This window comes from Ursus maritimus, unplaced genomic scaffold (assembly GCF_017311325.1).
Source record: "Ursus maritimus isolate PB19 unplaced genomic scaffold, ASM1731132v1 scaffold_18, whole genome shotgun sequence".
In the NCBI taxonomy this organism is placed as follows: Eukaryota; Metazoa; Chordata; class Mammalia; order Carnivora; family Ursidae; genus Ursus; species Ursus maritimus.
Genome location: NW_024424230.1, coordinates 38,917,873 through 39,062,021, shown reverse-complemented (window position 1 = coordinate 39,062,021; position 144,149 = coordinate 38,917,873). Strand labels below are relative to the sequence as shown.

Below are 144,149 nucleotides of genomic sequence, written 5' to 3'. Positions count from 1 at the left end.
CCAATGTTCATAGCAGCAATGTCCACAATAGCTAAATCGTGGAAGGAGCCGAGATGCCCTGCAACAGATGACTGGATTAAGAAGTTGTGGTCCATATATACAATGGAATATTACTCAGCTATCAGAAAGAACGAATTCTCAACATTTGCTACAACATGGACAGCACTGGAGGAGATAATGCTAAGTGAAATAAGTCAAGCAGAGAAAGACAACTATCATATGATTTCTTTCATCTATGGAACATAAGAACTAGGATGATCCGGTAGGGGAAGAAAGGGGGAATGAAATCAGAAGGGGGAATGAAACATGAGAGACTATGGACTATGAGAAACGGACTGAGGACTTCAGAGGGGAGGGGGGTGGGGGAATGGGATGGGCTGGTGATGGGTGGTAAGGGGGGCACGTATTGCATGGTGCACTGGGTGTTATGCACAACTAATGAATCATCGAGCCTTACATCGGAAACCGGGGATGTACTGTATGGTGACTAACATAATATAATAAAAAATCATTAAAATAAAAAAAATATATATATATGGTAAGATTAAGGAAATTTTGCTTGAACTCCTAGAACTCCAAGTAGAAATCTCTGAATAATGATAGCTACAACTTATAGAGCATTTACCAAAGGCTAGACACTGTTCAGAGTGTTCTACATGCATTAGTTCATTGAAAATTTGCAACAGTTCTAAGAAGTGGGTCCTATTATTATCCTCATTTCACAACCGAGGAAACCAAGTCACAGAGAAACTGACTCACCTAAGAAGTCCCATGTAGTAAGTGGTAGGGTTAGAATCTAAACTCTGACAGATTCTGACTCCACACTCTTATCTATTTTGTGCTGTACCCCTTCTGTGGCCCTGAATCTTTATAATATCATAACTTGTATTTCAAGTTTCTCCTCAATAAACACTTGATAAATGAATCTGAATAGAATTATTATTATTATTTTTTTTTTTTAGTGAAATTGAGAAAGTGCAAGCAGGGGAGGGGGAAGGCAGAGGGAGAGAGAAAATCTTAAGCAGTCTCCACACTCAGCATGGAGCCCCACGCAGGTCTTGATCTCACCATCCTGAGATCATGACCTGAGCTGAAATCAAGAATCAGACACTTAACCGACTGAGCCACCCAGGCACCCCTAGAATTCTTAATAATGTGTTTGAAAAATAATAAAGTTGGCATTTTCTAAGTAAGATTACAAGGTATGAAGAATATTGATTTGAAAATAATACTCAGCATTTCTGCTCTGGTTTGAGGAATCACTGGTACAAGCCTTAAAACCATAAGAACAAAGGTTTATTAGAATATACCAGAATAAACTTACAAAATACATCTTGGACCTGCCGTTCATGCTTTTAAGCAACTGAGTCAATGTCCTGGCCGAGTTTCCCTCTGGACAGTATTTTGCACCACAAAACTAACTCTAACCTTCCGAAATATGCAGTGGGCCAGAATGGTGAAGTTGGGGACATGATCTTTGTACAAGTTACTACAAAAATAAAATGCAGAGGTTGTTACTGATACCCACTAAATTCACTGGCCTTATGAAGACATTTGATATCCTGAGTTTTGCAGTTTTGAATCAGGTTTAGGATCCCAAAAATTTCAAGACTATTTAAGTTTCTGCAGTGTTATATCTAGTCCCATTAAATGACAAAGAACTTTGAAAAATAATGTTTCAAATACTATTCAAATTACTATACAATTCAAAATAGTATTTCAAAGGTAGTATTCAAATATAAAGTAGTATTTTTACCATCAGAAATCTGTAGGCTTCTCTACTCTTCAATAGCAATGGATTGAAATCTGAGAGTATACAGTTCTCCTTTCATGCATCTAAATGCTTTCTGGAAAGGAAAGGACTCTTACTCTCTCCAGTCTCCTTGCATGGATCTGTGCTTAATCTCACTGCTATGCTGAATGCTGAAACCCTTGCTTGCAGTGGCCCTGCCAGTCCTTCCTGTCTCCTTCTGCAGAGCTCCACCCTCCTATCATGGCCTCCCCCTCCTTATGCCGTATGCCCTCACTGGCTTTGTCCTGTCACCTACTCCCCAGCCCTCACTCAGGGCACGCATCCATGAGTGACACTTTATAGAGCCACTGTGCCCACACACAGGATGTGATACACATAGGATGCGATTTTCATCCTCCTTCTGAAAGTCGGAGAGCACTTTCCAGAATGATTCTCTGAAAATTGATAACAGGTTTTCTTCCAGAAAATTGCAGGGCAAGTTGAACTCCATCTATTTTAAGAAAATTCTTTTAAAGTTTCGATTCTTAAAAAGCCAAAAGACTACATTTCTGGCTCTGCAAGTTATACATATCTTGAAATTATGTCCTTGAGGTCATAAGATGAGATATTTTATACTACTTATGCTTGGAAATACACATAGAAGTATGAATGAGATCACGCACAACATTGCAGTCTGTTTAAAGCTGTGAGTAACATGGTTCCAAAAAAAGCCCAAGGTTCTGTATCAACTTGTACCAGCTAAAGCTTTTCAAATGTATTGTAGAATTGTGCCGTGTGGCTCATTCCTTCATCAGATTCTGGGTTTCACACTGACTGATCAAAGGGCAAGAAAGGACATAAAAATCTAATCTTCAAAATAGGATTAAAAGCTACAATATTCCAGCCAAGTGATAGTTGAGCCTCTGTTTGTTTGCTCTGATGATGGAGTACCAAAGCAAAGGTCTAATCCACGTCTTAGCTTGAGCTGAAACATACCTCCTCATGATGTCTACCCTTTGTCTGGAGTTTGCTTTCCAGAGCAATATATAGCAAAAATACTATCTCCTTTTACATATGCAAAAAAAGCCAGCTAGCTACTATGTGCCCTTATAATCTGCTCTTCTCTAGACTAAAAATATACACCTCTTTAACAGTTCCATTTAGGCATGGTTTTAAGTTTTTTTTCCATTTTCTCCTTACTTCTCTGAGAGTACTTTCATTTGTCTGTATTGCTCTACAAATGCAGTGTTAGAATTGAACGGCCTTCCACATGTGATCTGATCAGTACAGAGAACAACATAATGATTATCCTCCATCATCTGGAGAGTAGACTTTACTTTAGACTTTACTTTTTCTGTATTTTTAAGGTTTGGGGGTTTTTTTTGTTTTTTTTTTTTTTAATAATCTCTACCCCCAGACTCACAACCCTGAGATCAAGAGTCCCATGCTGGGGGCGCCTGGGTGGCTCAGTCGTTAAGCGTCTGTCTTTGGCTCAGGGTGTGATCCCAGAGTCCTGGGATTGAGCCCCACATCAGGCTCATCCACTGGGAGCCTGCTTCTTCCTCTCCTGCTCCCCCTGCCTGCGTTCCCTCTCTCACTGGCTGTCTCTCTCTGTCAAATAAATAAATAAAATCTTTAAAAAAAAAAAAAAAGAGTTGCATGCTGGTCTGACTCAGTCAGCCACCACCCCTGGAGAGTATATCTTTTCAATGTCATTTAACAAGTAAGGAATTTTTCTAAAAATAAAGTTTTACAGTAACTGTCACGTAGGTTGCAGGCACTCCAAAAGCGTTTCTGAATGTTGTTAAAAGAATAGCCAGCATATTTTGCTTATTTTGTTTGTGTGTGTATGTGTGTGTGTGTGTGTGTATGTGTGTGTTTTAAAGAAAACTTGTAGAATATACAGTTAAAGTTTATGGGATATCTAATTTTGTGTCCACCTTCTCAGTATATTTGATATTCAGGTTTAACATGGATCTTACACCCTTTCTAAGGAATGGTTACATTAGCATTGATAAGCACTTTCACTTAATTTTCAGTCAGTCTATCAGCTAGCTGCTCAGAAGTGATTCTTGCCTGCACAGAATTGCACTGGATAGGACTTATTCGGAGCATGCATAGAATAAGAACTGAGACCAGTTACTGTATGGTGGCAGCACTTACAGATAGCATGGGCCTCCTCCAAGGGAACAGGGGGGAAGCATATTATTGGGGAAGCATCCCAAATAGAAAACTGGCATGATCCATTTTCTAATGTAAATATGAGTCATAGGTTTACTTATTTATTTTTGAGCAGAGTAGATGTTTCAGTAAAATGAAGAAATGTTTTCTGTAGTAATGATAAAAATCAGGTGCGAGAACATCCTTCTCAAAATTCACTTGGGCCAAGATTGGACAGAGTTGAAACACCATTTTGTCCAAGCAGGTGATTGGTGGGAATGAGGTGTAAAAATTATTTACTCACCATCACATGTCCAGCAGTCGATACAATGCTTGGCAAAGAGCAGACTCTCAAAAAACTTTGGAAAGTAAGTCAAGAAAGAAGGAAGGGAAGAAAGGCTGGAGAGAAGTTTCAGGATTACTGTGAAGATTAAGAACACCAAGGGGCGCCTGGTTGCCTCAGTCGGTTAAGTGTCTGCCTTCAGCTCAGGTCATGATCCCAGGGTCATGGGATTGAGTCCCGCATTGGGCTCCTTGCTCAGTGGGGAGCCTGCTTCTCCCTCTGCCTGCCTCCCCCTGCTTGTGCGTGGGTGCACTTTCTCTGACAAAGAAATAAAATCTTTTTAAAAAACCCAAACAGATAAAGACCCAAATACTGGTGCAAAATGGGACCTCCGAAATCAGTGTCCAGCCTCCTTATTTTAGATATCATGACTGGAGACATGCAGGAGTGAAGTAACTTGTCCAAGGTGACAGACAGTATCTTAGTCTAGTTAGTTACTGCATCACTCCGCGATGTTAGGACTCGGCGCTTACCTTAGCGTATCCAGATTGGAGGAATCTCGAGAAGAGGTCTTAGCCCTCTTTGCAGTATTCAGGGCTAAACAGAAGTAGATCAAAATCGGGGACAGGACTTCGCACTCTCAAGAAGACAACTTGCCGGTAGAAACTGGAGGCCATGACAACACAGATGTAATTGCGCTTCTCCCGGCACCAGTGCCGGAGGACGTTCGTGCTATCTCTGGAACACAGAAAAGTTCTGAAGCCAGTCTTTGGGAAATGTTTGGTTAAACGAGCTTAACTGCAGGACTTCCTATACTAATATGAGTTTTGAATCTCCAAAAAGCAAATTGGTTCTCAGACTTTTTCAAACATATTTGGCCCCTTATTTTCCCAAGGAGTATACTCGGGACAATGGTTTTCAATTTTTTTTTTCTGTGACTTCCGGAAGGGGGATAGATTTCATCTTTGAAACCAGTACACACATCCTTGTGAATGTAACACTGACGGGAATGTTTTCTAAGACAATACTTAGCTCCTCTGTAGGTGCTGTGCCTATTTTCTATCCTGCTTTTCTTGCATTCTAGTAAATCCTGGATTCCCAAACCCAGTAAATGGATTTCACAACCTACCTGTGGGTCACAATCTACAGTTGGAGACTTCTGCCCTAATGAGTACTGGTGTGTGATTTAGTCATTTCTCCTCCTCTGTATCCTTTTTAGCTTCCTCATTCCTGTAAACTGTGCAATATTGTTGACTGAATCAAAGATCTCCTGAGGATGGATCCAAATAATAGAGCGGGGTTAGATAATCCTCAGCTATTTCATTATGGTTATATTGAAGCATCGTTTGAAGGAAGCATAATTCAGAAAACCTGGAAACAGAATGAGCATTGGATCAAAGAGACCTCAGTATCATCTTTTGACCCATGAAGTGAAAAAAGAGGATCTATTCAATGAATAAAAGAAGATATAGAATATTGTCTATAGCATGCTCCCATTTGTATACAAAAAGGGGGTTTATATATACATCTGTATGTTTGATGTGCACAGAGTATGCTTGGAAAACACCCCATAAACTGGCCACAGTGGTATGTCATTGGTGGGTGTTACTGTGGGGAGACCCTTATTTTTCACCGTGTGTCCTTTGGTACTGTTTTAATTGTTTTTACCATAAACAGCTATCACTTTTTTAAAACAATAATACGCTACTAGCTGGATAAATAATGAGAGATGAGAAAATCTGAAAAACCAAGAAACGTCCAGTGTTGCTTTTGTAAGCCACCGATAGTGATGGTATCTATGGGAAATAAAAGGATAGCTCTAGGTTCAAATCTTGAAGGCCTATGTATGTGCTATAGTGATGGACCTTATTAACAAGAACTATCTCTGCCTAGAGTATGTGTTCTCTATTCTACTTCTTCCCCCAACATATGGCATAACAAAAAAATACAGGAAGAGGGCTCCAAATATATTTTCTCAGGATGATGCAGGTTTTCCGTTTTGCCTGCAGCAGAGTAGAAGCACCAGTGACAGAGAAAAACCGAGAAACTGAAGAGGAGGACTACTCTGAGAGGGAGGGGCCCCAAGAGGAGAGGGTCTACCGGTGTTTGGGAAAATTCAAGAAGGATAGCAGCAGAGGATTTTCAAACTTTTATATACATGAGAATCATCAGGGGCACTCTTTAAAATGTTTAAATTGCCAAAAAACCCTTCGGGCAGAATTTCTGATACAGTGAGTTTTAGGAGTCTTGGAATCAATTCCCTTTTCTGAAGCTTCTGAAGGAAGGCTCAAGAAAAGGGAAGCATGACAATCCCCTTGAGAAACAAACACACACGCAAAACCAAGACAAAACAAAAACAAAAAACCAAAGATCATTTCTGCTATAAATATTACTGACGTATGGACTGCTTATAAAAGAAAAAGGTCTATTTTTCTCCTTAAGATTGTTAACCTGGAAAGTAGATTTTCATAAGTGAGTTAATACATGTAAAGAACAATGCCTGGCGTAGAATATGGATAAGTATAAGCTATTATTATGAATTTTTTTTAGGAAACATAAAAAAACAGTTGTTATGTAGATGAATCAACTCTATAAATGATGCAGGGATGGACTGCAAGATCTCATATTTTTATAACTTAGAGTTCTGAATCTAAGAATGCTAGTTTTCCAGACAATGAACCAAGCAAATACTTGAGAGGCTATACAGTATCTAAATAGCTTCTGATACTAATTCCAGTGTTGGTGGAGGGGGTGGTTCCCCACACCAACAAGCATTTCCTGGGACACCAACTGGATGTCAACTCAATTCTGACGTATCTGCAAGGAGAAAGCATCAGATCCCACAGGTCAAAGGTTTAGTCCTACATAGACATTACTGTTGAACTCAATGGCCAGGGGTGATGGATTCAACTTCCAGCTTCTCTCCCCTTCCCCAAGGTTGGGAGTGGCAACCAGCTAGCTTCCTTAGGTGCTTTTCAAAGTCACTTTATTAACATAACAAAAGACACTTTAATTGCTCTCATCACTTAGAAAATCCCAAGCATTTTAGGAACTCTGTGCAAGAAAGGGGGATAAAGAACAAAAAAATATTTCTTGTTATAATTCACAATATCACAGTGGCCAGTTTTTTAAAATTAATGATACAGTCCTGTTTAAAACAGTTGTGAAGAAAATGTGCAATTGGTTTAAAACTTGTATCTAAATTGTCATCAATGACACATTACAAGCACCATTATTAAAAGTACATCTTCACAAACAGGCAAATGTACCTGTTATTGTTTTCAATTTTATTTTGTTTTCTTGTTTTTTTAAGATCTCATTTATTTATTTGAGAGAGAGCACGAGTGGGGTGAGTGGGGTGAGGGGTGAGGGGCTGAGGGAAAAGCAGACTCCCCGCTGAGCAGGGAGCCAGACATGAGACTCCGGGAGCACAACCTGAGCCAAAGGCAGACGCTTAACCGACTGAGCCACCCAGACACCCCTTATTTTGTTTTCATTTGCAAAGTTGATGAATACCCAGGCACTGATCCCAGTTTGGGTTTAAACTTTGTTCTAAGTGCTTGAGTAATGTCCCAGATTCTGTCTCTTTTTTTAAAGCAACAGCTTTTCAGCCTAAAGTGAGTCATTCCAACAGATGTGAGTTTCTAAGTTGACAAAACCTGGGGACCCAATCAGTGATGCTAGTTTCCTTGAGAGTTTCCAAACCTGCGTAATCCTGTAGATAATATTATGTTTTATCAAGTTCCCTCCACTCCCAGGAGAAGAGGTTCTTTCAGTAAATATGCCATCCTCATATTTTAGAGGACAGCAAAAAAGTTGGCCCAGCATCCTCTGGGGGTGTCTCCCTCCTTTGAGTGCAGCCCACAGATGCCTCATTAAAAATATACAGGCATCTTCATCTTTATAGCACCCCTCTCAACAGGGTGTCTAGCTTCAACTTTGTTCAAAGCCAGTGAAAAGGAACTCATTACTTCATGGAACCTCTTCCTATTTTTAGGAAACTTCGTAATTAGAAGACTTTTGCTAACGTTCCTTCTAAATGTGCCCATAGGTGCTTACCCAGACCCACATGTCTTTTGAAGAAAACCATGAGCACATGACCCATGCAGGTTGCAGCTTTTCAGCTTTATGGAGATAGCTGTGATATTCCTTTCCTCTGTCGTTGTCTTTTCTCTGGCTCCTTCAGGTAAGAAGGAATTACGCATTAGGATTTACTATAAATGTGAATCTAGTTGTACTTAATCTACTTTATACAGAGACTCAACGACCAAAAAAAATCTCTGAAAGACATAGAAAATTAGAATGCGTTTGCAACCTAATGGGAATTTTTTCTTAAAACAGACATGCATAATCTGTTCTTTTTCAGCAGGTACCCTTGGGTGGTGGATCATTTTTAGTGGAAAGGAAATAAAAACATGGTGTGGCACCTGGATGGTGCAGTTGGTTAAGCGTTCGGCTCTTGGTTTCTGCTCAGGTCTGATATCATGGTCGTAAGATCGAGCCCCATGTCAGGCTCTGTGCTCAGTGTGGATTCTGCTTGAGGTTTTCTTTGCCCCTCACTCTTGTGCTCTCTCTCTCTCTCAAATAAATAAGTCTTTTTTAAAAAAGTGGGGGCTGAAGTTTTGACTGAATGAGGGCAGATAATAATTTTTATGGGCTACATAGTTCTCTCAAATGGTCCACCAGGTTTTGAGTTTTTTGAAGGCCAGGACTATGTCTCATTCTTCTTGGTATCACCAGTGCCTATTATAATACCATGCACAAAGTTGGCATCAATAAATGCTTATTGAATTGAGTTTATCTGAATTTCCAGAAGCGGAGAGATCACCAAAGAGCGATACAGACCAGGAAAAGGGGACTGAACTTACTTCAAGGAATATCTTTTAACTGGACTCTTTTGATCTTATCCTCCTATTTACCAGAAATACCTTCAAGGAGATGAAACTATACTGATAAGCCCTTTGGCAAACATGTCTAGGGACCACCCCCCCCCACCTTAAAAACACTGCCTTTTGAAGTATCAGTATTCCGATCACCCAAAAGCAATGGCGTCATCCTCTGTGGCCTAGTTGACAGTCTTCCCCTTCAAGTCAATGTGCGATTTTAATATGGCCTTCTAGGGAGAGTGCTTTTAACTCAAGGAGCAATTATAATGAGAGGCAAAGATGTCTTGGGACATTTTGGTGTCAAGTGGTGCCTAAGGCTAGCAGTCAGAAAAACCCAAGTTCTTGACTTGGCAGAGAGATGACGAGACCCCCAGGAGAAAAGTTGGGGTGGGTGGGAAGTTGCTTGGGAGTCACAGCCAAGGCAACACTAGTTTGCTGGAACTCCCAAAAACATTCTGACCCAATGACCTACTTCGTGCAGGGCTGGGAGTGCTGTAAATAACAGCACACATGGAACTGGAGAGTTCTCTAAGTGCAAAGCACCTGTGTCTATTGTGCCCTTATTTGAGGACTGTTTGTACTTTAACCAGATAACTGGTTAACAGCAGCACTCACCCTATCTCATGGAAACGTGGCTATTTTCTCAGAGTAAAACAGGTACTAATCTTGGGACGTGGCCAAACTCACTCCTCTGGGAAGGGGGTGGGAGATTCTGACTCAGCTGACAACAGAAGTCCAGACAGAAGGGCAGAGGACAGTGTCCTCAGATAAGGCAGTCCGTGTCTGGGATATCTCTTGGTGGTGACCTCTACTCACCCAACCAGCCTGGATTTCAGCAACAGGTTCTTGGTCCTCAAGGAAAGAACAAGCAAACATAAAGCAAAGCTCCAGTACCGGGAGAAGGATGGGTAGTAGTACTGTGTGAGGCCTGTTGTCTTAATATAAATATAAATAGCATCCCCTTTCATCCTCAGTAGGTTTCTACTTAGGACAACAAATCATGTCATTCTTGGCATGGAATGCTTGGAAGGATACCAGGAAAACAACTTTTGCAACAGGAACCAAGGCATAAGCTATCTTTAAAAATTGGGATAAAGGGGACCTAAAATGGAAACTGTGGCCCAGGACCCCCTGTGGGGGCTTGAGGTTACTGGGAATCTCAGAGGCAGTACTAACCACATCCACATCAGAATAGCAATAAGGGTCTGTGTCCTTGTTTGCAGTGACCCCTGCCACCCTTCAAAACGCAGGGGGGAGATAGTCTTCCTTAGTCGTGTTTCTACTGTCAGCCTCAAAGCTGAGAATGACTGGAATTTACTTAGCATAGTAGAGTAATGTTAATTATGCCTGAAGAAGAGAAAGTTTGGCACTAGGTGTTCTTTCCAAATCTGTGGGCAAGGCGCTGTATTACATAGTATAGAGGTTGCAAGTTGCTTATAATCTAATTGGAAAGTTAACTAGTTCCGAGTTTTAAATGGAAGTCGAAGACAGCAAGAGAAGAGTTATCACAACATTGTGCCTGGTTAATAGTCAAACCAGTTGTGAGAGCTGTGGTTTTTATGACAGTTCAGAGAGAGAGTAACCGCTTCAGGCTGAGATGAAAGAAAACTTATGAAGGAAGTAGGGCTTCCCATTTATTAAGTACTTATTTCTTGTCAGATATTTTCACGTATAAATTCTAATGTCTCAGAACCACCTTATGAAATGGGTATTAGTATCCATAATCTACAAAGGAGGGAACCGAGGATCCACAGGTTTAAGGAACTTGGTCTGAGTCACTCATACCAGGAAACAGAAGAGAAGGCTTGAACCCATGTGTCTGTAAAGGAAAAAAAAAAAAAAAAACCAAAAAACAAATCATACTCCTTCTGTGTCTCCCCTATTCTCAATACTCGATGACAATACTACCTCACTTCTGACACCAGATGTGTGGGTTTTCCGTACACCCACCAATTCTGGGACACCACCTGGGTGCCCCACAATTTTACTCCATTTTGACAGTATCGACCTGGGAATAGTGTCAGAGCCCACGGGTTAAGTAAAGGCTATCAAATGACAAAAACAAAACAACGTAGTAACAATTGATGTCTTTCATGCATCGGACAGCAATCCGTGGTTGGGGGAGTCCAGTGCCTCCCAAGCGGTGGGGAACTCTTCCCAAGGGCTGTTTGGGAAAGAGCGATTTTTAGAAAATGTTAGAAGAGGCAACATGGAAACGGCACGATTGGCTAGGAGGTCGGGGATTTCCTTATAAGACTAGCAGGTCAATCAGAATAAGGAAAAAGTATTTGGCTTAAGTTGATTGGCTGAGGTTGCATATCTGGCCTTATTTAGAACAAGGAAATAATTAGTTTCTTGGCAGTTGAGAATTGGCTGGCTGGGTATACGGTGATTCTGGACAAGAAACCATTTACAGGGAGGCAAAAATTATTTAAGTTTCAGTTTGCTGATGTGGCACCCCAGGCAGGAGTGGTCCATCTTGGGCCTAGGAATTTATTTCAACAGGTCTCAGTCCCACAAGACTGCCCCCCCACCCCCACTTCCCTTGCCAGTCACAAGACCAGCTTGCTACCTGTGCTTCTGACTGACCAACTACAAATTGGAAGTTCCCACAACCCCTCTTCAGGTTTGGTTAATTTGCCAGAGCGGCTCACAGAACTCAGGAAAACAATTTATTTACTAGATTACTGGTTTATTTCAAAAAGGTATAACTCACAGACAGCCGGACAGAAGAGATGTATGGGGCAGGGTACGTGGGAAGGGGTGTGGCGCTTCCCTACCCTCTCTGGACACGCCTCTATCCCCAAACTTCCCCGTGTTTATCAACCCGAAGGCTCTCCAAACCCTGCCCTTTTAAGCTTTTTTGGAGACTTCATGACATAGGCATGATTGATTAAATCATTGCCACTGGCAACTGATTCAACCTGCAGCCCCTCTCCCCTTCCTGGAGGTTGTGGGGAGGGACTGAAAGTTCCATCCTGTGACCATGGTTGGTTCCCCTGGCAACCAGCCCCCATCCCTAGAATCACATGTCTGTGTTTATCTCACCTCAATTACACAAGCTCATGTGTGGTTGAAAGGGGCTTGTGATGAATAACAAGACATTCCTTTCAGTTTTAGGGCTCTGGAGCTATTTCAGGAACCAAGAATAAAAGACCAAGTGCTATAACAAAAGATGCTCCCTGTGCTCCTATCACTTAGGAAATGCCGAGAGTTTTTGAAGGTCTGTGAAACGGAAGCAAGGATGAAGTTCAAATCTATATTTCCCATTATAAGTCAGTTATCATGGTTATTTTACTTCAACATTTCTGCCTTTCCCATCAGGAGAGTCACAAAATCCAGTCGAAGGCCTTCAGTCAGGTTGAACAGTGTAAACAAATGCTAGGAGATTTAATAGTTGAGTGGAGATTTCAGGAAAGTAGAAGGGTGACATCCCACCAAAGAAGTTAAGTAAGGAGCACTTAAATGGCCTTTAGAAAGTAAGGGCTTTGTAAAAAGTTTTAAAGTAGCCGTCCAAAGAACACTGGGGAACCTTTCACGTTTTGGGCCTGGCCCTCCATGCCTGCAGCCCGAGGTGGGGCATGGAGCTCAGGGTCCTGGGTTGTCCACTCAGGTTGCAAGGCCAGGGCAAGGTATCTGCTATCGAAAGAGAACACAGCCTAAAATTAGAAGGAACAGATAAACTGCAAACTAGAAAAGCAAACAAGAGACACTAGTCTCATGGAGTGCAAAGAACAAGGGCTTTAGAGTCAAATGAGTTTAAACTCGACTCTCCCACTCATTATACGCATGACCTTGGCTGTTCACATGCCATATCTCAGATTCAGTTTCCTCAGTTACAAAATGTACCTACTTTACCATATACTTTTTGGTTGACTTCCCCAAATTCTTTTTACCTCAGCTGATCCATCTAAGACAATCATAAGAATCCCATTCTCTTTGCCAATGATTGGGCTGGGGATTATGGCTAAGAAGGTATGAAAGACTGTGGACGGAAATGTGTCCCCACAAAATTCATGTATTGAAGTTCTACCCCACAATGTTTCAAAAAGCATATAAGTAGCACCCACTACCACCAGCACCCATTCCATATAACCAGGGAATTGAGCTTTAGAACACAGCGGACATATAAAGTTGAACAGAATTGCAGAGGAATGGAAACAGAACCCTGATCAAACCTTGCCTGAAGCCAGTACTACTTTTGCACTTTTAAAATATGAACCAGTACAATTTCTTCTTGCTTAAGCAGGCTTGAGCAGGATTTCTGTTACTTGCAGACTACAGCAACCTTGGTTTATTATGAGGGTTAAAATCAAATAATGAAAGTAAAGACTTACTCCAGCATGTGGTACATGTAAATAATAGCTATTATTATTTGAGGCAGACAACTAATTTGTAAGTCACCCAATGTAGAGGTCATGACTGGGAGATCTATCTGGATATAGAGAAATTTCCTATCAGTGAGTAGGGGTTATGCTGCACAGAACCACTATGGAAAAGGAAAGAACACTGGAGTAAGAAGTAGAGAGTTGACCTGGGATTTCACCCTGGCAAAGCAGATTTAGATTCTGGTTGACAGTGAGGAAACCAGCAGAAGGAGCAAAGTAGAACTAACATCAGTGGTGAGACCTGTAGTCCTCCTTCCTAATTTCAATTTTTCAGCTGGTTTTCCTACAGTCCTAGCAAATCAAACAGGCAGCTCTGCTTTAGAAATTTCCTGAAGTCCTTTCTTTGCCCTCATGAGATTTCCCATTATTAGTTTCTCCAGAGTGCTCTTCTATAAACTCTACTCTCCTGTTTAAATGTTTATACTACTAAAATTTTAAAAAAAAGTTTATATTAAACAGATAAAAAATGGTAAAAGTAAAGGAGCTCATTTAGTTCTTATTCAGGTGTACTTTTCTTTAGATTCAAATGGCTTAATTACAGATTTAAAGCAAAAACAATAAAGCATCTGAAAATTATTTCAAAACTGCATTGTTTACTTGATGGTAAGCAGTTTCTACACAAAACCAAAGTAGCCAGGAAGATAGTTGCTCTAGGCCACTGGACAGCTCTTCCTTGAATTGTTGTAGCTGGTAATTAAGCTGGTATACATGGTACGATTGTTAGTGTTTTCTATTTTTATCAGTTGCTCTTCTAAATTCTGAAAACTGTTCAGTCCTTGAACTACTTATGAAATCATTTCCTTGTTTTTAAGACGCATGTAAAACAGATTAAATTAGCTATTAGGATCCTAAGGCAAAAATTAAGGAAAGGTACAGGTTTGCTTGCAAGGATATTCATTCCAGCATTATTTATAATAGCAAAAAAGAAAATAAACAAATGTCCAATAACAGGAGATTAGTTAAAACAGTTATGGTACATGCAAAAAATGCCATTAAAATATGTGGTAAAACTATATAAATTCATGTGTCCATAAATAACAATATGAGCAAATGAAAATATTCTACAATAATTATATGTATTAATATAGAATCAGTGATGGTAACCAACGGAGATGGGGGTGCCTATTAATAGTGTAGGTAAGGGGCGCCTGGGTGACTCAGTCGGTTAAGCATTTGACTCTTGATTTGGGCTCAGGTCATGATCTCAGGGTTATGAGATGGAGCTCAGCATCAGGCTCTGCGATGAACGTGGAGCCTGCTTGGGCTTCTCTCTCTCCTTCTCCCTCTGCCCCCACCCACCCGCTTGTGCGCACACTCTCACTCTCTCTCTCAAGTGAATGAATGAATAAATGAATGAATGAATGAATGAATGAATGAGTAGGTAAGGATATCAGGCAAACCACCCTGTGTTAGAGAATCGGAGCAGCCCTGTAAGGGTATTTAGCAGCAGCAGCCAGCAAAGGGTGGTGCACTCTAACGAAGAAGGTACTGTGCAGCAGTCATCGTTCCCCATGGAATAGACTCGATTGCAAGCATATGTGGGAAACCTCATGATGACCCCCAGAAGCCCCGATGCTCCTAGAGGAAGGGGTGGAAGAGCTCTTGTATCGCCAATTGCAGGGCTGAGAATCAATGACGTTGTTAGTATGTTTCCATGTGCTTATAAACAGACAAGGCTTTGGAAGACTTGACACGTTTTTACTTTTCCCATAAGGAACAGTTTTTACTACACAACATAGCTGACATATTCGTACACTTGAAAAAGGAAACTGTTTTCCATCACTTTCAAATAATTTAGAAGACTTCATTTGCTTATAAAGGTATGTTGACATTAATATTATGATTCCATTTCTCAAAAACTCACCGTATTCTTGCATTTTGTGCTACGTATATAGATGAGAGAAGAAAAGGTTGCATTCCAAGCAGAGCTCATTTTAAAAGTATCAGTAAATATGGAGTACCTGTGAGTGACTAGATAAAAGGAACTTCCCCTTGCTATTTAACAAACTTTCATCATGTTCGTACTGTGTTTAAGACCTTCTGCTAGATGTTAGGTCTGTAAGGTTGAATGAGATTGGGTCCGTAATTGGGAGACATACAAAGCACTTGATAATTGCATTTTAGGTAACCCTTGACATTAATGATTTCAAAACCAGCATTTCTGAAATGAACAATGAGCCACCATATAATGGTGAAATAAGTAAGGCCAAATAATTAATTTGCTAATCATTCCTGTCTGCTGCTGATCTAATCTCTTGCTAAACCTTCACCTCAACCTTACTCTAGAACAGATCATCTCCCTGAAGCAATTTTTTTAGGCTAGAAGTACAGTTGTGGATTCTTGAGTGTGACTGGAGGAGATTAGCCTGCAAATTTTTCAAAATTTCTTAGTGCTTTATGTATCTTGCCTCTTCAACCAGTTGATCCAGTTACATTGCTAATAGGGCAATATATAGATCACTGCCCGACATTGATTACTTCACTTTCCCATTGGATAGCAGCCCAGTGGTTGAGAAACTGATGACCTCGATAGGGGTATATCCAACCTGATAAACCCATCCCCTTTCCCAATTATTAGCTCAGGATTCCAGCCCTAAGTTATTTAGACCATTCTTACTTTAAGTGTGGATGTGACTTAATTCAAGCCAATAAGGGAAGCTTGTTGTGGGGCTTTTGGGGAAGTGTTTTTTAATATCTTATGACCATTCAATCTCTAAGTAATTCTATGACCTGGAAAGCCTACCATCTGGAAATAGGTGGCATTATAGATATAGCCCTTAGGAGAAGATTTCTGTGCTGATGTTCACCCCAGATATGGCCAGAGAGGACAATGGATAAAAGAGATCCTCCCAGAGGACAGACCTAGGGCTCCACAAAAGCAGTAGAAAGGGCAGTCCTCGTGGGGGCACAGCCTCAGGCTGCCAATGTGGTTCACCAGGGACTTCACCCCCCCGTGCGTGGCAGGGAGCCCTTGCTGTTCCTGTTCAACAGGATGGGATATGTGCTTGGAACTGTGTGTTGCTGCCCAGCCTCCCATTTTACAACTTTTTAATCAGTTGTCATATTCTTTGTATACCGGAGTATTGGGGGTGTTATCATTCAGACGCAGGCCCCCTGAGGAGCTATAGCTGGAATGAATAAAGGGGACAACACAACACTCAGCTTGCTGAAGCTGGTGCTGATACCACAACTCAGTGTCTCTGGGTGGAGTCCTCTCTGAAGTGGGAAGACATATGTTGGGGACACTGCGGTTCACCGCACACCTCTCCCCTCCATGACCAAAGCACTCGCACCAGGAGTGCTGTCTGCCAGCGGCTCACAGCCAGGTCTCACCCTAGAAATTGTCCTGCCTCCCTGTCACACCTGTCCTCAGGGGAAGCCTGCAGCCCACATTCCTCACAGGGGTTAGGGAGGTGGAGTGAAGGGCAGTACAAAGACTTCAAAGAAAGACAACGCCCTGCCCTCCTCTCCCCTCGGGCTCTGTTACAACTGCATCCCAGCTCAACTCCTTCCTCTGCCTAATCCCAATCTCACGCCACTGGTTGATTCCAAAGTACCGCCCGATAACCTGACTGCACCTAAATTCCTATCTCAGAGTCTACTTCCTGGGAATTCAACCTCCGATAATAAATGATAATGACAATAATCTTAGGAAATACTGAGGGCTTACTATGTACCTGTCACTCTTCAAAACGATTCACGTACATTAACTCACTTAATTCTCACAACCCATCATTAACTCTGTCTTACGGATGAAGAGAATGGGGCCCAGAGAGGTTCAGTAAGCTGTCCAAGGTCACATAGCTGGTAAGTGTGCAAGCTGGGATCCAAGCCTAGGCATTCTGTTTTGAAAGTACTCTTCTGCCTCTCAACCACTCAGGTAGTACTTATTATGTGCCAACCATCTCCAGACCCTTTACTGCTGCTGAGAAATTCAGGGCCAAGAAAAATAGCAAGTTGCCACAGGAGGCAAGTCAGCCCAGACAAAGCTCAGCAGTGGGCGCAGCCTGCACATGGCCATAAGGATTATCGACGTCGGGAGCTCCCTGTCTCCTCCCTGGCCTCCGTGGCTGTCTCAGAAGGGGTGATCATCAGCCATATCAAGGTCACTCAGTGCAGACCAAAGACTCCAGGGCTTTCTATAAGCAAAGAATGGGACAGCTGTTGAAGACAGGAAGAAGACTCAGAGGAAAGCCAGGAATCTGAAAAATCTCAGTAGGCTCGTCTCCACAGCCAATGTTGTTCATAGCCATTGCTCTCAGCAGGGAAGAGGAAGGTGTATGTTTAAGGATGCTAGTGAGCCCCAGGCACCCTGATCAGACATTGTGGAAGAAACTCCATCATCTGTCCCACGCCTGCCCTACAGAAGCAGCCATAATCTTCATGATTTCCATCCTGCATCCAACATTCCAGATGTTGGTTCAGGAACTTGGGCCTCACCTGAGCACACGGCACTGCCCTGACCACAGGAATCATAGCAAGAAACGAGGGCCATGAAAATGCACTGGGGACAGTAGGAAAGCCTCCGTAAGTCATAGGTGTCAGCTGTCTCGCTACTGGCCTCAGAAGATGGGCGTGGGGGAGGCAAGGCAAAAGAAATGGCCGCCGCTGCCTCCAGATTAACTCACCCCAGAAGTCTGCACTTGCTCTGGGCCTGGAGCTGCAGGGGCCTATAAGTCTCCCTTCCAGTTCAGCCACTGTGAGTCGGATTGTCCTTGTTCACAGCCGATCGCAGGGGGCTCTGTGGACTTCACTCACGCCATCTCCCCTCCAGACCTCTCCATGTGTTTCGGAGACAGACAACTGGGGAAATGCCTCGAGCTTTTTTATAGATAGATAGATAGATAGATAGATAGATAGATAGATGAAATATTAGTTCAGATGCTTGTAGCAAGCGACAAGAGCCAACTGTAGCTATCTTAAGCAAAAGAGAGACGTTTTCGGAAAATCAACCTATTTCACAGAACCCAAGGACAGAGTCCCAGCGGGGCCTCTGGAATAAAGCAAAGCCTGAAACAGTGTGGAGAGCCCAAGGGTCCTCGTTGTCCATCTCCCTCTGGTGCTTCTGCCTTTTTCTCACTGCGCACAGGCTGGCTTCTCCACCCTGTGGGCCACCGTGAAGACCAGGCCGACATACAGCTTCTGAAGCTTACAGGCTCTGGCTAAAGCCAAGAGAAATGGACTCATTTCCTCTCCTCCTTCCATTTCTCCCACCTTCTCTAGAGCTTTTGAAATCTCTCTGCCCAAATTTCAAAACTCCTACTGAACAAACTTCCGAGCCCAGCTTGGGTCAGGTAGCCACCCCCGAACAAATAAACAGTGGCGGGTGGCTGGGGGAGGTGTGTTGGGTACAAGGTCACTTCCAGGAAAGCGGTTACTCTTGCTGAACCGAAAGGAGAGTGTGGGTGGGGCAACAATAAACCGAAAAGAAGTTTGTAGCAATATTCCTATGAACCACCAAGAAAGGGAATACGGGAAAATGAAAACAGTTTTCCCAGGGCTAGGGCATTATTTATGAAATTATTATTCTCTTTTGAATTTTAGAACAGAATATATAGTGTGGCGATTAGAAACCAGTGCCGTACCAGCCTGTGTCTGCATTCCAGCTCCACCACGTTCAGGCTGCACGGCCTCGTGCCAGTTACTTCACTTCAAATGGAGAAAATAATACCTGTCCAAGAGTGAAGGATGAATGAGCTACGATAAAAAGAAGACAAACAATCCAATTTTAAAACTGGGCAGAGGGCCCGAATAGACATTTTTCTAAAGAAGACATGCAAACAACCAACAGGTACACAAAAAGATGTTCCACATCACTAATCGTCAGGGACATGCAAATCAAAACCACAGTGAAGTATCACCTCACACCTGTCTGAATGGCTATTATCAAAAGGACAAGAAATAACAAGTGAGGATGTGGAGGAAAAGGAACCTTTGTGCCTTGTTGGTGGAAATGCAAACCAGTGCAGCCACTATGGAAAACAGGATGGAAGTTCCTGAAAAATTTAAAAATAAAACTACTATAAGATCCAGCAATCTCACTTCTGGGTATTTATCCGAAGGAAACAAAAGCACTTATTTGAAAAGATACATGCACCTCTATGTTCATTGCAGCATTATTCACAATGGCCAAGATATGGAAACAATCTTGGTGTCTGTCCACTGATGGATGAATGGATAAAGAAGGAGTCATTGGGGCACCTGGCTGGCTCAGTCGGTTAAGCGTCTGACTCCAGCCCAGGTCTTGATTGCAGGGTTGTGAGTTCAAGCCCCACATTGGGCTCTATGCTGGGTGTGGAGCCTACTTTAAAAAAAAAAAAAAAAGACACTCATACCCACACGCACAATGAAATACTAGTCAGCCATAAAAAAGAAAGAAATCTTGCCATTTGCAACAACATAGATGAACTTAGATGGTATTTTGCTAAATGAAATAAGTCAGAGAAGACAACTGTATGATTTCACTTCTCTGTGGAATCTAAAATAAGCAAAACAAAGGAACAAGCAAAACAAAACCCATAGATACAGAGAATAGATTGGTTGTTGGGGGGTTGTGAAATGGGCGAAGGGGGTCAAAAGATACAAACTTCCAGTCATAAAATAAATAAATAATATACAGATGAGGACTGTAGTCAGCAATAATGTATTGTAAATTTGAAAGTTGCTAAGAGGGGCGCCCGGCTGGCTCAGTCCATAGAATATGTGACACTCTTCATCTCAGAGTTGTGAATTCAAACCCCATGTTGGTCAAAGAGCTTACGTGAGAGAAGGAACGAAAGAAAGGAAGAAAGAAAAAGAAAAGAAAAGAAAAGAAAAAAGAAAAGAAAAGAATAAAGAAGGAGGGAAGGAGAGAGGAAGGAAGGAAGGAAGGAAGGAAGGAAGGAAGGAAGGAAAGAAGGAAGGAAAGAAGGAAGGAAAGAAAGAGAAGGAGGACGAGAGAGGAAGGGATGCCTGGGTGGCTCAGTTAGTTAAGCGTCTGCCTTTGGCTCAGGTCATGATCCCAGGATCCTGGGATTGAGCCCTGCACTGGGCTCCCTGCTCAGCAGATAGCCTGCTTCTCCCTCTCCCTCTGCTGCTCCCCCTGCTTGTGTGCACTCCTCTCGCTCTCTCTCTCTCTGTCAAATAAATAAATAAATAAAATCTTAAAAAAATAAAAAGAAAGAAGGAAGGAGGGAGGGAGGGAGGATGGGGAAGAAAGAAAGAAAGATACTCAGCAAATCCTAAATGTTCTTGTCTCAAGAAAAAAAGTTTTTGTCACTTTGTATGGTGACAGAAAATAGACTTACTGCAGTGATCATTCCATAATGTATACAAATGTCGAATCATTTTATCATAACTCTGAAACTAATAAATTGTTGTGTGCCAATTATACTTCAATAAAAAAAGTAATGCCCTTCACACTTTACTGGCCCACAAAAAGTGCCTTATAGGTGGCATCTAATATTATTTATAAATTTTCTTTAGGTGGTTAAAATACCATTTCAACAACAAATAAGAAGTAAAAAGGGGGAAATTTTCTGCTGCTTTTTCTGAACCAAGTCATAAATCCTTGGCACCGTGAGAAAGGGTCTTTGCTAGGCCCTTAGGGGTGAGACTGAGTAGGACCCCGTCCTCTCCTGGGGAAGTGGGTGGTTCCCAAGATATGAGGTTTCCAGCGCTGCCTCGCTGTATTGATTTGCTGTGAAGGAATGTTTTTTTTCACAGAGGACCTGACAGTAGCAGAACCATTAGCAGCATCTCCTTGAGAGCCATCTGGCATTGATTTTTCCACTGTCTCCTGTAAGAGGATTCTCTAGAGCCTTAAAGAAAACAATGATTTTTTTTCCCCTTACCTCTGCAAACTGCTGACCTAGAATCACCTGATTTTTCTGTATTCACTTCGATAACACAGAGACCAGCTAGGTAGAGGGTACTGGTCTGCTGCAGAAAAGGCCATTATTTCTGAGTTAGGCCTTATATGGGCCAGGGGCATGGTGGTTCCGTTTTAAATTTTTTGCTTAGTTTTTATTCCTACAATTTTGTGTTTAGGGTAGAGTTCATCTTTGATGAATGTGAACTTTGTATTACTGTAACATAAACATCATTCCATTTAAAGCCCTCTTGTCCTTTGTGCAACCGCTGCTCTACTGATCACTATTAATAACTTCAGTTTTTGGCCAGCCTTCTGGCTATTTGTTCTCATTTGGCAGTGGAGTTCCAGATAATTCTCTGAAGCAAATCTAATAAAGCAATATTGTCATTAAGTCTCCTGATTTTGTTAGTTTATGTATTATGGTTAGCAATTATACATAAAGGTTAAATATCAGGGAACTTAGAGATGCTTATTTTTCTTTAAGTGGAATGGTCTTTGATTGGACTCATGTAAATTACAAAATTAATGGCTTCAAATTTGACAGACTGTATCAGTGCGTTTCTGATCACAAAATTGTTCACCATACACATGTTGGCATTTTAATTGCAGCCGGTTTCATATGTTGAGTGGTAGCTAGCCAGTTTTATATTGAAATCAATTAGAAGAAGAAAATAGGCCAATACAATTCATTAGCGATATATACATATATTAAAAAACAATCGTGACAAATTCTTAACACGCTGTATCCAATTTCCCAAGGCCGTGAAGAAGGATTTATGAATTTAAGCTAATTCTCTTTGTATGATCTTTTCTATAATCTTGGATATTGTGCTTTTAATAAACTCATTACCAGTGATGACATGTTGTTTTGGTATGTTGTTACTTAGGTTGGAGAAATTCCACCCTTTTAGTAATCCCCGCTGAAGTCATAAAATTAATAACGCTTTCTTGTGATAATTTGCTGTTGACTTCGACATCTGAGGACACCACAATTCTTGCACATGGTACAACTGAAACGGGTTTTTATATAATTTCAGAAATGATGCCCAGAACTCTTACCGCTATGCTATTTTTTAAGAGAAGTTGATCTTTTTGTTGGAGTCACAGAAGAATAGCTCTTACCACTAAGCTTCCCAGAAATTTCTGCATAAAATCTCCACGCTAATTGTTGTTACCACTCCAGGCCATTGGAGTTAAACCTCTACCATAATTTCTGCGTGCTTATTTTTCAACCGACTTGTGTTTCCAATTTTGAGGGTATCGGCTAGAAGTAAATGGTGTGTTAGACCTCTTTATTTGCTTGAGTTTTCCATTTGTAAAATCAATATAATAAAGTTTACTTCTGCTTTTTTCTGGGGACATCTTCAATATTATAAGATACTTTAAGTTACCAATGTTGTGCCTTAAAAAAATCCAGTCTGCCAGTTTTTACCATATCCTATGTTATTTTCTAGGATTTGGGAATTCAGAAAGTTTAACTTCTAACACATTAAAAAAAACAAGAAGCATAAACAGAACGAACTCAGTCCTACCTATATATCTGATGGTAGGATGGAAAAAAATGGTACCATGTTTGTAGTGGTCAGAAGCAAAGACTTTTAGGAGGCTGAAACAACATGGTTTCAAACTCTGGCTGTACTATATAGAGATTGCTTGGCTTTGGGCAAGTTTCTCTCTGAGCTTAAATTTTGAAAAGGGGATAAGAAAAAGTGTTTTCATAAATATTAAACTATATACACACATATGTATGTAAATACACATGTATTTATACGTATATATGCACGGTTGAATTGTTATAAATCAACACATACACCACGATATACATATATAGCATTAAACATTGTGTGTAACCCATAGTAACCAATCAAAATAGTATCTGTGTTGGTCTTTTTATTATTATCTGCTAGCTTAAAGAAGCTTTCCATAATAGCAACATATTTACATACACTCATATATACTGATAAAATATACTTCCACCTCCTCCCCAAATGAAAAGACATCATTTTTCTATATCATTTGCTTATTATGGCAGCAAGGGAAGCAATCACGTTTTTTGGAATTAAAGCTGAAGCATAAACAGTCTCCTGTGATAAAAGACTGCTAGTTGTATGGGTAATAGAAGGATGTCCAGTGGCAAACTATTTTTAAAATTATTGGTGTCATGCAAAATCATAAAAAATATCTTATATTTGTATGCAGTTAATTACAAACTATTTTGCTATATTGCTTCTAATTTTGTTTTAAAGTACTATTTAAGTAGGGGCACCTGGCTGGCTCAGTCCATAGAGCATGTGACTCTTGATCTCCAGGTCATGAGTTCGAGCCCCCCATTGGGTGTAGAAATTACTTTAAAAAATTATAATAAAAAAAATAAACTACTATTTAAATAATTTATTGTTACTTTTATTTTCACCATTTGTGATCTTGCCTCCGCAAACAGCTCATATCTCTTATAAATGGGCCGGTTCTTCCCAAGTACTTAGTGACTTAATTTTTCTTTCAAATGTGTCCATTTGAAATGCCGAAGGATGCAATTCGAATGCTTTCACCTTGTTGGGAATGTTTACTTATCTGCAAGATGAGAGGACTAGGTCAGATGCCTTCTGTGACCCTTTCCTGTTCTAAGCATGCCATGACTCCATGGTCACTAAAGTAAAACACCCCAGATGTGGACTTGGTTCAATCATTACACAGTTCTGCTGCCCACTAAAAGTCACGGAGTCATTCTTGGAGTAATGCACACACTTTGAGGACATGCTGTAGTGGGACTATTCACAACTGCAGCAAACTGCAATGGGCAGAATGGCATGGCTGCCGAAATGCTACCTGGGAAGCCTAGCAACAACTAGGAGTGAGACCGGCCAGCAGTTAAAACTGAGGGCAAGATTCAGATTTGGAAAACCAACTATGCCGAAACCAAGGCAGAAGATCCAGGCACTTGACTGGCTCGCCCGGTTGAACTCCTGGATCTTTCATTCAATAGAACTTCATTTAGATGATGTCCTTCTCCCTTGAAGAAGTGAGTAGTACCTCATTTTACCATCAAACAACAGAGAGTGGAGGTGTGCTAAACACTTTTCAAGATCACATCTTGGATATTTATATTTCTGTAGAATACTATGAATCTTTATTACTCTCCATAGGTTAATGGATAGGAAGTTTTTCGATGGTCTTGGTAAATTAAGTATATCTGTTTCAGTGTCAGGGTATGAACCAGTATAATGTCTCCAGTACTGAGGAGGCTCGGTTGTGGTTGTGGACATATTACGTTAGGAATGAATCTAAGTGACTCTCTCCTCCAACCTGACATCTCTGCTCTTGTCAAAGTAACCTGAAGTGTCTGCAGCTTGCTCATTGTGTAGAATCATATTTCTCAAAGAATGGTACATTGACCCTTGCATCAGAACCAGCTGGGCGACTATTAAAAATGCAGTTTCTGGGCTGGCTCATTCTGTAGAGCATGCGATTCTTGATCTCGGGTTGTGAGTTCGAGCCCCACTTTGGATGTGGAGCCTACTCTTAAAAACGCTGCAGCTTCTGTAGCTTACTCCAGCCGACCAAATTAAAATACCTTGCAATGGGGCCATTTTAACAAGGTACGTGGGGGGTTCTGATGCTGGATTAAGTTAGAGAACTCTTCTTTTTTATATTTTATTTTTTTAAAGATTTTATTTATTTATTTGACAGAGAGAGTGAGAGAGCGAGCACAAGCAGGGGGAGCAGCAGGCAGAGGGAGAGGGAGAAGCAGGCTTTCCACTGAGCAGGGAGCCCGATGCGGGACTCGATCCAGGATCCTGGGATCATGACCTGAGCCCCAGATGCTTAATCGACTGAGCCACCCAGGCACCCCAAGTTAGAGAACTCTTGGCATAAACAAAGTGATTTGTCAAAATTGCAGATATTGCCATGTCATTCTTCTACCTAAGCTCTTAATTGGCTCCACCACAACACAAAGCAAGTTAAATATGTTTAACTTGCATACAGCTTTCATGACCTCACCTCTGCCCAGGACTCTAGTTCTTTCTCTCCCCATCGCCCACTATGTGCTTAAAATTCCAGCAACAAGGAAATGTTTGTAGCCTCTCCAAACAGAGCATGTTGCTTCTTTCCTCCTTGTCTGTGCTTACCAGGTCCCCTCTTTCTGGAATGCTCTGCCTGTCTTTCCTTCATTCCAGGTTCCCTTATCTGCAATGTTCTTTCTTTCCCCTTCCTTTCCTTATATCCCCCTGGGATAAGTCAGCACCATCACTTTTTCTCTGTCTACACATGGGTTTTATCAAATTATAAATGTAATGCCATTTCTCTGTCCTTTTTACCTACTAGGTCATAGAAGTCCTTGAGGACACAGGACAGATATGTCAGTGAGTTTGGTTACAGACAACAAAACTCAACTTTGAATAAATTAATCAAGAAAAAAGGAGGTATTGGTGAGATGCTGCATAACTAGAAGATAAAAAGAACGTGTATCAACTACACTTAGGAAGCACAGACAGCAGGGAAGCTGCAGGTCGCAACAACAGGAACTCCTATGAGGGGCAAAAAGCAGACCGTATGATGGGCAGCCCCTCCAGAGGCATGTGGGATGGATGATGAAAGGAAAATTCCTCCAAAGGAAGAGTGTGTGGTGCTGTCACAGAAGAAGAGGAGAAGCTTGGCAGACAAATGACAGCAGTCCACCTCACTAAGTCTTGCTCCTGGCTGTGCCCCCAGTGTCTCGGGAAACTTGCCACATAGTAGGTTCTCACCGGATGTTTGGAGAATGAATGACATCAGAGAGAGAACTAACACTACCTGCCAGGCAATGAGCAAGAGTTTCGATGTTATTGCAGTCGATCTCTCACAATTCTGCAAATAAACATTACCTGTGTTTTTCAACTGAGGAAACTAAGACCAAAGCAGTAACATGCCAAGGTCACTCAGTGAGCAAGAGAAAAAGCTGGGATCTTGAAAATGTACTGTATTGCCTTCCTTCAGTGAGAAATATATAATGCTTTTTCTCCATGAGAATTATACCTTATATTGATTTTTGTTTTGTTTAATGACATCTCTTTCTTCAATAGCATCTTTTTTTTTTTTTAGTTAACAGTGTCTTAGAGGTACCTCCGTGTTATCCACAATAGAGGAAGGCCAGTACTGTATGAAGTTCATAGACACAAAGAACCAGATTTCCTGGGTGGGACTCCCAGCTCTGCTTTTTACCATAAATGTGATCTAAGGCAAGTTTTCAAGTTATCTGTACCTCTCTCTCTCTTGGAAATCAGGATATTAGTTACCTATATCCTAGGGATATTATGAAGATTAAATTAGTTAACACATATAAAGCACTTAGATTGGTAGTAATATATAGTTAAGTGCTATAAAAGTTTTGCTTGTTCTTTTTAATGATTACATTGCCTTCCACAGCATGAATGGAAATTTTATTGGTTGCAAATTTTTGGTGTTACAGACAATGCTACAAAGAATATTCCTAATTATGCCTCTGTGTGCACATGGTTGTCCACACATTGGTTCAAGGAGTAGAATTGTTGAGTTAAAGGACCTATGTATGTAAAAATTGCTAATTTTTATCTATGGACATACGCAGTACAAATGTCAAAATGTGCAAAAGATCATATAGTAAAAGTCTTTCTTCCCACTCCATGTGATATCGGAGATGTTGATCGTAAGGCTTTGAAATTTCCTTTAGACTTATCTTTACACTGATGCTTTCTAGGACCTAAAATATGGATTGTGAATTTATTTCTGGCTGATACCATCATCATCATTATTGTCACCTTCATAAGTTTATTAAGGTCCTTATAAATAATGTCAGATGCTTCATTTTTACCTAGCCTCCCATATTCCATTTTCCTGCTTTATTTTAGTCTTATTCTTTTCTATGAATAGAAAAGAATATTTATTTATTTATTTATTTACTTATTTATTTATTATTTCTACACAAGCTCTGTATTGAAAAGCATGTGGATTTTATTTTATTTATTTTTTTAAAAAGATTTACTCATTTATTTTAGATAGAGAGCTCGCAAGTGCATCGGTGCAAGCAGGGGGGAGGGACAGAATGAAAGGGAGAAGAGCAGACTCCGTGCTGAGCAGGGAGCCTGACGTGGAGCTTGATCCCACCACCCTGAGATCACAAACTGAGCTGAAATCAAGAGTGGGATGCTTACCTGACTGAGCCACGCAGGCACTGCAAGCACATGAATTTTAAAATAAAAGAAGATCTAGAATTAAAACATCGTTTTGCCACTTAGTTGCTATGTGGCCTTTGCTAAGTTAAATTCTCTGAGCCTATAAAGTGGGAACAATAATATCTACCTTGTGAGATTAGTATTGAATTACATATATAAATATATGCGTCACCTCCTACATGTCAGGTCTTTACATCCATTATTTCTTTTTTTTTTTAGGAAGAAGCAGGCTCATAGCGGAGGAGCCTGATGTGGGGCTCGATCCCATAATGCCGGGATCACGCCCTGAGCCGAAGGCAGGCGCTTAACCGCTGTGCCACCCAGGCGCCCCTACATCCATTATTTCTAACCCACGAAGTAGTCTCCAGCAAGATAAATAGGAAGGCAAATGCAGCCCGCAATGAGAAAATCAGGGAGATAATAGGAGATGCATGTGGTGTAGACAGACAGTCACCAAACTAAGACCTGAACTTTGAGTTGGAGGAAGTTGAGAGTGGCGGGTATTGGCAGGAAGTGTTCAGGCAGAGCAAAAAAACATGTGTAAAGGCCCTGAGGTCAGAGAGAACTTAATTACTCAAGGAATTGAAAGAAGTAGAGAAATTTAGAACCATGGAGAATAAGGGAGAGATTGATAGCAGATGGGGCCCAAAATGGTTATTTTTGGAAGCCTTATTGTCAGCCTATCCAATTGCCTTGACCTCGTCTTTCTTGGTAGAAGAACCCCCAGTTGTATTGTTCAGATAGCACTTCAGTCTTTTGCTAGGTTGGTTTAAGGATGGTCATGGGACCTGATCTAGATCAGTGAGATATAAGGGGAAATCTACAAAAGAAGGCCTCTAGGAAACATTTTCCTCCCATATAAAAAGACAGAGGTAGAAGGAGAATCCCCATCTTTCCTTTCTGGTCTTAGAGACTGTTTTGTGTAGATGTGAGTGTTGGAACTGTTCTTGCCATCTTTCTGCCCTGAGGAAGACAGTGCTGACACCCTGGGGATGGCAAGAGGCTAGACACCTGAGGACGTCTCTGAACTACTGAGCCAAATTTGGAAGTGCTCACCTCTGGACTAATTTACCTTACATAATTTCCTTATTGATTCAGACAGTTTTAGTTGAATTTCCCTACCACCAAATGCATCTTAATTTATTATATTTATTGAAAGAGAGAGAGCACACAGGACTTTGTAGATCATATTAAAGATCTGGAATTTAATTCTAAGGGTTATGGAGAACCATTAAAAGCTTTAAGCATGGGATGAATTTTGCTTTTCAAAAGATCACTTTAGTTGCAATGTGCATAATAGATTGAACAATGGCAAGAGTGGAAGCAGGTGTAGCAGATAGAAACTGTTGCTACAGGCCACAAAGAAAATGCAATGATTTAAAATGTGTGGTGGCCATGGGGATAGAGAAAAATGAACCCATCCAAGAGCTACTGAGAGATACATTGGAGGCAGAATCGTGATTGTGATGGTCATTGATTCAATGTGAATGAGGAAGGGGAAGAAATCAAAATGGTGCCCAGGCATCTGGATTGAGCTACCAGCTAGATTGTAACTCCATTTACTAAGAGAGGCATAAACAACTGGAAATAGAACAGGTAGGAGTTTACAATAATGAGTTCATTATTGGACAGATTGAACTGAAGGTGCCTGAATCAATAGGTGGATATGTCAAATAAACAATTGGATGTTTGAGTGACCCAGAGGAGAGATAAAGACTTAGAATCTGTCTTTGGAAGAAAGATGGTAACAGAATCTATATGAGTTTTGAGATTCTTAGGGAGGGAACAAGGAATGAGAAAAGGTCTAAGACAGAATCCTAAGACCTCCAGCACTTAGCTTTTCCATGGAGAAGAAGAGGCCAGTGAAGGAGATGGAGAAGAACAGCCAGAAAGAGGGAAAGCCAAAGAGGTTCAACAAGGAGGGAGTGCTCAACACCGACGAATGTAGTTGAGAAGTCAAGGAAGAAAAAGACTAAAAAGATCCTATTGGATTTAGCCACATGAAGGCCACTGGTGACACTGGTGATGAAGCAACTTTTAGACAGACGGAAGTGGAGTGGTGGGTTCAGAACCCAGGTTGGACTGGATAAAGGGAGGATAATTAAGAAATGGAGACATAGATGGTGGAGAAGCAGGTCAAGAAATTTAGTCTTCAAGAGGACATAGGGCAGAAGCTGAGGGACATGTGGAATCAAGGGAAGGGTTTCCTTTTCCTTTTTTATTTTTTTAAGATTTTATGTATTTATTTTACAGAGAAAGAGATCATGTGTGAATGTGTGTACACGTGAGTGTGGGGGAGAGGCAGAGGGAAAGAGAGAATCTTAAGCAGACTCCACACCCAGCACGGAGCCCAGTGTGGGGCTCGATCTCACCACCCTGAGATCATGACCTGAGCCAAAAGCAAGAGTTGGATACTTGACCAACTGAGCCACTCAGGTGCCCCTGTTTTAAAGATAGGGATGGTGGGGTGCCCTCTCCCTCCCCCTCTGTTCCCCCATCCACCCCCCACTCCTGCATGTGCTCTCTCCCTCTTTCTTAAATAAATAAATAAATAAATAAATAAATAAATAAATTTTAAAAATTGTTAAAAATAGAGATGGCTATCTTTCCTTCACCTCTATATCCAATTCGTTTGCAAGCCCCTTTGTGTCTTTCTTGTAAATGTATCCGAAATCTGTTCATCTCTCAACTTCAACCCAGATAACTCCCTGGTTTGAGCCATTATCATCCTCACTTGGGCTAACTCAGTCGCCTCTGATTGGTTTCTCTGCTTCCATTCTTATTTTGTTCTTAGCTCTTTGAAATCACGAAACAGTCATAGTAAATGAAATCGTGGCTTTGAAATAAAATCCAAACTCTTGGTCCTGGCCTATGAGATCGAATACAATCAGGCCCTTTCCCTATCTTAAGGGATCCCATTCTACCCTGCTGGCCCCCTGTGCTCTGTCTCCACATGGCTTCTTTCTGTTCTTTGTTCCTTGCTCACTCACTGGTCCCAGTGCTTAGCAAGCTTTTTCCTATATCTTTGAATGGCTAACTCCTTTTCATTATTCATGACTGCTCAAATGTTGCCTTATCCAAAAAGTCTTTTCTGACCTTTTTTTTTTAAAGATTTTATTTATTTATTTGACAGAGAGAGAGAGACAGCCAGTGAGAGAGGGAACACAAGCAGGGGAAGTGGGAGGGGAAGAAGCAGGCTCCCAGTGGAGGATCCTGATGTGGGGCTTGATCCCAGAACGCCAGAATCACACCCTGAGCTGAAGGCAGACGCTTAACAACTGAGCCACCCAGGCGCCCCCTTTTCTGACCTTCTTATCCTCCCCCCTCCCATCCTCAGTCCCTGTTTTACCTTCTTCATGGCTCTCATCATCTGAAGTGATCTTGTTCATTTATTTATCTGTTGATTACTTGTGTCTTCTCATTAAAAGTGAAGTCTGGTGAAAACTGGGTGAAGTTTATGGGATTGGTATGTATTACTTGTATTATTGCATGGTGTATAGTGTGGATCATATATTACTATGTGTTATATATAAGTGATAAGCATGTGAATCTGTAATTATCTCAAAATAAATGTTTTGGTTTTGGTTTTTTAAAGTAAATTCTGTGAGAACTGGGATTTTGTCTCCTTATCAGGAACTTTGTTCCTATCACTGGCATGCAGTGGACACTAAAGAAATCTTATTAAATGTGTGGCTTTTTTTTTTTAAGATTTTATTTATTTATTTATTTGAGATAGTGAGAGCAAAGCAGAGGGGGAGGAGCAGAGGGAGAGGGGCAAAGGAGAGGGAGATGCCGACTCCCTGCTGAGCAGGGAGCCCTATGTGGGGCTCTATCCCAGGACCCCAATATCATGACCCAGCAAAAGGCCTTCACTTAACGGACTGAGCCACCCAGGCCGCCTACATGTATGACTTATTAAATGATACATTCGGTCATGTCTAAAAAAAGGTGGGGTAGGGAGTAGGAGCAACATCAGAAGACCCTGAGCGGAGGAAACTGGGGTGGTAGAATTTAGCAGTAGAACCCTTGTCCTAGAGTTGAGATTCAAATCTGGGTCTCCAGAACCCCTTTCACCGCCCCAATGCTATCTCTCCATTGATGGAGTATTTATTCGATGACTCAAGTCCTGGTTAGCCCTGTCTTAGGAGACGCTCAGTCATAGATCGTCTTTGTTGCCTATTACGATTACAACAGTGCAGCGCAGACATCACCTTACAAATGGGTTCTGGTTCACATAAAGCACGACCAGACCCACACTCTCTTGAACTTGCAAGAATGGGTAAGGAAGATGTACGATAGATGTAAGATAGCCCGGAAGGCTCAGTGCCGGCCCAGGTCTCCAGCTCCGCAGTTGAGGTTTCAGGTTTCAATCCTCCCAGGAGCACGGGCTGTCGCAGCGCGCACCGTGCGGCTGCCGCCTCCGCCCGCACGTCTCCGCTAAGGCAGCACGCGAAAGCCAGTTCCAGGCGCGGCCGCGCACTCGTCTGCCCTAGACGGAGGTTGGGCGCCGCGGCTGAGCTGCTGCTAGGCTGCTCTAGCTGGGCGCGCTGGGAGGCGGCGATTGCAGCTGGGCCGGGACTTCCTTCCTCTACCGCAGGACAACAAAACAACCCGGCAGCAGGCACTGAGCTCTTGGCAGTTGTCTGGGCGAGAGAGGTGCAGCGATGGGCTCCGTGCTGAGCAGCGACAGCGGCAAATCCGCGCCCGCCTCGGCCGCCCCGCGGGCCCTGGAGCGCAAGGGGGACCCCGAGCTGCCCGTCACGTCCTTCGACTGCTCCGTGTGCCTCGAGGTGTTGCACCAGCCCGTTCGGACCCGCTGTGGCCACGTGTAAGTGCCAGGGGAGCTCGGCTTGCGCGCCCACTTCTGGGGAGAGTGAGGTTGGGGGAGCTGAGAGCATGGGGGATTTCGGAAGCCACCGCCTGAAGGGAGCTACTGCAGGGAGACACCCGGACCCGTCGAGTCCAGGCCACGGGAAAAATGACCGTTCGGAAGGTGACACAGGATTTCAGGAGGCGAAAACAGCAACAAGCGGGCCCTGCAGCGCCTCCCGTCACCCCGCCCCATGCCCGTTGCTGCTTGATCCCGAAGCCCAGGTGTAGAGCCCAGGGGTGGGGTTCCCAGGCGCGGGGTCCTCCAGGAGCCAGGGCTCACCAGCGGGGGAGGGTGCTCTTAGCTGGACAGCCAGCACTCGCTTGGGCACAAGGCAGTGGGCTCCTGCTGAGCAGTTATCCCGCTGAGCTCAATTAATCGGGAGGTGCTTACCCCCCTCCTCAGGTCGGTTTTGTTTTGCTGGCTCTCTGCACGTGTTCCAGAACGCTCCCTGAGGAGAGCCTCTTGAGCAAACAAAGATCTGTGCAAACTGTCCTTCCACCCCCACCTCCCTTTGCTAATACAGACACTCAGGACCCTCAAAGATCAACTCAAATTAGAACAACCAAGTGACTGTAGTCTTCAGAGTTTAAGTACCTGTCAGGGTGGGGCTGGGACTTGAACGTTCGCACCAAGCCCTTGAGTGTAGCCCTTTAAAACCCAACCACGAAGTGACGGGAGGTTGCAGACAAACCTACCTGCCTTATGCAGCGCTTCCCTAAATCGATGAAAAGTATAGATAAAATTGAGTAGTTTCTAAAAAGAGTTTGAAAACAAAACCCCTATATAAAATTGGCACGTCGTTAATGTGTGCTTGAGTAACGAGTAATGGGAGTTGAATCTGTGGATTCGTGTTCTCTGTTTACGTAGAAGCTTTCTCCGTGGCTGCGCGGCTGTGCGACCGAGTGTGTGCGTGTTGGGGTGGGCGGAGGGGGAGGAGTTGCACAGAGCGAGAGCGGAAGCCCACTTAATGTCTTCTTTGGCCGACCGTTTAACTATAGTTTGATGAAGCGCCAGGGCAGTACCGCAATGGCTAGTAAGTGCTTTCGGCTTGCCAGGGGGAAATACCATATTATAAATGCAAGGGCACAAAATGTTTTTCAAAGGGCTTAGGTGGTCCTTGACACCTATAGACTAGTAACTGAGAGGCACCACTGAAAAGCCGGTGTGATCCAGGAAGAAAAATGCAGCCCACACAATGTTTAAATAGAGAGTGCCCTGGTCATTATTTTGTGGCTGTATTTTCAAGGCCTGTTGTTTCAGCTTTGTACTTTAAACTCAAGTCTAATTGACCTCCTGACTGATTACTGATGTTGTTTCCCAGCTGTCCAGATGTAGCTCATTGACATAAATCCCAAGGCCAAGACGGGAGCCAAGATACCATTGTGTAACAATATAACATATTGATTAGTTCAGGGTGATAACCATGGGTAAATTTAGTCAGTATGAGCATTAAAACTTTAAAGTTGCACCAAAGATGCACAGTGGGCGTCGAGTCTTGAAGATTCCTTTTGTAGAACTGAATTGGGTGTCTTCGATATCGGAGATTGTTATCTGATTGGGGATTGTTTTCCCTGATTTGGATTTTGAAGGCTGTAACTTACTGTTTGCAGTGTTTTTGGCTCCACGAAAGGATAATATAAATGTGTAAAAAGTTAAATCTTTTGTTTAATCTTTTTCTTTGTTAGAGTTTGAATAGGAAGCCAGCAACTGGAAAAACAGTCATGAAATAGCACAAGGGCTGGACGAATGGCCTTCCCTCACTTGACTGTTCTTTGTTTTGACAAATCTATGTCCATTGTTCTGGCTGTGGGCAGAATTTCCATATTCCTCCTTTTGGCAAATTTACTTGGGCCCCTTCCACTTTATAAATGTTAACTAGAGTTCCTTCTGAACGGGAGATGGGGTGAGTGCTGCTAACACCATTTGTGCTTCCTAAGTGAATTACTCTCTTCCATTGACCTTAAATTGGAAAATGAAGAAATGCAAATGAAATCTCTCTACATTATCCCCTATTGAAGCTAATTTCCAAACTTGTTGAACTCATTTGTTGATGCTTATTTCTGTTTATAAACCTATTTCAAGTCAAGCAAGTTATTAATAATGGTAAAAATACATTGAATGAATATGTATGTAGCACTCTATAAATGGTAGAAACAGTGGGCTTGAGAGAGAACAGGATTTGAAATTCAGCCCTGCCACTGACCAGCTGTGTGACCACCACGTTGCTTAATCTCTTTGACTATTTCTTCATTTGTAAAATAGGGTGAATAATGGAATTTTTATGAGTTTTTAAAAAAATGTAAAAGTGGCCCATCATAAATCCTCAACACATAATTTCTATTTCCTTTAAAGTCCTTCCACAAAGCAAAAACCCAGAAATGGGTATTATTTCTTATCTATATTTCTTTTGGAATAAAACTGGGCCACAAAAGAGATCCATAACATTTCTAAGATGTCCCAGATAACCTTCCTTTTAGCTTGGTTCTTTTTCCTTTGGTGGCCTTTAATTTAAGAAGTTCTATTTTAACGTGCTGTCATTTCAAATTGACTTTATTCATATCTCTGTATCAGTTGTTAAAACAGTTTTTGGGGAAAAGGCTTCCTACCTCTGCCTTATCTTCCTTTATCAGTGGGTTGGGGGAGGGGGTAGATAAGTTGAAGCTGTATAAGTGAAACTGAAAGGGAATCCGATTTACATTTAAAATAAGTATTTATAAAGAAATGTGTTGACCGGTTGGGTATGATAGATAAAGGGGGAGTAAGGAGTGGAAGACAACTCCCTAACAGGTGACAGAGATAAAAGGGGGCAGAGTTCAGCTCCAGAGGTAATGAACTCAGGTTGGGGCTTGTCAAGTGTATAGTATCTGATAGGGAGGTACTCAAATGGAAATATCCCGAAGGTACTGGGAGAATGGTTTGGGGAAGGGTCAGAGCTGGAGCTAAGGGAGTTACCCAAAAGGATCAAGAGGTTGAGAATGGGTCTAACAAAGCTAATAGGTACAGCAGACTGGAGCATATTCGAAGATACAAAGAGCCACATCTTCCTTGAACTGTGTTGGACTAAATTGCTCTAAGTCACATAATTTGTCTAATTTTTAAAATTTAACTGTTGAGGATAATTCTGAAGGGCTTTCAGGTAAGCGGATTAAAACTTTCCATTTGTGGTCAAGTACAGCCTGCATCAAACTAGTACTTCTCTAAGTAGAGTCCGAGAGTTTCCTGATGAGTTTTCTTTTCTTTTCTTTTTTAAAGACTGGCACGGGAAGGCAAATGCACAGTTGTTGTTTTTTTTTTTTAAAGATTTTATTTATTTATTTGACAGAGAGAGACAGCCAGAGAGAGAGGGAACACAAGCAGGGGGAGTGGGAGAGGAAGAAGCAGGCTTATAGCGGAGGAGCCTGATGGGGGGCTCGATCCCGCACTGGGTTCATGCCCTGAGCCAAAGGCAGACGCTTAACAACTGAGCCACCCAGGCCACCCCCCTGATGAGTTCTCAACTGACCCATAAATATACATCAGTGCTTTCATTCTTTTTCAAAAATTTAGCATATTTTATTTTTTATTAAAAATTTTTTATCAAGGTATGATTGACATATAATATATTAGTTTCAGGTGTTCAACATAATGATTCAATCTTTGTATATATTGGAAAATGACCACCACAGAAAGTCTAGTTAACATCTGTCAGCATACATAGTTACAGATTTTTTTCTTGTGTTGAGAACTTTTTAAGATCTATTGTCTTGGCACCTTTCAAATATACAGCCCAATATTATTAGCTATAGCCAGCATGCTGTACATTAGAGCCCCATGACTGATTTATAACTGGAAACTTGTACCTTTTGACCCCCTTTCACCCATTTTGCGCCCCTTTCATTCTTAGAGGAGGTGTGCAATCCCAAAGACTTCTTTTTTCACATAAGATGAAAACTATTTGTCTTATTATTACACATATTTGTTACCTACTTCTATATTATCTGCTAGTGAGGGTTCTCCTGAGAAACAACCAATAGTGTATGCATGTGTGTGTGTGTGTGTGTGTGTGTGTGTGTGTATGTGCGGGTGTGAAAAAGACTGATTGTAAGGAATTGCCTTATGTTATTGAGGATAATCTCTTTACTCAAAGTCAGCCCATTATAGATGGTAACCACATCTACAAAATACGTGCACAGCAACACCTAGATAAGGTTTGATTAAATAGTGGAGTACTATAGCCTACCCAAGTTGAACAGAAGATGAACCATCACATCTACCAATCGAGTTTTTAAGGGTGTTTAAAATCTGGTTATCAAAAACAAAAGTTAGATCATGATCAGGCTTTGCTATAGGCCCTTTAGAATTTTGCTAAGTCGTTTGGCTGTCAGGCGACTGTGCACACACCTATGTGTTGCTCAAGCAGACGGTAGGAATCCGCACAATGTTCTTTGAAATAAAAACCTTGTTCATTTACTTCACCCTTATCATTTTGGTTTGTTATGGGTTGTTCGGTTAGGTCTGCTGTGGCAGGGAGTGCTGACATTTATTGGTGCAGCAAATACGCTCTGTTGTGTGCTGAGCACATAGACACACGTGCTTACCCTCCTGGAGCTTGTACATTCTCATGTGGCAGGTGGACGATAAACAAGACTGGAGCGTGGATATGTCGCCTGTTATACAGTGACGGGTGTTAAGGATAAAAAAAAATAAGCAAGGAAATGGGATAGGACGTATGTGGGGGAGTTGCAATTTTAAGATATTTAGAGCAGCACTTCTCAAATTATCGGCTGTAAAGAACCAGTGAGGTTTTGTTTGTTTTGTCGTGTTTTTAGCCCATCGCTGACCAATACTTTTATAAAATAAAAAAATGTGTTATGGAAAAATGAAATTTAAAAATACCAAAGATACATAAAATACAAGCCCTCGTTTTTAAAATTATGAATTACATTCAACAGACATGACATTATTCTGGCAGATTTCTATACAAGACAGAATTGACCACTGGATTTAGTAATGTGGAGGCTCTTGGTGACCTTGAGAAGAGCAGTTTCAGTGGGATGGTGGGCGCCACAGCCTAATGGAGTGGGCTTGTGAGTGATCATAGGAGCCGGAGACGGGGCGTAGAAGGCCCTTTCATGGTGTTGGGAAGCAACGTGAAGGAGAGAAATCGGGGCAATAGCCGGAAGGAGAGGTGGGATGAAGAGAGGGTTCCTTAAAATTTTTTTTTCTTTTAAGAGAAGATAAATGGAATATTCTGTATGGTTATGGAAATGAACCAGTAGGGAGGGAGAAAGTGATGCACAGGAGAAGAGAGAATTTTGGGAGCAATGCCCTTGAGTAGGAGAGAGGAGCTGGGACTTACCGCGGGGATTGGGGGCCAAGGGAAGGCTTGGCCTTAGCAGGAGAATGGACGGTTCATCCATTTCATGGGATGTAGGGCATTAAATGGGCACAGAGGCAGAGAGTTGAATTGAAGAGGTGGAATATTGCGGAAGTTCCCGTCTGATTTCCAGTTATCATTGACGTATTATTTGACCTGTGATTTGACTTTAGGACGAAACTTTGAAGTTTAAGTATGAACATCCAGGCCCCTGATGCTAAAACCAGTGTATATAGAATGCTTCCTCCTCCCAGTGTGCTTGGGTACGCGTCACTTAAAATGGGATGGTTAGAGTCTTTGGTACCATCAAGGTCCAAAAACTCTGGAGAGCCTTTGCTCTAGGAAAGGAATGCTACTCTCTACATTGCCACTCCTTCAAGGTCTGGCACTTAGTAGGTGTTCAATATTCGTTGAATTTTAATGGATGATTCTAAAATACCATGCAGTTGGAATACTTTGGTGAATGCCCCTCAGGTGGGATCAACCACTCTACCGTGCCAGCCAATGGGTGCGGTGTGGTTGATTAATAGATAGAAGTCCCATGATAGTTTCTGAACTCCATTCTTTTTATGGGGTTACTCATCTGTCCCTGGATTACTGAGAATTTCAGAAAGATGTAATTAAGCTGGCCTCAAATTTGCCTCCTCTGGTGGTTGGACTGCTCTGTGTTTACTTAGTAACATTAGTATTGTCACAGGCAAATTAAATATTAGTGATCTATTAAATTATGTATTCTCTAACACACAGAACCTAAATAATGTAGCAGATGGAGTTTTATGCCCAGATTTTTCTTTAGAACTTGGCTGCCGGCCCATGGACCAGCAGCATTACAGAATGTTGGGCCCCATCGCCCACCTCCTGAATCAGAATCTGCATTTAAATAGGATATTCAGGTGATTTGCAGTCACTTTAAAATTTGAAGCAGAGCTTTAGCTAGCCCTACTTAATGGGCAGTAAAATACAAGTTGAGGACTGCGTTTGAAGGTTCAAGAGAGGCAGCCCACCAAGATTTTAAGTTAAAGGAAATAAAATTTTCTTGAGGGGGTTAAATTTAAAATCAACACATAATGCGGTTTAGAGATATGCAGAGTCAGGTTTTGGAGGCTGAATGATTCGCAGGATGAACTTTGAGTGGAATCTAATTGAATACAGAAATAACATCAAAGGAAATCTCAGGGGAGTGGGCGCCGGAGGTCTTTGCTCTAGGAAGAGCTGAACTCAGGCCTGTCAGGGCTGATCTGTGTAGGTGAAGAGGGAGTGGGTGTGTGTGGGGGGGGTGTGTTTGTTGCCTTACATTGGAATATTTTAGCCTGAGACTCTTATTGTCACATTGAATAATAATAACAATTCCCCTTAGTCTATACATTGTCAAGCTCACCAAGCCCGCTCAAGATTTTCATTCAGCTTCGTATTGCCATCCCCACAGTGAGGCAACCTAGTGTTGAGAACATAAATAAAAAATAAAATAAATAAAATAAAATAAAATAAAATAAAATAAAAAATAAGATAAATAAATAAAATGTTAGATCATGTTGCCAACGGCTCTTGCAGAGTCCTATTTGGGGACCATGTCCGAATACTTATTTTGCCTGTTTAGGGGCCCCATGGAGTCCCTAATTCATCCCTTCCCTCCTTAAATCAGTTTTACCTCTTGAGACTGGGTACCTAATTTTACCCAGTGTCCTCAGCAAGCCTTTCCTCATTTTTCTACAATGCTTTGCTGACCTCTTCATTATAAAGGGTTTTTATTGATAATCACTTAATTTAGGGAAACAGAAAGGGGTTAATAAAATTATCAAAGGGAGCAGGGTCTTTAAGTTTCCATCTGGTTTCAAAGTTCTTAGAGTTATTATCATTATCCAGTTCCGAATTCATGTCTTCAGGGGCTGCAAACTGCAAAGTGATGTGAATGAATGTGGAGGGTGCGTCCTCCGCAGGACGGGGGTGCCGGCCCGTGACCACATGGGAACTGAGTTCAGAGCTGGAGGAGACTCGCTTTGAAAAAGAAGCCAGGAATTTGGGTTTAGCTGTAAAATCTGATTTTTTTTTTTTTAATGTTTAGGGGGGAGGGGCAGAGGAAGAGAATCCTAAGCAGGCTCCACGCCCAGCACGGAGCCTTGACTGAGCCACCTGGGCACCCCACAAAATCTGATGTTAAAGCAGTGACAACTCACTGAGAATTTTTTGAAAACATTGAACTGGCCAAAAAAAAAAAAAAAGTTATTGACTTCTATCCTCAGCTTCTGTCTTTCACCTAATCTCTCCTCATTCTGATTGTGTCTTTTTGTGATTCATCATTCTCAACCACCTTATGAAGGTGGGGAGGGGGCAGACAAATATCTCCTTAGGTTTGTGTTCATTTCTATCCCTTGGGTTCTTTCAGAAGAACCTAATACCCTTCCTTATTTATGCGAATGTTGGGCCCTGCCCAGAAAATTCTCCTTTGATCTGTTCCTCATAACTGATTTAGTTATTTCAGTTTACTGAGTAACTATTATGTGCCTGGGGTGGTGGAGGAGGGAGGCCTGCAGGATTCTGAATGGGTCTGAGCTGTGTGTATTTCTGTGATCTGCTTCGTGCAATGTTGTTGTTTCTGGCCTGTTGTCACTGGGGCACTTTTATTTTGTTGTGTTGTTTTTCAGCTTTATTGAGGTGATATAATACAATTCACACAAAGTGTACAAGTTGATGAATTTTGGTAATTATATAACTTCCTCCGCAAACGAGATCTAGAACAGTTATTTCCATTACCCTAAAAGTTTCCTTCAAATCCTTTGTAGGCAATCCCCTCCCCAAACTCCTGGCTCCAACAACCCCATCTGCTTTCTGTCACTAAGTTTTGGAATCATACAATAAGTAGTCTTTTGTGTTTGACTTCTCTCACTTAGTATAATATATTTGTTGTCCTTTGGTGTGTTGTAAGTCCCTTTGCCCCACTGCCAAAATAAATCCTAAATCTGTCTGTCCACTTACACTGCCTTCTATTCATGGTCTAAGCCATCATCCTCTCTTGAACTGACTCTTACAATGGCTTAAACCTGAGCTCCTCACTGCTGTGGCTCTTGTACCTCTGTAGTCTGTTCTTTGAGTAAGAATCAGAGTGATCTATGTAATGCAAATCAAATTGTGTTGCCCTCCTACTTAAAACCGTCCAGTGCCTTCCCATCACCCTTACTACAGCTTTATGCTCTGTCTCCTGCCCACTTTACTCCCCCTCCCACATCTCCACTTAACTCCCCCTGGGGCCACCTGCCTTTCAGGCGTGCTGGCTTTCTATACTTCCGCAGGATGGTCCCTATCTCTTGTACCCTTTGTTTTCAGTTTGGAAAAACCATTCCCAGCTCTTTCTTAGAGGGGCATCTTCAAGTATCATTTCCCAGACCACCCATCTAAATGCTCCCCTGCCGCACTCTATTTTTATTGTCAACTGTTTCCTTCTTCTCAAAGCATTTATCATTTGCCAGTCTATTTGTTTACCTGCTGCTTATTGCCTTCCACCTCATTCTAGAACTCTGAGAGCAGGGGCTTTAGGCACTGCCACAATTTCATCCCTGGCCTGAGTAGCTGGCAACAGTAAGTTATTGCTAGAAATTTCACCAGTGCATGAATGCTTATATGGGTGGGTCTAGGGACGTTTTGTGCAGATTTATCATTCTCTCTCATAGTCTTCCCTATAACCATGGATTAACTGTTCTGGCCAAAAGCTACACATATCCAGGTGTAGACGGTTTGTATTTTCTCTCTTCAGGCTTTTATTATATTCCAAATTGTTCTGTGCTCTTTACGTTTATTTAAATAATCATAAATGCAGTGTAATCTTTTCCTCACGCTGAATTTGGATGCCCTTAAAAATATATTTTTTTAAATGTTTTTCTCTTCGTGTTCCATTAAAAATTTCAGGCCTCTCATCCTCCAGACATTTCCCTTCTTAATCACAACTGAATTTTTCTCACGAGTAAAGAAAATTTAAGTCACAGTAAGGTGGTTAACTTTCTCTAATATTTTTTTCCCTAACATTTTATTATGAAAAAGTTTCAAATATGGAGCTAAGTTGAAAGAAATGTACAGCGAACACTTATATATCCACTACCTAGAGTCTATAATTATTAATTTTGCTATATTGCTTTTATCTCTCATTTTATCACATACCTATCCATCATCAATCCATCTTCTTTTTGGATTCATTTTCAGAGTAGGTTACATGATCAGCAAACTCTATATCCTTCTTATATCAAGATGCATAATATTGGGTCACCTGAGTGGCTCAGTCGGTTAAACATCTGCCTTCGGCTCCAGTCATGATCCTGGGGTCCTGGGATTGAGCCCTGTGTCAGGCTCTCTGCTCAGTGGGGAGCCTGCTTCTCCCTCTCCCTCTGTCCCTCTGCTCATGCTCTCTCTCTTGCTCGCTCTCTCTCTCTCTCAAATAAATAAATAAATAAATAAATAAATAAATAAATAAATAAATAAAATCTTTTTAAAAAGATGCATAGTATTAACCAGACTTTAGTATTTATTACTAAATTATACATGTAGTGAAATGAACACATCCTAGGTACAACCCCTGTTGTGGTACAGAATATTTTTATTATGTCCAGATAGTTCCCTCATGTCCCTTCCCAGTCATTCCCTGTCCATGTATCCCCATGGGCAACCATTGGGATTTTTTTCTCTACCATAGATCAGTGTTGCCCATTCAAGAACTTCAAGTTAGTTAACATATAGTATATTATTAATTTGGGGGTGGAATTTAGTGATTCATCAGTTGCATATAATACCCAGTGCTCACCCCAACAAGTGCCGTCCTTAATGTCCATCACCCAGTTACCCCATCCCCCCACCCACCCTCTGCTCCAGCCGTCCTCAGTTTGTTTCCTAGAGTTAAGAGTCTCTTATGGTTTGTCTCCTTCTCTGTTTTTATCCTATTTTTTTCCTTCCTTTCCCCTATGTTCATCAGTTTTGTTTCTTAAATTGCACATATGAGTGAAATCATATGGTATTTGTCTTTCTCTGATTGACTTATTTCGCTTAGCATAATACACTCTATTTCCATCCACCTTGCTGCAAATGGCAAGATTTCTTTCTTTCTGATGGCTAAGTAATATTCCATTGTTTATATACACATCTTCTTTATCCATTCATCTGTCGATGGACAGCTGCACTCTTTCCATAGTTTGGCTATTGTGGACGGTGCTGCTATATACATTGGGGTGCATGTGCCCCTTCAAATCACTATTTTTGTATCCTCTGGATAAATACCTAGTAATCCAATTGCTGGGTCATAGGTTAGCTCTATTTTTAACTTTTTGAGGCACCTCCGTACTGTTTTCCAGAGTGGCTGCACCAGTTTGCATTCCCAACTACACTTTGCTTTCTAAGAGGTTTTATTTTTGAGCTATCTTGTTTTTGTGCCTTGTTATATAGCTTACACACACACAAACACACACACATACACACACACACACACACACACATTACCTAAACCTGAATGGCCCTGTATGGATTCTAATTAGACAATTCATTTAATGCTTGATCACTTACATACTTTTTATGCTAATGTACTAGAGTAGGGATGTTAAATTCTCCAGTTCACAAGACTCGAATTTGATAAATTTACCTCTAAGGGGAGACTTTTACCTTAGATTTTTTTTTTTGAACTAAGAGGTTCTGCAATCTTATTTCTGTACCCGAAAAAGCGAGACTTAAGCTGCAGTGGCATCCATTCCTCTCCTTATTGGTAACACTTTAGAGTCATGGTTTTTATGTACTCATAACCAGCAAGTTCGGTCTGTTCCAGAACACCTTAGTCTTGATGTGTTTTCTCCATTTAATAATCACTTTTGTTAAAATGGGTACAGCTAATTGACCGATCTATGGGATTTGCAACTAATATTCTCATAGAATGCAGTAAGGTCTATCTGATGCTCATTTGAGAGTTTCATGCCACATGTAACACCATTGTGCAAACATAAGGGAGTTACAGTGAGGGACTTGATTTTTTTAAATGCCTTAAGTGTGCTACTTTTCATGTATATCGACTAGGCATTTCCAGTGTTGTCGTTATCAGTTGTGGTTACAAAAACACGTGCAAAAGCAATTCCTCACTGGGAGGAATCGAGGTGACTTAAAGAGGACTGCAGATCTTTCCCAACTCACAGTGGGGTTATGTCCCGATAAGTCCACCCTAAAAAGTAAGTCAAAAATGCACTTAATACACCGAACCTACCAAACATCATAGTTTAGCCCCGTCTGCCCTAAGTAGGCTCAGAACAGTTACATTAGCCTGCAGTTGGGCAAAATCATCTAACACACAAAGCCTGTTTATAATGAAAGTGTTGACTATCTTGTGTAATTTATTGAATACTGTACTGAAAGTGGAAAACAGAACGGTTGTCTGGGTGTAGAGTGGTTGCAAGCTCTCAGTTGTTATCTGCATGGCTGACTGGGAGCTGCCCAGCATTGCAAGAAGAGGATTTACTGCCTACTGGGAAAAGCTCAAAATTCGAACTTTGAAGTACGGTTTCTACTGAATGAGAATTTGCATCACTGTAAAGTCAAAAAATTATAAGTGGATCCATTGTACATTGGGGACCTTCCACGCATACTTTTGAGCCCCTTTCAAAACTGTTTGAAGTTCAAAGTACTACTGTCTCCAGGCTGTGTAAACTTGGCAAGTTGTGACACCTCTCTGAACCTCTGTTTGCCTCCAGTCAAGGGAGGAGAGAGCAGAGCAGCATGCTAGGACAACTCCGAATGCTAACTGAGATCATGTCTGTCAGCGCCCACCACAGGGCTCGACACCAATATTAGTCTTCTGTTTGTAATGGTATGAAATGGTATGAAACTCAAGTAAGTCGTGAGGAAAGGGGAAGACGTCCATTGACCAAGAAAACAAAGTATCATCTGCTTGCTCCTAAATCATGTAAACGAACAATTCCTGTCATAACCCTAGATGTTGTATGAGGGTTACAACTTGAGAATCTGGACCACTTGTAATAAGTACCCTTCAAGACGACACTCGAGAACCACTTCTTGGGGACTCAAAGAAATGCAAGGGCAGGTTGGGTCTTAGAACTTACAGTTCATCGCCTGAAGTACGAAGAAGTGAAATACAGCAGAGGACTCAGATCTTGTCCTCAGCAGGGGATTGTGGGCACCTTGACTGAGGTCCCACCGGATTGGATCTCATATAAGAGGTGGAGTTCCTGCAGAGCGACATCAGGGTGCTGTTCCAAGAAAAAGAGGAAATGGACGCTGGACAGGCATAAACATCAAGCAGATGCCTCAAGAACAATGCAAATGTCAGCATCCTCTGTGTGCGTCTGAGAATTTTATAACAGATGCAGGAGAGAGTTCTTTTAAGTGTCAGTCATGGCTAACATAATTGAGAGTTCAGTGGGAAATTTCAATGAACTATATACGTGTGATATGTGAACTTTTCAATATATATAGTATATTTAAATGTTCAAAAGCTTAACTTTTGCCATATATTAATACTCCCAAATAGATAGTGTATGGTGAGGACTTGAAGAGTACGGTCACGGTAATGTGTATAACTTACCTAAATGTCATTTGTACTTTTGTGTGCACTTAGCCCTCAACAGCTCCCATAAACAGGTCCAGATTTTCTGTGAATGCTGGTGATTATGTAAAGATTTTATTATGATCCTCTTTAAATAAACCAGAGAACAAAGTTCTTGACTTGGAGGACGTTCCTAATAGTGGTCATTTTGATTACATAATTTTCTATACTTGCGGATGACATTAAAATTATTTTTTAAGCCTGATAACGTGCATGGTATTTTGCCTCCTCGACTTCTTGCTATTTTCTTATCTAACGTACAAAATCCCACTGAGCAGAGACCTATCCCCCCCACCCCACATTTAGGGTAAAATAGGATTAAAGAAAAGAAAGAGCACATTAGCTATCCTTTGGGTGATGGTTGTAATTCTGCTTATAGGAATGCCATTTCACCACATTGTGCCCTTCTGTTCAAACGAGTGGAGCACGTTTAGTGAGAACGTGTGACTCCAGAGCAGTCTTACTGGGGAAGGTAAGAGGCTGTCTGCCGAGTGGAGGCTGCAGGTGCACCTTTAACGTGGTCGTACAGCTCCCAGTGTACAAGGTGTCATTAAAATACACTTTCCACAAAGGAACACATAGTGCTGGCTCCTTTATACCTTTTAAGGAAAATAACGTGTTCTTGGCTTGTTTTGAGTAGATTCTGCCGTTCCTGTATTGCTACCAGTCTAAAGAACAATAAGTGGACCTGTCCTTATTGCCGGGCCTATCTTCCCTCAGAAGGAGTTCCTGCAACTGATGTAGCCAAAAGAATGAGATCCGAGTACCAGAACTGCACTGAGTGTGACACCCTGGTATGTGACCCTCTCTCTGCCCATGCTCAGACGTGCTTAGACCGCCGAGAAAACTGTCACGCGGCGAATCATTTCACCTGCGCCTTTGACTTCATCCTGCCCCGTCTTTCTAAAGTTTATTGTCCCCGCCTCTCCCCTGCCTTTTCTCCGATTTCATATGTGTAGGCTGTAGTGAACTTGGCACCCGACTCCTACCATCTCATTTTTCAAACAAATGTTTTCACCGACCACCTCTGTCTCCTGTCTTCCCATCACTCCCATGACCACCCCCTATCACGTGGCCTCCGTGCCTGCTACTCTTGCAGCCCACCCATGAATAGCTTTATTATTAAATCCAGTGGCATAATCCTGTATTCTGGACTTTGCCGTATTTCTCTCTGTTGATCCTGTCCCCCTTGTTGTGGGTTTCCTTCTTTGATACTGTACTAGCCTGGGTAGATCATGTGAAGTCTTAGAGGCCATGGGAAAGAGTCTAGATTTTATCCTAAATGCAACAGTGAGTCATGGAAAGAGTGTACTCTTTTGATTGGGTTTATATATCTATTTATAAATATTTTATTTATTTATCTGAGAGAGAGAGACATTGAGCACAAGCTGGAGGGGAGGGGCCAAGGGAGAGAAGCAGACTTCCCTGCTGAGCAGGGCACCTGATTGGGGCTCGATCCCAGGACCCTGAGATCATGACCTGAGCCGAAGGCAGATGCTTAACCATCTGAGCCATCCAGGCGCCCCAGATCGGTTTATATTTTTAAGATAACTGCTCTCTCATGTGAGTGGAGAATAGCTTGGAGGGGGCAAGAGCGGGATTGGTGGAGTCAATTCAGTGGTTATTGGGATGAGTCAGGTAAGGAAGCTGGATTCTGGTGAGAGCATTAGATAGGGAATAAGAGGTTGTTTCAAGGGGCACTTAGGAGAGAGAATTGAAGGAAATTGGCAACTGACTGGATGTGGGGCTGAGAGTATAAAGTGTCAAAAACACCTCCTGGATTTCTGACATGGGTAGGTGTAGGCGAAGGTGCTGATACGGGGAGCAGATCTGGAGAGGAATCCACAAAATTTAAATATGTTAACATCTGAACTGCTAAGGGGGAGATACTATTATACAGAGTCTGGAGATCAAAAGAGAGATATGTGCTATGGGTCTGAATTTTTTTAGAGAATCTTTCTTGATTGTTAATCTGCATTATAGCCTGCTACGCTTTCTGAGTACCCTGCCCTCGCTTTCTCTTTTTACTGTTTATCACCCTTTGGAATTACGCTTTTGTGATTTTTAAATTTATGTCAGTTATCCCCACCAGAGTTAAGTTCCGTGAGGTTAAGGACTATGTCTGTTTTATTGGTGACTGTGTATGTACCCAGCACTTTGAAAAATGACTGGCACATAGGTAGTGCTTAATATATTTTTTTGAATATTTATCTAAGACCCAATAACCTGCTCATGGCTGTCTGACTACAGAATTTATACACGGTCTTTGGAGTCAGACTTCCTGGGGTCAAATGTGAATTCTCTGACTCATCATTTGTTATGTGGGGACATTATTATCTAAGTTTTTGTTCATTTTTTTTGTAAAATGAGGAAAAAGATGGCATTCATGTCACAGAATGGTGAGTAGTTGTAAGGGAAAATGATAAAATATATATGGCATTTAGCACTGTCTGGAACATGGTAATCAATAGCTTTTTACATTGGCAATAAGAGATTATTACTTTGATATTTTTTGTCATCATGTGAAATTCAACATGTACAAAGTCAAACTCACTATAGCATTCTGTCATCCAATTTTTTACCCCACCTTTGGTGTCTGTCAGAAACAAGAACATTTTCTCAACTTTCACCCTAATCATTCACCAGTTTTTTCTATTTTTCCTTTGAGGTATTATATCTGTCTCTTCCTTTTTATGTTATTGCTCTTGCCAGCAATGTTGCCATTCCTTTTAGAGTCATTTTAGACTCGCCTTTTTCTTCAGCGTCCTGGCCGGATCTCCATTCCACGAGGCCTGGCCTTAATATCGCTGTCCCCAGTACCAAACAGTTTCCTGTCCACTTGTCCAGGTGCGGGTCCCCCCCGCCCCCCGTTAGATGATAAGCACCTTTAGAGCAAGAGCAGTGGCTTATGTTTCCTCCGCCATCTCTTACAATGTCTTGTATAATTTTGTGTCTAGACACTCCATGAATTTATCAATTCATTTGTCAGTATACAGTCCCCAGATTTCTAATTTGTATCAAGAATGCTTAGCTTTGTTGTTCGAAGAATACCAAGAGGAAGAAAGAAACTTTTAGGAAAAGTAGTAAAGAGCTGTGAGAGAACTGATGTGTAAAGTTGGATACGAAAGCTTGGAAGACAGTGTGTTCTGACAGCTACCTCGATGGGTCCTAGGTGGATATTGGTAAAACAAGGATTTGTTTTCACTTTTCCACTTGCTTTTATTTTTGGCTTTTGTTAAGTGATCATAACAGTTTCCTTGATGGGGTAGATTTCGTGTTTGAGGTGTAACTTCCGTAGCTCAGCAAAACGAAGCAGGGTGGGTCGACCACCTTACCACAGCTGTACAAAGCTTCCTTTAGCGCAAGATCTTATCAGAGTTTCTAATGAAACAGTTAGTAGAATATGTGTTATTGAGCCAAAGATCCCTCATGGTTAGGATCTCTGAATGTATATCTGGAGGAACAAGGGCTCTTTATTCTGCCTTGGTAAAAATGGACTGTAAGAGCTGTCTTTTATGTTTGCTCTTAATGGGGCCATTAAGTATACTGTGTATTGTGAATTCATGTAATACTGCTGGATATATTATAAAGCCATGGTATTTATATCTTTCCCTGAGGCACAGGATTTCCTTTTACTTACTATGGCCATCTTCAAAATTAAAATCCATCTATTGGTTCTTTTTATCTCTCTCTGTTTTCCTTTCCCTCTGTCTCTTCTCACTGTTTTGTTTTTTTCTTTCCTTTCCTCCATCTTGCTTGCTGTCTTTCCCCTCTCCCCTTTTTCTTTCTCACTTCTTACCATCACCAGGTTAGATAATGGTGTCCAAAAAAAGTAAATTTGAGTTAATATGTCTTTCCACTTTATTTTTTGTTGTTGTTAAAGATTTTACTTATTTATTTGAGAGAGAGAGAGCAAGAGAGAGCATGAGCAGAGGGAGAGGGAGAAACAGGCTCCCCGCTGATCAGGGAGCCTGATGTGGGACTCGATCCTAGGACCCTGGGATCACAACCTGGGCAGAGGGTAGAAGGCAGATGCCCAACTGACTAAGCCACCCAGGTGCCCTGTCTTTCCACTTTAAAAAACATATGCTTTCTAGGGGCATCTGGGTGGTTCAGTGGGTTAAGCTTCTGACTCTTGATTTTGGCTCAGGTCATGAACTCAGGGTCCTAGGATCGAGCCCTGCGTTAGGCTCTGCGCTCAATGCAGTCAGCTTGAGGATTCTCTCTCCTTCTCCCTCTGCCCCTCCACCCCCCAACTCTCATGCATGTGTGTGCACGCTGGTGCGCGCTCTCTCTCTCTCTCAAATAAATAAATATTTAAAAAATAAAAATAAAAAACATAAGCTTTCTAGAAGAACTAAACTCAAGAACTCAACATTTGGGTCTTCTAAGTGTTAGAGACATTTGTAAAGTGTTTTTCTTGATAATGCCTTAACCTTGTTGTACTCTTGTCGTGAATGCATCCTTTTACTCAGCTGACCCCACGCTATGACCTGATTTGCAATAATGAAAGTAATAAAGCTGGATCGCATAAGACTTCATTGAGCCCCTTTTCAACAGGGACTTTATTTTGAATTTGCTTTTATATAGGTTTGCCTCAGCGAAATGAGGGCACACATAAGATCTTGTCAGAAGTATATAGATAAGTATGGACCGCTGCAGGAACTTGGGGAGACGGCAACCAGGTTTGTTTCAACACAATGCAGTTGAATGTTAAATTTGATATGCCTGTAAAGAAGGTAATAGGTTAGCCTTCTGATTGTGAAAATGTGTGTAGAGTTGTGTTTAGGCTCTGAACCATAACACCTATTATTGGTAGTCATTTGTTAATGGCAATAATTATGAAAGAAGTTTGCTTTCTTTACTTGAAAAACGTTGCACGAGGGGAACCAACCAAGTACTGGAGAGATTGGGAGAACTTCCTCAGACAAGTTTGTATTAAGGAAGATCCAAAAATAGAATGTGGAACTGTTCAAGTTCCGCAAGGCTCTGCTTTCTGACTAACGGCTTGAAGCAGGTCCTGGTTCAGAGACTATTCTTTTTCACCCTTCCACTGCCACTGCTCAGTGCCCCAGCTCATTTCCTCTGGTTTGCTGGTTTGGCTTTAGAAGGTAGGAAGTGACATCTCAGCATATAGGCTAACAAGGAAGAACAGGCCTGGGCCAGGCATCCTGCACCTGTTACCTTTTTGGTGGGTCATCTTTTATGGGGCTGGAGGAAGGATAGAAGTGGTTAGTAGGGGCAGTGGAGAATATTAATCCTTACTTGTTTTTCCTTTAAAAAAAAAAAGGAAAGAAATGAATCTGGGCCATTACTAGGAGAATATTAATCCTTACTTGTTTTTCCTTTAAAAAAAAAAAAGAAAAGAAATGAATCTGGGCCATTACTATCGTGATAGGCCATGGCCTATCCTGTAATTACAAAGTTTGGAGTCTCTCTCTCCCAACAAAATAAGGAAATGATTTGTGTTTCCCTCCATAGGCTAATGGCTTGGAAACCATTAAATATACTTATAAGCTCAGCTACGAATTGTGGTAGTCAGTAGGAGTGTGATTTTTTTTTTTCTCTCTCTCTCCTGAAGGAAAATGTTAGTCTTATTTTAAGAAAATACACTCAAAGCTTAAATTTCCTAACCTGAGAGTCTGAATGATTGCCCTGCTTCCTTTTGTTTTACTAGATATTGCTTTGCAAATATATCCATTATTGCAGGATTAGTTTTATACCGGGATCTTATAAATTTTAAATGAGGATTTTAGCTCAAAGCAGAGTATGAATTCTGTTAGATTGGCTGCAAAGACCAATCAGAAGGAAGGATAATAAATGGGTTAAGAAAATGTATGGGTTTGATTGCAAGGTCGATAGGCTTTATGAAAATTTAAAAATATATGCGAGCTAATTTAAATCCTCATTTCTCCTGCTAATTAGAATTAAATAATAAAGGAATTAAAATAACAGAAAATGAGGAGGGTTGTTGATTAATCAGTCTTACAGGATAGATTGATACTTGCATTTAAGATAGAAATCTTTGCTTTACAAAAGAACTTACTACTACATAATTGAAATTTTTAAAATTCTTATGCAGGGAGCTTATCCAGAGTACAAGTGTCGGAACAGGAAGTTCTATCTATGATAGAAAGTGAGCAAAAACTTCCAAGCCTCCATATTGTCCCTGTGAGTTTAAGGCAGCACTGTCCCATAGAACACATAGGTAATTTTATATTTTCCCATATAATTTTTAGTATATTTTATTTAACCGAAGATAGCTTGAGTATTATCATTTGAACGTGTAATCAATATGAACATTATTGAAATATTTTACTTTTTTTAAAATATGAAGCCTTTGAAACTCAGTGTGCATTTTTACTTGCAGCATAGCTCAATTTCATAGCCACGTTTCAAGTGCCAGTAGACGTATACGGCTACTGGCTCCTGTAGCGAACAGCACAGATGGAAGGGACAAATGCCCCTCTGATACACTGGTAGTTATATATGCCAGCGGAGCTGGAGAACAAGTAACACCCAGTTATGTGACCTGCATTAGGAAAGGGGGGAAGAAAAAGAAACAGGGAAAGTAACCCAGGGACAGCTGGGTGATGTGATCCCCCAGTTCCTCAGTTAATGGTGCTCAGATCGCACTTCTCTTCCAAAGAGAATATAGTGCTTCATGTTTGCTATAACTGTTTCTCTACCGTGTCCCTATGAGGATACTTACTTTTCTCATGGGAAAAAACGTGGGCATCTGACCGTTATCAGGATGGAAAAATAATGTCAAATCAGGAAGAACGAGGGCTGGAAACTAGATCTGTCTGCATTCTTCTTTTTTTTTTAACCTCTAGTTAAATGCCAACAACTTTAGTAACTTTTATATTCTATGCAATTTCCAGGTGTGTGTGTCCATTTTGTCAGAAGGAATTGGACGAAGACAGCTTGCTGGATCACTGTATTACTCATCACAGATCAGAAAGGAGATCTGTGGTAAGGAATTTCGTTACTATGTAGTTCTACAATGTCTAAATTTAATACACACTGGAATCCATTTAATAGGCCTCTATTTATAGATATATTATTAAAGGATAGTTTATGTCAAGGTTGTGATAATTCCGTGACTATTAACAATATGTGAAAGTGTTGAATTGAAAGTGGTAAGAATTACTAATGTGCAATCATTCTTTCATTTATGAATTTAGACATTCTCTCTTACACATAATTATGGGCATAATCAACTAAGAAGATCAGAATTACATAGTGAAGATCCAACTTTAGTATACTAACCATGGTCACATCCTAAGTAAAAAACATTTTTTAATAATCAAATAGGTTATCATGACAATTTACTAGAAATGAAAAGTAGAAAGTTATTCGTCTTATTCAATCTATTGTTGTATTTCATTGTCTGAGTATCCATATGCTTGCACATTAAATATACATATCGTTCATCATTTCCTAGGTTCATGATGATGCTTCCATTTTTCTTTTCAGCCTGGCATTTTAGTTCTACTTTGCAGTGTGGCTTTGATAATTTTCATATTTGTGTAGTTGTGAGGGAAAGCAGGGTGCTGCTGGATACATCCTCACTTACTTAGCTATTTTACTATTTTTTGTACACTTGTTGCCAATTTTAGGATTTGAATTCATATTGTACATTTGAACTTTTCCTTCTATTGGATTTTTTCCTAAGAGGAAATTCCTTAGATTTATCTTCTGGGACCAAGAAAGTGCAGACTTTTTAATAGCTCTTGAAATATACTTCTAAATGCATTCCAGAAAGGTCGAGTCAATTTATATTTGTGTCAGCAATTTAGGAGTAAACGACTTTCACCTTAACCTGGCTAATACTGGGTACATTTATTTTAAAATTAAAATAAAAGACTTAGCAGATATAAAATGATTATTCTGAATTTTATTTTAGTTTTATGGTATAAATATGTATATATTTGTATATAGGTATGTATGTGTGTATATATATCTATATATACAGACATATATGTGTATGTGTGTTGTGTATGTAGATACGAGTTTTGGTTTTTTAAATTTGAGTTTTAAGGGATTTTTTCTATAAAATCCTCTTGGAAAGTGATGAGATTGAAACATATGGATTTTTTCTATAAAATCCTCTTGGAAAGTGATGAGATTGACACATATTTAGATGGATGGATAGATAGATAGATAGATAGATAGATAGATAGATAGATATTTATAAACAAGGATAGTTCTCATAACAGTCCTAGAAGATAGGTGTGATTACTTCCATTTTACAAATGATAATTTGAAGCTCAGAGAGGTTAACTAAGTCTTGTAAGGTCCCAGAGCTGGTTAAGTAGCTAGCCACAATTTGAACACAATAGTCTAGCTCCAGAGCATGGTGAACCCCTGTGGTCTACTAGCAAGTTCACAAGAAAAGCCACACAGTACAGTCGAAGGTATTTGTTATTGATCCTAATGGTTTAGGGGTTTCGGTTCTTGGAATGGCTTGGTATGTGTTGGGAGAGCGGGAGAGATTATCATGGGCTTTTACTGCCCTGGTTGCTCTGTGGGAAGAACTGGGCTGTGGAGCTGTTTTATGATAGGTCCTTGGGGAGCTAGAAGAAGTTAGAAGAAAGCGTTAGGATGGCATAATAATAGCAACCATTTACCGAGTTCTAAGTGCTTCTTTGTCTCCTAGCAACCCGAAGGCGGTGTTATCCATACAACCTGAGCCCTGACCACTAGTCCCCAGGTGCTGCTCTGGCTGGAGGTCTTGGGCTGCATCCCAGTAACACTCTGGGTCGGGTCATGTACTGGTCTGTCCATTGGTACCGTGTACTTGCTCCGGCAGAAATCCAGTCCCCGTGCTGCTCAGTTTGGCCATCAGATTGAAGGTGGCCCGTGGAAGCTGGGTCTTCCTTGATTTAGAGGTGATAGAGGTCACTGAAGAAAGTGGATCTGAGGGCAGAAATAAACCAGGAATGGTGGGATCAGATTGCCCGTAGAATTAATAGTCAAAAGCCTAGGCTTTGGAGGAGATAAACTTTGGTACCAATCCCAGCAAATCCCACCAATGTCTTTGCCTTGTTTCATCATTTGTAAAATAGGGAAGATAATGAGAATGATGCCTTTTTCACAGGGTAATAGTAAATGAGTCAAGTGATAATGGTGGGCTACTACTTTCCAACTATATAAAACCAAGGCTGTGGAGATTTTGAGGAAGCCATGTACTCTCTCGCACTCAGGGAACCCAAGCTGGAAGGGTGGGCGAGGGAAGTGATGAATTTCAAAAGACCAGGATGCTGTTGTGGCCTTGAGGCAGGAGGAGATTGTTCACAGAATCTGTGGTTCTGTAATACATGAGAGTTGTCTAGAGGTGGTCTCTGGAACAGAAGACCTTCAGTTTTCCTGTTAACGTTTCATGCTGGAGTACAAACTCAAGCCACGTGTCACTCTGAAGGATCTAGAACCGCCAGAATTCAGGATATACACTTTGGTTATGAAAAGGCTGGAAGTAGATACTGTGGCATATTTGGGGTTCACATGCTTAGGGATCCCCAGTGGGGGCAGGTTGGTGAAAACACCCCGGGAGAAGTCCTAGGTCCAAGGCTGATTCTGGACTGGTGTGGAAGTTAACAAGGAATTATTGCTTTGAGGGGCTGGGTTGTTAGGTTTGCTTACAGATAAGATCAGTGACCTCATCTGACTTAATCTGGTGTAAGAAGTTTCATGGCAGTTAGAGATTTGAGCAAATGATTCTGCCTTCTAGATAAAATTAGATAATTCAGAGATCGAACCGCGAGCGACTAATCTTTCCTGAGTTGCTCAAGACCGGGGTAGTAGGTTAAGAACATCAAGGAGTTTCGACTTTCCTTACATGCAGCTTTAAGAACCGACTGCTCCTTTTTGTCACATGGTAATTATATTCTGCCATGTTTTATTTATTTATTTATTATTTATTTTAGAGAGAGCGCGCTCGTGGGAGCAGGGGGGAGGGGCAGGCAGAGGGAGAGGGGGAAGGGAGAGGGAGAAGGAGAGAGAGGGGCGGAGAAGCTGACTCCTCCTCCCCGAGCTCCGAGCCCACACAACACGGGGCTTGATCCCAGGATCCCGAGATCATGACCTGAGCCGAAACCGGGAGTCGGAGGCTTAACCAACTGAGCCATCCAGGCGCCCCTGCCATGTTTTGTTTTTTGAAAATTTGTGTCTGTGGAATATTAAACTCAAAGGAGTCCGGTGACATAAGCAGCATGTTTCAGATTGAATTGAGGGACCACTTCTGAGAGAAATTTGGTATTTTGTTTTGGAAAGGGAAGCAGTTTCAGCAGGAGCCACACTTTCTGGCTGTTCCGTCTGCCCAGAGTGCTCTTTCTTTCAGTGGTTGGCTCCTATTTATCCTTTAGAACTCTGCTTAAATCTTACTTCCTGGGGCGCCTGGGTGGCACAGCAGTTAAGCGTCTGCCTTCGGCCCAGGGCGTGATCCTGGCGTTATGGGATCGAGCCCCACGTCAGGCTCCTCTGCTATGAGCCTGCTTCTTCCTCTCCCACTCCCCCTGCTTGTGTTCCCTCTCTCGCTGGCTGTCTCTCTGTCAAATAAATAAATAAAATTTAAAAAATCTTACTTCCTCAGGGAAGCCCTCCATGACATCCAGATTACTTTCAGCTCTTGCTTTTCTCCCCCTTTTTTTCTCATTTATCACAATTTGTAGTTGGGTGTTTGTGTCACGTCTGTCTCTCCCTGTAAGGTATCAGGTTCACAAAGTCACGGAACATAACTTCTTTGTTCAGCACTGCCTGCCCACCTTTGGCAGAGAACCTAGCGCATAGGAGGATAGAGTGATCGTGAAAAATAAGATATTAAAGAAGAGCATAATTCCATTCACCCAGATTCAAGGGTTGCAGTAGTCTCTTATTTTCTGCCTTGCTCCTGAGATTCATTCCTTAAGGGAAGGGACAAGACTTTTATTGGTTTGGAACATAAACTATGGTGACTAGAGCCTGAGCCACCTGCCCCACAGTGGTTTATTTCTGTGGGTAATTTAGAATATCTGTGACTCGACTGGGCAGTGGGAGTGTATATGCATAAATGTTTTGGAAGGAAGAAAAATCTTTATTAAATTTGCTTTCAGACTCTTGCTAAATTAGATGTGCAATCTGGTACCTTCATTTTGGTTACATATTTGCCTGTAATTATTTTCAGTGCATGTCTCTTTTCTCTTTTTTTGGATTCAGGAATTTTAAATTTCTTCTCCAAATGGCACTTGCCACCAGATACTTGCTGTGGAGGTTAATCTAAACCACAGATAGAACTGGGTGTCCCTTGTAATAGATGTTCTGAAGGATTGACGTTGGTGGTAGCTTCTGGTATGGTGGCTGTTTTCACCCATGGAGTTCACCATCACATACAGTCCATACTGAGATGAGGTCAGCATCTTTTGAATATACACTGTGCATTGATTGATTCCTAATATGAGTATCATGGCCTGGGAGTATTGAGTGGAGGCACGTAATAAAGGATGAGCTGATGTTAGCCAATTGGCAACATGAGTGAGAACATAGGTGAATACTCAGGTACTTGACGACGATTAGTCAGTCTCTTACCATTCCTTTCTCCTTCCTGTTCTTACCCTCTCCTCCCTCAGGTCTGATCCCTCAATTTAGGACACAAAATAAATCCTTAGAGTAGTATAGATGTTCACCGGTTGTCTTCCAATGGCCTTCTGGAAGAAACCTCTTGAGTTACACAACTAAATATTATGTACGGAAGAAGACCGAAGTCTCCACTAGCTCCTATCAACATCAGACTAAAAACAGAAACTACTTTGCTTAAAGTTCCAGGCTTTCTGTATCTTTCCCCTTCACTAGATCTGGAATCTCCTTAATAGTCGGGTCAGGGCTTAGCATCTCTGTACCTGTGACTCCTGACATGGGGCCTACAGAAACCATAATAGGTGCTCAAATAAATATCTGTTGAGCAGAACTGGCCCCAACATATCCTTCCAAAATCATCTACCACTTCCCCCACATACCCTACCTTCAGCTTCCCAGAGCTTTTCCCATTCCCGAAGCAGGCCTGTCCATTAAGGATCTCCTGCCTTTTCCCATATTGATTTCTCTGCCTGTGATACTCCTTACTCTGGCATTGCTGGCTCGTTCTTCAAGACTCATTTTAGTTACCAACAGCTTGGCTGAAGCCTTTCCTGATTTCCTGGGCAAAATTAATGATTCCCTTTTTAGATCTTGAACTGCCTTTCTGAGTATAACACTTGAATATATGATGTAACATCTTGAGTATAGCACTTGCTATGCAGTATTGAAAGTATCTGCTTACGTGATAACAATAGCAACCATTTATCATTTGTGCCAAGGACTGAACTAATATAATGACCGAGCTTCATAATGTTAAATGACATCTTTTAAAAATACAAACAGCTCTGCCTGGCAGTGCTAATTCTCATTTTGCAGGATAAAATTAAATTACTTGCCAAGGCTAAGTCAATGAGAGGCAGGGATGAAATCGGAAACTATTTTCTGGGTACTGGGAATGCAGGAGTGAACGGGACACGTGGAGTTTCTTCCCTCACGGAGCAAGAACAAGGATCAAATAGTAGTGAATCCATGGTGCTTATTAAATACCTAGTATGTACCTGGCCCGTGGAGGACATTATCTCTAAACATCGGAGCTACTCCGCAAGTGAGGCGGTGCTACCTCCACTTCACGGAAGAGGGTAATTCATGTGCTGAGGGTCAGTCACACAGCTAGGAAGAGCTGGTGCTGGGATTTGAAGGCTCTCTGACTTCACAGGCCAGGCAACCCAACTGTATGTTCACTGGTTTCCATATTCCAGGTGCTCAGCACATAGTAGAGGCACCATAAAGAGTATTGAGTGAACAAATTTCTATAACTAGTGTCCCTTCATTCAGATCACAAAAAAATTAATGTTGCTTTTTTGTTAAAATATTTCTTGGTCTCAGCTGTGTTCTCATCACTATGTAAGGGTCCCAGGGGGGATTAAGTGGTATCCTGGGATAGCCAGTGCTGCCAAGTAACCAAGATAGCTAGAGCATTAGAAAACCATAAATGACTATAAAGGGATAATAACTTAAATGATGCAATTCTATTAAAAATAAGACAAATATTAATGGAGTAGAGCAAAATTCAGAAATAGAACCATGTATAGATATTGAGCATACTGAAACTGAGACCCCCTCCATAAAACAATAAGAATTACATAAAGACCTCATTTAAATTTAAAGAAAGATGTTACCATCCCAACAGATAAATTAAGCACTGTTATAATATGCAGAGAATTTTGAATTGTCTATTAGGAGGCCTCGATCCCAGTTCTGTTACTTATGGTGGTATAAATTTCAGCTGATTTTTTTTTTCCTTTCTGAAATTGAGTTCGTGAAAGAAACAGGGTATTAATTAATTCACTAGGTTGTTTTGAGGATCAAATAAGAATACCACCTAATTTTTTTTTTTTAAAGATTTTATTTATTTATTCGACAGACAGAGAGACAGCCAGCGAGAGAGGGAACACAAGCAGGGGGAGTGGGAGAGGAAGCAACAGGCTCACAGCAGAGGAGCCTGATGTGGGGCTCGATCCCATAACGCCAGGATCACGCCCTGAGCCGAAGGCAGACGCTTAACCGCTGTGCCACCCAGGCGCCCCAGAATACCACCTAATTTAATGCCTAACACATACCTCGCTCTCAGTAATCATTCTGCATCTGATATTTTAAAAAATGAAAATGTGGAGAAGTAGAATTAAAAAAAAACCCTAGATTAAAATGTAATAAAGCAGTGAAAAAAATGTCATAAAGTAGTATATGTTTCTTTAAAGATTCTATTTACTTGAGAGAGAGAGAAAGAGTAGGTGTGAGTAGGGGTTAGGGGTGGAAGGAGAGGGAGAAACAGACTCCCACCAAGCAAAGAGCCCAATGTGGGGCTCAATCCTAGGACCCTGAGATCATGACCTGAGCTGAAGGCAGACGCTTAACCACCTGAGCCACCCAGGAGCCCCGACTCTTTCTTTAACATATACTGCTTTAGGGGTATATGTTACACACTCATGCAAAACTGATGAAATCTAAGTAAGGTTTGTAGTCTAGTTAATTGGTTTTGATAATGTACTGCAGTTTATAAGGTATTACCATTGGAGAAGCTGGATGATGGAGTCATGGGACCTCTTGCATTATTTTTGTAATTTCTCATGAGTTTATAAATACTTGAAAATGAAAATGGTTACTTTTTAAAGTCATTAAGTATTTCAAGAGGGAGGCAACTAAGTAAATTATGGTACATCTACTAACTGCAATATTGTTTAAATAATAGATGGATAAATATGAAATAGCTATACTGTTAAGTATAAGAAATGCATATGAAGAAATAAATGCAATTTTATTTGGTTAATATTATGAAGATTTATGCAGTTTTAAAATATGCTGAGGAATGGCCAATAGATTCATAAAGTTAAAATTCACTTTGTTGAATGGTTATTTAATTTTTTAATTCTGACACTAATTATTTTAAATTCTTTCTTGAACTCCTGATTTTCTTTATTTCCAGTTCTGTCCACTTTGCCGTTTACTACCTAATGAGAATCCAGGCAGCTTTAGTGGCAGTTTAATAAGACATTTGCAAGTCAATCATACTTTGTTTTATGATGATTTCATAGTAAGTATATATTTTTTTTACTTTTACGTTATGTTTCTGTGTGGTGTGTGTTAAGCTTACCTTTTTAAATCCAAGTGAATAAAATTATAGCAGAAAAAAAAATGTGTATAGACCTGAAGTTAAGTATCAGCATTAAGTAGGAAATTATAAAAATATGATGTTTATAAACTTGACTGTTGATATTATCTGCCTTACACAAAATTATTTTCTTTGTGATCTAGATAATTAGTCATTGTATAGGGTACTAGATTTCACTTTCAAATTATTTTAATTTCTACTCTAGTCCCCTCCTTATATATAGTTTTAATTTTTATGAAAGTTGAAAGCTTATGTAGCTGAGATGAGATGAAATCACATCAGTAATGAAATGGCTCAGTTTGTTCTGCAACCAGTTGCTATTACAGTCCATTGAATGGATGATAACAGATATGGCATTATCAGTGACTATAGTAAGACACACAGGCCTCATTTTTTATTTAAATTCCACGAGACACGAAACTCATGTCTATTGAATGTTTTTAAACTGAAAAAAATTGTATTATGAAAAATTATACAAAAGCAGACAGAATAGTACCGCGGACCCCCATATTTCAATAACGACCCATCAGTAACTACCAACTATCTCATTATATTAAGAATTTTTTCCTTTCCATTCATTGAGAAATAATTGATATGTAGCACCTGGTAGGTTTAAGGTATTCACTAAAATGACTTGACTTACATAGTGTGACCTGATCACCACAATAATTTTAGTTAACATCCATCATCTCCTATAGACACCAAAAAAATTTTTTTTTCTTTGTGATGAAAGCTTTTAGGATTTACTCTCTTATCAGCTTTCAAATATACCATACATTAGTGTGAACTCTAGTCTTCATGTTGTCCATTTCATCCCCAGTATTTATCTTACAAGGGGAAGTTTGTACCTTTTGACCCCCTTCCTCCCAACCCCCTTCCTCCAACCCAAGAAATTTTTTTTTTTTTGGGATGAAAGAAAAGTTAGATGTAGTATGAATAGTTCTAACTTATGACTGTATTTCCCATGATCAGGAATGAGAATAACAAGCGAAAAGTTAATGTAGCCTTTGTTCTGCTTCTCTCCAAGTGTTGCCATGTGAGGGTAATGTGTTATCTCCTGAGTCCCTTTCAGCAAAGGGGTATTGCCTATTATAGAAGGAAAATCTCTCATAGCCATGTTGTGAAATAGTATATTTTATTGTTACCACTATCTAAATACATGAAATACTTAGGCTAAATTTAACTTTGCATGTAATTTTCACATGATTTTTGACTGCTGTCTTTTTATGCAATTTCAAGATAGAATTTAATAATCGTTGAAGATCATCCCTTGAAAGTATTCTCCCCACTTTCTGATCTGCCCACTATGGTTATCCAGATTCAACACAAGGAGCTTGGGGTCTGACCTGGGTTTGAGTAACAGCTCTGTCTCGGTCACAGCTCTATGACCGTGGGAAATGTATTTAACCACTGAGCCTGTCTGTTCATGTGTTAAGTGAGGAGAGTAAAAACACTTCGTCCCCAAGGCTGTTGTGAGGATTGAATGCGATAGTGCGTGTAAAGTGATTTGCACAGTTTGGGCAAGGATGTTAGGGCAGCTGGAGATGGGGCGAGGGTAAATGGAGGTACTAGGACCACGTGAAGAGTTGAGCAGGCTACACAACAGAGGTTCCAGCATCAAATAATGTCTTTTCTGGCCACCGAAGCACACAGGGCTTCTCATTTTTGCAACACATAGGGCTTCCTCTTTACCTTAGCTCCATAAGATGTTCTAAAAACCAGGTTGATTTCATATTTGTTCTAGCTGTTAATGTTCAGTCCATTCTTCTCGAGATTTTCCAAAGTATGATACAGGGCTGGTCAGGAGGAAGCGACTTCGATGCAAGTACTTTCAACCCACTCAAAACTGTATTCTTGGTTGTGGAAGTGAGATGGAATCATTCTTATTTGTTTTGCCTTTTGGTTTCCCGAGCTACCAAGTGCCAGACTATGCACTTTAAGAATATTATCTCATTTTATTCCTTACAGCAACTTCTGTGAAGTGAATATTGTGTTACTGTCCTCACTCAGCTATGAAACATCTGAAACTCAAAGGTTAATAAATTGCCTAAGAACAAGCCAGGATTCAGTCCAGATCTTGTGCTCTTCTGGGCTTTATGGCTTTCCTTTGGATTTTGTTGATTTGCCTTTATGCTTTCATGTTTTAGAATGGATTTCCAATAGAGATTTTACTTTTTTTCTTTTTTTTTTCCAATTTATTGCAGAAGAGGAGATGGATTGCAGAGAATAGGGCTTTTAATAGGTTTTGTTTTATTTACAGAATGTGCTGACCTAAAGTTTTGGAAGCCATTTTGACCATGGGGAGGCAGGGAGAAAGAGAGTTTTCTGTTCAGCATGTTTTTCAGAAAGATAGTAGTACTGCTGAGATTGGTGAATTCTGGGGGATGTCTTGACTTTTCTCCGTATTACATGTTTATTTGGAACATAGCACCCTAACCAGGATCTATAATGTTGACTAAAATGACTAATTTAAATTCCAAATCAAGACTATTTTACTATGACAATAACTAGTTAATTGTTAGGCAGTAAAATTAAGTAGAAAATGCACTAGCCCCAAAACAAAAGTCCTGGGGTTTATGACAAATTTTTGTGAAAATTTGGACATGTCACTAAATTCAGGACTGTGCTTTCCTGCAAAATGAGGCAGTGCCTTGACCCTTATTTTCCAGTTGCTGAAAACTGTCATCTCTGACTGTGTTTCTAATTATTTTTCTTTATTTGTAGGATTTTAATATAATTGAGGAAGCTCTTATCCGAAGGGTCTTAGACCGGTCACTTCTGGAATATGTGAATCACTCAAACACCACATAATTTTATTAAAAGGAAAGGAAAGGAGACCATACAATTGCACCATTTGTTAAGATGCTGCTTGAACAATTGGAGGGGAATTGGCAATGTTCGATGGGCAAAAATGTACAAGACTGTTATACGTTTGTCCATGTTTATTGTTATATTGCGTTTTAAAACTGCTTTCATTTTGATGGCTTAAATCTGTTTTACATTCTTGAGTTTTTTAGACACTTAACAACAAAAAATAGTCTCCATCAGCCATTAATATATGGAAGAGAAGGCAGGATATGTGGGTGAGGGGTCTTTCTTGCAAATTGGATGATACTGTGTGTAATGCTACATATTAATAACTACTATCATGGTTGAGCAAGATAACTAATCTTTGTTCTATGTAAAAAGATGGAGAGTGAAACCAAGTGTGGACATTCAAGGAAATACGAAATCTGTTCTAGTGCTTATCTAATCTCTAACAGAATATTATGAGTAGCCTTGTATCAGAGTAGGAGAGGAAAATTTTGGAAGTCAAAAAAGTCCACTTAACCAAATTGTAAAACATAATACTGTAACAAAATAAATTTTGTGTTAGGAACGTATACTTAATTCTTTGACTTTTTATAACTATGCACAATAAGAATTTAATATTATATTTTTCAAATATTTGTAGCTTATTATTTAGAAATATTTCTATAATATAGGCAATTTCTTAAGAACCTTCAACTGATATTTATAGTAGAAGTGTTCACATCCATAATTTTTAGTGAAAAACCCTAAGGGCTTTCATTTTTTAAAAATTTTTTTCCTTTAGAGAAAACACAAAATATAAATACTGAAAACCAAACAAAATATAGGTCCTTACATCATGATAAGGAAACACTGTTCTAGAACTCTGCCAGCCACTCTGGTTGTCCTCTTTTTGTCCAGTCACAGTTATCAACCCTCTTCCCAAATTCCACAGTAGTAACCACTACAGTGATACCCATTGTAACCACTTCCTTGTGTTTCTTTATTAGTACCCAAGTGTGTATCTCTATAGACTATATTTTAATCTTATCCATTTAAAATTGTTTTATTGGCTACATCTTCCACATCTTTTTAATCTGTAGGTTCTCCCTTCTTTCTTTTCCTTAGGATTTACTGAAGAACTTGGTGTCGTGGCCTGTAGAGTTTCCCACAGTCTGTATTTTGCTGATTGTGTAGTCATGGTGCAATTCAGCACATTCTTTCCTCTGGATATTGACACATGGATCCAGATGTTTGAATAGACTCAGGTCCAGTTCTTTTTGGCAAGACTATAGGTCATGGTGTGTTCTTTCATTAGGGGGCACACAATGTCTTGTTCTCCCTATTTGTGATGTCAGCTGAAATTGATACTCAATGCCTACATCCATTGATTTATTTTGAGTTGGAGGATATTCTAACTCTATCATTTCTCTTTCATTTATTAGTTGGAACACTTTTATAAAGAGTTGTTCCCCCGCCTCTACTATTTGGTTAACCCCTGGTCACGTTTGTACAGGAAAGAAAAAGTAAATATTTGTATTTTCCTTTCATTTACTATTTTTCAAGATAATAAACTTGCTTCCTATTACCTTCCAGATAGCACTTCTTTTTTTCAGTGTTATGAACTCATGGATTCAAACATATTTGATAGGCTTCAACCCGTTTCAAATATTACCTTATTGAAGTCCAAATTGTCCCATCTTTGGCCATTGGGAGCCTCACCACCATTGCCTCTGAGTCATTTGGACACTACACTAGCTGTCTTATTAGCTTCCTTGCTATCCCAGAAGACAAGATACTCCAGGCTCAACTTGTGTGTTTCCTGCCTCAGACCTGGAATGAGCCATTTCTCTAAGAAGCTTGGTTACTTTCAGTGAGAAATGGTATTTCAAAACCGTAACCAGGGCTCTAAGGAGGCTCATTGCTATTCGATTGGCCATTGTTTCTAGGAGAGAGGTAGGAAATCTCTATTTTTTTTAATAAGATAAAACACTTTGTGAGTTTATTGTGAAACTTCCAAATCAAATTGAGTACTACAGAGTTTTTACTTATTCCTTTCTATTACAACTGTGTTGCCATTTTCTAGACTGAGAATCCTGGTTTTCAAGGACACAGAGCATGATAGAGTTAGAATATCCCACAATTATTCATTTCCTTTATTTACCTTACACAGGCAGCAGCCACAGAATAACAATGCTAATAACAACCATCACCAGTATGATAACTGAATCAATTAAAATTTTTTCATTTGCTCTTCCCATTCTCTATTTCTAAAAGTCACACTGTGTCAGCATTTCCAGAACATATTTGTATAACATACTATGCTCTCTCCCTTCTATCCCTCATTTAGGTTTAGTTCTTCAAATAACAATATATTTAGCGCTTGCTACTAGTGGTTATCTGATGGCTCTATTTTTCATATCTGGCTCTTGAATGACGAATCCAGGATGTAGAATGACGTCTCTGTACTGTAAGCAAGCAAAGGAAGCTATGAAGACTAGTGATAACAACCGAGGATAAAATATTCGGCTGTAGTTAGCTTTTTAATTGTCATCACTTACGAACTTTGTTCCTTACACATAAATGTAGTCATAATCACGGTGCCACCAATTTTTTATAATAAATTATCTATTCCTTCTTTAAAGATTTTCTTACTATTCTGCCATCCACTGTGAGGTAATTAGAAAAGCGTAAAACCAGACAAAATCTAGAGGGCCTTATTCCCTCCCTTTTAGACACTGGTTTCGAGCTTGCTTTTCACAGCTGCAGGCAAATAAGTACAGATTTTTAGTTTCACAAGCTCTTGTCCTGCAATTTGGATGGGTCATCCAATAAAGCAAAACCCGCTGGACAACAAGTGCAAAAAGAGAGGAATTTTTCAGAGATAATCAAACTGAAAATCTAGTCCCTAAAAAATAAAACAATATATTTTTGAGCATCAGTACTGACTATCCAGAAAATAAATCCTCGTTAGTTCAGAGCAACACAAAAGGCATCTTTAAGTCTGTAAAACTTGAAAAAACTTTAAAACCTGGATTTTAAGTAAAGCTTTAAAAAGTCATCTACCACTATTAACCTCAGCGCAGCAATTCTGCAGCCTGTCCCTGGATTCCTCTTAGGATAATTTTGCCACCTACAGGACAAATGAGGTGCTGGCCGCCTGAATTATTTTGCCTTCTGAATTATTTTGAGTTCTAAAATGGTGAAGTGCAAATACTCATTGTTTTCACGGTGCCTTTAACCTTTTATAAAAAGGAATTTATAATTCATTGTTTTAAAAAATGAAAACCATAAATCAAACCATCATGCTGTACACCTTAAACCTTATACACTGATCTGTGTGAACTATTTCTCAATAAAGGGGGGGGGCATAATGAAAACCAGTATTTGCAGCTGTTGACTACTAACAAAAAAGTTCCACTCACTTTCTTTATAGCGCCTCGAGATGCATTTTTTCCAAGGCTTTATAAGGGAAAAACGGATTCACGTGTTATTCTTTAAAAGCTAAAGTCTTTTTACCCAACAAAAACCTATGGAGGTTTTCCTTCATGTACTTTTTCACCCAAGTTTCTAAAATGTAGGTTGAAAAATTGGATAGTGAATCTATGATAAACAAAGCTTCAGATCAGATCTCCTAAGAGATCCTGTCTCCAGTGTCGTTGCTTCATTTCTTTTCCTGGTGCTAGGTCTCTTTCATTTTGAAGTGAGGTTAATCCAGTTATTAAAAGTTTATGATATCATCATTTGTACCTTTGGACACTGAAGTTATTTTAAAAAGTCACTAAGAGAGTTCTTTTATTATTCAATTGCAACAACAAATCTGTTTAATGATCGGAATTTAAAATGTACATTTCTTTTCCTTCTGTAAATATGTATTATTGTTAGAAATAAAGAATGGCAGGACCATTGCTTTCATTAAAATATCCACTGTGTCTGTTCTTAAATATGGATCTTGATAATTTTTTACAAACTTCGCTTTTTAAGTTGTCATCATTTGGCAATATCTATCACAAGCATATACGTTCATTTTAGGCCAATGGTTCTCAAATGGGGGCAATTTTGCCTTCCAGGGGACATTGGCCATGTCTAGACACATTTTTGGTTCTCATAACTGGGGTGTGCTGTTGGCAGGGATGTGAGTAGAGGCCAGGGATGCTACTTAACATCTACAATGCATAGGACAACTCTCCACAGCGAAGAATTACCTGCCCAAAATGTCAATAGCGCTGAGGTTGGATTTAGGCAAAGGTAATGCTGAGCGTCATGGAGTTAGTACTAGTTCGGTTTCCAAGGGGCTTCATTGAAATTTAAAAGGTAAGATGTAAATGGGACTCTATAAATCCTACCCCTTGCTAAATACATATGAAATTTTGGGTGGCAGTAGCTATCATATGTACCCCAAATGAGAATATGTTCAAACATATGAAAGTTTTTTGGATTTTTCACAAGAAGAGGTACAGGCCAGAACACAGATGTTATTGACATGACCTCTGATGACTGTTTACTGAAAGTAAAAGATAGAGGCAACCCAGAATGGGTTGAGAAGACTTACCTTTATCACCTAGATTATCTTTACTGAAGATAAGACAAAATATTGCAGAAGAACACCTATGTCCGAGATCCTTGAAGTTAAATATTTAAATTTCTACCTTATTACTGGAAAATCATTTGATATTTAATCGTGGTGTCAGAGAAGGCCACATATGGGTCTTGATTAAGGCTAGTCATTGCCGAAAAGCAGCCATATGAGAGCCCAGTGAAGGTGAGAGATTACTCAAGATAGAGTAGGTCATGCTGTGATTACAAACAACCCCTAAACCCCAAGGGTCACCTGAAGTCTACTGTGGATCTTGGCTATTCTCCAGACAGCTGTTCTCCAGCCTCAGAATCCCAGATTGTTTTGATCTCATGGCATTTGTATATTACCATGTGCTTCCCCAGTCACCCCTTACCACAGTGGGCTGGAGAGTTGGTTACACAGGTCATTTCCACTGAACATTTCATTTGCCAAGGCAAGTCATGGCCAGATGTAATTTCAAGGCAGTGGGGGAAATGCAGTCTTCTTGGTAGAAGAGAACTGGATATTGAGATATAATAGTAATGCCAACCATGAAAATAGAAAGCCAGGAAGAGCTGGCAGAGACCAGGAGGTCTACAGGGAAAAGGTATTAAAAAGACGTGGGGAGGGGCGCCCAGCTGGCTCAGTCGGTAGAGCATGATCTTGGGGTCATGAGTTTGATCCAGGAGAGGCAAAAAGCCAGAAAGAGACTAGCTTTTAGAAACATAATTTCGCCATTGTAATTTTTTGCTTAATTTTACTCAAAGTTTAGGATCATTTTACCAAATGAAAGATCTTTCAGTTTCTCAAACATAAAACAATGATTTTGTCTTTTGAGTCACTTTTTCCTTTTCATTAAAAGAAATGCCAACTGTGTTCTCAGTCCCTTACACATGTATTTTTTCTGGGCCCTCCCCAGATGTACAGAATTAGGATGTCTGAAATTTTGATGAATTTATCAGCAAATTATCAAAACGTATTCAAATCCATCCATTTCTCACCATCTCTGTGATTACAGTTTTAATCAAAACTATCCTGACCCTCTGCCCTGCTGTACTCTCACGCTCTCTGTCTCTTAAATGAATAAATTAAAAAATCTTTTTAAAAAAGGTCAGGGGCGCCTGGGTGGCATAGCAGTTAAGCGTCTGCCTTCGGCTCAGGGCGTGATTCCGGCGTTACGGGATCGAGCCCCACATCAGGCTCCTCCGTTATGAGCCTGCTTCTTCCTCTCCCACTCCCCCTGCTTGTGTTCCCTCTCTCGCTGGCTGTCTCTATCTCTGTCAAATAAATAAATAAAATCTTTAATAAATAAATAAATAAATAAATAATAAATAAATAAGGTCAAACTCTTATAAGTGAACTCCTACTGTCCTTTGACAGTATTTCGAAAGTGTGTTCTCTAAATATTCAGTCTTGAGGCATGCTGGTTTGAAAACTATCTTAAAGAGAGAAGTAACAACTTTCCAATAAAAAAAATTGTAATCATCTAGACAAACTCTTAGAAAGTAGAATGGTGGGGCACTTGGGTGGCTCAGTTGGTTAAGAGTCTGCCTTTGGCTTAGGTCATGATCCCAGGGTCCTGGGATTGAGTCCCACATTGGGCTCCTTGCTCAGCGGGGAGCCTGCTTCTGCCTCTCCCTCTGCCTACTGCTCCCCCTGCTTGTGCTTATGCGCTCTCTCTCTGTCAAATAAATAAAATCTAAAAAAAAAAAAAAATTAAAAAAAATAGAATGGTGGTTGTTAGAGGCAAGAGGGAGGGGAATTTGTTGGTTAATGGATATGGCGCTTTAGTTTTAAAAGATGAAAAAGTTCTAGAGACCCATTGCATAACAAGGTGCATATGGTTAACAGTATTAAACTATGCACTTAAAAATGGTTAAAATGGGGGTGCCTGGGTAGCTCAGTTGGTTAAGCGTCTGCCTTCAGCTCAGGTCATGATCCCAGGGTCCTGGGATTGAGCCCCGCATGGGGCTCCCTGCTCAGCAGATAACCTGCTTCTCTCTTTCCCTCTGCTGCTCCCCCTGCTTGTGTGCAGTCCTCTCTCTCTTCTCTATCAAATATATAAATAAAACCTTTAAAACAAAATGAATCAGTGAATTAGCCAATAAAGGGATAATTTTCACTTAAGTCACCTTTAAAAAAATGGTTAAAATGGTAAATTTTACGTTATATATTTTTTTACCACAACAAACAAACAAACAAAATTGGTGTGTGGGTAAACCAAATACCATGGTGTATATAATACTATGCCACCCAGTTTGGGAAATTATAATTGTCAGTGAAATTTAGGAAAGAAGTATCATCTCACTGGTAAAGTTCTTGAGATTTCAAAAATAAAGTATTTAAATATAGAGACTGAAAAACTCTCCTCCCTGTTGCTATTTTTTCCACCCACTGGTCTCTCTCTCCAGACTTGGGATAAAGTTTAAGGCACACAGCTTTGTTTGCTTCTTCCCCCCCCCCCCATTTGCAGTGGTTGGATGTTCTCTTAGATATTTATTGTTTCGAGTCACCAACCTGGGTTTGTATCATTTAATTATAGGAATTTTGATTGGACTCTTAAGAAGGCAGTTTTTGTTCTTGTTGCTGGTGCTGTTATTATTGTTGTTTTTCCCACTAAGTATCTTAAACTCAAATAATTCAGCGTTGTGGACCACTATGAGGGAAGTATGCCTGAGGCTAAAGTGAATCCAAGAAAAGCAGAGCCAAGAGGAAGTGAAAAACTAAATCCTGATGATATCTTTTGAGCATCTGGCTTCAAACCCACGTCATCTCGGCTTTACCACTGGAATTATGTGAACTAGAGAATTCTATTTATTGCTTAAGCCATTTTAATACTTGGATTTCTTTCACTTACAGTGCAAATAAACTTGACTAATATGGATTCCATGCAATATTTCTGCATTCTTAAAATGCATTTCCCCCATTACCTAGTTCAATTTGGATTCTGTAGTGTACAACCTTAGAGTCCCAAGTGATATAGACGTGGACACCAGAAGTGGGATCATTGTTTCAGATCATCAGAGAAAATGCAGGACTACCTGAGCTGTGGCCCTGTGGGGGGTTGGGGCAAGCACAGAGTCCTGCATTGTAGGGTGAGAAATTGAAGATTTTGTATGTAGATATAAAGCCATTGCCAACACTCTATCCTTAAGTTTCTTGCTTAAGGCATATGGCTGTGAAGGGCAAAGCTTTAGAAAACTTAGCAGCAAAATGTCAATGGGTCAGCCTGCCAGTTATCAGTCTATTAATTCGAAGTTCCAAATTTATTCTTTTTGCTTGCTGTGTGAAAATAGATCTGGGCCCTGAAATGTTTTTCCTTTGCTTGCTGGCACAATAATAGGTCTTTCCAACAGAGGGCACTAGAGAGAAATTGCAGGAGGAAAAGGGTTTTGTTGCCCAGTTCCGGTTTGCTTGCTTCCCATAACACACAGGGCCAACTCCAGCTTCTGCAGCACGCTGTGGCCACAGCACCCGGCAGACAGCATCTTCCTCCAAAGTGCCCCTGGATGATTTTGTAACAGAATGCCTCCATGAGACGTGTCTCCATTAACAGCTTTCCCTTGCATCCTAGAGGATCTATTTCCAGCGAGTTCTACCAGCGTGGTACCACAGAGACTCTCTGCCATCCAGTAAACCACAGCTGGGTCCTCTGCAGCAAGGTCTGGATCTCCATCCCACTGGTGGTGGCGCCCTTCTTTGGGTACTCTATTTCAAGTCTCTTTTAATTTTTTTTTTTTTTTTTAATATAGAATGCTTCGTGAATTTGTGTGTCATCCTTGTGCAGGGGCCATGCTAATCTTCTCTGTATGGTTCTAATTTTAGGACTTGTACTGCTAAAGCAAGGATTCAAGCCTATATTCTTCACAGTCCTCTTTTCTTCTTATACCAATCCCCTATTAGAGTGAAAAAAAATTTATATTAAAGTTTCTCTGGTCAAATTACTGTGTGAGTTCTTTCTCCTGATTATACCCAGACTCATAAATCAGATTATGCTGATTTTTCCTGAGAACCTTCAATAAGGTACAACAAAAAATTTGCATGTACCCATCAAGATTTTCCTGAATGTGAGCAGAAAAAGAGGAGTTGGGAACTAATAATGCTGAGGTCCAAATCAAGACAGACCAAAGTGCAGAGAAGTCAAGTTCTCTGACTTGCTGCTTCTTCTCCGTGTAAGATTGAAATGCTAACTGTGAGAGTGGGAGATCCTGTCAGCTACAACAGGGAGGGATTAATGGAGAATGTGGGGTACCCTGATACATTGGGCCACACCACAGTGCCTCACCCTGGCTCCCCTCCTGACAAATAGGATGACACTGCCATTGCAAACTACACTGGCCTGGAATTCAGTTTGGAGGCAGGGTGCTATTCTAGAAAAGAAAGAAGAGTTCTCTGCCAGCCCAGACAGTTTCTTCACCCATACTGTCCTGAAATAGTTTGTCAAACAGAGTGCCCTGGGTATGTGTGGTGCCCGGAGTTGTTGCTAATGAACAGACTATCTATGAGTAGAGCCCAGCCTTGGCTCTTCCACTGAGCAGTCATGCTGACCTGATAAAGTTTTTGGTGTCTAATTTTAGGAAGTTGACATAAAATGAAACTGATAGACAGGTGACTATGGTTTTATTCAAATTTGTAGCACCAGCAAAAATCAAACTGTGTAACAGGCCTGTGATGCACTGAAATCAATGGCACAGAATGTCCTAATTCTTTAGATGGCCTCAGGCCATTGTTGCACCCCATACAGTTAACAAGTGAATTGCAAGTGAAATACACCTCTCCTCTTTCCCTGGACAAGTTGTCTACTCTCATGTCCTTTTAGGTGTTCCCTTGGTGATAGGAATGATTCCATCAGGCAAGATCAGAGAGCCACATTAGCTGACAATAGAATTCTCACTACTGCCAAGTCAACCAAATGATGCCAGTGAGACTCAATGGTTCTCTGCTTCGCTTCATTAACTCTGTCCAGCAGCAAATGGTACATATCCTGTGATTTCTTCCCCTCTCTCCATGTTCTAAATGAAAGTTTTCATAGTAGTTGTATTTGCTCTGCATTGGGGTACATAAGAGGTAGTTGATAGGGATTACATTTATGATTTAGTCTAAGGCTATAGGATCATGAGATATTACAACTAGGTCAGATTAAGATTCAACTAAAAGAATAAAGTTATTTGAAAGAAAGGTGTATATTTCTGCTTGAGAGTTCTTCTATTTCTCTCAAAATTAGGCTTTGTTGCTTTTTAAAACTGGTGTCAGGCTTTTGCCTCCCCTGTTATGCTGGAGCTAATCTTGTTATAGTTGTCTTTATCTAAGCCATGTGCCCAGAGGCTGTCGATAAATGTGTGAAGTAATGGGAGGGGGGGAGAAAAAGAGAGGTTTTAACTTTAAATTTCTCTCAAAGATGAAAAAAACCAGCAACATCCAAGAAAAGTTGAAATGTGAGTTAAGTTGTTGAACTCTATTGCCACTTCCGGTCTAACCAATGGCTCTGCTTCCCAGGACAGCATAGTTTAGTCCGTGAAACAGTTTCAGCTGCATTCAAAATGTCTGTTTCATTTTTGGTTTGGTCTCTCTACTGACTGGCTTTCTCTGGTTGGGCAAAGGAATAGGGTGCTGTCCATCATGTTAATATACCTTCTAAGGTAAGGCACAAATAGAGATTGACTAGAATATAGGGATCTCGTTGAAAAGGAAAAACAAAGCTGGGGGCATCACAATGCCGGATTTCAAGCTGTACTACAAAGCTGTGATCACAAAGACAGCATGGTACTGGCACAAAAACAGACACATAGACCAATGGAACAGAATAGAGAATCCAGAAATGGACCCTCCGCTCTTTGGGCAACTAATCTTTGACAAAGCAGGAAAAAACATCCAGTAGAAAAAAGACAATCTCTTCAATAAATGGTGCTGGGAAAACTGGACAGCTACATGCAAAAGAATGAAACTTGACCACTCTCTCACACCATATACAAAAATAAACTCCAAATGGATGAAAGACCTCGATGTGAGACAGGAATCCATCAAAATCCTAGAGGAGAACATAGGCAGAAACCTATACGACAGCAGCCAAAGTAACCTTTTTCATGACACATCTCCAAAGGCAAGAGAAACAAAAGATAAAATGAACTTGTGGGACTTCATCAAGACAAAAAGCTTCTGCACAGCCAAGGAAACAGTCAAAAAAACTAAGAGGCAGCCCACGGAATGGGAGAATATATTTGCAAATGACACTACAGATAAAGGACTGGTATCCAAGATCTACAAAGAACTTCTCAAACTCAATACACGAGAAACAAATAAACAAATCAAAAAATGGGCAGAAGATATGAACACTTTTCCAATGAAGACATACAAATGGCTAACAGACACATGAAAAAATGTTCAAAATCATTAGCCATCAAGGAAATTCAAATCAAAACCACACTGAGATACCACCTTACGCCAGTTAGAATGGCAAAAATAGACAAGGCAAGAAACAACAATTGTTGGAGACCGAGATGCCCTTCAACAGATGACTGGATTAAGAAGTTGTGGTCCATATATACAATGGAATATTACTCAGCTATCAGAAAGAACGAATTCTCAACATTTGCTACAACATGGACGGTACTGGAGGAGATAATGCTAAGTGAAATAAGTCAAGCAGAGAAAGACAATTATCATATGATTTCTCTCATCTATGGAACATAAGAATTAGGAAGATCGGTAGGGGAAGAAAGGGATAAAGAAAGGGGGGGTAATCAGAAGGGGGAATGAAGCATGAGAGACTATGGACTATGAGAAACAAACTGAGGGCTTCAGAGGGGAGGGGGGCAGGGGAATGGGATAGACCGGTGATGGGTAGTAAGGAGGGCACGTATTGCATGGTGCACTGGGTGTTATACGCAACTAATGAATCATCGAACTTTACATCGGAAACTGGGGATGTACTGTATGGTGACTAACATAATACAATAAAAAACATAAAAAAAAAAGAATATAGGGATCTCAATTCTACCTTCTTGGGAGAGTATAATTGGCACACATTGATACTACATCCCCTCTGTTTTAATCAATTATAGCATGGAAGCTGGATTCTACATGATAAATGGGGCTACTAAGGCTACAAATAGGAATATTAGTAAAAATGACAGCTGTCCAATAGTACATAAAATACTAATAATAGGAAATTAATGTTATTGAATAGCATGAAAAATACATATTCATAATGACATTTATGAAAGACTTGAAATGTAACCGTCCCAAACTGGGGTGGACTAAAAAAGGGTAAATTCCCTTATTTTTCATACTTGATATTATTAATCTCACTTTTGAGTTTCTATTTGTGTTAATTTGTAGAATTATGAAGAGAGGATTTAAACTCACAATGACAAGTAACTTGGTTCCTTTTCTCTGGGGAAGAGGAACCACTTTTGCAGTGTTTCATCCTCCTTTGCCTTCCTATTTCCTCCTGAAGTGTTGATTCTGTCAGGAAAATCCATCGGGGTCCAATCAGGAAAGAGAGCTCTCGGTAAGAAGTTCAAAAGAGGATGTTTAATATGAAAAACAATTACAAAGATGTCAGGAGAGGGGTGCCTGGGTGGCTCAGTTGTTAAGCGTCCGCCTTCGGCTCAGGGTGTGATCCCCGCGTTCTGGGATCGAGCCTCACATCAGGCTCCTCCGCTGGAAGCCTGCTTCTTCCTCTCCCACTCCCCCTGCTTGTGTTCCCTCTCTCGCTGGCTGTCTCTATCTCTGTCAAATAAATAAAAAATCTTAAAAAAAACAAAGATGTCAGGAGAGCTGAAAGACCATGTGTGACAGCGGGCCAAACACAGAAGCCACTGAGAAAAGGCAAGGACTGACCAGCAGGCTCTGGGACCCTAGAAGGAAGAGTGGTCTTCTAGAAGTTAAAAACATGGAAGAAATGAAGCCACAGCCAGACGCGGAGAGAGAGGGAGAAATGCCTTGGCTTCTTCCTTCTAGTGTCTCATCAGCGTCTGCCATTGGCTGAATATAGACAGAAGTCAGTTGGCAAGAGAAAACGGGAAACCTGCTGTAAGGGTCAGCTCCAGCAATACATGCCCGAACAGGTGACAGGTAGGGAAACAGATCTGATAGTCAACCAGCAAATGTTTGGCTCAGATACTTTGAGCTACAAGTAACAAAAGAGCCAACTGAGAATGATTTCAAGTCAAAAGGCTTAATAGGAGGTAGGACAGTTTCAAGGTTAATTAGATTATTAGAATGACTCAACTACAGTAAAGATCTGCATTCCTCCCATCTTTCCGCTCCACCATGGTCAGCGTATTGGCTTATTCTTGGGCTTGTTCTTTTCATGGTTTCATGATGGTTGCAGAGTCCCAGGCAGCACAGACAGACAAGAAAACATTCAGATGTAGCATGGAAGTGTTTATTTCTATTTGCTTGTTTTTTTTTTTTTAAATCAGCAAAGAAAGGCACTTGCTGAAGCCCTTCAGAAGAATTGCCCTCACACATCCTTGGTCATAACTGAATCACTTGCCCAGGCTTAAACTATTGGCAAGAAGAAATGACCCATTCAAACTGATTTATCTCAATCATGCTATTTCCCCTTGAGCTGGGAATGTCCTCCTGGAGGACATAGCCAGTAAAAAAAAAGAAGATACCTGAACAAAAACTGTGATTTATTAGAGTGGGGGATGGGAACAGGGTTTATAAATGTTTGTTGATGGGAACATTGTGCCCTGTATGGTTTCCCTTTTACATTTTTATTCACTTGACCTCCTTCCTACTCAGCCTGAGGCATCCATCTGCCTGTGTGTGTGTGTGTGTGTGCGCGCACGCGCGTGTGTGTGTGTGTGTGTGTGCGCGCGCGCGCCCGCGCGCACGCGCTGGGGTGAGGTGGGAAAAAGAAGAGATTAGGATTAATTCATCAGGAATGTAAAGAATGTTGCTCATTTTAAAAAAAAAACATTTCCAAAACAGGCTTAAACAATTAAATTATATGCCTTCAGCAAATAGGTTATTTATGTACATGGTCAGGACTAAGTTAAAAATATTTAACAACTGGAACCAAATGGGCACTGGCCACTCAGGACAGACTATTGCCCAATCAGAACAGGCAAGCTGAAAAGGACTAGCAGAGCCGTACTGGTGCAAACCAGCTGAATGTCGACACTGCACATGGTACCAATTAAAAAAGATACCAAAGGGTAGACAGGGAAACATGAGCCTCCCTCCCATTCCATCTCCCAACTTCCCAATTCGCTCCTTCAAAGGCAAGCAACAACTTTTACCAGCAAAACAGACTTTTGAGGCTCTGTAGTAAGACAAAGCCAGGCTTTGTGAAGAGAGAAATTAATTTTCTAAATTCATCTATCCCCTCTTTTAGTATGTTAATTACCTGGCCAAGTGGACTTGGCTGAAGAGTTTTGCATAGGGGGGGGGGCGGCAATTGGCAGTAAGCAGCAAGGTAGAAAGGTCCATTCTTTCCAGTCCAAGGGACTGTGGTTGGAAAAGAAAGGTGGACTAGGGGAAAGGTGTATTAGATAGGTTGAGTGGTGAGGGCTGGGGAGCTGAAAGCACATTGCTTTATAGGTTGTGCAGAACCAAGCTAGGGGTCACCACTTCTTGCAAATTCAGTGACAAGGGATGTTTAGAAGGAATGACTCTCCCTCCCAGAGTGAGAGAGGAGAGGGTCCAAAGGGATGCCATGGACAGTAACTGTGTTGAGAGCAGAGCAAGAGGGGCCTTCTGTGTTGAGGATCAAGGAACGAAGATGATTGCGGCAGAGCTTCAGAGGGTTCTATAGTGTTGGTGAGGCTGAATCAACCAGGGTATGCCACAGGGCCTTGATCCAGCTGAGACAGGCAGGAGTAGTCTTAAGAGCAGGTACCAGCAGCAGAATGCCCAGCACACATTGCATCTCAGAGAGGAGTCAAAATTAGCCTCCCTGCAGAACAGTCCAGCAAGAATTCAAAGGAGACCTTGCAGATGTCAGGACGGAGATTCTCCAATAGCGTCTCAAGTTTATGTCAGCTACCCCTGGTCCTCCCTCTTATTCTTCCAAATGTCATTTTGAGGGGAGCATACTGAGAGAGATGGAATATTGAAAGCTTAAGTGTTTTAACCAAAATGTAAAGGAATTGATTAAATTATTGCAACAGACCAAGTTTATCAAGTTGGCGTAATATGTAAGGTTTTCTCCCTATTACCCAAAGGCTGAGGATATTTTATTTACACAGATGAAGGTATTTTGAGTAAATCTGTGACATTGACATAAAAATATCAAGTAATTTTTCACATGAAATGCTGCCAAGACAGCAGATTGTGTCTTTTGGCCATTATGGTTTATTTGTCTAAGCTTAACGCTCAGAGAGTAACCGCATTTTCCCTATACCCACATTTTTGATGGATTTCCACATACTAATAACTATATGCTTACATACACCCTCAAAATGGCTTCTTAGAATATATGAGGAAGTAATGCAAACATGTTTGGATTAGGGCATGAGTAAAGCTGCCAGGGAAAGAGTGAAGCAAATAAAATTAAAGTCACAAAATTAATGTTCTGGTTAAGGATTCCCAGTGAGTAAAGGGAAACACTCTATTTAACAGAAAATACACTTTACTTCCTAAAGTGGTCAAAATGAGTGATATATGATTGGAAATGTATTATCAAAAAGGTGAAGTCTGAAATCCAAGAACCATTTTATAAATAAATTTGAAAAGTACCTGGACTACTGCTATTTGGTGTCCCTTCTGTCAAGTGCTCTTTCTCCTCCCAGGAAATCTGAAGCTAAAATTAGCTTTCCTGCTCTGCTTCCAGTATTCTCACTAGGGAGGAAAGGGAACAAAAATACAAAATGTTGTAGTCTGGTAAAGGGAATTAGCTGTTCATTGGACAAACGATTCAGTGAGTATTTTTCTAGGAATTGTCATTTTAAGATGCACATTAAGACCCACTTCCTCCATCAGGTTTTCTCTAAACCCATACCAATCCAATCCATCCCACTTCCCATCCTCATTATAGTCACTGTTTATGAAAAACACCACTTTGGCAAATACCATTCTTTGTCCTTTCATATTGTTAGACACCCAAGAGTGTAAACTAGTTGAGAGTGAAGTTCACGACAGACACCTGCATAACATCTAACAGTTCCAAGGACAATGTAGACAATAAATGACAGAATTGAATTAGCTATTCAATGGCTTCTCTTTCTGATTCACTGAGACTGTGGTGGAGAGCTTTAACAAAGCATGGTAATGACATCTTTTTTCTTGTCTGAAGCGAATTGAGGATGCTTTATGATTTTCCAGATTTTCCTTAGCTCCTTTCATGTGGTTGTGACCCCATCTTACAGATTTATCAACTGTGTGCATATATCTGGGAACTAAGGGCCCACTAAGAAAAGTAGAAATATTTAAATTAGTGAATACCGTTGGTGAAATGCTTAGATCCATGCTTCTACCTCACTTTTTATTCAAAGCTATCAAAAAACAAAGGCGTTGGTGGCAGAAGACTGCCTTTGCGACTGTAACTCCTCAGACTGTGTTAAGGGCGAAAGTTCAAACCCTCTCAAGGGAGCTTATTTTTAATTTTTCCTCCCCAAAGGACCAAAATCCCATAACGGATATTACTTGGTTCATAACACATCTTGACATACATTCTGTCAAGGGCAAATGGTAAGGACCATACCTTTAACGTTAGACAACGATATTTTTTGAGGAAAAATTCCTGAAAAACTCAATGTATGTGAGAGAAGCGGTGAGAAATGGGGTCCCGCTGGAGGGAGACTGCGGGGGGTGGGTACTGGTGGGCACCGAGCTGTTTATGTCACAACCCGCTGCTGGAGCCACGCGCCCGTTGCTATGGAGGCCGCCCTCCCCACCCCGCCCTCTCCTCACTCCTCTGTCCCCCTGTTCGTCGCCCTCTTGTGTTCGGTGACCCCCCCGGGCTGGCTGCAGGCAGCGCAATGCCACGGGAGAGCTGCCGGAGCGGGTGGTGGGATCCCGGTGCACCATGAGCCTCGGGCCCGGCCCTTTTTCGGGCCGATGAATACTGAGCACTCCGCTCACCATTCCCCTCCCGGCCTCCGCGGCGAAGGCGGCAGCGGCCGGACAAGAAGCCCGAGGACGGCGCGGGACCACTTCACCAACCACGCCTGGAACGCAGCTCTCTCAGCGGCGCGGCTCCAAGACTCCTAAGTAAGGGGAGTGGAGGGGCGGGGCGGGGCAGGCAGCAGCCGGACTGGGTGGGTAGGGCCCGGAGGCGGGACCGCGGTGCGGGCGGGGGTCGGGGGTGGGGGTGCGGGCGGGGGTTGGGGGTGGGGGGCAAAGGAGTCGGAGGCGGAGAAGACGGCCGGGGGCGGAACCGCGGCCGCTTCGTGGAGCCAGGTAAAGGAGCGGCTTCAGGCGGAAGGCCGCCGGCTAGGGGGCTTCCTTCCTTCCGGAGCGGAGGGGCGGCTTCTCGCCTGCTCCGAGCCGGGGTGGAAGCGAAAGTGAAGCCACCGGCCGGTTGCTCCACCGCCGTCTCCCGCCTGGCACCGCCTTCCGCTACTGCCGGGTCCGGAGGAGCAGCCTCCGGGGCCGGCCCTCGCCCGGCGCGTGCGGCCCTAGCGTCTCGGCGTTCGGCCCCGCCCCGTGCCGCCCCGCCCCCTTCCTGGCGCGAGCCGCTTCCTGACGTGATTCCCCTCCCCCTCCGGGTTCGCGTAGAGTCGGGCCCCGGGCCGCCACCGCCAGCTTGGCCGCTGTCGCCGCCGCCGCTGCCGCCATCTCCTTGATCCCCCATCCCCCGCCATGGCCGAGGAGCTCTCCGCGGCCACGTCCTACACCGAAGATGATTTCTACTGCCCTGTCTGTCAGGAGGTGCTCAAAACGCCCGTGAGGACCGCGGCCTGTCAGCACGTGTGAGTAGACACCTCCTCCCCTGCGCGGAGCCGGGTAGTCGTTTAGGCCCCGCATCCAGCCCCGGACCCTCGGCTGCGGCCTGGCGGGAGCAGAGCCCACCGCGACCTGCCCGAGCGCCCCTCGGCGCGGAGGGCGCGTTCCGGCCCGCCCTCCTCCCGAGCTCGGGGCAGCTTCCTGGGCCGGCCCCTCTGCCCGAGCCCCCGGCGCCCAGCCCCCGGGTATCCCTCCCTTGCTTTTGCGCCCCCGGGGCAGTGGCCAGGCTCGTCCGGGTCGTGTCTTCAGGCCCCGGAGCCCCCCTTCTCCTCCAGGCCCGGGAGGAATTGCAGGGAACGTGGATCCTTTTTGTTTCCTAGCAACCTGAGTGAAGGCTGGGGTGTCGAGTGTCAAAACCGGCCGAAGGTGCCGGCACGAGCCCGCTCCCCCCAACTACCTCCTCTCTGTGACCTGCCCTGCTTTAAAGTTTTCCCTTCATTCAGAACCTTGGGCCATTCTTTCCAGACCCAAGAAGTCTTACCTAACTTACCTTTCAACCCTGCTTCACTGACCACCCTTGAAAAGGTTCTCTTTCCTTTAAAATTCGGTACATGTTGGAATGATCTAGAATGGGTTTTCTTCTCAGATGTTAGAACTGACAGGATTTCCGGGTATTGAAGTGATAGCTTCCCTTTGTTTTACCCTTCTGCTTATTACTTGGTTACTACGAAGGTGGAGATAGGAAAGGAAGATTGCTGTTTCATGGAATGAACTGAAGATAAGGCAGTCTAACTCCAGGGGTGAGGGAGAACACAAAGGGATTAGGTGAGGTGGCTTGGTGCTGTTTGATTTGGCATATTTATAGGAAGAACTTCGATAATTTTACAGACGACTAAAGTGTCAGTAAGGGTTGGCAGGAGCCCTTCTTGTAAAGATATATAGCACATCTGACAAACCTGGCTGCTGATCAGGGTCCATGGGGAACTTTTTAAGTAAACATACCAATCTCCGTTCCAAATTTACAAAAGAATTTCTGGCAGGTGAAGCCTGGAAATCTTTATTTGAAAAAACATACTCAGATTTGAAAGTTCTGTGTGTTTACAAATAGCTGAAAAGAGTGGAACAAGTTTATAAATATATTTCTCTTTTGACCTTTTTTTTTTTTTTTTGAGAGATAGGTTCTATGATTTATGTAAAGAATGGATTCAATTTGGGGTTCTTATTCAGGTATTTTATTATTGTTTGATACCATTTTTCTCACTCTGATACTCAATATTGACTGCACTTTTTACCTTATTCCTATTCTGCAGTCGTCGTGTGAGGTAGAAGTGTGTGACTTCATTATAGTTGTGCCAGTTATGTTTTGCTGTCATGGGAGATGAATGACGGTCTGAAATTGCTTTGGTATTTGATTCAACGAATGCAGATTGTTAAGAGAAATATTCTGAGATGTTCAGTGCACAGCGTATAACTTTTTGGCCTTTAATCTTTAGGTATTCATTATTATAACTTGATGCCTTTCCTGTGTTTGTGCTGGCAGCGGGTGGACAAAAAGGAAGGTAGGAGGTCAGAGTGAGAGGAAGTAGGTGTTTCTGGACAGAATCGTTTCAGTTACCCTTTGGGTCATTGACCTCATAGAACTCATTGTAATCTTCAGCTCTCCTCAAAATTCCATGCAGTTTGCTGTAGTTCACTTCCTTTGCGGGGGACATTTTAAATCAGACTAATTTGACTTGACATCAATGGTATGGAAAAGAGAGTGGACATGATTGTTGAGGACCTTTTTCTAATCATCTCATTGGACTTGGATATGATTAGACTAGATGTGGAATTGAAATGTAGAGTAGATTTTGTTGGTAAGAAGAATGGACACTTACTGCTTCATCACCCTCCTCCATCCCCTCCTTTATTAACCCATCTCCCTCTCTTCCCAAACACACAATTGCTCTAAGGTTCAATGTATTAAGGCTGGGGAGGAGGGAGTTTTATTTGGAAGGGATGGTAATGGTGGAACAGGGTCTTGATTAACTGGAAGGAGTTTGGTGGGGAAATAGAATTATTTAAAATAATCTAGTTTACTATGTCATTTGCTCTTCCTTTTTCACAAAGGACAAACCTGTGCCTTTAAAAATATTTATATTTAGCTACAAAATCAGTTTTTGGTTCATAGATAGTAAGAAACGAGGTGATAAGGGCTTTGGGTCACTATGGATCTGTTAGAAAATGAAAAATTTTCATCACCATTTCAACGACAGCAGAGGATTTGCCCAATGACTATTTTAATGAAAGGAAGAAGTTCATTATCATTAGAATAACTTCATCATAATATAAATTTCTGTATAATCCCATTTATTCCTTCAAACAACAATTGTTGAATGTTTTCTGTGTGTCAGGTACAAAGAATACAAAGTGCTGTTTCCCTGGGGACTGTTAATAGTCTAATGGAGAAGACCTAAGCATGAATGTGATTGATACGGAAGTTACTTAGGAGGAAAATTTTATGTGAGCATTGAGAGCAGCTGTCTAAATCAGCTTATGACTAAAGGGAAGATTTCCTGGATGTAGTAATACTTTAGGTCAAAATTGGTTAATCAGGGTTTGTTGGGGAATACCCTAATTGGGTTTCCAGCATATGCAGACACAAGGAGGGGTTACAGAGGATGACTGTTTGCAGGCTGAAGCCAAAGGATGAGTGTAGTATAGAGTTTAGAGATATTGGCAGGACCTTTCCGTGTAAGCCACTTTGAGCTTTTTCCTGAATGCCTTTTTTCAGAGGAGCAGCATGATCACATTTCAGTTTTAGAAAGTTTACTTTAGTAGCAGGACCCAGCTTGGTGTAGTGGTGAGACTAGTGAAGAGATGATTCATTGCTGTGTTAGAGAGAAATGGTTAGAACCTGAATCAAGGTAATGATAGTGGGAATGGAGAGGAGATTCCTGACATTTTAAGGAGATCCATGTAAGATTTGATGATGCCCAGTAGTTCAGTGTATGTATGTGGATCTGGAATACATGGAACTAAAGCTGTGAGTATGGATGTGGCCACTGAGGGAAGTCTGTAAGTTGGAAGATAGCAGAGGGCCTAGATAGGACAAAGTGCTGAAGAATGCATATTTAAATCTGGAGTGGAGAAAGTGCAGCCTGAGAAGAAATGCACAGGATAGGAGGAAATCCGGCATAGAATGTGACAGTATGGAAACAGAAGAATTTTAAGGAGACAGTAGTCAGCAGTGTTAGTTACCTTAGAGTGATCAGATGTAGTATTTTAAAAAGCAAGTAAAGATGAATTAAGAGTATTAAAGTTGAGGGGTGCCTGGATGGCTCAGTCGGTTAACCATATAACTTCAGCTCAGGTCATGATTCCAGGGTTTTGGGATTGAGTCCCACGTCTGGCTCCCTGCTCAGCAGGGAGCCTGCTTCTCCCTCTCCGTTTGCCCCTCTCCCCTGCTCATGTTTTCTCTCTCTCTCACTCTAGTAAATAAATAAAATCTTAAAAAAAAGAATATTAAAGTTCAGCAGGTATTCAAAGTAAGGTTTCAGAAGAAGGTACAAACTGGCATAGTCGTAAGGTATTTCTTTCAGTGTTTTCATTTTAATCTTCAAAGGCTCTTTGAATCAAACCTCTCCTCTTTCCTGTTTTGAGTGGTTAAGGGAATAACTTTTGTACATGGCTAAAAGTAAGCTCCGTCACAGTGAAAATTACATGTAATAAGTTGATGCCTTGCCAAACTCTTAAAGATGGAATCCTTTCTTTTTTTTTCTAAGAATTTACTTACTTACCTGGGGGGTGGGCAGAGGGAGAGGGACAATCAGGCTCCCCGCTGGGCAGGGAGCTGAAAGTGGGGCTTGATTCCAAGACCCTGGGATTATGACCTCAGTTGAAGGCAGGTGCTTAACCAGCTAAGCCACCCAGGCTCCCCTTAAAGGTGGAATCTGATCTGTTTTGGGGCATCTCTGTAAGGAGGCATCTTTAAAAATGAGCTAATACAAATCAGCTTTCACTTCTTATTAGGCACATACTTGTATGTTTCTCTATTGACCTGCTTTGGGTTGTCCAGTTTCTAAATTTTAAGTTTATATTTCTTTTTCTTTTCTTACTTATTTTTAAAGATTTTATGTATTTTTTTGAGAGAGAGAACACAAATGTGTGCGTGCACTAGGGAGTGTGAGGGTGGGGAGAGGCAGAGGGAGAGGGAGAGGGAGAAGCAGGCTCCCTGCTGAGCAAGGGAGCCCTATGGGGCACTTGATCCCAGGACCCTGGGATAGTGACCTGAGCCGAAGGCAGACGTTTAACCGACTGAGCCACCCAGGCACCCCACATTTCTTATCATTTTAAGAACTTTATTGATACCTTGTTGTTTGAGCAGTCATGCTCTAAATACTTTTAAAATTCTTCTTTCCTACAGACTTGTTATAATTCTTAAAGCCAGACAGATAGCTTCTTGCTGATTTAATAAATGCTGCTCTAGACTGTCTTTTTTCTTAAGGGTTTTAAGACTTTATCCAAATTCTCTTGACAAATATTTATAAAATGACATAATTAGAAAACAATTATGCTATCTACTTACGTAACAGAAGGTTGACTTAGTTTTAAGTCCTAAAGACTAATTTAAAATCTCTGATTTTTTTTTCTCTTAAGGTTGTTGTTTTGGGGAATGATTTTGACTATAGACTAGGAAGATAAAAGGTGCTAGATTTTAAAGTAAGATGTGTGTGTATATTATATGTGTATATATGTATATATATGTATATATAGGCGTGTGTGTATGTATATAAAAAAATACACATGGAATATTACTCAGCCATAAAAAAGGATGAGATCTTGCCATTTGTGACAACATGGATGGGCCTAGAGGTATTAGGCTAAGTGAAATAAGTCAGACAGAGAAAGACAAATACCATATGATTTCACTTACATGTGGAATCTAAAAAACAAAACAAAGGAACTTATAAACAGACATATAAATACAGAGAACAAACTCATGGTTTGCCATTGGGGGATGGCCTATGTAAGTCAAGGGGGGATTAAGAGGTATAACTTCTAGTTACAAAATAAGTCATGGGGATGAAAAGTACGGCATAGGAATATAGTCAATAATGTAATAATATTGTGTGGGGACAGATGGTGACTACATTTATTGTGGTAGGCATTGAGTAATATATCCAATCACTATGTTGTACACCAAAAACTAATATAACATTTTATGTCAACTATTCTTTAGTAGTATAAGAAACCAAAAAACCCATTTTCAAGAATATGAAAAACTTACTTTAACAATTGCAACTTTTTTCTTCCCAAAATTAAAATAGTTTTATTTTTCTATTTATAAAAGTTACTTAGTGCAGAGTGCAAAAAGACGTAAGGTATGAAGGGAAACTCACAGTCATAGCACCCTGATTGAGTTACTTCTAAAAATGTTATAATCCTTACCACAAAATTGGGGTAACTTGCAAAATGCCAATTAGTACTCTAAAAGTATATCTGTATTCCAGTATCTTTGCCAACTTTTCTTTCTTTTTTTTTTTAGCCTTTTTTGCTAGTTTAATAAAGTTTAAAATGGGGGCACTTGGGTGGCTCAGTCAGTGAAGCATTTGCCTTTAGCTCAGGTCATGATCCGAGGGTCCTGGGTTTGAGCCCTTGTGGGGCTCCCTGCTCAGTGGGGAGTCTGCTTTTCCCTCTCCCTCTGCCCCTTCCTCCCGCTCCTGGAAGCGCACGCTCTCTCTCTCTCTCTTTCCCCCCCAAATAAATTTAAAAATCTTAAAAAAAAAGAAAGTTCAAAATGGTATCTATTTTTTAAAAAGATTTTATTGAGAGAGAGGGAGAGGGCATGCACAAGCTGTGGGGTGGGGCAGAGGGAGAGGGAGAAGTAGACTCCCCACTGAGCAGGAAGCCTGATGGGGGACTCTATCCCAGGACCCCGAGATCATGACCTGAGCCGAAGGCAGACACTTAACCGAATGAGCTATCCAGGTGCCCCTCAAAATGGTGTCTAGAAGTCACTTCATTTATTTTATTTTATTTTATTTTATTTTATTTTATTTTATTTTATTTTTTTGGCATTCTTTTTTTTTTTTTTAAGATTTTATTTATTTATTTGACAGAGAGCCAGCCAGCGAGAGAGGGAACACAAACAGGGGGAGTGGGAGAGGAAGAAGCAGGCTCCCAGTGGAGGAGCCTGATGCGGGGCTCTATCCCAGAACGCCGGGATCATGCCCTGAGCTGAAGGCAGACACTTAACGACTGAGCCACCCAGGCGCCCCTAGAAGTCGCTTTAAAATCTGTTTTTTTAGTTGCTAGCAAGGCAGTGTGCATTTTTGCATATTAAATTTTTATAATTTTACTATTCACAGAATGCTCTGAGTATATTGTGATCATTTCTATGGCTATATTTTAATGATTATCTATTGTATATTTATTACTTAAACGTTACATTGTATTTTCTATTTAGCACTTATTTCTATATACACTCAGATTTGAGATGGTTTTCTATTTAGTGCTTTGCTTTTGTGTATTATTACATCTTATTCAGATTTGAGATACTTGATTCTCTTTATCTAAGGTTATGATGATACTCAATTTTATTTGTTGAATCTCTTAAAAATTTTTTCCAACTTTTGGACCCACTTGGAATCCCCTGAGATATATCTTGTGTGTGCCTTTAAATCTTAAGTTGCCATTCTTATTCATTTCATTTCAGTATTTCTTGAAGGGCATTCTTTTTCCGTGTTTTAAAAACCTTTTCAGTGTATTTGAATTCTTTTTAAAATTTTTGTTTATTAAGTTTTTATTTAAATTCCAGTTAGGTAACAAACAGTGTAATTGTAGTTTCAGGTGTACACTGTAGTTGATTCAACACTTCCATACAACATCCGGTGCTCATCACAGCAAGTGCACTCCTTTTTTTTTTTTTTAAGATTTTATTTATTTATTTGACAGAGAGAGAGCCAGCCAGAGAGGGAACACAAGCAGGGGAAGTGGGAGAGGAAGAAGCAGGCTCCCAGCGGAGGAGCCTGATGCTGGGCTCGATCCCAAACCACTGGGATTACACGCCCTGAGCCAAAGGCAGACGCTTAAGGACTGCACCACCCAGGCGCTCCAACAAGTGCAGTCCTTAATCCTCATCACCTATTTAACCCATCCCCCCACTAATCTCCCCTTTAGTAACCATCAGTTCTCTATAGTTAAGAATCTGTTTCTTGGTTTCCCCTCTCTTTTTTCCCCTATGCTCATTTGTTTCTTAAATTACACATATGAGTGAAATTATATGGTATTTGTCTTTAGTATATTTGAATTCTTAAAATAATCTGATTCTTTGGAGATTCTTCCCTTTCTTTGTTTTTTTCTGTTTTTAATATTACTTATTAAATTTTTGGGGGGGATATAGTGTATACACAAAAACCTGACACAAATACCTGCATGCGCATAATGCTGTAAGCCCCATCGGGATAGGGATTTTGTCACTTCTGTTACCTATTGGAAGCCTAGTGTCTGTTGTGTAGTAAGTACTTAATACATTTTTATAAGTCTGGTAGGATAGATTTATTATTTTTGCTCTTTTTTATATTATTTTTAAGTTAAGTTTATTTGAGATCATTGTAGATTCACGTATAGTTGTAAGAAATAATACAGAAATCCTATGTACTGTGACCCAGTTTCTCCCAATGGTACCATCTTATGAATATAACTAGGATATCTGCACCAATGGAGTAAAGATGTGGAACATTTCCATCATCTCAAAGATCCTTCATAAAGCCCTTTTGTGGCCACGCCCACTTTTCCTCTCCATCACCCTGCCCCTCCTTAGCCTTTGGCAAGCAGTAACATTATTGTGTTTGCTATTTCTATAATTTTGTCATTTCAAGAATCTTATATATTGAACAACTCTGTAAATATTAGTAAAAACAATTTAATTGTACACTTCAAATGGGTGAATTATATGGTATGTGAATTATATCTCAATAGGGCTATTACCAAAAAAAGAATGTTATGTGCTGTAATGTTATGTAAGTGTAACCAAACACTATGTAACCTTTTGGGATTTCTCTTTTCACTCAGCATAATTCTCTGGAGATTCAGGTTGTTGTGTGTATCAGTTGTTCCTTTATTGCTGAGTATACGTGTATGCTTGGTATGGATGTGCCACCTTTTTATTAACCATTCGCCCACTAAAGGAAATCTGGAATAGCCAGTTTCTGACCCTTACAAATAAAGCTGCTGTAAGAATTCAGGTACAGGGTTTTGTGCGAAAGTAAGCCTTTGTTTCTCTGGGGTAAATGCTGAAGAATGCAATTATTGGGTCATGTGGTAGTTGCATGTTTTTTGTTTGTTTGTTTGTTTTTTTTGTTTTTTTTTTTTTAAAGATTTTATTTATTTATTTGACAGAGATAGAGACAGTCAGCGAGAGAGGGAACACAAGCAGGGGGAGTGGGAGAGGAAGAAGCAGGCTCATAGCAGAGGAGCCTGATGTGGGGCTCGATCCCATAACTCCGGGATCACACCCTGAGCCGAAGGCAGACGCTTAACCGCTGTGCCACCCAGGCGCCCCTGTTTGTTTGTTTTTAAAGAAAATGCCAAACTGTTTTCCGCAGTGTCTGTACCATTTTACATTCCCACTAGCAACGTATGAGTGATCCAGTTTCTGTACGTCCTCAACAGCATTTCGTGTTGTATTTTAAAATTTTAGCCATTTCAGTAGGTATGTAGTGATAGCTCGTGATTTTAATTTGCATTTCCCTAAAGGCTAATGACGTTGACCATCTTGTGTGCTTATTTATCATCTGTAGAGTCTCAGTGAAAAATGTTGTCTCTTCATGTCGTTTGCCTGTGGTTTAATTAGATTGCCTTTTTATTATTTTTTTTAAGATTTTATTTATTTGTCTGCCAGAGAGAGAGAGAGAGAGAGAGTGTGCTCGTGTACAAGCAGGGGGAGCAGCAGCAGGCAGAGGGAGAAGCAGACTCCTCACTGGAGCCTGACGTGGGACTCGATCCCAGGACGCTGGGATCGTGACCTGAGCCGAAGGCAGATGCTTAACCAACTTAGCCACCCAGGCGTCCCATAGATTGCCTTTTTTTTTAAAAAAAGTTTTATTTATTTGAATAGAGACCAAGTGAGAGTGAGTGGGCGGAGGGGCAAAGGGAGAGGGAGAGAGAGAATCTCTAGCAGACTTACGGCTGAGCTGGAGCCCATCGTGTGGGGGTTGATATAGGAACCTGAGATCACGACCTGAGCCAAAATCAAGAGTAGGAAGCTCAATCGACTGAGCCACCGAGACACCCCTAGGTTCTTTGCTATTTCTCTGTTGAGCTTTGAGACTTCTTTATATATTCTAGATACTATACCTTTGTTAGATAAGTGATTTACAAATGTTTCCTTCCAGTCTATAGTTTGTCTTTTTATCTTTGTAGTAGTCTTTTGCTTAGTAAATGTTCTTAATTTTTATGAAGTCCACCTTATCAAATTTTTCTATTTAGAATGTGCTTTTAACATTAAATCTAACTCTGTGTAGCTCTGTATTGTGAATATTTTCTCCTGTTTTTTTCCTAAAAGTTTTGTAGTTTCATGTTTAACTCTGTGTATTAGTTTTCTAGGCCTGCTGTAACAAATTACCACAACCTTGGTGGCTTATAATAACAAATTTCTTTTCTTTTCTCTTCTTTTTTTTTTTTTAAAGATATTATTTATTTATTTGCCAGAGGGGAGAGAGGGAGAGTACAAGCAGGGGGATCCTCGGGCAGAGGGAGAAGCAGGTTCCCCGCTGAGTGAGGAGGCTGATGTGGGACTCAATCCCAGGACCCTGGGATCATGACCTGAGCCGAAGGCAGACCTTAACTGACTGAGCCACCCAGGCGTCTCCAGAAATTTATTTTCTCATAGTTCTGGAGGGTAGAAGTCTGAAACTAATTTCATTGGGCGCAAATCAAGGTGTGGCAAAGGCCTCCTGAGGCCCTGGCGGTCACACCATGCTAATCTCTCCTTTCATCTGAACATGGCCTTCTCCCGTGTGTCTGTGTCTCTCTTGCAGAGACACTTGTAATGGCATTTAGGACCCATCTGGATAAGCCCAGCTAATTTCCCCATCCCCAAATCCTTAGTTTTAATCAGAGCTGTTGTAAAATAAGGTTCTATTGTTCTGAGCATTGGAAATGGAATGTATCTTTGTATGGCAGTTTCCCAGTTTACTACAGTCTGACCTGTTTCAAGTTAATTTTTGTATAAGGTGGCAGACTTAGATTAAGATTCATTTTTGTGCCTATGGATGTCTAGCGGCTCTGGCATCATTTATTGAAGTCTGTCTTTTCCTCCATTAAATCACTTATTGCGCCTTTATTAATCGTTTTTGCTTTAAAACAGTTTAAAAAATTTTTAAGTAAATTCTATGCCATACATGAGGCTTGAACTCACAACCTGAGATCGAGTCATGTGCTCTACCGATTGATCCAGCAGGAACCCCAATCATTTTTGCTTTTTAAGATATATTCTTGCCAGTCTTTAGGATGTTTCAGTATCTATTTAATAAAGCCTTATTTTGCCTTTATTACTTTATTATGTGTATTTCCACTAGAAATTTTTGTTTCTTCATTTATGTCTACATTTTGAATAAAGTCCTAAGCTAATTTTAAACCTCATTACTTTTTTTTAGTTTTTTATATGAATATTTTTCATTTTTTGAAACTGTCAATAATCTTTAGTAATGTAATTATTATTTGGAGAGTTTGTATTTTACAGCTGTTACATGTTGTAATTTTGGGGGCTAATTGAGTATTTTCTAACGAAACAGTTTTGTCTTCTAAACTGATTTTTATTTCTTGCTTTTCTATATTTTATGCCTTTAAGTCTTGTTTTTATAGCCATTGCCAATATTTTTGAAAGTCGTAAATAGAAATTACTGTATTTGTTTCTACTTTTTAGTAAAAATTCATTCAACTTTAAGCATGTTTTGTACTTTATAAAAATAGAATCATATAGTTGTACTCTTTTACATCTGGCTTTGTATTCATCCATTTTCATTCTCATTACAGTATCTTATAGTTTTCATTTTATGAATATGCTAGAACTTATTCATTCTTCTGTTGATGGACATTTATTTGTATAATTTTCAGCTTTTGGCTATTACCAGCAGTGTGGCTGTGAACTTCTTAGAAATTTCTTCTGATCATATATGCAGTTATTTTGGGTATAAACTTTGGAATAGAATTACTGGGTTATAGTGGATACTGTCAGTTTTCCAAATGGTTGTATCAGTTTGCATTCTCATAGATCAAATGGGAGTTTAGGTTGGCCACATCCTCCTCAACACTTCGTATTTTCCACCTTTTTCATTTTAGTCATTCTGGTTGGTATGTGGTGTTACCACATTTTTACTATTTTAGTTAATCAGCAAGTGGGCTTTGAAATTTTGCTTTATGTTATCTCCTCCCTCTAAACACAGCATTCACTTGGGCATCTTAGTTGTTCAAGATCCTTTACTACTCTATGTTTATGCTTTATTTATAATTAATTGTTAAATTAGCCAACATAATTGACTAATTTACCTTCTAATAGTGTTCTACTTCATTTCTTTCACTCAAGTATCATTTTTATGCATGATTATCTCTTTGTGATGAATTTTGCTGGTATGAACTTTGTTGACAGTTTTCGATTTTTTATTTAAAGAGGAAAGTTTAGCTTAATAGTTTGGTGACAGTTTTACTTTCATCTTTTTATTATTTCTCTTTGGTAGCTTATTAGACTTGGTTTCTCTAATACTACTTAGCTTTTCTCCTTTTTCTTTGGCTCTTCCTCTCTGAATACTCCTTTAAATGTTTATGTTTCTCTAGATTGTTTCTTTAGTGCTCTTTGCACTTCAACTGCTCTCCATATTTTTCTCCCTAATTTCCAGATCCGTATTTCCAGTTGTTTACTGGATATCATGCATTAAGATTTTTGTAGGTACTTTGAACTTGCACCCATCTTTCGTTTGTCAAACCAACTCTTCCAGTATTTCTTAACTTGATTAATCCAGTTGCCTTGTACTCAGTCTTCTAGGTTAGAAGTGATTATCTTTCTTATCATCCCACAAGTAATTGTCATAACATTCTGTTGATTTTGTTAACATAGAGTTCCCTTTATACACAGTCAAACTGAGAACTGTGTCTGTGAAATAGAGATCCTCTGTTTCTCCTACCCCTGCCTTAGTGCAGACCTTTTCATGGTCTAAACTATTGCTCCAGTTGGTCTTGCTCTTTGGTTTTTTTCTGACTCATCCTTCTTTTTTTTCCCCCTCTTTTACAGTCCCTTTGATTACAGAATGCAAACACTGACTAAAAGAATTTAAGTTAAAAATTTATTATGCAAAATTTACAAAATATATAGACAATTAAATTTCAGTTTTTAATAATTGAACTTACAAATGATGGTTTTGTAACTTTGTAGTTTTTATACTTTCCGAAATTATTAAAGCTCAAGTGGCACTCAGACTTTTGGGATGCCCTCTCTTTAAGGATTTTGATAAGTACTAACAAATTGTTACTCAGAAATGTAGAGTACTCATTTCTTTATATCTTTTCTAACACTGGTTATTATTTTTAAAACTAGTTTTTAGTTTGACAGCTGAAAGATGATATCTCAGCCGTTTTTACTTTGCATTTTCTTGATGAATTTTTTTTTACTATGATTATTTATAATATTTTAATTTGTGGTCTTGGTAATCATATCAAATGCTGTGTTAGTGGTATTAGCTACTATTTATGGAGCACTTTGTAACTGTCAAATACTGTGATAAGCATTTTACTGTATTATCTATTTTAATCCCTTGAACAATTGTTTCAGCTATAGGTATTTTATGGATGAGGAGACTGATTGTAGTGGGGAAAAGTGGCTTGTTCAATGCTACATAGTTAGGAAACTCATTTTTCTATGATCTATTATTACACTATTTGCTCTCAATTTTTGTTAGAGGAGGAAGATTGAATATTTGCATTTAGAGGAGATTGGATTAAATTTATATGTACTCTGGACCCCAGATGCAGATGGCTATGATTTATCTAGTTTTTTTTTTTTAAAGCAAAATAATCAAGTTTGGTATTTGTTTGGGTTAGGAGGGAAGAAATAAAGGTTTTAGTGAGTTTGGTTCTAATTAGAATGTTTAGAGATAAGTTTAGAGCTGGAAGCGTCCTTAAATATTTCTCTCTTTTTTTCTTGTTGTTGTTTATTTATTTATTTTTATAATATTTTTTTATTATATTATGTTAGTCACCATACAGTACAAATATTTCTCAAATTCTGTTCCATTGCACACTGTTGTGGGAAATTTTCATATTTCCTGACAACATAAGTTTGGGTAATACTTAACGTTTTTCTTAGCAGAAAAACTTTAACTTTGTTTATCCTAGAATTTCCCAAATCGATTTGTGCACTGTATGGTGGTAGACCTATTCATATCTTGTAGAATATCTCAAAGTACATCAGTTTGAGACAAAAGCTGATGTGGTCTCTTTCATTTTATAAGGGGAGGAAATGGAGATCCAGTGTCACTCAATGTGTTGCCTAAGATCTACTAAATGACACAGGATAAGCCAGTCATTCCTTTGTACCATGCTTCCTCTGACAATGTTATGTAGCGTTAATACTTACTTTTCATACATTAAAAAGTTTAAAGCGTGATTGAGTGTAGTTTCTTTAATATTCCCATTTAGTCCAGTTATTAGCCTTAGACTCTGAGAAATACATGTATAGTATTTAAGATTCTGCAATTTATGTGCATATGAATAGCCTGACTCATTTAGCATGAATATATATCTATAACCACTTGAGTGTGTTTAATCATAGAAATGAAAAGAGTCTTTTTTCTGTAGTTAACATGTCACAAATGTTTGGTTTAGTTTCTGTAGAAAATGTTTCCTGACTGCAATGAGAGAAAGCGGAATACATTGTCCCCTCTGTCGTGGAAATGTGACTAGAAGAGAGAGAGCATGTCCTGAACGGGCCTTAGACCTTGAAAATATCATGAGGAAGTTTTCTGGTAGCTGCAGATGCTGTGCAAAACAGGTAGAGTAAATGTGGCGTAGCTCTTCTTTGAAAATGAAGGTTCTACTCTACTTTGAAAATCAAGTTTCTGTTTGAATTTTCTTGGTAGGTTCTGGTTTGAAGAGAAAGAAGTTACTTAAATTGGGTAAAAAGGCCAAAAAACCTGATTGTCGATCTTGATAGATCATAAACTTATTGAGAACAGAGAATGAAAGATACAGTCTGTGAATTTGTCATAATTTTTAGCATGGCATTTTTCTCAAAGTAGTTGCTCATTGATTACCTACTAATGAACTAAATGAACAAACTGGCATTTAACTCATTTAAACCCCATTCTGGTACAAATTGTGATGGTAGCAACATCATTATTGCGATTTTATACATAGAAATGGGCCAAATGGATATGTAGTCAGGGAACTCTCTAGCTGCCCACTTTATGTGTGTATTTATGTGTTTAAGAAATCACAGACTATTTTGCAGAAAACTAATTAATTTTTAAGGAGTAGGTGAGAAAATCAGATGTTGGCAAATAACTGGCATTAATTCTCCAGTCTGAATTTTATTCTATTCATTTGAAGAGGGTAGTGAGGGGTGGTTAGGCTTTGAGTATATCCATGTGTTTATGGATTTATTGCAGCCACTTTTTCAAACAGCTAATAAAGTCAGTGAGCAAAACCAGTTGCTATTTCATGCATTCACGCAAGTCAGATCTGCTTTTCCATCTCTTTGAGGGAGGTGTTAACTGACAGGGCAATGAAGTGAAGCCGGAAAATACACTTGAGAGATTCAGGCTCTACTCCTCAGTGAGAAACTGAAAAATATTCCAGGTGTTAACCTGGGAACCTAATTTTTTTTAAAGCACTTTCTCACTCTGCCAGGTTGCAATAAAGAATAAAGAAATACCCAATACCATAAGGCAAACGTATTACTACTTTTAATGTACTTTTTTTTGTCTGTTATTAGTAGCATAGTTTCAAGTATAAAATTATTTGTTAGTATTTTTTGTAGTGAGTTCACATCTGCATCTAACGGACAGAAACTTATTACTTATTTTCAGCTTCTACTTAAGAATTAAATCATTTACTTAAAAAAAAAACTTGTTTAAATGGAATATTTAGTTGGTTATGTTTATCTTGCTTTTCTCCTGTTGACAGTATCTCAAATCTTATGACATCTATTTGAAATTTAAAGTCACATTACATTTTGATCAATAATTTACAGATTAAATTCTATCGCATGAGACATCATTACAAATCTTGTAAGAAGTATCAAGATGAATATGGTGTTTCCGCTATCATTCCAAACTTTCAGATCTCTCAAGATTCAGTAGGGAACAGGTAAGCAATTTTTATTCTTAAAAAGAGAATTTTTATAGTTGAAATGGAATTGTTTGGGGAACTATATGATAAGGTGTTTTTTATTTTTCGATATGTATGTGTGTTTAAAGTATTTTGCCAAGTAATTGATCTATAACATTTGTCTTCAAGCTTGTTTAACTCGTATAAGATTGCATCTGATAGAGCATCTTTATGATATACTTAAGTTTATGTTATTTAAAAGTAATTCTAAAAAAATTCTACATTTCTTTGAATAAAAAAGAGTTGAAGACTGTTTTCTTTTGTAGCTGAAATTACTTGAAAGCTAAAGAAAATCCCTTTCAACTAAAATCTTTTTTTATTTGCTAGCTGAGAAGTATTATTAAATTCTTAGTTCTATTTTAGTCCCCCCCTCTTTTAAACTAGATTTTGGTTTGCTTTATCTTATTGTCTCTGATGTATATATATTAAATATTTTTATGAAATGTACTTTACACAGAGTAATGACCAAAATCATGTATGATTTTTAAAACAGTGATAAAACAAATATCTAGTTATCCACTATAACCCAGATTAAAAAACAGAACATTCTTCAGGGTCTTAGAATCTCCTTGTGAGCCCATATCCTTTTGAACCACATACTCCCAGAAGTAACCACTCTCCTCTTTTGTAGGTTATTCATTCCCTTGGTTTTCTTTGTAATATTACCACCTATGCATGTATCCCTAGATGATGAAGTGCTTAGTTTTTATTTTTATTTATTTTTAAAATATTTTATTTATTTATTCAACAGAGATAGAGACAGCCAGCGAGAGAGGGAACACAAGCAGGGGGAGTGGGAGAGGAAGAAGCAGGCTCATAGCGGAGGAGCCTGATGTGGGGCTCGATCCCACAACGCCGGGATCACGCCCTGAGCCGAAGGCAGACTCTTAACCGCTGTGCCACCCAGGCGCCCCGAAGTGCTTAGTTTTTAAACACTCAATACTAGCAAGTACAAACATAGTTGTATTAGGAAAGGCAGTATTGAAAGTAGTATAGAAAGGCTCCCAGGAGACTGTGTTAAGCAGAGTCTCTTAAGATTTTATTTCAGTAGCATTTCATTTCATGTGTTGCTAATTTTCAGTAATTAACCACTCTTAAGCACTCATACTGTAGGCTTCTCTACTCCTCATATGAAACTGTTCTAGTCTTTAGTAATTTTCTGATTGCCTAGTCTGCAAAATTCTTTTAGATTCTCATTTTACTTGACTTAGTGTCATTGGATGAAATGGGTCACTCCTATTTTATAATTTAAAAAAAAATCTCCTCAGTTTCCTTCATCCCTGTGCTTTCTTTATTATTGTATTTCTGCTATATTGAAATTACTTAGCAATTTGTTATTAACCCAATAGATTATTCTTAAGTATGAGGTGGTGTTTGTTTTGTTTAATATTATATCTCCAGTTCTTAGCAGAGTTCCTGGTATGTATGATTTGTGTAATCACTGCTTGTTAAAGGACCATAGTTTCTTCTCAGAAGTCTTGCTGCCTTCTCCCTTACTTCTCAGATCCACTTTGATTCCTGATAGCAGTATCCCTCATCTGCGCTTTTCTTCTAACACTATTGTCACTTCCCTAGCTCGAGCCTTCATCATCTCTCACTTGAATTATTACAATAGTCTTTTTATTGGTGGCCCTCCTCCCACCTGTCCTATATACTGTTGCCGAAGTGATATTTCACAAGTGCAGTTCTCATCTCTTTCTGCCTGTCCTTACACCTTTCTCCTTGTACCTTGTCCATGACTTAACATGACCCCATAGCAGTGTTTCTCATCTTGAATTGCATGGGCCAGTAAGGACTCTGTGAACTACCTAAACTGCCAAATGTTTTGTGTATGTGCATTCTTTTGAAGAAAGAATGTTGAGATTCTCAAGAGGTTCCAGGATCTAAAATCCAACAACTGTTTTATCAGACAAAATTCTTTATTCTAAAGCCCTTTCTGATCTGGCACTTGCCTTGCCTTTTTTAGCCTTTCTCTTTCTTGGCTAACCATCATTGCAACATATGTCTTAGCTATGTTGAATTATTTGTGCCATTTTCTTGCCATCCTTGAGAAGCAGTATAAGTTAATAACTTTAAAAAAATGAACTCTTGGAGTCAGACTGCCTGGGTCCCAGGCTCTGTCACTTACTAATTATATGATTTTGGCAAGAAACTGCACCTCAGTTTTCTCATCTGTTTTAAAAAGGGGTGTGGTAATAATACTATTAATATCTGATTGGGTTGGGAGCCAATAAATAGGTTAGTGTAAAGGCAAAGCATATTGAATAGTACCTTGCTTGGTAAATGGTAGTTTTTATTTATCACTCTCATCATTCCCTCACCTCCATACTTTTACCAGTAGTAGTCCCCTTTCCCACCACCCCAACCCACACTTTGCCAGTCAGTGGGCTTTTTCTTCTCTTTGAAGATTTAGACCAAGTGTTAATCACTCTGTAAAATCTTCCCTGACCTCTAGACTTTCTTCCTTTTAGTACAACTGTTCTTTATTCTCCAATGAGGACCTCTAATAATTTATTTGTTAACTGTCTTTCTTTTTAAAGTCTAGAATGGGCTTCTTGGTCTTACTCATTTTTATATCCTGTGCAGAATTCTAATTGTAATGGAAAAATTGGGTTTGTGTATGAATTATTAGTAAGGAAATTGGTGAAGGAAAAGAAAATGATTTTGTTTGTTTGTTTTTTTAATGGTAGGAAATAGAAGATATGAAGCCAGAATATAGTCAGGGTCTTGGGAGGAGACAGATAGTATGCTCAAATTAGGTAGTTTGAGGAGATTTTATTAAAGGGCCTATTTTCAAAGAGTAAGGTGTTGGGTACACTATGTGAGCAGCTGGAAATCATAAGTAGTGAGTGATGTACTCTGGGTCTGCTGAAAGCAGGGGAGGGGAGGAAGTAGATACCAGAACTTGGAGAAAGTAAGCTCTGTAGAGAGGGCAGTTGGGAGGATTGCAGCCAGCTGAGGCAGTTTTGCTAGGAAGGAGTCTGGGAAATAAATATCCTAACTCTCCTCTTGTTTTACCCTCCCAATTGCCTGCTGGGCTGAACCCAACTGGGAAGCAGAGAGGGGAGCCTGTTGATGCAGGTTAGTCTCTCAGTACACAAAAAGCATGATGAAAAATGGAGGAGAGAAGATCTGGAGGGGCAGAAGATACCCAGCATATAAAGATTTCAGTTAGTAGCCAAATATATTGTAATAATCCTATCAACTATGTTTCATAGCTTCTAAGTAGCTAGTACAAAGAAGAAAACATCCCTTATGTTATTAACATTGTCTATGATATTGTAAACAGAATAGTTTCTAATGAAAAACACAGCTATTCCTGATACTAAAAGAAATGATACTGAAATGATTTTGCCCAAAGCATCCTCAAAAGAAGAAGCTATGCAGTTAAACGTCATCTTCCCTGTGGTAAATACAAAACAAGGTACATAGGGCTGTAATTTAAAGGCCTCCTTCAACGTAGCATATGATAATACCTTATTGTTGTTAAAACTTTTCTTCCAGGGGCTTTTCTGATATTCTGGCTTAATCTAGGTGTGGTGCTAGAATGGAGAGGATCTGTATATTCATGCAGTTCTCCATGAAGATTATTGCTAGCAGCTAAGCTTTTGATAAACAGCTCATTTTGGAGAATTTAAGGCCTTACTATTTGCCAAGTAACTGGAGAACAGATACATTTTATATTGCTGATTAAGAACAGAGCCATAAAATTAATAGCTGAGAAGGATTTGGTGGCATTTTATGAAAATTAATTGCTTTATTAAAGACCTCTATGTGGCAAAGTCAAAGGACTACCTGGGAGTAGAGCATGTGTTTTCTCAGTACATTTCACAGTATTCCCTCATAAGTACAAATGGATAATATAAACTCTGAACTCCATGGCTGTGGAAATTCTTAAAGTGGTGTTTGCATGTACCTATCTCAGCAGTGAAAAAAATTTCAAAATAAATCCATAGATCATTTTATTAATTCAACATAGATTTATTGTACTGTTAAACTCTTGGGCACACTGTACATGTTCTAGCATATCCAGGGATGAGTAAAACAGACACAGTCCCTTTTCTGTATATATAAACAGTTTAACTTCCAGTTGAATAATCCAAGATGAACTAGCCCACTAGTTTCAGTCGAATCATTCAGGGTAGAACTATTTACTATAAAGTAATAAATGTTAGAGTATGTTTAACAAAATTATTGTGTTAGTATGAGGTAGTTGGTCATAATTATATAGCAGTGCTAGTTGTTTAAGGCCATTTCTAGTTGATAACAATAAAATTCTGGTTTTAACATATAAAGTGTATGCTGTTTTCTTTAGCCTCTAGAAGTGAGGAAGAGAAGGAGAGGGAGGGAAAATACATATAATCATTAAGATACCAGACACATTTTATCTTCCTTGGAAATTGTTTGGTCTGGTTGTAGGCTTTTCTTACTAATTTTGACTCTTTGTAGATATTAATCAGTAGATATCAGTAGGTGCATATAGTTTAGTCCAAATACAGCTCTTCACAAAGACTGAAAGAATGAAAGTTACAAGCAGTCTTATGTTGTTCCTAAGAGATTTCTCTCCAAGATGTTGAACATTTTAAGTGGCTAAATAACTTTTTTTTTTTTTTTTTTTTGAGAGAGAGCATGTGTACTGGGCGTGGGGTAGGCGGGCACAGTGAGAGGGAGAGAGAGAAAGAATCTTAAGCAGGCTTCACATCCAGTGAGGAGCCCAATGCAGGGCTCAATCTCATGACACTGAGATCATGACCTGAGCCGAAATCAAGAGTTGGATGCTTAACCAACTGAGCCACCCAGATCCCCTGCTAAATAACTTTTTATTAAGGAATCTGGTACAAGCATTAGGTAAAATGACTTTTCCTTATTTATAAGCATTCTTTATATATTGTAGATGCCAATCCTTTTATTCCATGCATTACAAGTATATATACATATTTTTACTCAGAATTAAATTTTTTTTTTTTTTTTTGCTGTTTTGTAAAGCACATAAGCATAGGCCTTGAGATTTTTCTTCATATTTTTAAAAGACTAGAAATGAGATACTTTAGTATTTTGAAAACTGCCTTAAGGAGTATCACAGTTTAATTTAGCATTAAATGGCATAGTCATGCACAATTTTCTTTTTTCTTCCCTTTTTAAAAAAAGTTTTTATTTTAAGTAATCTCTACTCTCAGCATGGGGCTCACAGCCCTGAGATCAAGAGTTGCAGAGTCTTCCAACTGAGCCAGCCAGGGGCCCCTTTCCTTTTTTTTTAATTTTGGAAAGGATACTTAACATGAGCTAGCTAGCTATCCTCTTAACAGATTTTTAAGTGTTTAATACAGTATTCCTATCTGTTGTCACAGTGTTGTACAGCAAATCTCTAGAACCTATCTTGCATAACTAAGGTTTTATACATGTTGATTAGTAACTCCCCGTTTCACTCTCTCCTAGCCTCTGACAGCCACCATTCTGTTCTTTGATTCTGTGAGTTTGACTGTTTTGCATTTCATATTTCATATAAGTGAAATCATACAGTATTTGTGCTGTGACTGGCTTATTGAACTTAGAACATTCTCAAGGTTCATTCTTATTGTCGTTTGCAGGATTCATTCATTTGCAGGATTTCCTTTTAAGGCTGGATAATCAATTGTGTATATATACACCACATTTTCTTTATCCATTCATATCTTTGTGTTTAATACATTCACAAGATTGTTTCTGCCTCTTGGCTTTTATGAATAGCACCACAATGAACATGGGAATGCTATATTTCTTCACGATCCTGATATCAGTTGTTTTGGATAAATACCCACAAGTAAGATTGCTGAATCACATGGTAGTTTTGTTTGTTTTTTGGGGGGGGACGTCCCTACTGTTTTCCAAAGTCTTGTACCATTTTCGCATTCCTACTTACAGTGTACAAAGGTTCCAATTTTTCCACACCCTCACTAATACTTGTCTTATGTTCTTTTGATAATAGCTATCATAACGTATGAGATGATAGCTCATTGTGGTTTTGATTTGCATTTCCCTGATGATTAGTGACCTTGAGCATCTTTCCATATACCTGTTGGTCATTTGTATATCATCTTTGGAGAATTATTAAGGTTTTTAGCCCATTTTGTAATTGGGTTGGTAGTTTCTTTGCTATTAAGTTGTAGGAGTTCCTTATATATTTTGGAGATTAACCCTTTATCAGATACACAGTTTACAAATATTTTCTCCCATTCCATAGGTTGTCTTTTCACTCTATTGATTGTTTCCTTTGCTGTGCGGAAGCTTTTCTACTATTGTCTATTTCGCTTTTTTTTTTCCTGATTGCAAATTGCTCAGTTTTTCGCTAGTCTTGTTCTAGTATCTTTTGACATACAAAAATATATTTTTATTTGTATATGTATACATATAATTGTTTTCTTTATGATTTTTGCTTTTTGTGTCATGTTTGAGAAATCTTTTCCTATGTCAAGGTTATAAGATATTTTCTACTTTAGAACCATGAGAGACTATGGACCCCGGGAAACAAACTGAGGGCTTTAGAGGGGAGGGGGGTTGGGGATTGGGATAGGCTGGTGATGGGTATTAAAGGAGGGCATGTATTGCATGGTGCACTGGGTGTTATATGCAATTAATGAATCATGGAAATTTACATCAAAAACTTGGGATGCAATGTATGGTGACTAACACAACATAATAAAAAATTTTTATAAAAAAAAGATATTTTCTTCTTTAACATTTTAAAGCTTTTGCCTTTTGCATTTATTTCGGATGAATAATGTGGGGTAGGAAGAATTTTCCCCATGTGATTAGCCATTTGTCCCAGTACATTAGTTGGGTCAATTTTTTCTCATTGATTTACAGTGCCATTTGAGTCCTACACATCTCTATGTTCTGTTCTGTTGGTTCATTTGTTTATTTCTCTAATATCAGGCTATCTTAATTACTGTGGCTTTAACAATAAGTCTTAGTGTCAGATAAGGAAAGTTTCCTTTTTTGATTTACTTCTAAAATTGTCCCTGCTGTTCTTGTCCCTTTGATATTCATATAAAATTTAAGATCAGACTTTTGATTCTCCTGAAAATCTCTGTAGAGATTTTAATCAGAAGCATTATAGAGGTTGAATTTATAATAAAATCATAGATTTGGAGGGAATTGACGTATGATCCTGATTTTTCTCGCCTAGAAATACAGGCTCTCTTCCCCATTTTTTTTTATGTGATTTTTTTTTTTTTAAGATTTTTATTTATTTATTTGATAGAGATAGTGAGAGGGGAACACAAGCCACGGGGTAGCTGGAGAGGGAGAGGCAGCGTGGAGAGGGAGAAGCAGGTTCCCCGCTGAGCAGGGAGCCTGATGCGGCGCCCATAACCTGAGCTGAAGGCAGATGCTTAACAACTGAGCCAACGCAAGTGCCCCCTCCCAGTTTTTTAAAAAACATTTTTTTAATTCATTTGAGAGAGAGAAAGAGGGCATGAGTGGGCGTGTGGCGCAGAGGGAGAGGGAAAGTCAGGGAGCCCGCCGTGGGGCTCCATCCCAGGACCCTGAGGAGATCATGACCTGAGCTGAAGGCAGAAGTTTAATCACCTGAGGCACCCAGGTGCCCCATCTCTTTTTTTAAAAGAGCATTTTAAAAAAAATGTGCTTAAAGAATTCCATTTAGAGCATATGTAAATATGTTTTGTTGTATCTTTTCCTAGTTGAACTTTTGTTGCTATACAGACGGATCTTTTTTCCTGTTTTGTAATCTAAGTGATTATTACTAGTGAGTAGGAATAGTACAGGTTTTTACGTTAAGGTTGTATTTAGCACCTGTTGACTTACTAGTTCAGATAGTTCCAAATAATTTACCTGTAGATTCTTTTAGACTTATAATGTGGAAAATTGTTTTTTTTAATGTAATTTTATTTCTTAGTGCTTCGTGTCATAACTTATTGCATTAACTAGGATCTCTGTCCAATATTAAATAGCAGATACCTTTTTCTTGTTCTTGATTTTAAGTGGGAATGCATCTAAAATTTTACTGTTAAATATTATGTTTACTGTAGTTTTTTAACATAGGTATTTTTTATCTGTGTCATAATGATATCACACTGAATTTAAGATTTCCCACTGAATTTAAGATTTCCCCATTATATGGTTCTGTTCAAATAGGAATCTTTTATGGAATTAAAAATTACAGACATTTGACACCACTCCCAGATATTCTGATACTTAAAGTGTAGGCATTTATATTTTTAAAAGCATTGTGAATGAAGATTTTTTTGTTTTTGTTTCCATTATGGAGGTTGAATTTTATTGAATGGTTTTTTCGTATCAAATGAAATGATCTTTTAAAAATTTTAATTGATAATATGGTGCCAGTAATAGATTTTCTGTTGTTGAACCCAGACATGGTACAGGATGATTAGGAAGGGCTGGAATGATGATAATGACAGTTATAATGGAAAATAGAGAACTGTAATGGGAGAGGGAAAGGAGAAAGCATTTGAAAAGGGCATTAAATTTGATATTAAAATGTTTTAAATCACTTTTGTGATTGTATACCCCATCAGTGAAAAAAATCAAGCGTGCATTCATAGTATATGTATGTTTATTTAAAAACTGTGTAGGGCACCTGGGTGGCTCAGTTGGTTAAGTGTCTGACTCTTGGTTTCAGCTCACGTCATGGTCTCAGGGTTGTGAGATCCAGCTCTGCATCAGGCTCTGTGCTCAGCAGGGAGTCTGCTGCTCTCTCTCTGCCTCTCCCTTTGCTCCCTCTCCCTGTCTCCCTCTCATCTCTCTATCTCTCTAAAATAAATAGATCTTAAAATAAATAAAAATAAAATAAACACTATGCATGTATTTTATAATACTAATACTTTATGTACATTTAAAGGATGCAAAATTGGAGTGAGCTAAAGATGAAATCCTTACTTTATTTTTATTTTTATTTTTTTAAAAGATTTTATTTATTTATTTGACAGAGATAGAGACAGCCAGCAAGAGAGGGAACACAAGCAGGGGGAGTGGGAGAGGAAGAAGCAGGCTCATAGCAGAGGAGCCTGATGCGGGGCTCGATCCCATAACGCCGGGATCACGCCCTGAGCCAAAGGCAGAGGCTTAACCGCTGTGCCACCCGGGCACCCCTGAAATCATTACTTTAAAAATAAATTTTGCTCTGCTTAACGAAACATTTTTATTAAAGTTTTAGTAATACTTTTACTAAAACCAATATTGTTGACTATACTTTCTAGAATCTTTTTTTAAAGATTTACTTATTTTAGAGAGAGAGAGCATGCACATACGTGCATGAGTTGGGGGGTAGAGGGAGAGGGAAAGGGAGAGGATGTCAGGCAGACTCTCAGCTGAGCGCAGAGCCTGTTACAGGGCTCAGTCTCACGACGCTAAGGTCATGACCTGAGCCAAAATCAAGAGTCGGACGCTTAACTGACTGAGCCATCCAGGTGCTCCCCTGAAATTTTTTTAAATCTTAGTTTAACACTGTGACATAATCAAAGATTTGGAACTAAATTCTGTTTAGTTTGATACTTGATTTTGCTGACTGTCATGGCCAAAAAAAGATACCTACCATGCAGAAGTTATAGATCCAAATGGTAGAAGTATGTCATAGGTTGAGCGTCCTAAAATTTTCAGTTCCATCCACTAAATGTCAAAAGGGCTTTTATTGCGGGGCATCTGGGTGGCACAGCGGTTAAGTGTCTGCCTTCGGCTCAGGGCGTGATCCCGGCGTTATGGGATCGAGCCCCACATCAGGCTCTTCCGCTATGAGCCTGCTTCTTCCTCTCCCACTCCCCCTGCTTGTGTTCCCTCTCTCGCTGGCTGTCTCTATCACTGTCGAATAAATAAAATCTTTAAAAAAAAAAAAAAAAAAAGGGGGCTTTTATTGAAATTTTCATCTTCCCTAATGATGTTATAGTTGTTCTTATAAACCAATCAGAAGTTGTACAGTGTTTTTAAAGGGCACATTCAAAACCAGTGATTATATTTATTTGGAAGATTTTATTTGTTTTTTATTTTAATTTTTTTAAGTAAGCTCAGCGCCCATTGTGGGGCTTGAACTCACGACCCTGAGATTAAGAGTCGCATTCTGTACCAACTGAGCAAGCCAGGTACTCTTATTTGTAAGACTTTAAAACCAATTAGAGAAATCTGTTACGAAGTTTAAAAATATAGATACAAGATTTTTAAAAAATAGGTGACACATACTGTTTTTGGTGACAAATACATAACATCTCTTTAATAAATGCAGTCTCCATAGTTTGAGTTTATTTTAAAAAGGTGTTTAGTCTTCACATTGTTAAAATGTCACCTTTGCCTGAAGAGACAGATTAGTATCTGCTGGAAAGGTGCAGAAAATAGTGGTTTACTAGTCTTCTCTTTGGGTGTGAAAACTGGGAAGGTTGCTTGCTGGTTCAGCATAGGATAGATGTATGTGGAAAGCTAACATGGTTATCTTCATAGAAGGAACTGTCATTGGGAGGGTGTCTACACCAAATACAACCTTGTTGTATGTAGCTTTATTATGAAAAACAAATCAAAAAAGGAAATTCAAAAAGAAAAGAACATCTGTTAGCCAGCTGGTATAGTAATGCTTGTTTTTTTATAAAAGAAAAATGAATAAGCTTTTTTCTAGATTTAACAACTCTTTTAATTCTGATATTGAGATATAAGAGCAGACCTCTGTATGGTACAGTTTTTTGGTCACTGCGTGTCTCATTTCTGTTAATGTTTCTGCTGTTGAAAGGCCTTGTTTCTGTAAAATTGACCACTTTGATGAAATTCTGTAATGCGTAAGTGACAGTCCCCATTTGGAATATAACTACTCTTCCCTCTGGATTTCTCTAATACTGCATATGACATATGGCTCCAGCACAGGGTCCCATTGAGGATGTCAGATTGTTCTGTATATTAAATGTTGGAAAGCCTAGTTCCTTTTTGGAAAATACGAACATAATGAACATTAAAATATTTTCTTAAACCTACTCTACTTTGAAGGCCGCAACTTTAAACCATATTCTAGTTACAAGTCAAAAGTTCACAGATTCTTGCTTCTACCCCAACTTTCAAAAACTAGGTAGTCTAGGTAGAAGAGTCTCTTTGAAAGTCTGAAGAATCTGGGGAAATATTATCATGCTAGGGATTTAAGATAATTCTGCAAAATTCTATATTTTCTATATATTTGTAACTGCATAAGTTAATTTTAAAGGATGTAAATAAAGATTTAATAAGCAGTTTTCTTTCCAGAATTTATTTAAAATATAATGCTATAATTATTTCACAGTTCAGAACTATTTGAAGTTCAGGCCTTTATTTATTTTTTGGGGTGGGGAGGGCATGCATGTGCAAGTCGGGGAGGGGCAGAGGGGAAGGAGAGAATCTCAAGCAGGGTCCGTGTCCAGCACAGAGCCTACATGGGGCTTGATCTCACAACCCTGAGATCGTGACCTTAGCCAGTATCAAGAGTTGGGATGCTCAACGGACTGAGCCACCCAGGCATCCTGAAGTTCAGGCTTTTAAAACAAATTCAGACTAGTCATTTCATTAGCAATTGAAGTTAATGAATCTGTAATATGCTTTCTTACTTGAGGTATTAACTTTTCCCCTTCTATGCTTCTCAAGTAATAGGAGTGAAACATCTACATCTGATAACACAGAAACTTATCAAGAGAATACAAGGTAAGCTTTTGAAAATTTTGCTACTTTAGTACATAATATCTGTCACTTTATAATAGATTTTTTAATTAAAATTTTTTTATTCAGTGAAATCGTCAGACATAATGCTAGATTAGCAATTAAGAAATAAATGCTGCAGATGCTTTTACAGATCACATTAAATTAGAATAGTTTAGATCTCTTTTTTCACTGTGGTCAGGTTTCTTCCATGTATAATTTAGGTAGAGATGTCAGTATTAAACTGTCCCTTGCCGAAATTCCGAGGTATTAAACTTCAGGGATGCATGATCCTCAAAATGTTTTGGAAACGTCAATCATTCTGATGATTGATCATTTTGTTTTTCACTTTTCCTATGAATTTTGTATGTTAGATTCCTAGAGACTGGGATAGACTAAAGATCTGACCTTGATGGGAATCTTTTAAAAAGTTTTGAGTTCCTAGATATGGGACAGCACAGGGTATTTACAACTTTCAAGGAAGTTATAGAGAAATCTGTTGGCCTTACACAAATGACTAAATTTAACTTGTTTGGATGTAACTGCTTAATACATGGGGCAGCTAGGTTTGTTGTTTTTGTTTAGGCCAAAGGCACCATGAAAAAATGTACTGAAATATTTTAAGGGTACTGTAAACTGAGATTGTTTGGGAACATCTGTTGTAGATCACTTCCTGAAAATAGTTTTTTCAAAATGAGGGAATCTTTGAATAATAAGTATACTTTAAAAAAAAAAAAGACACTTAAAATAATTGGTCAAATAATAGAAAAGTGTCATTTTTATGTTATGATTTCACCTTAAGTACATTTCATTTAAAATTATTTTATAGTTCTTCTGGGCATCCTACCTTTAAGTGTCCCTTGTGTCAAGAATCAAATTTTACCAGACAGCGTTTACTGGATCACTGTAACAGTAATCACCTATTTCAGATAGTTCCTGTGGTAAGTACCTATGTTTAAGACAGTCCTCTGCTTAAATATGCTGTTCCATTTATTTCATTTCATGTGTATAAGGGAAAGTAGTTGATTTAAATTTGGATGGGGCATTATCATTAAGGTAGATTTTTGTCAACTAGAAATTGATGACTGTGAAGCAAAACGAGATATTTAAAATTCTAGTAACTCACTTGTAGAAAGGGAGATCCTTATTGTAAGGCTAATGTAGGAGAACAGCCTGGAGGAGAATGAAGTCATGAAAGGTGAACTGGGGATTTTCATTTAAGGAGTGGCAGACCCAACCTCTGTCGGGGCCTCTCAGTTTCTTAGTCTATATGATGCAACTGGATCTGGTCTGATGGATCTGCTGCAGGTGAAAGCACTTAAAAATAAGAATAAAGTCAGTAGGTATTTTTAATTGTATCCTTGCAGAATCTAGTATATGAATGCATAAAGCATGGAAGGAAAAGAATCATACTTTCTTTTTGATGCGTACATATCTTTTTGATGCCATTTTGAGGCTGTGTAAGAAAGGGGTGAGACCTTTTTGATGAATGAGGGAGACAGAGTGGAGTGCGGGATTCCAGCATTGTGTTAATGGTCCTACAAGTCCTCTTTTGGAACATGAGTTACACAGGTAAGTGATTTCAACTGTGGATGGTACAGGAGAAACTGAGCTGGAAGAGATACTTCCTTTTCAGCTGTACATTTTGATATATAAATATTTTCTTCAGAAATAAGAGTAGAAGGAAAATTTTATAAATAAAATAAGGATTATAGGTACTTCTAAGCAGTTTTAGTTGGTTGTGCTAGAAAAAGTTGGGAAAGAAGATGCCTCAGTAACTACTGAGGCTGCCCTTAAACTCTCACATAGTACTAAGGGAGACACACCACCTACTCTGCTCATTAGGGGGACGGTCAGTTACTGTTAAATAAAATACAATTGCCAAAGATCTCTCCAGGAAAAATCTCACATTTAAGAGATTTCATTTGTTTTATATTGCATTGGCAAATTTTTGTTCCTGCAACACAGCACAAACTTTGGCTAGAGTCCAGTTACCAAAAATTGTTTCTTATTTGATTTGAGGGTGTCATCCATTCACTTCTTAGCGTGTCCTTTATTTAAAACCTTAAGGATATGATTTAAAGTTTACTTCACTTTTATTTTACTTATAAATAAAAGTAAACTAATAATAATTATCGTTAGTTGTGGCTCAAATGAGATTACATACTAGTTAATGATAGCAACTATGATTGGTATTATTAACGGTTGAGTGTGATGTTTCTGTTCAAACAGTTGTGTGGTCGGAGATATAAATAATAGAATGTATATCTCTTTTTATTGTGTTGTGTTAGATTATTATAATTTATCTGACGTAGTTTGGTCAGGAAATGATCTTGTCTTGAAATTTGGACCTTAGAAATGGTTTTCATGTAGACATTTTCAGTAACATAAGCTTGTGTTGTTTTAATACTTAATTAGTATGTTTGGATATTTTCATTATTTTATATTTAAAACATTCTGTTTCTCATAGACATGTCCTATTTGTGTGTCTCTTCCTTGGGGAGATCCTAGCCAGATTACTAGAAATTTCGTTAGTCATCTAAATCAAAGACATCAGTTTGATTATGGAGAATTTGTGGTAAGTGAAATTCTTTAAGCTTAAGAAAATACCCTGTAAATATTCAGGTTAAATTAACTTTTTCAATCTAGACTTGAGTTTTGAGACAAGCTGATGTATCATACTGGTTGGTTATAGAGCAGGTTCTGTTTTTAGAATAATACAGATGAACTTTGGTTTGTGGAAATGGTAAAAGTTGAATTTGCTCTTCACCTCCTGTTCTAGAGAGATAATTAATAGAAGAAGAGCAAACCCCCAGATTGACAAAATGATTTATGTGAAAACTGTCTAGATTTAAGGGATAATTGTACCTGCTTAGAGAAGTAAAACTGGTACAACAGATGAAGGAGAATGTATTTCTCATGTAGTATAAGTTGTTTATTATAATAGATTTCTCAAAGCTACATATGAGACACATTCTTTTTATTCTGTTTTATTTTTTTGTTTTTAAAGATTTTATTTGAGAGAGTGAATGGAAGAGCGAGAGAGGTCACGAGGTGGCGGAGGGACAGAATGAGAGGGAGAAGCAGGCTCCCTGCTGAACAGGGAGCCCTCCATGGGGCTTGACCCCAGGACTGACCAAAGGCAGACACCCAACTGACTGTGCCACCCAGGCACCCTGAGACACATTCTTTTTAAAAACGAGGGAGCTTAATTATTAAATAAAGCCAGGTTGAGTAGATTCTGGTCTTAGATGATGGCTTTAACAGGGCATGAGGGAAGTTATATAATATAAAAACAAATCCCTAAAGCAAAACATGGGCTTACTTTCTACCTCCCAAATGTGTCATGATAATTTTTTAAAGAAATTAGATAGCTTTTCTTTTATTGTGAAATTACATTTTATTCAACTGCAGTGAATTAGAACCATATCTAATTCAATACTAATCCTGACAGAATGGCTGATACTTACTTTCCAGGTTAGGTAAGCACAGGCATGTGCAGTTCTGACAATGGCTTGAACAGAATTTACATTTTTCTCTGCTCTCTCCAGGGTTGAAATTATGTCATTATTGATAAGTGTTTTTTTATTTTGTGGAATTTGCATTTTTAGTCATATTGTTTTAAAATAACAGCTCAAACGTATGTAAAATTCAGGTGTACTTTTATGATTTTAGCATTTTTATGAAATGTAGAGTCTTAAATTCTCATTTTAAGAAAGTTTACTGTGGAGAACTATGATTTGGAAAAACAAAAATATATTTTATGAACCACTTTTGACCTAATTGTCTAATTGTTTTATTTTGCCACAGAAGAGTATATAATTTTAATTATTTGAGATTGTCAAGTGGAATCCTTTTTTTTTTTTTAAAGATTTTATTTATTTATTTGACAGAGAGAGACAGCCAGTGAGAGAGGGAACACAAGCAGGGGGAGTGAGGGAGGAAGAAGCAGGCTCCTAGTGGAGAAGCCTGATGTGGGGTTCGATCCCAGAACGCCGGGATCATGCCCTGAGCTGAAGGCAGACGCTTAACGACTGCGCCACCCAGGCGCCCCAAGTGGAATCCTATTTTATTTATTTATTAATTTATTTATTTTAAAAGATTTTATTCATTTATTTGACAGAGAGACAGCCAGCGAGAGAGGGAACACAAGCAGGGGGAGTGGGAGAGGAAGAAGCAGGCTCCCAGTGGAGGAGCCTGATGTGGGGCTCGATCCCAGAACACCAGGATCACGTCCTGAGCCAAAGGCAGATGCTTAACGACTGTGCTACCCAGGCGCCCCTGGAATCCTATTTTAAAGCAAACCCATGGGACATAAATGATAGCAAGTAGAATTAAGTGAAGGAGAGTGGAGTAACTAAGATTGAGCGAACTGTAGTTTTTAGTTTCATGTTAGGATTAAGAAGCTGCTGTTCAGTTCTCTTAATTCAATAAATGCTTATTTTCTTTAAAATGAATTTATTTTCAGACATTTGACATTCTTTTCTAGAGATGATGGAATTTATTATCACTTACAGTTGTAGGTTATCTCTAACTGTACTTTTAATTAATGACATCATAAAGCACTATAACTTTCAGATTTCATTCTCTGCTGATCCCATTTGTTGTTTATCAGTTATACTTAAATAATTACAACTGAACTTAATTACTAAAGTTATATTGTAACATAAACCGTTTCAAGTGTGTGTAATGTATTGGACAAAGTATTAAGTAGTGGAATATGTCTTTCCTATTGACATGTTAATGTCATTGTTTTTAGAATCTTCAGCTAGATGAGGAAACCCAGTATCAAACTGCTGTTGAAGAATCTTTTCAGGTAAACATCTGAAGGCTATAGACATCTCTGCATCTTTGTACCTGCAAGTGCCATCTTTAAGGGGAAAACTACATGAAGTCACCGTTTCAGTAACTTGATGTGTATATTAATAAAAGTAATTCAGTCTATTGATTTAGTTTTTTAATTAAAAAATAAAGGTGGGCCATCTAAAAACTTCATCTTCTTGATAAGTTAAAAAATGAAAGTTAGGACATTATCTTTAAAAATACTGAAAGGATTATATTCATTAATGTAATGAACAAAAGGGATTCCATGTTGTACTTATCTTTTTTTATATTACACAGTCTTGAATTTTTCCTTTTGTTGCTTTTGGAATTTGGTGCAGTTCCTCCCATTGATGTTCTTGTACACAGGTAACACGCAGTGGCACATTCTGAAAGGGGTGATTGATAGAAATCTACCAAATCTGAGCCAGTTACCAGAGTTGCAGAATGGAGACTTGAAGTGCTAAATGAAACAATCCAAAGGAAACTTTTTTAATACAGATTCTAGCTGAAGAATTCAACTATAAGAAAATTGTATTTATATAATGTTTAGTATTTTTGAAGACTAGTGAGATTTCTTTAATAATTATAACTCTTTAAAAAGTGAAAGTTCATTGTAAAGATATTTCCTTTTTGCCTTAGAAGGAAATACTAAGAGAAAAATTTATTTCTTAGGCAGGCGGTTTCAAATCCTGTTTGTTCGGCTGACTAATTTGTAAGCCTAGAGTTTGTTAAGCTGAATTGCAGCTCTTTGGCCTCAAAATTTTCAGTAGCCAGTATTTCTCTTTAGCTAAGATGAAACTTTTATTAGAAACTTCCAGTTGGTGTTATCATATTCTATATGTTTATTTAAATGAGAGGTTTGGCTTCATCTCAGTTTAGAAATTCGTTCAAAGCTAAAGATGTATATGTATATATGCATACACTTTTGTATGTGTATATACACGCACATATGCATGCAATTTGTCAGGTTATATACAGAATTTCTATTAAGATTTTTTAAATGGACAAGCAATATGGGATTGAGTATCTGATTTGATTAAATTTTTATATATCACCAAATTTTTAAAAAGTAACAGCCAAATGCTAAGTGGTCTTTGGCTACTATTACACCTTTAAAAGTTGAATTTACACACACACGTAGTTACCTTGTTTATATGGTGCTCATTTGTTATTCTCAAAGATAATGCATGACTATGAAGTAATGAGATGGATGCCACCAGCCACTGTTTCACTACTTTTTAGTCAAAACTGGGTTTATTCTTAGTATTTATTAATGAGAATCATAAAATAACTTGTATTAGAAGGCCTAAATCACAGAATAAAAGAGGAGTGTATTAGCTGACATTCCATACTAATATGCATTGTTTAAAACAGCTTTCTTTAAAATAACTAAAGAACATAAAAGAAAATCTCAGAAGTAGTTTGCTGCTAATATATACATATATTGTATGAAAGGGTATATTTTGGTTTTGTTAAAAACCCTTGTTGACTTTTCTACAGTGAACATTTTTTTTAACTTGATTTAATAAAAATGTTAATTTTGGAAGTGGAGTTTTGTAAAAACCTTTTTCAGTCAAACAATAATGACTATGGTAGTAATAACAATCACCAAAAAAGCCATACATCTTGATGAACATATGCCTTTGTTCCGTCATTCGAAAGAGTGATGTTTACTATGTGCTTGAACATTTTCTCTGCAGTTACATGAGTGTAATTGTAAGAACAGCTATTTAATGAACTCTTTTTAAAAAGATTTTTGACCATAGGTTTTCCAATTTAAAGCAATAACTTTACTACTTTCTTTCAAAGTTAATACTTCCAGTATATCAAGTTTTAAACCATTCTGAGATTTGAGAACTTCTTTAAATGAAAACTGTAGTAGAGATCATCTTGATGAAATTGTGTTTTGAGGTTTGTGGATTAGTTAAATATCAATAATAGTCTTGTGTGTCTTTCCTATAAACTTTTCATAAGGAAAATATTGACTGTTTGCTGTTATGGGAACTCCTCAGTATGGAAATGTTTGTTTAAAATCTCACCTTTTGTCAATGGATTAAGAATAGGGACAGGCTTTACAGATTTACAGTTTAAATTCATGAGAAGGTCCTTATTTTTAATATGCTTATAGCTGAGTCAGAATAAAGGAGGGAAACTATTGATTGCTGATACCTAAATTTCACAGTACCACTTCTAAGAAAGCGATTTCCCTCGGCAAGTTACAGTTTATGTTGTTGAACAGAGTCTTATTTGAGATGTATTGCTTTATTTTTCAATTAAAAGTGGTTTTCTCCTACTTGTGTGTCTAATTAAAATTTTGTCTAGAGGCAAACATGATAGCATTTAATTCTCATAACTCACCCCGGAAGACATGTAGGAGATAACCCATTATTTTGCACTTGAAAAAGTGGATAGGAGAAGGCTACCACATGCTGATGCTATATGTTGGATTTAACTTTATAAACCTATTTTATCTTTCTTTCAAATGTTAATCAACTTATAAGGCTATTTTGTCAAGTGTTTATGCAGCAAGATTTTCAAGTCCTGTTAGCAACCAGGTAGAAAGCTAGTTAACAGGTTAATAAACACTTTTATATGGAGAAGTTACCCTTAAGTAAGGTATCAGGGTTGTAAGAACATACTGCCAAGTACAATATCATACACCTTTTATGTTGCTTAATAAGTATTAATTATGACCTTCATTGAATCATAACTTTTATAGAAATCCGTTAGTGCTGCTACTCAAAAGAATAAATCTTTTGAGGAGGCAATGACGTTTTAGCCTTTGTGACCCAGAAAACATGTAAATACATGTAGTATAAAACTCATGATAGAAATATGAATAAAGTACTCGTTCCATGATACCACTTAGTGTCAATATAATTTTCTGATTATGCAATACAATTTTGAAAAACGTGGAATGAAGAGGAGCCTCAAAAAAAATGGGTATTACAACCTGTATTTCCCCCTAATCTGACAGCAGTTGTCCAGTCCTGGGGCTGAGAGAGGTGACAGTTGCCACACCCCCACTGCTGAAATGAGAAAGATAAATGTGTGTATTCCATTATGTACTTAACTGGCAAGCTTGCATTAAACTACACCATACAGTTTCCTGTGTTAATAGGAATTCTTGAGAGTATAATGGTGAAGGATATACCATTACAGAATTCAAGATGAGCCCGGCAGGGGAGTGAATGTGGATTAGACCTAATCAGATGAATTATATTCATTCTATGGAGAGGAAGAAGGAACACATGAAATGTGAATGAAAGAAATTTCCCACTTGTCAATGTGGCAAAATAATGCATAACGTGCACAAGGTGAACAATAGACTGAGTAATCAGACCTTAGATCAAGAAAAAACATTAGAATCCCATAAATCCCTTATTTCTACTTGCAGTCATAACTCATCACCACTGCAAACTTTTAATACCACAGGTTGTTTTGCCTGTTTTTATATTTTATAGAAAAGGAAGCACACAGTAAAAATCATATCTGGCTATTTTTGCTCAACATTGTTTTGAGGTTTTTAATTTAGTCAGCAGCTACCTACAGTAACTTGTCTTTTGTCCAGAACAGAAAAGCTAAACAGTAGCTTTTGTGAATTTGTGAATGTTAGATACATCGCAAGTGGTTCTTTTCATGTACGTTGGCACTCGCAGGTGCCGATCTAGGTAAAAACTGAAAATGGTCTGGATAACTGGGGAATAACAGGTGAAGAGAGGAGCCAGTGGCCTTCCACAGCTCTTAACCTGATCTTTCTCCTAAGCTGCATGGTGGATGTTCTCTTTCCAGGGCATTTTGCAGACAGTGGCTCTTACTAAGGACGGACTCTATTTCCTGGGAATTGAGTAATGCACGGACAGAAACTGAAGGAGGGATACAGTGGATACAAAAGAAGGGATACTGAAAATGTTTAAGACAACCACGCCTAGTTTCTTGGGTTAGAATGGTTTTGAAGATTCTGCAGGTTGAACTTTACATGGTTTTGGACAAATTAGTCTCTCATCTCTGTGGGTTTTAAGGATTGTGCTAACACACAAAGGGCTTGTTATCTATACTGTTCGTTAATACTGTTCAGATCTACCAATTATATCTGGCAGGTCTCTCAGTAAATCCTGCCAGGAAAGTCTGGAGTAATATTTTTTTTCTTTCAGAATATAGATCCTAAAGGGTTATTAGTTTTTGTTATCCTCAACTTTTGCAGGAAGATCTGACACATTGTGTTTGTTTCCAAGAAGTACAAATACTCGAGATAATGAGGTATTCTAAATAAAAATAATATATCTTTTAGAATAATCCTTACGAAGAATAATCAGCTGATAATCATACTAAGTAATCAAATGTATGGCCAGGATTTATTGATGAGAAATTTATTCAGCCTGCCCCCATTTTATTGAGATACAATTGACGTACTGAACCGTAGAAGGTTAAGGTGTATAGTGTAATGGCTGATTGACCAATATTGTGAAATGATTACCACAGTAAGTTAACACCTATGTATACATACAAAAAAGGATTTTTTCCCCTTGTGATGAGAACTCTTGTGATTTATTGCCTTAACTTTCAAAGATCATATAGCAGTGTATATAGTCCTCATGTTCTGCATTATGACCCACTTTATTTTTTAACCATTCTTAGTTCTTAGCCAGTAATTACCAGGAAGAAACCACTGTCTAGAAGAAAACTTATTTTGCAATATTAACAAATCACTTGAATAGCTTCTATATCATTACCATTTGAATAGCTTATATATGTTTGTCTAGGTTATTCAGTAGTCTTAAAGGGCTTAAATAGTTTTTCTGAGCTTTTTGAAATATTCATGAGTGTTAAGAATATTACTTTATGCTAACTTTGTTTTTCTGTTTCTAAGTAGAATTGATGTATTGCACCTTAAAAGCATTTTTATGTTTATAAAGTAATTTTAGTTTGACTAGATGAACAGTTCTCAAACCTTCTTGGTTTTGAGTCCCTATGACACTCAAATTATTGGTGTAAAAAAAATATTCTGCCATAAATATCCTAAATATAAGAAAACAGTAATTTTCTAAACATTTACAATAGTTGGGCTGTATTAACAAAAATATTCATAGAAAATGCTCTTGTAGAACTGACACACTTCCCACCTATGGCTGGCTGTTCCTCCATCTAGAATTTAAGCAAGATGTTCCCTAACATAAATTTATCCCTTAAAAAAGAACCAAAAACCCCCCACAAAAACACCCTTCTAGCAAACATCTTACTAAGATAACATCCTTAAGCAACATTGTATTCAATTTCTTTTTAAAACTTTGTACTTAAAGTAGAAGTATTTTAATAATCCAAGCATGCTTCCATTCTCTGTTGTGGGAAGCTTCATTTTTTGTGTACTAGTTGGTACTTTTTGCAGTTTGGATACTTCCAAGAAGGTGCTTTAGGGATTCTGCAGAAAAAGATTTTATACCAGATAATTTCCCAAGAAAGATTTTTTTTTTTTTGCATCCGGCCTTTTGAAATTTAAGCTATGTCTTTAGTTGGCAAGCTGCAGAACCCCGGCAGTTTATGGGGAAGATTAAGCTGAACAGAGAGGATGGCTTAGCAAAAAGAAAACCATGATTAAGGCTGTGAAGTTAGTGCTGTGGAGCTGAGTGGAGCACTTTCTGAGCTCCTGAGATTTTCCAGAATGTTGGCATCCCATTTAAGGGATCTCCACAAAACAACTACATAATTCTACTTCTTAGTCTGATCAAAAATAACAAAACTGCCACCTCTGACTTTGTTTTTAATTGAGATAAAATTGATAACATTAGTTTCAGGTGTGCAACACAGCGATTAAATATTTATATTGTGAAATGATCACCACAGTAAGTCTGGTTAACATCTGTCACATAGTTGCAAATTTTTTTTCTTGTGATGAGAAAAACTTTTTAAGATTTACTTTTAGCAACTTTCATATATACAGTACAGTATTATTAACTATAGTCACCATATGGTACATTACCTCCCCATGACTTACTCATTTTATAACTGGAAGTTGGTACTGTTTGAGCACCTTCACTCATTTTTGCCCATCTCCATCCTCTCCTGGCAACCACCAGAAGGGCAATCATACAGTATTTGTCTTTCTCTGACCTATTTCACTTAGCATAATGCCCTCAACTTCTATCTGTGTTGTTGCAAATGGCAAGATTTCCTTTTTTGTGGCTGAATAATTGTGCATGTGTGTGTATGTGTGTGTAGACACTTAAGTTGTTCCATGTCTTGGCTATTATAAATGCTGCAATGAACATGGGAGTGTGGATATATCTTTGAGATCCTGATTTTATTTCCTTTGGATATATACCCAGAAATGGAATTGCTGGATCATATGACAGTTCAATTTTTACTTTTTTGAGAAAACTCCATAATGTTTTTCATAGTGGCTGTACCGATTTACATTCCCACTAACAGTGCACAAGAGCTCCCTTTTCTCCACATCCTCGTCAACACTTCTTTAATTTTTTTATAAGATTTTATTTATTAGAGAGAGAGCTCGAGAGGGGGGAGGGTCAGAGGGAGAAGCAGACTCCCTGCTGAGCAGGGAGCCTGATGGGCTGTTGGATCCCAGGACTCCAGGATCATTACCTGAGCTGAAGGCAGATGCTTAACCGACTGAGCCACGCAGGCGCCCCTATTATGTGCATTGTATTAGAAACCATATTTTCATCAAAATTGTTCCAAGAGTATATGAGCATTGATAGCAATTTATACCAGTTATAACCTCTAAAATGTTTTTCATAATTTAGTACCTTCTGTTTATGACTAGTGAATTTTCTTTTTTGGTTTTGGCTCATTGTTGCTACATACATATTTCAAATTTTAATTTTGACATTCAACACATTAGCTATCACTCCAAGATTCACTTGCAAATTGGATAAACAAGGCCTCGACCTTATTGCACATGACCGAACTAGCCCAGGAGCAAATCATGAAAGACTGCTTTAGTCAGGTTTCATCTATTAATAATTGAGTACAATTATCAAACCACTTATGAATGTGCTTAAATTCTAATCTCTAGCTCTTGCATATTGTTTACAGGACTAACAGTTCTTCATCTACTAGCCCATGAAATGTGTTAAAATATGAAATGTATTTCGTTTAATTTGACTTAGTGAATATAGAGCAGGTCCTTTAATTACTATTTTCTTTTCTAATTGCTTACAAGCCAGCCACTCTAGAATTTTGTCAAGCAACTTAATTACTCTTTGGAAATTAGTTCTCTCAGGAATGCTTAAAGGGGACTACATGTGGCATGCTCTATGGTCTTCAGTTGTGTTAGGTGTATTATTTCAATAGAGCTGGAAGTTTTTGTTTCTTCCACTTGTTATTTAGGTCTTGAATATTAGGGTGGACATTCTGATTCTGAAGAAATATTTCTTGCACAAAATTTGGGAACAGTTTGATCCAGATAGGGTTTCGTAGGTATGAGTGGTGCTTACGATATCAACACTTTTCAGTGCATACGTGTCTATTTAGAAGAGAAGATTCTATCTGCAGGCTTATTCCTTTCATATTCCTGACAAATGACCCTTCTGCTTATTATGTAATGTGGTCAAATAATGATTTAAGGAGGCAAGTTGATCTGAGGTTTGTAAAAGCTGTAATACAGCAAAAGTTACATTTATTTTATAGCAGTTTGAGTTGGGTTTAAGAAATCACACCATTTAATTCAGGCATGGAAATGTACACATGAAATCAATGGAGTCTGTGTCTTTGTTATTCTAAACCTGGGACTTACTGGGGGCACTTGGCTGGCTCAGTGAGTGGAACATGTGACTCTTGATCTGGGGGTCGTGAGTTCGAGCCCTCTGTTGGGCATAGAGATTACTTTTAAAAAGAAAATAAAATAAACCTGGAAATTACTGGTTTACTTGTCTCTTGTCTTCATCATTGTTCAAGGATTATTTGCGGTAGTTCTATTGTAACATCACAAATTTAAAAGTGATTAGCGTCATAACCACCATAGATTGATATTCAGTTCACCTTGAGAATATGACAGGGCTGCCCACGTTGCCACCCCAACCCCCCCGGGCTGTATGTCTTAGGTTATAAGACATACAGGAGCCAGGTCCAAAAATCAAAATCTTGGGTGAAGCCAGAGGTCAAATCATGGATGATGAGGTCAAAAGCACTGAGCCAAGAGGGAAGAGATAAACTCCAGTGAGCTGGTTGGGGGATGGAGATGCTTCTAGTCACTGAAGCAGACCCAGAGCAAGGAAAGAAGGAAAGCATGAGTATGCTGTGGTGTGAGGTTCAGGTAAACCTTAGCAGAAAGAGAGCCTCTCAGCTTAGGCACCCCTTTCATTCTTGTCGTGCTCCCTGGAGATCGGATGTGAAGCTGGAGGTAAGAATTCACATGAAGTAGCTATTTACTTGTACTCAGGTATCTTGAGCTTCCATTCTCTATTAACTTATGCTTATGATAAATATTTTCCTCAGTAAAAAAGACGGAAATCAGTTTTGCAGTCCGTTAAGCATCTGACTCTTGGTTTCAGCTCAGGCCCTGATCTCAGGGTCATAAGATTGAGCCCTCTGTCAGACTCCACGTGGAGTCTGCTTAAAACTCTCTGCCCGTTCCCCCAACTCATGTGCACGTGTGCTCTCTCTCAAATAAATAAATTGTAAAAAAAAAAAAATTACTGCACCAGACCAGACTGAAAATTTTGAGAGTGTGATTACGGTGCTCAGTTGGTATTGCCCAACACCTAACATACAGTGGGCACTCAATATGTGTTGAACTGTTTTACGGCAGTAAGGAGAAATGGCATGGGCTCTCCCTTTGCTGAGGGACTAAGGCGTTGAGATGGATGGAGACTTTAAGAAATTGGATTCATTTTAGATAACTATTAAGATGCATGATCAATAAAAATTAACACAATATCCAGCTCTTCCCGTAAGTGGCCTGAGGTGATCTCAGAAAATGGCTTGCTACTCACTTGACCCAGAAAACCCTACGAAATCATGCAGGCAAGAGGTTCAAATCTTCATGGTCATTTTAAGAACACACATCTGCCCAGGCCATCAAGGATAGGCATATCTGAAAAGACACCAAGCACCTGAAGGATGTCGCTTCGCAGAAACAATGTGTGCCACACCGTCAGAATAGTGTGGAGTTGGTAGGTGTGCCTGGGCCAAAGAGTGTGGCTGCACACGTGGTCGGTGGCCCAGAAAGAGTGCTGAATTGTACTGCACATGCTTAGAAATGCAGAGAGTAATGGTGAACTCATGGGTTAGATTCTCTGGTCATTGAGCACATCCAGGAGAACAAATCCCCCAAGATATGTTGAATTTACAGGGCTTCTGGCCGGATGACCCCACACGTTTGCTCTCCCTGCCACACTGAGATGCGCCTTACTGAAAAAGAGCAGATTGTTCCCAAACCAGAAGAGGAGGTTGCACAGAAGAAAAAGGTATCCCCAAAACCTACGGCCTGGGAATAAGTTTTGCATAAAATAAATGCAAATAAAAAATTTAAAAAAAAATCCAGAAAAACTATAGAAGGCATTTCATTAAGAGACTTGAGAAAGACCTGAAGGTCTAGAAAGGGAAAATAAGGAATAAATTATGTATTAGGAGACCCTAAAGAGGAGACTCATGAAAGAAAAATAGTTTAAAAATACCACCATTATAAGTGTTTATTAAACACTTATAATTCTAATGTACTTTGGGGCCCATTGTTTTGCTTGAGTTTCAAATTGATGGTGTAGATAGGGCAAATATCATTCCCATTTTACAGATGAGGAATCTGAGTCATGGTAGATGAGGTTGGGTGACAGTCCAGGGTTATATTCCAGCTTGACAGTAGTCCTAGCTCTTAATCCAATGCTCTTTCCAACACACTGGCTTGTCTACAAAGGATGAATCGCCCTTGAGTTTGTCTAGCAGAAGACACTTACCCATTTCCATTTATTCCATTTAGTCCATATTCCCTTTCTTCTACATGTCTGGGTCTCCCCTCCAAGGAGACCTGCTTCTGAATCCAGGTCTCTGGAGTTATCTATTAGCCACCACAGCCCTAAATGATATATTTTTACATACTGTCTCTGTAATTATCTCCCCGGACTGAGACTTGGTACTTTAAAACTTATTGTACTTATTTGCTTAGTGAATGATTTCTATTTAATGAGGGGTTAGTGTATGCCAGGACCTGTCCTGCACGCTGGCAGACAATCTGGAGCAGAAAGACACAGTCCTGCCCCTATGACATTGTAGAGCAGCGGGTGAGAGACAAACATTAAATATTGACACACACAAGTCCCACTTTGCAACGGTGATAAGTTAAAAGGCACACGATGCTATGAGAGCTCAAACTTGTAGGGTTTGATTCCGTCCCAGAGGTCCTAGAAAAAGGTACCAGTTGAAATCAGTTCTGAGGGATGCCTGGGTGGCTCAGTTGGTTAAGCATCTGCCTTGGGCTCAGGTCATGATCTCAAGGTCCTGGGATCGAGCCCCATGTCGGGCTCCCTGCTCAGCGGGGAGTCTGCTTCTCCCTCTGCCTGCTGCTCCCCCTGCTTGTGCTCTCCTCTTGCTCTTGCTCTGACAAATAAAATCGTAAAAAAAAGAAGAAAAAAGAAAGAAACCAGTCTGAAAAAGCAGGGATTAACTAGATAAAAACAGGGGTAAAGAACTACACTAGTTCTTTCAGTCTTTTCCATCATTGCAAACTCCTTTCAAACTTCAGAAAGTTCCTCAGACCTCCCCACATGACGAGTGGCAGGTTTTTATGATTGATGAAATATTCAGTGTGATTAATCCAACAATGACACTAAATGGATTTATAATGCATGAATCACTCAATACTTAAATACATTTGAACCATATTTCTTATTTTCGTGGGATATTAATTACTGACTATACAGACCACACTTACTACAATGTGACCCTCCTTATATACTCCAAGGCTTTCAGGGTTGGTGCCGGTGGGTTGTCCTTCCCTGAGCTAATTTGTGGGTATCTACTACTGGACGAAGAGAGGGCGAGACCTTGCTCTTCTCTATTTTACAAACCTCCGCCGCTAGGTACCGAAGTGTATTTTCCAGTGACTTCTTGCAGACATCAGTCTCAGCCAGCCTATGGTCCTGTTTCAGGGGTGGGTGGTTGTTGCTTGAGACCCAGTAATTTTGAAATGGGAAAATTATATTAAGGAAAGAGAAAACAAGCCTTGGGGAAAGCAGTGGTTGGTCAAACTGGATGCATCTCAGCAATCTGCTACGGTTCAGCGTAAGACTTTGTTAGAAAAAAAGGTAGGAGGGGCAGTTCTCCTAAGAACGTTTAAACCAGCCTGTTAAAAAGGCAGATTCTGGAGTGCTCCTTGGGCTGCCGAAACTCTGGAAATGAAGCCCCAGAGCAGTGCTGCGGGGGCGCCTCGGCCCAGACGCTGCGCTCTTCCTTCCCTTGGCCTGGACTGTCTAACCTCTCCTCACCTTCTCGGCCTCCTGGCTTACCCTCAGCCTAGGTTCTTCTGCGAAGACATCACTGACCCCTTCAGAGAGAGTCCAGTGCTCTTTCCCAGCCCCCAGTGTAGGGGATCGCGCTCCAGTGACCGTCCCTCAGCCCCGCGTGTCTCTGCGCAAGGCTGGGAGCTCAAGGCAGCGGCTCAGAGGCGCTCAGCAAACACTGCGCACGGACTTTGTCTCTGCTCATGGGATGCTGCTATTCTAAATAAAGATTACCCGGCAATTGGGGAAAGGAGAAAACGAGAGTTTTGTGTAGACTCCAAAGTCATGTGTGACCTTGCCGTGATTTTAAGCTCTTGGGACAGTTGTTATCCTGAAGGATATAAAGTATTGTAATACATGTTCATGATTCTGTGACAGGAACTGGCAGCTGTGGGGGAAGGAAGCACATATTCCTACTTTTTATCTGTCACGTAAGTAACACACTGCTCCTAAATGCCAGGTGCACTTCTCCGCAGGGATGAAAATGCAGAAGGTCCGAGGAATGGCATCGAATTCCGAGCGCAGGCGGAGGCCGGCTGACGCACATACACGGAACAGCCACCAGGTGGCAGCTTAGAACTAGGACATTCCAGAATGAACGTTTGCAGCCCCAACACCTGAACACTCCGGGATGGAGAATGGAACGGCGGGTCTAGTGGAGCAATTCAAAAGGAGAAGAGAGAAAGAGGTTGTAGTACTTACTGCGTACATCTTTATAATTTTGTTTCCCCTAGAATCAAAGCCGGGCACACGCGTACACACCCAGACACAGAAAGTCTCACAAATGCACGCTGAACCCGCCTCACTCTCCAGAAGCCCCGCAGTGAGTCGAGATGCTCCAGGCCCGACTTGGCTGTCTTCAGGCAGCCCTCACTTCCTCTGTCCCGTGGGCCACACGCTTTCATTACCTATTGAGGGACATCCTGAGGATAACTGTGCCTTTATTTGATTTTCACCGAACGTATTTACTTTTGAACTTAACCCTCTTACAATATGTTACTCTACCCTGCTTATGAAAATATGCTTTCATAAATGTGTACATAGATTATATGTAACTATATCTTGTGTGTTATAAAAATATGTAACATACACTGATAAATCAGGGAACCAGTGCTTTCCATCCTTCCTTGCATGCAGTAGGTGCTCAATGTATGTTTACTGAACTGAACTGAAGGGAAAGAGAGATAAAGCGTCCAGGAAACGGAAGGTGCAGACTTAGCAGCAGAGCAAAAATTCAACACAGAGTAGAGGTCATAGAGGGTCATAGTGTAGAGGTCATAGTGCAGAGGTCATAGTGCAGAACATCATACAACATTCAACACGCTGTAGCTGGGTACAAAGCAACAAGGGAAAAAGCGAATGCCCACTTCGTCGCCTCTTCTCAGAGCAAACCAATGACATCCTCGGGTCCAGGAGACTCAGGATCTGCTCCTCAGTTTTGATCCAAACTGACACCATGTCCACATGTCCTTCTAGTGATTTGAACACCAGTTCTTCTACGATGAATATGAAACTTTAGTGAAAATAAGAATAGCATGAAGCTGATTACTAGGAGGCAAAGTTTTGAGGGCAAACATGCAGTCTGAACTCCTATTTCCAGTACCGTGCACAGAACAGGTATTTATAAAGACTGATCACAAACCCAACCTGTCCAAAAAGAAGTTCAAAAGCTAATCACAGGGAACCACAGGAGTATAGGGACTGGAGTAATTAAAAGGAAATGTTATTTACAGTAAACCATTTGTATAATTTAAAACCACTTAAAACATAGCTTTTGTTAAGTATCTAACAAATCAAAATTATATTTTAGCACAATCACCTTTCCCCAGACACACACACTAGGCTAAAAACAATGCCTATAGATAGGGCAAAGGTTACTATATCTTCCTGCCTTCAAGGAACTTGTAGCTTGGTGGGGGAAGATGATGTGCCCATAAAAACATATTGAATGAAGAATGGCAAAAATAATGCTGTACAATCCCAGAGGAGGGAGAGATCACTTTTTCGATGCTGAAACGTTCACGGAGGAGACTGCCATTGACCTGGACTTTGGAACGTGAATCACACCTAGATAACACAGGGCAGGGGATGGGGAGCATTCTTGGAGCAGAGGGCCAGGAACAGGCCCAGGAAGGCGTGCTCAGGAGATGGTGAAAAGAGCAGCCGGGACAGAGCAGAAGTTCATGGAGGGTGTGGCAGGAGATAAGGCAGAGATGCAGATGGGACGGAGCTGCGGACTCCCTTGGGGCCAAGCCAACAGGCTGTTCTTTACCCCAGAGGCACTAAAGGTCTTTGAAGGGGGTAGTGAGTTGGTGGAGGCTGAACTTCTGAGATTATATGGTGTATGTTGGTTTGTGTAGGATGAAAGATTAAGGTGGTGTTTTATTTTGTTTTTTTGTTTGTCTTTTAAAGATTTATTTATTATTTTTTGAGAGAGAGAGTGAGCATACAAGCGGGAGAGGGAGAGAGAGTCTCAACCAGGCTCTGCCCTGAGTGTGAAGCCTGAAGCAGGGCCCGATCCCAGAACTCTGAGATCATGACCTGAGCCAAAACCAAGAGTCGGATGCTTAGCCGAGTGTGCCACCCGGGTGACCCTTATTTTGTTTTTTTAAAACTATCTGAACAATCTGTAGCTACCGTGTGTATATGAATGTTCAAACGTCTTACAGCCAGTAGATTTATCACACAATTACGACTGGATTCGCAAAATAAATACGAGAGTCACATGCTATTTTAAACACAGTATTTTTAAATTCAGATGTTTCTGGGGAGTGGATGATGAATGGAGAGGAACAATGGCCATGGCTTTCTTTGGAAGCCACACTCCAAACCCTGTCTAGAGGGCTGAGAGCAGAATCTTAGTTTTGAAAGGGACTTTCCGTGGCCAGCCGTAGGTGAACCGTAGGTGGGGATGCAAACTGGCGCAGCCACAGTGAAGACAATTTGGAGGTTTCTCAAGAAATTAAAAATAGAACTACCGTTATATCTAGTAATTCCATTGCTGGGTGTTTACCCAAAGAATACAAAAACATTGATTTGAAAAGATATATGCACCCCTATGTTTACTGCAGCATTATTTACAATAGTCAAGATATGGAAGCAACCCAAGTGTCTATCGATAGATGAATGGATAAAGAAGAGGTAATACATAGCTACAATGGAATACTACTCAGCCATAAAGAGGAATGAGTTCTTGCTATTTGCAACAACATGGGTGGATCTAGAGAGTATAATGCTAAGTGAAGTAAATCAGTCAGAGAAAGAGAATACCGTATGAAGTCACTCATACGTGGAATTTAAGAAAAAAACCCAAACACACAAATACGAGACAAACCAAGAAACAGACTCTAAACTATAGAGAACACACTGATGGTCACCAGAGGGGAGGTGGGTGGGGGATGGGTGAAATAGATGAAGGGAACTAAGAGTACACTTACTGTGATGAGCATTGAGTAATGTATAGAATTGTTGAATCACTACATTGTATACGTGAAATGAATATAACACTTGTGTTAATTATACTGGAATTAAAAAATTCAGTTGGTTAAGCATCCCGCTCTTGGTTTCAGCTCAGTTCATGATCTCAGGGTGGTGAGATCGAGCCCCACATTGGGTTCTGTACTCCGTGCGGAGTCTGTTTGAAATCCTTTCCTCCTCCCTTTCCTTCACCCTCTGCTCCTCCCCCAGCTCACATGTGCTCTCTCTCTCTCTCTCAAATAAATAAATACAATCTTTTTTTTTTTTTTAAAGCATGACCGAAAGAAAATACCTGCTGCAGTGTCATAGTACTGGAAAGGATTTCAAGGTATTATCTATTGTAGTTTAATCAATTAGATGTAATTCATCTAATATAATGTCACCAATTCATTGAGCACCTATAACATGCTGGGCGTTTGGATTTGGTATTGTGAAAGCCCTGAGGAAGGGCCCTTGGCTCAGGTGGATCAGAGAGAGTTCCCTGAGGGGATGGCGCCGTAGCTTAGAGTTGAAGGGTAATCAGACATCAGCATGGTGGTACTCAACAGTTTGGAGGGTGTAGTTTTGGCGATCGTTGTGCAGGGAAGCCATCATACTTGGTATAATTGGTATATAAAGTAGCAGGTTGGAAGGGGCAGGAGATGTAGTTAAAGATGTAAACATAGCATGGAAGGCCTTGAGCGCCATGCTGTATAGACTGGGCCACAGAATCATTTACCCCACATAGTATTTGCATTTCTGTACATGTGGAAGAGAGATTCACAGGAGGCCACGTTGACAGAAAGGATCTGTTAGGAGGCCAAAGTCCAGAAGAAAGAGATGCCTAAGAGAGTGAAAGGGTACAGTAGGAAGGATGATAGAGGAGAGAAGGGAGGAGAGAAAGGGTTTCCACAATGTCAAGGCGGGAGTATGAGGAAGAGGAAGAAATGCAGAGAGCCAGTCCTCTGGTGGATGTGCCCAGGTGGACGGAGCCCTTAACTGTGACAAGCTTGCAGAAGATGGACTTGCCCAGAGGAGACCAAAGTGAGTTGAGTTCTAGACTTGTTGATTTTGAGACCTGTCCAGCAGGAGTTGGATCTTGAATCTGAAGCTTATGGAGAGGAGGTCAGTGAAACCGTGGGAACAGATTAGATCACCCAGACTGATGTGTAATGATATTTAATAGCTGTTACAGTCATTACACACTTTCTGGGAGTTTGTATGTATTTAACTTATTTAATTCTCCCAAGAACCCATTCAATTGATACTTTTACCCTATTTGTGTAGAAATGAGAGATTAGGAATAATAATGAGGACTTCTATAACCTCCCCCGAATCCACCTGCCTTCCTCATGTACTTGGTCTGCTGGCCTCAAATATTTGGTTTACTGTGGACCAAAGTCACTCTTCTCAGAGTGCAATCCCTCCACTTAAGTACTAGATCTCATCCTTTCTCACTGTGGACACTGTTTCAACAATTTTCCCGTCTCTCTATCCATCACAAAAATTTCCCTCTCCATTAGATCATTCTTGCCAGCCTACAAACATACAACGATTTCTCCCAATTCAAAGAAAGACCAAAACTCTCTCTGACCGCCATCCTGCTTTCTTGCTCATGTTCCATCCTTATTCTTTCTTTCACATCTCAGAAGAGTTGCCTCTACGCATTGTCTCTAACTTGCTCTATTTCATCCTTATTTGGACTCACTCCATATAGCTCTATTGCTTCCAGTCTGCCAAAATTGTTCTTGGCAAGGGGCCAAAGACCTCCATTTGGCTAAATCCAAGGATCAGCATTCAGTTTTCATCTTAGGTGACCTATCTGCAGCATCCGACTCAACTGACCACTCCCTCCCTCTTCTTGTTACTTGCTTTGGAGGCTACCAGTCTCTTGGGTCTTCTCTTACTTCTCTGGTCACTCATTTTTTTTAAGATTTTATTTATTTATTTGAAAGAGACAGCAAGAGAGGGAACACAAGCAAGAGGAGTGAGAGGGAGAAGCAGGCTTCCTCCAGAGCAGGGAGCCTGATGCGGGGCTCGATCCCAGGACCCTGAGATTATGACCTGAGCCGAAGGCAGACGCTTAATGGCTGAGCCACCCAGGCGCCCTTGGTTACTCCTTCTTAGCATCTTTTGCTTATTCCTCGTCTCCCTGAGCGCTTAGTGGGCAGGGTCTCAGCACGCAGTCCTTTGCAGCTCTTCTCTCTTCTACTTTACATCTTGGTGGTCTCATCCAGGCTTATGGTGTTAAACACTCTCTGTATGTTGCTAATCCCAGATTTATACCTTTAGCCTATGCCTGTTTCCTAAGTTCTATATTCATAGATGTGACTGACATCTTCAATTTGACGTCTAAAGGAAAACTCAAGCTCAACTTGTCCAAACTGACCTCTCGATCTCCCCCTTCCCAACCAAGCGTGGTTGTCTTTCAGTTTTTGCAATTTTAGTTCATAGCACCTCTAATGTTCTGGTCGCTCAGCCCAAGTTCCTGGACCCATCCTTGATCTTCCTTTTCTCTCATATCCCATATCCATTGCAAATTCTGTGGACCCTACCTTCAAAAGATGACCAGGTTCCCACCTCTTTGTTCCATCCCCACTGGTTCTTCCCTGGTCTAAGCTGTCATCTGCTCCCTGTTGATTTTTGCAATAACCTTGTAATAATCCACATTTGTGACCTTTCAGGCTATTCCCAATATAGCAGCCAGAATGATCCTGCTGAGACTGATTTGATCTTGTTATCCCCTTGCTCAGAATCATCCAGTGGATTCTTACACCACGCAGAATAGAAGCTGAGGTCTTGGCAAAGTCTTATAAGCCCTTCCCTCGCTACACACACACACACACACACACACACACGTAATTACCTTCTTGACCTCTCCTCTTTCTACTCTCTCCCTCACTCACGCCCACCACACTGTCATGCCTGCTGTTCTTTGAACACATCAGCTCTGACTTCAACTCAGGGTCTTCCATTTGCTATCCCCTCCACCTAGAACTTTCTTCCCATAACAATTCCCAAAGCTTGCTCCCTCACTTCTTTCGGATTACTATGTAAATGTCACCTTCTTAGTAGGTCCTTCCATGAAAATCCTATTGAAAATTGCCAGCAGTAGTCTTTATTCTCTTTCCTAACCACGGCGGGTTTGTATTGTCAATTGGGCGGGGCTGGAACTGTTCCCTGAGTGTCTTCCCTATGGAGTTCTCAGGCTGGTGGGCCACAGAAACATGTTGCATGACGTTTGGAAGGCAGAAGTGAAGGAATGGCCGTACTGATTGAACAGTTATAGGACCGCTTCGGTGTGCGAAGTGTGGGTGAAGCCCACTACGGTGTGGTTTACCTGCTGCTCTCCTGGTTGACACCGGGCTGTGGCCGGACCCACAACTCTCATAGTGCTCACTGGAGCTTCCTACAGTGTCTCAGACTCCTGGGTCAAGGGTGTGCTTAGCTCCATGATGAAGGCTGCTGGCTTCTCCTGTAGGACTTCCCCACATCCCTGAAAACAGAGACTTGGAGATGAAGAGAGATGGATGAGAATTCTAGTCCCTCCGCCTGGTTTCATCTCGCTTCCCTCACTGCACATTCATCTTCCCTTGCTGCCTGCCTGCCCTGCTGACCTCAGGCACCAGCGCCAGAGACGGAAGCAACAGAAGTTCCCACAATTGCATAGAGTCAAATTCCTATAATAAATCTGTGTGCGTGCTTGCGTGCATGTGTGTGTGTGCGTGTTTTATGCTGGGAAATGTTGAACAACTAGCTTTCCAGGAAAAAAAAAAAGGCCCAATCAGTAGCATTTGCCAATTTCCTTGGTATAAATATTCCCACTCTGAGCATTTTAAGCTGCTGATCGCTAAATGGACTGGGGAAGAGATGCTCGCAATTGGCTCTCTCAGGCCAGGGCTAAGCAGCAACTCGCACCGCTGGGCATCTGTCCTCGTGGCTTTGCTTCTCTGAGCGCACCTTGTCCTAGAGACCGACGTAAATTTTTTCCGTAGCTCTCAGCACCTTCTACCCTGCTACATTGTTTAGTCATCTGTCTCCTACCTCGGAGACTCTTTCAGGGCAGGGGTTTTTGCCTGTTTTGTTCCCTGCTGTCCCTTTGGCTCTCAGAACAGGTGGTGCGCTGGGTAGCTGTTCATATGTATCGGCTGGAGGGGGGAGGGAATGAACGAAGGAATGTCGTGTGGGAGGCTGATTGGGGCAATAATAGGACCAGATGTGTGGCAGATGAGGAACCTGAGTGAGAACATTGTCCAGGTGTCGCCTGGTTGAGTCAGTTCAACAAATATTTGTGGTGCCTGCCATCTGCCGGCCATTTTGCTGGTGGGGCACATACAAAGGGTAAGGCCTGGGGGCTAATCTGGCGAAATTTAGAGGGGTTGGAAGAGAAGGGGGAGAAATCACTGTCAGGGGAACCAGGGACACTGAGGGTTTTAAGAAATGAGGAGATATTCCACGGTGCCAAAGGCAGCACAATGGACCAGGAAGAAAGTGATTGAAAAGTATCCTCTGAGTGGGGCAGTTAGGAAAGTTAGAAGGGCTTTTCTCTGAGAAGCCCCCCCAGTATCTCCTTTCCCTGGAGGTTATATTCCCAAAGCTCTTTGGCCATGTTCCACTGCAGCCACGTGATAGAATTCGCGTTTCCAGCCAGCCAGCCCTTCCGGCGTGGCCTCTTCCAAGACAGCACTGTTGTTCAAACCCCTGACCCCTCACCCCGGTGCTCGGGCCAGTACTTAGTTCTTGTACACGCACAGCACGCATTGGATGAAAAATTAAATTACAAGGAGATTTAGAAAAGTTTTAGACGTCCCAGCTGTGTATCTCAGGCTTTTCTTAGAGTTATTTTCTCTTAGCGTTTTCTTCTGGAAACTTAACCGAAATCAGACTGTTACAATACTAATTTCATCTTTCAGTTTTCTAAAATGGAGAACTGCTTTTGGGATCAGAAATAAATATTAAGTGGTATTTTATAACGAGACAAGTCACATTCGGGATTAATAGTGAGTGGATTTGCAGCCCAATTTTTTAGTCAGGAAATACCACTGTCAGTGTGACTGATAACTGGACCAGGCTACTTTCCTTTATTCGTGTTCCTAAAAGGTGTTGTTTTATAGGATCTCGAATTTTGAAACTTCAACTTCCCATCCATCACTCACAAATTTTGTCCTGCTGGTTTCAGAAACATGTCATCTGGCCAGAGATCCCTCCCTTGACCATCTCATATGAATGGTAGCCCTTGGTCGCTCTAAACCTCCTTCCCTTCAGTTATATGCTTCCTGAGGGTGCGTGCCACTTCCTCACAAGGCATTCTAGAGCAACATGGCTGACAATGGTCGTCTCCCATGAGAACATGAGTGCCATGAGGGGAGGACTTCATGTGTTTAGTTCACTGCTAGATCCCCAGCACTGAGAATAACACTGGTGTAAAATAGGGACAGGAAATCTGTAGACTGGATGGTTATAAGCCTTCTGGAGAAGTAAGTCGATTTGTCCTTTTAATGGGCATTTTTTAAAAAAAGAATTTCCAGAACGGATAACGTTAAGAAGATGAGAACTGATACTAGGACTGTGTGGTACGTGGCATAGCGGCCCAGCCTTTTTTACAGATGGACAGATGGCTCTCCCCTCTCCCACGGCTCCCCTGACCCTTCCCTTCCAGATCTTTCCAGCTTGCCCCTCTCTTCCCACCATTACTCCAGCCTTGCTGCCAACATGCTCGAGTCTTTCCCTCTCCTGGAGACCTTTGTTAGAACCTTCTGCTCCCTTATGCCACTCCTTACCTTTCTCCTTTTTCTCACATTCCAAATTCCCAAACATGAGGATTGTGCTGACGACTTCCATCTCTTTCCCATCTATTCCTCCCTTAAACATTTATAATCTGCCTCCCATTCCTAAATACTTCTGGAAAGTTCTCCTTATGCAACTCGACCCAAAATGGTTTTTCTTAACTTTTTGAATCTATCCTCCAAACAGAGAGCAGAGTAATCCGTCTAAAATGAAAACCTGATCATGACAATTTCCTGCTTAAAAGCTGTCCAGGCTTTCCATCCACTTGAAGACCAAGTTCAAGTCTGTTTTTCATGACACCTCTTCCCTGATATGGCTGGTTCCGACCGCTCTGCTCTGCTCAGCTCACCATTCTCTGATGGGCATTAAGCTTTCCATCTGGACTCACTGTTTTATCCTTGCTTGCGCTGTAATTCCTTTGCTCTGCCTGCCTCCTGTCTAAAATAGCAGAGCTCTCTCCCCTAACCCTGACGAGCCAATTCCAGTTGATGCTTTAATAATTTAAAAAGTGTTTTTTTTTTCAGTCAGTAAAGAGTGTGACTCTTGATCTCGGAGTTGTGGGTTCGAGCCCCATAGTGGGTGTAGAGATTATTTAAAAATACGATCTTAATAAAAAGAAATTTTTTGAGCAACTGTGTATCAAGTTGTCTCAATACCATTTATTGAGAACCATTGATTTTAAACATCACATCCAGCATATTCTTAAACTTGGGTCTGATTTGGGGATTTAAATTGTTTTATTAATCTATTCCTGTTTTTATTATTATAAATTTCAAATGACTTTTAATATCTAACATTAGGGAAAGCAAACCTTTCTACTTTCTTCCTGCATCACCTCTGACACCGATCCCCTTCTCCCAATTCATTTTCAAAATTTTCTTGATGAGGTGCCTAGGTGGCTCAGGTCATGATCTCAGGGTCCTGGGATCCAGCCATGCGTGGGCTCCCTGCTCGGGGCGGGGGAGTCTGCTTGTCCCTCTGCCCCTCCCCCCTGCTTTTGCTCTCTCTCTCTCTAAGTAATAAATAAAATCTTTTAAAAAATCCTTTTTCTTGGTTATTTTCAGATACTTATTTTCCCAGTTGAGCTTAAGAATCATTTTTTTCAGTTTCTTCTTCAAAAAATGGGATTTAGATTGAAGTTGTACTGTAACTATCAATTACTTTAGAAAGTATTTTTTTGTTGTTGTTATTATAAAGCCAGGAAGAGGAAAAAGCAGAGGAGCCAGCAATTGCACAGCTATAATTCTCATAGTCCCCACCCATCACTAATTTGTTCTATACTTTGGATTTTGATAGGGTGCAATCGTTGATAAAATGGTTTCTTGTCAGGAAAAATGATCTGAGACTTGGGACTTGGCCAAAGAAACTATGGGCTTATCTTTCAGCGGAGTGCTGGGCACTGTCAAAAGAACACTAACTGATTTTGTAGGGTGTGTATACGTTTGATTGTCTCCTGTCGACTGTGGCAAAGTTAAAGTGGCAGAAAACTGGTAGGCATGCAAATGATTCTTGTCAATATATGGGCAAATCCTTCTGTCCAGTTGAGTTACAGTTGACTTCTGCCCTGTAGAAAGATAACCCCGGGGGGCCTGGGTGGCTCAGTTGGTTAAGTGTTTGCCTTCGGCTCAGGTCGTGATGCCAGGATCCTGGGATCAAGCCCCGCATCGGGCTCCTTGCTCAGTGGGGTGCCTGCTGCTCCCCCTGCTTTTGCTCTCTCTCTCTCTCTGAAAAATAAATAAAATCTTAAAAAAAAAAGATAACCCCAGTAGTATACATTATTTTCCTATGTAAGATTATCAGTTTCCCAACTATTAGCATGTTTATTTCAGCATTCCTGATTGCCTATATAAATGACCGTTCCTCAAATTCTTCTTGAAACTAGTTCTTAGTAATTAATTGTACCAGTACTTTAGTAATTAATTGAATACAATCTCTGACATATGTGCATTTATATTTGCATGAGTCATAATTTTATTCTTTTGAAAGTTATACTTCAGCAGTATTGTGCCTTAACAGACTGTGTGGGAAATGTAATCAAAGCAGAATTCTTTAGCCTACGATCTTTGGAGGAATTAATCTATATAGGTCATATAGGACTATAAAGCAATTCAACTCTGCAGAAGCCAGCAATCTTAAATATCTTAAACCCAGGAAATATCATAATGCCCCTTACCTTAAAATAAAAACAATACTGTTAAAGACAAATTTTCAGACAATTTAGTCATGAGCAGATATCAAAGTTTTATGGCATTCTCGCAGGCAAAGGAAGGGGCATTTAGGGGGCTAATTCAAAGATTTATTCTTGGTAGGGGCATTTTATAGAAAAAGAGAAGCTTCTTGCGACCATCATAAGATCAGATACATCAATTTAAAAAAAAGTTTGGTAAAAAGGTACCTGATATTCCAACGGGTGAAGAACTCTAGATTCCCCAGACAAATCGTAGTCCCATTAACCTTCATCAGCAAGCGGCCTGTGCATTTTGTGAGGAGTGCTAACTTCTTTCTGGGAGGATGTTTTTCCCAAGTCCAGGTTTGGGACAATTTTTTGTTTACACTCATTTTACAGTGAAACATAAGAAAGTACACTAAAGTGCTGACTTTTCCTTGACTTTTTAGTGCTTTCAAATAAATAGTGCAGATTTTCAGTCCTTTTCGAATGTTTTTCTTCTTTTTTATGGCCCCGAGAAAATACATAGTCCTGCTGACTACAAGGTCTACAGTTAAACACAAAAGGCCCTTTTCCTGCTCCCAGGTTTTGATTCTTTTCTTCAGACTTGAATCTTCCTGGCATCTTCTTGTGTATTTCTTACAGATGTCCTGGGCATGGACAAGCAGACCTGTCTACAACCTCGATTATCTTTCTCCTATTCATCTCTAGAGATGGCCTCTCCAGCCTGACCACCTACCACAGCAATGACATCCAGGTGGACGAAGAAGAGCTAGGACAATTTGTCCTCCACGTGACTTGTCACTACTCTGGGTGACAAAGGGCTTGTCGGGAAGCCAGACAGAGCATTTCTGATGGAAAGAGGAAAAGCCGAGAGACACGACCCAGGAGAATTCCGACTCATGGTGGTCCAGGCACTCCCTGTGAGAGGGTCAGAGAGCTGGGCAGAGGAGAGACCAGCTGAGGTCCCAGTGAACCTGAAATGGCTGTTTGCAAAACCCTGAAGGAGTTCATGAATGCTGGGGCTCATTTGTGTGAGGCCCTGCGTTGGATTCCCAGGCACCTTCCCTAAAACAAATACAAATGGTGGGAACTCTCTTACCTTTCTGAGAAGGTGAAGTGCCAGGGCAGGGGAGTGAGGCCAACAGTGAGGGGTGAGGAAGAGTGCCGGGAGGGTTGGGAAGCCTTGCGGGTATGTGTCTGGGGGATGGCAAGGGTGGGAGTCTTTCACAGGCCCAAACTCTGAGGCTATTCTCCTCTCGAGGGCCAAGAGGACAAGGCTGCAATTTCAATCAGTGCAGTTTTGAGACCTTTGAAGGCCTGGGTCCATTCTCTTCTTTGAAGCCTCACCACACATGCTTTCAAACACACTAAAATGTACTGAATATACCGACATTCCGTGTTACCCAAGTGTAGTTTTTTCCCCTATAAAACAGTGGGTGTATTTATATAATTCTACTTTTGAAAATATTTGGCCGTAACTTTAACTTTTTTATTGCTTTTCTTCCTAATCATATTTACTTGTGATTTCTTACAAAGTGAGAAAATCTGATCTGTAAATTTTTTCAAATGCAAAAATATTTATGAATATTAAATGCAATGACAGATGAATTTCACATATGAGATTTGGTACATTTAATTAGGCATTTATTAATTTCACATCTGTAGCTTTAATTTTGGTTTAGAGCAAAAAATGTTCCCCCTAGGTCTGTCTTAAGCGTTTTTTGTAGACAGCATTGTTCAAGCTCATTGGCCCTAGGCCCCGTTTCTATGGTGCGTAATGGAGAAAACAGCTTGCTTACAGTCCTCAGGCTTGATGGTTTGAGCTGCTTCCTGGAAATGTCATGACAAAACTGCCTATCCCTTCGTGAGAATTCAGGGTGATGTCCACCCCGGGAAGATGAGGTACAATGGAAAGAGGCAACTCTCACCTCAGCTTTTTTTTTTTTTTTTGCATTTTTATTGTTTTAAATTTTAACTCCAATATAACTAACATACAATGTTATATTCGTTTTAGGTATGCAGTATAGTGACTCAAAATTCCATACATCACCCGGTCCTCGTCGCAACAAGTGCCCTCCTTAATCCCCATCGCCTGTTTCCCCCTCCAACCCCCACGTGGCCTCTGGTAACCAGCAGTTCTCTGAAGTTAAGAGTCTGCTTCTTGGTTTGTCTATCTCTCTTTTTTCTCCTTTGTTCATTTGTTTTGTTTCTTAAATTCCACATATGAGTGAGATCATATGGTATTTGTCTTTCACGGATTTATTTCGCTCAGCATGATACTCTCAAGAGCCTCCCACGTTGTTGTCACCCTGACATTTTTGGGCCATGGATGCCTTTGTCAGTCTGATGAAGCTCAGGGACCCCTTCTCAGAATAATGTTTTAAAGGCGTAAAATAAATTACATAAGATTACCGAAAAAACTCCACGGTTATATTGAAATATAGTTACCAAAAAGAATGTTTGTGATATAATCATACACGTGTTTATGAATGTAGTAAATGAGAAGACCTAGCTGTGGGCCGAGTAACTACCATCATTCAAAGCGGCGACGAGTATGCACAATACTTATTATGATCTGATATGAAAATATTTGTTAATTTTATCAGTGACAGGTCACCGGTACTGATACTACTTGGGTTTGTTGCTTATTTTGCAAAGACGGGAAATGTTACCTGTTAATTAAAGGTTAATGAAATTGAGATGTAATTGTTTTATGTAATTATTTTCCGCATCAGATTCACGGAACTCCTGAATTCTACCCATGACCGTGGACCTCAAGTTAGGATCCATGCAGGGTGAGGGGCTCTCCACCATTGTGGATTATTATGTGGGCATTTATAGGCACCATAAATGACTCTCAGGCCTGACAGATTCTGGGGCTGAGTCTCTAACTCTCCTGATGTAGTAGCAGTTAGACAAAAAGTAAGTGCCTTTGAGAATTCGAGACGTTCAAAGTGATTTCCAATCTCTAGTTCAAGGTCAGAGCTAGGACTCTGAATTGCAGTCTTTATTCTTTGGGTAAATGACCCCCAGACAGCTCTCCTTAGGTATCCTACCTTAGAAGTTTCTAATTTCTTCCTAAGATTTATTTCATCTTTAGCTCTAAAGACATGTAAAAACACATTTTACACCAAACCATCACTAACCCACCTTCTTTTCCTTCCTTCGTTCCTTCCTTCCTTCTACCCTTCCTTCCTTCCTCCCATCCCAACATTTACCATACATTTGTTACCATACATTTAATAATGATATCATGATATAAAGCTATGACTGTGTAACTTATTTCTCTTATTCGTAACTTCGTACCAGGAAATGTCTACATTAGTGCAAAGGATTATCTATGATAGAAACATCCTCTAGGATTATTAAAGCAAATCAAGTCACTTCACTATGCAGGACTAGTTTTAGGGCCAATTTGTGAAATATGCAGTCTATTTTTGGCTCCCAGTCCTCAGTCCTGAAATGTCTAACGTTTGGCAGTAAAATCCCCTAGCCCACATGTAAGATGACACCTGTTTCCATGATGGCTCATTCTCTCTCTCTTTCCTCTCTCCTCTCTCAGGTGAAGATGGGCCAGCACCCTGTACTTCCTGTTTGCTTTGTCAGAAAACAGCAATGACTTAATCTGCTATGTCTGTGAGGCTTTGTTCTTTCATGTTCTAGGCTGAGGCTTAACTCTTCAGCACTCTCCTCTGGAGAGCCAACTCCATGGAAACCCTGACAAGTGGCTTCAATTATGACACTTGAATTATGACTCTTGAAGCAATGTTTTTCTTTCCCTTTTAGTCTTACCCAAACGGCAATGAATCACGGATCACCTACTCCATACACACCTTGCCCTTCTGGCCACACAGAGCAAAGTCAACAGCTTGAGGGCCCAGAACCCACAGCAGCACCTGTCAAAGCACGAGTCCCTGGTCACAGAACAGCTGAGCATTATTTTTCTATCTCCAAAGGTTCCCACGATCTATGTGTGAGGAATCAGCTGCTGCTGCTTCTCGCCACCATGGCGGGAATCTGAAAATCCAGTGCTTGGGACACTGTTGCTATGACTGTCTTCCCCATCCAAGAGCATCATCTGCAGTTCAGAATGATGGGCTTCCCCTCTCCCTGTTAGCTTATCAGGTGCCTTGGTGACCGGTAAACGTGGCAAAAACCAGGCTGTCTGTCATCTTCTCCACATGGACTGGCCCTGGAGTCCATCTTCCCTTTCCAATTGGCTTCCTATAACCATATATAGACTATGAGCGAGTACTTCACTGCTTGACCTTGGTACTTGGCGCATACCTTTCTTTATAACACTGATAGGGTTGAGTCCTTCCAGTTGATGTAATGCCAAGTTGATTTAAATGCCCCTATAAACTATTCAACAGCAGGGATCATGCCGCTTGTTTCTATGTCTCCACCGAGCACGGCGCCTGGCTGTGGCTCTCTATAAATATTTTGGTATGCATATGTTAATTAAGGTACACTTTAATTTTCTCCAATAATTTCCTTTGTTCATGAACTCCCTTACATACACATCTCTGGTCCATATTCTAGTTCGGTCTATATTCTAGGCACTAACTTTATGTATATAATTTTTAATGTGCTGATCCTGCCCATTTTTTTAAAAAAAATTCTGTTATGCATAGGAAAGTTGAGACCCAGAGAGTTTAACTTTCCCATTTCAGGTAGCTATTAAATTGCTGAGCTTTGGGGCGCCTGCGTGGCTCAGTCGTTAAGTGTCTGCCTTCGGCTCAGGTCATGATCCCAGGGTCCTGGAATCGAGCCCTGCATCGGGCTCCCTGCTCAGCGGGAAGCCTGCTTCTCCCTCTCCCACTCCCCTTGCTTGTGTTCCCTCTCTCGCTGTATCTTTGTCAAATAAATAAACTCTTAAAAAAAATTGCTGACTTTTTTTTTTAACTTTATCATTTTTTTATTAATCTCTACACCCAACCTGGGACTCAAACACATGAGCCCGAAGTCAAGAGTTACATGCTTTTCTAACCGAGCCAGCCAGGTGCCCCTCAATTGCTGAACTTCTTATCTAAGGGCTCAAACCCCAGTCTTTCTGAGTCTTGTTCTACCTTCCCCCCTTCCCCTCAGTATAAGGCAACAGTTCTCCAAGTGTGCTCCACAGACTCCTGAAATGTAGCTGAGACTCTTGTAGGGATCCACAGGCCAGAACTGTTTTCATAATAATACTGACTTTTTTTTTTTTGACTGTGTTGACAACTGCACCTGGATGCAGAAGCAGGGGCAAGAATAGCCATTGTGTTGTTCAGTGCCATGCCTTTGCAGGAAAAACAACCACGGGCTCACTTTAAAATGTCCTGATGAAGCTATAAAAATTAGTTTTATTAAATCTAGGCCCTTGAGCGCACATCTTTTTAATATTCCGTATGACAAAATGGGAAGTGCACACGGAGCGCTTCTGCTGCGTTCCAAAATGTGGTCTTTGTCTTGAGGCAGGCATTTGTGTGATTGCCTGAGATGTGACCTGTGCCCGCTGCTTTTTTCGTAGAACACCGTATTTGCTTGAAGAACAACTGATAGACAAACTCTGGTTCTTCGGGATTTCACAGAAATTTTCTTGGAAATGAATGGCGTGAGCTTAAACTATCAAGGAAACCAACTGACAGTATTTATTGCCAATGATAAAAATGGAGCTTTCAAGAGAAAGAATTTTGGAAAACCTGTGTCTGCCGTTGTGACTTTGATCGTTTCCCAAACACTTATAAACTTAACTTTTCTGATGAGATTGGTGGTGACATTAACCAGGAGATTTATCTGAGAAGAGATATGGAATGTGTTTTAGATTTTCTAAAAGACAAACACTGCTACAAACCATGCATAGGTAAACGATCCACTCAAAAAAACAAGACTAGACTAATGGATTTTAATATAATAGAATACAAAAAAGTTCATCAATGTGATTTTAAAAAAAAATTATTTATTTATTTGACAGAGAGAGAGCAGAAGCAGGGGGAGCAGCAGGCAGAGGCAGAGAGAGAAGCAGACTCCCCACTGAGCAGGGAGCCCTACGTGGGGTTCGATCCCAGGACTCTGAGATCATGACCTGAGCTGAAGGCAGACGCTTCACGACTGAGCCACCCAGGCGACCCTCTCTTTGGCTTTTCTGGTACCTTAGGACACATCTTGCTAATGGATGCACAAAAGAAATGGAGATAAAGCACAGATGCTTGTAGGCAACAGTTCCGAGCTTTGGCGGCTGGCTGCGGAGACGCGGAGGGCAGTTCCTGGGGCAGGAGCTTGGCGGGGCCACCCTCACTGGTCTGGGGGGACGCTGCCTCTGTAAGCCTCGCTGCGAAACAAACACTGGGTGCTGTTTTTGCTTTTCACCTCTTTTCATAAGAGCAAAGTTCTCTTCGGATTTCTTTTGGTTAGCAAAAACAGGTACGCATGTTGGGCTTTTGTGTAAATGAAGTGATGTGAAGGGAACTTTTAAAAAGCGAGGGATACCTGTATTCTTGTTGGACAGAAATAGGCAGGATGAAAACATGGGGTGATTTCATTGGCCTCTCTGCAAACAAAATCTTTTTATGAGCCTAACGGTGATGAGGTAGGCTATAAAAACCGTTCATAGACAGACACTGATTTTCAATAGTCCCGTCCGTGTCTTTCCACGCACGTGTACCAAGTGCCTATTAAGTGTGAGTACTGGAGTTGCCAGTTCAGTGAGACTGCTTCTAGGTGGTCACTTAGAGGAGAGGCTGATTTATAAGGAAAGAACTATAATCCTGGGCAACAAGTGCCACATTTAAGTGGAACCAAAGCACAGAAAAAGCGAGGGATCCCTTCTTGCAAGTGTTTGCAGTCCTGAGGTGTGGGCGAAGAACGAGACGTGAGTCTGAGGGAGTTAGAACTCTTGAGCAGTCCAGTGAAACAGACATACAGATATGAATTTAGGGGCAACCTTGCAGGTCCCTGTTTGCATCGCAGAGCCAATGGACGCCCATTCTAGACCTGTCCTAGCTTGGGTGAATTTCTTTTTTTTTTTTTTAAAGATTTTATTTATTTATTCGACAGAGATAGAGACAGCCAGCGAGAGAGGGAACACAAGCAGGGTGAGTGGGAGAGGAAGAAGCAGGCTCATAGCGGAGGAGCCTGACGTGGGGCTTGATCTCGTAACGCCGAGATCACGCCCTGAGCTGAAGGCAGATGCTTAAAGGCTGTGCCACCCAGGCGCCCCTTGGGGTGAATTTCTAATGGCACTAAGCCAGCTGAGCTAGAGGTTGCCACACTTCTCAGGCCACCTGGTGAGCCCTTTGCAGTGGTGGGAGGAAGTGGTTAGCTGCAGCTCCCGCCCCCACCCCAACCACTGTCTGTGGGCTGGCTCCAGCGGAAGAGGTCCCTGGATAAAGCCAGTCCACAGGGGGGCCTGCCTGGCTCAGTCGGTAGGACATGTAACTCTTTTTTTTTAAAGATTTTATTTATTTATTTGACAGAGAAAGAGACAGCCAGCGAGAGACGGAACACAAGCAGGTGGAGTGGGAGAGGAAGAAGCAGGCTCCTAGCGCAGAGCCTGATGTGGGGCTCGATCCCAGAACGCCGGGATCACGCCCTGAGCCAAAGGCAGACGCTTAATGACTGCGCCACCCAGGCGCCCCTAGAACATGTGACTCTTGATCTTAGGGTTGTGAATTCAAGCCCCACGATGGGCATAAAAATGACTTAAAACAAACAACAACCCCACTCCCACCCCTCGTCCAGGGATTTAAAGTAGGATCGTGCTGTGTAGGAATAAAATTGTTTCTCACTGCCTCAGTCTAACTGGCTTTGTGAAATCTGAAGGGTCACTCCTGGTCCTTTGATGATTTCCTAGCATTACAGACATGACTGTATTGTTATTCACGCTCACCACGAACTGTAGTACATAGCATCTTTGTCTTCAGCCAAGGGTGTGGCTGACAGTTGAGCCAATTGTATTAAATGGCAATAACAGTCATCTTTAGTGCAACCAATAGCTATCCCATAAACAGGTGATGGTGAAGAGTCTGGCAAATAAAAGAGAAGCAAAAAAGTAACTGATGGTTCCTTTTTCTGTGTCAACTTGGCGAGGCCACAGTATCCAGAGATTTGGACAAATATTAGTCTAGATGTCACTGTGAAGATATTTTCTCGATGATGCTAACATTTAACTCAGTTAACATTGAAAGCAGATTTCCTTTATTTATGTGGGTGGGCCTCATGTGAGAAGTTGAAGGCCTTAAGAGACAAAGACCAGAGTTTCCAGAAGACACGATTCTGTCAGCAGACTGCGTTTGGACTCAAGCTGCAGCATTACCTTTGCTCTTGGTCTCCAGCCCGCCAGCCTGCCCTGCAGATTTCGGACTTGACGGCTTCCAAAATTATGTGAGACAATTCCTTAAATGAATTTCTCTATCTATATACAGATCCTATTGGTTCTGCTTCTCTGAAGAACCCTGACTAATGCAGTAACATACCACAATTTGGAAAAATGGGGTGAGAGATGGTAGTTGGGGAGGGACTTAGAAGGATGTGATTTTGTCTGCTCAGTCCCAGGGGGCACAGATGTCTTATGAGCTCTTCTGCTCTTTAATTGTCTGGGCCCCTAATGAATTTGTGTTCTTCCAGCTGCCTGGGGACTCCTTTGGTCACCACGCTCCCCATCTCTTCTTTTTTCCTAGATCCATTTAATTTCATTTAAATTCAAATATATGCACCACCCTAATATGTTATAGATGTGTTGATAAGATTTCATAAAGAGCTACCATTGGGAGACGCAGGAAATAACTCACAAAAAACTTTTTTTGCTGTTTTTGGATGAAGAACTGGGTGAAGGAAACAGGCGTTATGAGAGACAGGAAGTCTTTGGGATCTTGTGTTGCAATCTCTGTACTTTTCCTCTAGAAAGCTTTTTATATTCAGGATCTGCTACCCTCAGGTCTAAAATTTTCTTGTAATCCATGGGGATTTTGAGAATCACATTCCTGAGAGAAATATACTTTCCCGATGGTTCCAGGAGCTCTCAGAGAATCTGTGAGGCCAGAATCTTAAGCACCATTCATGATACCCCCTGGGAGAAATGAAGACCAGAAGAGGACCAACAACCAGAGGCAGACACAGTTTCCTGGGATACAGGTGAGAGGAGCTGGCGGTACGTTAGACCAACCAAGTGTAGCTTCTGCATTAAAGAGCTTTATTGACAATTCCAGAAAGAATGAAATGCAAAAGATATCCATTAATTGTAGTCAAAACACATTTCCGGAG

General features: G+C 40.2%; 2 protein-coding genes, 1 long non-coding RNA gene and 1 other non-coding gene across 11 annotated transcripts; 2 read left to right on the top strand and 2 right to left on the bottom strand.

Moving 5' to 3' along the window:
* The first annotated feature begins 31,311 nt into the window (after nucleotides 1-31,311).
* RNF125 (ring finger protein 125) lies at nucleotides 31,312-71,308 on the top strand. Of its 6 annotated transcripts, XM_008690978.2 has the most exons (7): nucleotides 31,319-32,317; nucleotides 45,938-46,091; nucleotides 49,888-49,982; nucleotides 52,182-52,272; nucleotides 59,834-59,941; nucleotides 70,942-71,070; nucleotides 71,193-71,308. In XM_008690978.2, the coding sequence occupies exons 1-7, from the start codon at nucleotides 32,154-32,156 to the stop codon at nucleotides 71,205-71,207; spliced, it is 756 nt and encodes a 251-aa protein (XP_008689200.1). In that variant the 5' UTR covers nucleotides 31,319-32,153; the 3' UTR covers nucleotides 71,208-71,308. The 6 variants fall into 6 exon arrangements, with proteins under 6 accessions (XP_008689204.1, XP_008689195.1, XP_008689200.1 ...); XM_008690973.2 differs by having other exon boundaries at nucleotides 31,314-32,317; nucleotides 70,942-71,308; XM_008690993.2 differs by lacking the exons at nucleotides 70,942-71,070; nucleotides 71,193-71,308 and adding an exon at nucleotides 63,938-66,730 and having other exon boundaries at nucleotides 31,951-32,317.
* On the bottom strand, nucleotides 53,419-79,536 carry LOC103663266. The gene is made up of 3 exons (XR_568744.2): nucleotides 79,404-79,536; nucleotides 78,060-78,161; nucleotides 53,419-54,219 (listed from the first exon to the last, which is right to left on the bottom strand). It is a non-coding gene; the product is annotated as an uncharacterized LOC103663266 (long non-coding RNA).
* Nucleotides 71,110-71,212, bottom strand: LOC121103287. The gene has a single exon (XR_005835445.1). It is a non-coding gene; the product is annotated as a U6 spliceosomal RNA (small nuclear RNA).
* Nucleotides 79,514-114,339, top strand: RNF138 (ring finger protein 138). 3 transcript variants are annotated; one of them, XM_040632614.1, is made up of 9 exons: nucleotides 79,514-79,532; nucleotides 80,040-80,233; nucleotides 94,068-94,233; nucleotides 95,434-95,549; nucleotides 107,172-107,228; nucleotides 108,052-108,163; nucleotides 109,693-109,800; nucleotides 111,982-112,038; nucleotides 112,413-114,339. In XM_040632614.1, the coding sequence occupies exons 2-9, from the start codon at nucleotides 80,124-80,126 to the stop codon at nucleotides 112,434-112,436; spliced, it is 750 nt and encodes a 249-aa protein (XP_040488548.1). In that variant the 5' UTR covers nucleotides 79,514-79,532; nucleotides 80,040-80,123; the 3' UTR covers nucleotides 112,437-114,339. The 3 variants fall into 3 exon arrangements, with proteins under 3 accessions (XP_040488548.1, XP_040488550.1, XP_040488549.1); XM_040632615.1 differs by lacking the exons at nucleotides 79,514-79,532; nucleotides 112,413-114,339 and having other exon boundaries at nucleotides 80,004-80,233; nucleotides 111,982-112,166; XM_040632616.1 differs by lacking the exons at nucleotides 79,514-79,532; nucleotides 94,068-94,233; nucleotides 95,434-95,549; nucleotides 112,413-114,339 and having other exon boundaries at nucleotides 80,002-80,233; nucleotides 111,982-112,166.
* Nucleotides 114,340-144,149: the final 29,810 nt, after the last annotated feature.

What these genes read in the sequence shown, in the direction of transcription:
- RNF125 (XM_008690973.2), top strand. Translation starts at nt 32,154, where the DNA reads ATGGGCTCCGTGCTGAGCAGCGACAGCGGCAAATCCGCGCCCGCCTCG. An exon ending in GATCAGAAAGGAGATCTGTG is followed by an intron (nt 52,273 to 59,833) that starts GTAAGGAATTTC and finishes CTTTATTTCCAG; the next exon opens with TTCTGTCCACTTTGCCGTTT. An exon ending in TGTTTTATGATGATTTCATA is followed by an intron (nt 59,942 to 70,941) that starts GTAAGTATATAT and finishes CTTGCATCCTAG; the next exon opens with AGGATCTATTTCCAGCGAGT.
- RNF138 (XM_040632614.1), top strand. Translation starts at nt 80,124, where the DNA reads ATGGCCGAGGAGCTCTCCGCGGCCACGTCCTACACCGAAGATGATTTC. An exon ending in GCAGATGCTGTGCAAAACAG is followed by an intron (nt 94,234 to 95,433) that starts GTAGAGTAAATG and finishes AATAATTTACAG; the next exon opens with ATTAAATTCTATCGCATGAG. An exon ending in CTGTTGAAGAATCTTTTCAG is followed by an intron (nt 112,039 to 112,412) that starts GTAAACATCTGA and finishes TCTTGTACACAG; the next exon opens with GTAACACGCAGTGGCACATT.